Here is a 144179-nt window from a genome sequence, read left to right as displayed (position 1 = left end):
TATTATGTTAAGTTGTTGTTCAGGTAAGCTACATCATAAATAGCTGTATTGTACTTATACTATGCTTGGTCTGATATGCCATGATGAGTACATCAGTATTAAGTTATTGATTGTGTTTTCGTTGTTTTTATTTTTCTTCTTTCCAAATCCATAACGACGTAATCTGACCCATCCATTTTGCTGTCTCATTGCCTTTAAATTTATAGTTTCTTTATTCTTTATACCCGCTTTATTCCATCTCGTGATATGAATGATTTTTTATTATCAAAGAATATTGGAATGAAAATTGGTACATGAACATATATAGGAGTTGAAGCAGCTGATATAATTTTGATTATAATTTGATTTAGAGGACGGGAATACTGCTATTGATTTGTCAAAAAATAATAATGCTTCGTGATTACTTTCTGCAATTAGTATTTATGTGAGAGAGGAAAGACAATTGATAATCGTGCTCTCGAAATGCCTTTTATATGATGTACAATTAGTTTTACAAAGTAAATTGTAGATTAAATGTGATGTCTCAAAGTCAACTTTTTTATAGTGAATTGTCATTTTTATCATTATTTTGTTTAACTGTCTGGGATACCTGATGAATTAGGAGTGCAAGGTATCCCATCTGTGTTGCTCAAACCGAATGAGAAAAACTAAATCACTTATAGGTTTGGTAAAATGTACAACAAGACAAGATGGGTCAAACTGAGAATAAATTAAGCATACATGTTGATAAGCAGAAATGCTTGGAGCTTAAGTTAGTGATGGGGACATCTCTACTTGTAGGAGCATTCGAACATCTGTTGTTCTAGACATTGTAGCTAGAAGCTAGAACTTCAAGGTTTTGAGGTACTCCTACATAAATAGTTTAATTTTAAGTATGGGTTTAAATATGATTAACAAACAATGTCGCCCGTCTTAATATTCCAGGAAACATCTGGCTGTAAATTCTTTGGTAACTTAATGGATTTTGGGTTATATTCGGTTGTGGTGAAGGGAGCTAAGCGACTTGACAGGTAGAGATGTCTCTTAGTGCAAACAGTATGGGATAAACGGGTCAGATGCAAGTATATGTAATATTGGTTGGTTTGGGGTTACATGATAACACTTCCATTGCCCGTGCTCTTAAATATGTAATGTGTCATTAGTTTACATTCTGGTCTAATGACCTAATCAATGAGTTTTCTCAATTCAACACCTTTTAATCTGAATTTTTACCCACATTAACACATTCAACCTGGTGTTGTGTTTCATATGACCGAATATATTTTTTCTCAATCTGAATTGTTCAAGCCAGAACATTTTCCTACACCATACTTTCTATCCTACATTGTGATGACAACAAAATAAAAAAAACAAAAATAATGACACATTACATTTGTAATATAGCATATACATCATATTACAAAAATTATTAATATGTGTTTACTTCTTTCAATAGAATGAATAAACAATCATTGCAGACATGCGTATTTGATTAAAAACAGATTAAAACCAATCATATTGGATGACAATGGGATTAATTCAAATACCACCAAGAATGTTGTTTATAAGAAAGTCTTGAGACGTATCTGACTGAGATGTAAATGTTCTATGGTTAAATATTCTTTGATTATTTTTTGTACATCTCTAATTATATATACTTATAGTACAAACTAAATTCATTTTAACAACTAATATAAGCTTAATGGATAAAAAGGATTAACGTTAAGAGTTAATGGTTTAAGGTTTAGGAATTGCTATTTAGGGTTTATGTTTTATGGTTTACAGTTTAAGATTTAGGGTTTAGGGTTAAGATTTCAGAATTTATGCTTTATGATTTAGGTTTTAGTGTACAGGGTTTACGGTTTAGTGTTTAGGATTTAAGGTTTAGGGTTAAGGGTTTAGGGTTTAGAGTTTAGGCTTTAGAGTTTAGGGTTTAGTTTTTAGAATTTATTGTATAGAGTTTAGGGTTTAGGGTTTTAGGGTTTATTGTTTAGGGTTTTGTGTTTATGGTTTAGATATAGGGTTTAGGGTTTAGGGTTTAAGGGTGTATAAGGTTTAGTGTATAGGGTTTAGGTTTTAGAGTGTTTAGGGTTTAGGGTTTAGATTTTAGAATTTATGGTTTAGGGTTTACGGTACAGGGTTTAGTGTTTAGGGTTTAGGGTTTAGTATTAAGGGTTAAGGGTTGGTGGTTTAGGGTTTAGGGTTGATTTAGAGTTTAGGGTTTTAGAGTTTAGATATAGGGTTTAGGGTTTAGAGTTTAGAGTTTAGTGTATAGGGTCTAGGGTTTATGGTTTATGGTTTAGACTTTAAGGTTTAAGTTTAGATTTAAGAATTTATGGTTTATTTTTTGGATAAAGAAGAATTTATAGTTTAGGGTTTAGGATATAGGGTATAGGGTTTAGGGCTTAGGGTTTAGTTTTACAATTTTGGTTTAGAGTATAGATATAGGGTTCATGGTATATGGTTTAGTTTATAGGATTTAGGGTTTAAGGTTTATGGTTTAGTGTATAGGTTTTAGGGTATATGGTTTAGGGTTTAGGGTTTAGAGTTTAGGGTTTAGATTTTAGAGTTTAGGGTATAGGGTTTAGGTTTTGAAGTTTAGGGTTTAGGGTTTAGTGTGTAGGGTTTAGGGTTGGTTTAGGGTTTAGGGTTTAGATATAGGGTTTAGGGTTTAGAGTTTAGTGTATAGGGTTTAGGGTTTAGTGTTTAGGGGTTTATGATTTATATGTTATGGTTTAGGGTTTAGATTTTAGAATTTATGGTTTTGGGTTTAAGGTATAGGATTTAGGTTTTAGGGTTTATTGTTTAGGGTTTAGGTTTTAGTATGTTAAAGGTTTAGCTTTAGGGTTTAGGTTTAGGTTTAGGGTTTAGTGTTTAGGGAGCGAGATATGTTGATTGAATTGCCGGTAGAAAATTAAGATCGGTAGGAGGAGTATTAGTACATAATATGTAGGAGGCCACAGATTGTCACGACCCCGTCTCTATTTCCCAAGACGTGGTGTGAACTTTAACATAGTGTCCCAGGTTATAGTCAACGTAGCAGCGAAAACATAAATATTATTACATCACGGTCTCTGTTTTTAGTCTTGGTACATCGTGGTTACAAAATACAAGTACAGACAAAGTACAAATACATCATAATCTAGCCTATCAAAACTAGATTTAACAAAAGACATTTTTAAAACTTCCACGATGCCCGACCTAAAAGTGCTCCAAAAGCTAAGTACCTGAGATAAATACTTAAAAACGTCAATATAAATATTGGTGAGTTCATAGGTTTAGTTATAATGTATAGTTAATGGACATCAAGATTTTCATGTATAAAATAGTTAAAAGATATTCTAGTTCATGAGATTTCGATATCGAACGTTAACGTAAAAGTACCCGAAAACAAGCGTCACTTAAGGTCTAAGTGCATATAGTCGAAGGTTATGCATCCGATAGCCTAGTAGGCCTATCCTGATGTGAGGAGTCATCCTCAAATAGATCTATTCATAATATTCGTGTTTACCAAACCGGTAATTAACGATATCTGTAAAGACCCGTCCTAATCCATAAGAATGAGTACAATAACATATGATTACATTGCGAGGTATTTGACCTCTATATGATACATTTTTACAAAAATTGTATTCATTTTAAAAGACAAACTTTCATTACATCGAAAATTGACAGGCATGCATACCATTTCATAATATCCAACTATAAATGATCTAATCTGTCATTTACTTAATCATAATCTTTACTGAACTCAATGACATGAATGCAACGTCTTTTGAAATATGCCACGAATGACTCCAAGTAATATCTTTAAATTGAGCAAATGCACAGCGAAAGATTTCTTTCAATCCTAAGAATAAACATGCTTTAAAGTGTCAACCAAAAGGTTGGTGAGTTCATTAGTTTATCATAATCAATCATTTCCATAATTTTAATAGACCACAAGATTTCCTTTATTCAATAAGCATACACTCGCAAGTGTTTAAAATTTCATTCATATGGATTGAACACCTGGTAACCGACATTAACAAAATGCATCTAGAATATCCCCAAACATATAAACATCGAAGTACTAAAGCAGTTCAAATTCTCTGACTAGGGCGTGTCAAGGCCCATAGATCTATCTTTAGGATTCGTGTCAACTGGTGGCAATTATAATAAACACCAATTCTTAGGTTACCAAGTTCAACAAAGGCGATATCCGGTATAACAATTCAACCATAGAATGCAGTTTCAATTACTTGTGTCTATTTCGTCAATCATTTATAAAAGTGCATGTATTCCAAGTCCCAAAAATATATATTGCAAAAGCATTTAAAAAGGGAGCAAATGAAACTCACAATACGATATTGTGTAGCAAAAATATGCATACGACGGAATTGAACAATGCAAGGTTGGCCTCGGATTCACGAACCTATATCAAGTATATATATTAACACATATAATCACATAATTCCTCCTACATAATATTTATATATTAAGTGTTGTAGTTATATAAATATATATACTTTATTTATATTTTATATCTTCGGTTATATATTATATATAGTTATTTTGTAAATAATCAATATTCATACATATAGTTATATTACAATATATATATATATATATATATATATATATATATATATATATATATATATATATATATATATATATATATATATATATATATATATATATATATATATATATATATATATATATATATATATATATATATATATATATATATATATTTGTAGTTGGTATTATATCAAAAATCAGTAATTTTTTACACGTAATATTTTTTATAATAATGTTATTATGTTTGTAGTAATAATAATACTGTAATAATAATAATACTAATGATAATAATAGTGATAATAAAAATAATGTAAATAAAATTATATATAAAAAATCATGTTAATGAAAATAATAATGATAGTAATAATGATAATAATAATAGTAGTAGTAATAATAATAATAATAATAATAATAATAATAATAATAATAATAATAATAATAATAATAATAATAATAATAATAATAATAATAATAATAATGAGTAATAAGTAAACTACCTCAAAGAAGTAGTCCTAAAAAAATGCCCAAGTCCAGGTTTGAACCCGCGACGTCCCGATAACGTCCTTAACCATTCCATCACCATTTCATTTCTGATTTAACCACTACCCTAAATCATTTAAACTCAGATGAATCTGCTCCCTTCTTCTTCATAGTTCACATAAAATCGTCATCATCATTTTATGTTCATAATATCATCATCATCGTGACCAATATTATTATCATCGATCATGAATAAATTATCATCTTAATTATCTTATTATTATATCTATATCATCATCCTTCATTTACGTAATCCTAACATCATTCAAGTATCAACATCCTTTTTCGATTTATTTAAACAGAAATGAAGATGGAATAACGATTGCAGCAAAAATCTACTATCATTATTCTCTCATTATCAAAATCATCTAATTATTATTAACTAGTTATTATCTAAATATCCTTCTTAAGATCATACTCGTATCACTATTATCATTATCATCCAGCCCAACAGAAATCTAAACAGGCCCTCGGTTCACGGCCCAACATCTATCTTTAGCCCAATGATAAATTGAGTGAGCCTAAATCAGAATAGTCCACGAGCCCACTTATTAACATGCTAAGTTTAAATCCAAGTCCACTTAGATAAAAACCCATTCCTAATCTGATTTGTAAATCGATGTTAAAGGAGAAAATATCTGATATTTGCAAAAAAAAATGGATTATTGTGTACCCTACCCATTTGAATATGTCGACATTAAATCATAACATCAATCTTTATTAAATTATGATTCCCCTTGTCCTCCACTAATGAATGTTACCCTAAGTGGAACATTCTTTGTTTACAAATTGTTGATCCACAAAAGTATACAATAGTATCAACTTGTTTGCATGCTTTAGTTCACAAGTAGCTGTTAATCTGATAATTGTTTTTTTCGTTTTTAGCTTTCGATTTACAGCAGAAAATAGGAACGATTGCTGTTGTAGAAGTTGTTCGAAACAGTAGCTCCAATCAGAGAAAGAAAACGCAGGTTTTGGTTGGAGCAGTTCGACAGAATTAGTAGGGAGATGATGTAGTAGTTTAATTATGTTACAAAGTGGTTGTTTATGGGTTGTGGTATCAATTCACTATGGGTGTTTTTGGTCTTCGAATTAAATAGAAAGACGGATAGTTGTAGTAGCTGCAATATGCAGTAACAAGAAAACTTGGTAATGGTGTTGTTTGTGGGTTCATAACAGTTGTAGTGTAGCAAGTTAGAAGCTGAAGGTGGTTTAAAGTATGATCATAAATGGTGATAAAAGAACTGCCATAATCATCAAAACTGTAAGAATTATGAAATTTTGTAACCTTTCGTCTGATAATACATGTATGTGATTCCATGTTTTCGATGACAATAATCAGGACTAGCACCTTATGATCTTAGTATCTTTCATCGCCGTAGACTTACTCAAAATCGTCACCAAAAATATAAATATACAAACGATGAGAGACCATCAATCTTCAAAGATTCTTCGTACATGTAAATATGATTGTATGGTGAATGGCGATTATCAGAGGGAAATCACATGAGTATTAGTTTAGTGATGGCGTTGATGAATGTTGATAACTGAAAATATAAACAGGAAAACGGATATAGTAGTTACATGTTTTAATTAATGGTGGAGGAAGGAGGCTCATAGAGGTGGTTTCAATCATTAGCAGGAACAATAAGGTGATTGTTTGTTGATGGTCCTTGTTTATAAGAGGGAGTTGAAAGTGATGTTAAGATGGGGTTGTTGATTGTACGAAGTAAAATCCGAACAGTAGATTACTACAATGGTGTGTGGTGCTAGATGAAGATGCAGGGTGATGGTGATTGAAGTTTGAAGATGTCTTCGGGGTTGTGATAATGGTTTGATTAAAACCGAAAAGAGAAGGATTGAAACACGAAGGTAGCCGGTGGAATATGATGACAGCCAAGGGTGGTGGTTGTGTCAAGCACAAATTGGAGGTTGAAAGGGGATAGACATACTGATGATGTGGGTGATCTTTCAAATGGTTCATTGTATATAACATGATTGTATATATTCTCTATATGTTTATAGATATACATATATAAAGAGAATAGATATAATGCAGAAAGAAGACAATGCACTAATAATTATTTAACCAAATAAGCACAGTAATCTCAAATCATGCACAGTATTTCAAATTATAATATAAGTTAACATATAAACGTGTAAACTCATTTAGCATAGTTCAGCAGCCTCTACCGACAGTTTTCACGGACTTACTATTTCGTATCCCGTTGATAATGAGTGGCGGATAAAGGTCTTTTAGAAAAATCCCAAAATTTTTAAATTAATTTCCTTTATTTATTTCAGTCATTATGGTATAAAATTCGATCATTAATTTATTAAATAAAAATTACATCAACTGTCCCACTCGATTCTGGGTAAAATATAAAAAGTGCTAAAATTTAATAACTAGATCCTAAATATATTTTTAGTAAGCCTAAAATTAATAGAACTCATTTTCGGATCACCGCTTATTTTAAATTCCTATAAGTTCGAATTAAACTTCTCCAAATAATAATAGAAACGTCCAACGAGTATTACAATCATTAAATAATTATATTTAATATACTCTATACATATATTTCTATTTATTTTTATATGTATACACATTTATTAACCAATAATGGTTCGTGAATCGTCGAGACTGGTCGAAGGTCAATTGAATATATGAAACAGTTCAAAATATTTTGAGACTTCAACATTACAGACATTGCTTATCGTGTCGGAAACATATATAGACTGAGTTTAAATTTGGTCGGAAATTTTCGGGTCGTCACAATATCAAAATCGGGCTTTCTAAATTGACCTTTGTTACTCAACATAGAATATAGTTGTAAGTACTTGATTCCAATATGTAAAATAGTAAACAAGTATTATCTCATCCCAAAAGTATAAAAGATTGATTAAAAATGGGACTACGAACTCACAAGTAATGCGGTGCGAAGCGTTCACGGTAATCGGTCAGATTGTGTTCGGTGTTTCAGGCTTGAGACCTAATGAAATTTTGTAAGGTCAGAGGTCATACTATCTAATATAGTACTTATATTAGGCTTAAGATCAATCCCTTAAGTAATCTTACATGTCCAATTCGGTTCTCGGTTTCAAAAGTTACTAGTTCATAGTTTTAAGAGTAGACTGTTTTTGACTAGTTTTATCATGACATAAGTGTAGGTGTTTCTATTGATCTAAGCATCCATTTTAAGTGAATTAACTATATCTAGAAAGATCTTTGAGTGTAGGTTCTAACCATGTAAGGTTAGCCTCTAAAATCAGAACATAAGTTGGTCAAAAGTTCATTTCTTCACAAGTGTGCAAAACAGTCCAGTTTTACACTACAAGATCTTATGCAAATTTAGAAATAGCAAAACTTATCTATTTGACTCAAGAACTTTATAGAAGTCTTAGCACATATAAAAGTGTTTATTCTCAATAGGAATAGTCTCCAAGTCTTCACTAACCTTGTCTTTGGATATAAGGTTTTAGACTAATTTCTGACTTCAATAAAATCTTGTGTCAACTAGATAGGACTATATCTTAATGATTTCTTAATGGATTTTGGTGATTTTGCTGTCCATGGTTTCCTTATTAAGTGTACCTTTTAGATCAGAAGACTTTGGTTGAAGATCTATTTTATATTTTGAGCTATACATGAATCTTTTACACTTGGTCAGATTGTTGTGAATCTGAACATGTTTCACCAAATAAAATTTTAAAATGACTTTCCCTTTGAGATAAATCATGAAATATTTACTAAAAGTCTCAAACACATATATGAACATCATATAAATTCATGAGTTCCAGAGAGCAAACATAGGTTGGTGTTTAGGTCCTAGACTTCAAGTAGAAATTTGGACAGCTCAAAGACAAAATTAAACAGTTTTACATACTTTAACCACTTTGGTTCTTACTTTAATTTTATTTTTATAACACCCTGTCAAAAATACCTTTAACAGAATGTTAACCTTGGTCCCAGTGCTTGGCTTGACTTCTATGTAACAGCAATATTCTACAGCGGAAACAATTAATACCTGAGAATAAAACCCGCAAAAACATGTCAACAATAATGTTGAGTGAATCTACAGATTTTAGGTAAATAATACAGTATGTTTAAGAAATAATATTCCCAAAACGTTTATTAGTGGAACACCACCAAGGTTTAATGTTAAAATTTTGTAGACAACTCCGTGTCCCCTTTTAAAAGTTTGTTGACACTACCATGTCAAGTTTCAAATATCTGTAGACAATACCATGTCAAGTTTTATCTCATTTGTTCGTAAACCACAGTTTTACATAACGTTGCACAGTATTTGAAAACCAAAACCAGTTATCAGAAAATAGTTTAAGTTCCTTGACCACGAGATTTTACAAGTACAACTCCAAGTTGCGAAACGTTTGCATAATCTATGAGCACCTGAATACTAGCAATGACCCGAGTATAGAAACCACTATACCCGCCTTTACCTCATAAAATGTTATACACTTGTTCGAGTGTATCTAATGTTCAAAGTAAATGCACCACAGTTAATATTGTAGGGTTAGGTTGTCAACCTAACGGATCCGTTCATCTAAATTGTGCTTACACCAATGGTATTAAAAGTATTCAAGCTAGAGGCTTTGTGAACAAACTCAATATGCATATATAGTACTCGTGTCAATACAAAAGCATTTGATAATGTAAGTATAACAACGTGTATTCTCATCCCTGAAAACATGTAAAAAGCGGGACTGTAGACTTACCTTTGAATAAAGCTTGGATGACAGACAAAACTTGTACGGATTATAGTCGAGTAATGCAACCTAAGTATACGTATTTAAGTTGGTCATTAATTATATCCTAAACAAATGTAGTTTCATAGTATAAGTTGTCTTATTGCTCAACTCGACACGTTTCAAAGTAAAAGTCAACATACAATCAACTAGTTCATGCAAGTCAAACAAAGTCAACAGAAGTCAAACCGAAAGTCAACCTTGGTCAAAGTAGTCAACTAAGGTCAACATCAGTAGGTTCATGTCAAATGTTGGTCAACATGTCAAACCTAAGTCAAACAACACGTTTTAGATCATAGCAGGTCAATTTCACAATTTCAGATTATCGTTGTGCACAAAGTTCATGTACATGTAGCAAACTTAGCATATTATCTCATAGTACAAAATTCATGCAAACATGGTATACTCAAAATTTATTCCAAAAAGTCCAGCCAGGGTCTCATACGATAATTAAAAGTCAGGAATCAGAAGGGGTACATTTATGGTTTGCCAAATCAGTTTCTGACCGCGCACTGATTTCGTTTTGGCTATAACCGGAGTTAGGGACATGAAATTTACACAAGACTAGTGGCCATTGTTCAAGGACAAGTCAAACTAACACATATCAAAAGTTGAGCAATTTTAGTTTAGCCAATTTGTACAGTTTATTCGTGCAAGTTGAATATTTGGTTTTCTGCTCAATTCAGATGTTACACAAACTATGGCACTAGTGTGCACAATGCATAAACTTTCGGAGATTGAAATAAACTGAGCATATACCACATAAAATATAAAGATTCATATTCCAGAAGCATACATGCTATTTCAATAAACACAAACCACATAGTATAACACAGAGAGCAAGTTGCAGATCCGATTCTAGTTTAACTAGTCACATTCGCACGCAATTATCCGAAGATCTAGATACAATTAGCCTATGATATCTACATGAAAGGTGAAGTAATTTTTGTGTAAATTTCAAATATGCAATTCTTTAAATCCAGAAGTTAACATATTTTATCATACAATACTGTTTCAATGCAAGTGCTGTATAAATCCACTTTTACACTAATTCAAACATATCTCGAGTTATACATAAGCAAACGACATGATATCCTAGTGTAACTTGAGTGTTTTTAAATTATATTTCCAGTGGCATAAGTTTCACAAGCCAATTCATGGTCTATCAAACCCAGATTTCTGATTACACAACAAAATCACAACGTTAATTCAAATGGACATAACTTGATCATCCGGAAACGAAATCAAGCGAATCCAAAGCCTAAAATTAATAGTTTTTCGAGGATAATCCAACTATATATATTACATAATCAGAAACCAAACCAATTTTATCAGAATCAACAATATACAATTCGGTTTTAACCCTAAACGTATCAAACGATCAAATTAACGACAACAATCAACAATAACGCGTATAGACTTGAGAAATTGACAACTTACACTATCTTAATACATCAAAATCAGAGAATTAAAACTAGGGTTCATAGGATTATACCTCTAGCAACCAAATTGAGTACACCAATGGACAGAGGAAGGTGCAAGGAGTAACTTTCGTGTAGAGTGCAAGAGCAAACAAGCAAAATTCGATGGTGATTTGAGGAGGATGATAAAGTCGATGATGGGGGTTGATTTGGAGCTGCCCTAGTCGGGATTTTGGAGGGGGAGGGGGGGGGGAGGAGACGTATTCAGTTTTTTTTTTTTTTTTTTTTAAATGAGGGTTTAATTAAGTTAAGGATTGGACTAGTTAACAAGCATGGCCTAAAATAGAAAAATAAAAGGGGAGGGGGAGTGGGTCACGGCCGATTAGGCCCAATGGGGGGTTCCCGGGCTCTCGTTTCACAAAAGCGTGTTATCGTGGCTCGTTTCAAGTGCCGTTTAGACGTACCGAAGGCCCGGAATGCCAAACCGATCGTTAAAACGCAACCAATCGTTAAATTTATTAAAAACCCAATAAATTAAATATTTTTACAAAGTTAATAATTAATAAATTAATTATTAAAATAAACCCGAGCGTTTCGTTGCTCGAAAAGCAGTTATCAAAACCGTATTGTTTTTATCGTATTTCCTTATCCGAATTATTTATTCGAATTAATATCAACCCATATTAATTATTGTAACCCTCCAAGGATCAAGTATGTATTTATTACACATAAACACATAAAAGTCAAGTAATCGCCGTTAAATTAACTAACAGAAGTTAACGGGGGTGACGGAAAAAGCAGGGTTGTTACATTACCCACCTGTTATTGAAAATTTCGTCCCGAAATTTTAGTGAACGTCCGCTGAAGTAGTTTCCTCCAGAAACAGTTGCGGGTACTTTTGTCTCATTTGATCTTCACGCTCCCACGTGAACTCTGGTCCTCTTCTCGCATTCCACCGAACCTTAACGATAGTAATTCTGCTTTGCTTTAACTGTTTGACCTCCTGGCCCAAGACTTTGACAGGTTCTTCAATGAAATGAAGTTTGTCATTGATACGCAGTTCCTCTAAAGGAATAATCAAATTCTCATCGGCTAAGCACTTCTTCAGGTTGGATACGTGAAAAGTGTCGTGTATACCACTGAGTGCTTGTGGCAGTTTCAATCAGTAAGCTACTTGTCCAACTCTTTCAATTATCTCGAACGGTCCAACATTACTGGGACTCAATTTACCTCATTTCCCGAACCGTGTAACACCCTTTCAAGGTGATACTTTAAGCATAACTTTGTCACCAACTTGGAATTCTATGTCCTTCCGTCTAACATCGATGTAACTCTTTTGACAACTCCGAGCCGTTCTCAATCGTTCTTGAATCTGTAGGACTTTCTCAGTTATCTCCTGAATGATCTCAGGACCTGTCAACTGACTATCCCCCAATTCGCTCCAACACACGGGAGATCTACACTTCCTTGCTCGCATGATAACTGTTATTGTATGAGAACTCAGCTAGTGGTAAGTACTTATCCCATCCGTTTCTGAAATCAATGACACATGCTCGTAACATGTCCTCAAAAGCTTGAATAGTTCGTTCACTCTAGCCATCTGTCTGGGGGTGATATGTTGTACTCATATCTAAACGGTCCCCATTGGTTTCTGTAATGACTGTCAAAACCTGGAAGTGAATCTGCTGTCGCGATCGGATATAATAGATATAGGCACTCCATGCCTAGAGACGACTTCTTTAATGTAGATCTGAGCCAAATTCTCCATTTTATCAGCTTCTCTTATCGGTAAGAAGTGTGCAGACTTAGTGAGGCGATCCACGATAACCCAAATAGTATCGTAACCTCCCACCGTTCTCGACAGTTTCGTGATGAAGTCCATTGTAATACCTTCCTACTTCCACTGGGGAATCTCTGGTTGAGTTAATAACCCTGATGGCCTCTGATGTTCCGCCTTGACTTTAGCGCAAGTCAAGCACTTTCCGACATAGGTAGCAATATCAGCTTTCAAATTTGGCCACCAATAAAACACCTTCAAATCTTGGTACATTTTATCTGATCCCGAATGAATTGAGTACCTCGACTTGTGTGCTTCCTCCAACACTAGTTCTCTCAATTCATAAAACTTTGGTACCCATATTCGATTAGCAAAGTACCGTGTTCCATCCTCCTTGATGTAAATTTCTTATCCATTCCTCTGAGAAATTCAGCATCGATATTTTCTTGCTTCCCGGCCTCTCGTTGTGCTTCACGGATTTGTGATGTGAGATTTGTACGGACAACTATGCTAAGCGCTTTAACCCTGAGGGGTTTCTCTCATTCTTTTCTGCTCAAAGCATCTGCCACAACATTCGATTTTCTCGAATGGCATTGAAGTTCGCAATTATAATCGTTAAGTAGTTCCATCCAACGTCGTTGTCTCATGTTGAGCTGTTTCTGATCGAATATGTGCTGTAAACTCTTATGGTCGGTGAAGATAGTAAACTTGGTTCCATACAGGTAGTGTCTCCACATTTTAAATGCAAAGACAACAGCTCCTAGTTCAGGGTCGTGCGTAGTGTAGTTCTGCTCGTGAATCTTTAATTGACGCGATCCATAAGCAATAACCTTATTTTGTTGCATAAGCACGCAACCCATTCCTTGTCGTGAGGCATCACAATAAATAAAAAAATCTTCACTTCCCTCTGCTAGAGACAATATTGGTGCAGTTGTTAACTTCTCCTTCAACAACTGAAATGCAGTTTCTTGCGGTTCTGACCACTCATACTTCTTGCCCTTATGAGTCAAGGCGGTTAATGGTCGGGCAATCTTAGAGAATCCCTCGAGGAATCTCTTGTAGTAACCAGCTAAACCCAAAAATTTCCGAATCTGAGTTGGCGTCTTTGGAGTTTCCCAATTCTTAACCGACTCAATCCTTGCTGGATCGACTTGCATTCCATTGGCCCCTACAACATGGCCAAGAAATTGTACCTCTGGTAACCAAAAGTCACACTTAGAGAACTTTGCATACAACTGATCTTTTCTAAGCATAGTAAATATCAAACGTAGATGTTGTTCGTGCTCTTCCTTGTTCTTGGAGTACACCAATATATCACCAATAAACACAATGATGAATTTATCTAGGTATGGCTTACACACACGGTTCATGAGGTCCATGAACACTGCTGGTGCGTTCGTCAACCCAAACGACATCAATGCAAACTCATAATGTCCATAACGTGTTCTAAACGTCGTCTTCGGGACATCAGCTTCTTTGACTCTCAATTGGTGATACTCGAATCGCAAATCAATATTCGAATAACAACTAAATCCATGTAGTTGATCGAATAAGTCATCAATCCTCAGTAGCGGATACCGATTCTTGATTGTCAACTTGTTCAACTCTCTGTAGTCGATACACAATCTCATCGACCCATCCTTCTTTTTAACAATCAAGACCAGAGGTACAACTCGGAAATTCATGGTTATGTGACCCACCTTCTAGTACCTGTCACAAATTAGGGCATTACAACCCTGATGCTCTTCACCATGGAAAGCTCTTGTAGTTCTAAAGGTGCAAATTCATATATTGTACGCGTAACGGGTGCAGCTGCTGGCACCAAATCAATCCGAAATTCGACTTCACGGTGGGGTGGACGTGTAACCCTAGGACATTCTCTAATAGTCAGGACATATTCGAGTCTCTTAAATGTCGAATCATCTTTACTGACATGTGCCAGATTTGCGAGATATTCTCATCTCATGTACTCCTGGACCTTCGAGTAATTAGTGTAACTTGACGGTGTACTGATCTCCTCTTCGTACACTATTATCATCGGTGAAAGGAATTCGAATAGCCTTCTGGTCATAGCTACCTTGGTTGTATCGTCACATAACCAGTTTGTTTCAACCACGAGGTTAAAACTTCCTAGTTTAATATTTCTATAGAGTACACGTTGTCTAAGGAAGGTACAAGGTTATAAACGTTGTGACCAAATTCTCTAGCGTTAAAGCTTCTATTAGCACCGGTATTGACAGCATATATAAACATTATAATTGATGAGTGAGAACAATTTCGTGATGAATTTCATGGAAAACAAAAATGAACAAGGTGTAATGGCAACTCGAACAAAATCTGATATTTAATCGAAAAGGGTTGGTACAAACTCCCAGACGTATGTGTCTCGCGGGAAACAGATGAAGTGTAGTTCACGCTGATGTGTTCAAAGTTGGTTGGTAATATTTGTGGGTATAACGAAAATGATTGCCACTTAAGAAAAGTACGTTGGAACAGAATGAGGAAGGATACGGTAACAAGTAGTACTTACTAATAGCAATAAGTGGTGGTGTTAGCGATAAGTAGCGATAGGTTGTGATGAGAAGTGATGATAGTAGTGACGGATAAGTTATTAGATAGTATACTCGCATCATAAGTATAGACACATGTATATTGACACATCCAATAATGTATAATGGTTATCAGTCGGTAGACTCGTGTTGGGAAGCAAAATCGTGAAACTGCGGGTGGCTGAATGATAAGTAAGTTGGAAGTCAAGTAGATAATATCTACTATGTATTGTGTGGGCTGTTACCAGGAATTCCTCCTTTAAAGACGTATCAGAAATGAGTTGTGATGCACAGTAGCGAGTAGTAAAATGTGGAGGTGTTAGTAGTGACGAGTAGTACTTAGTAGTGGTCATTAGTAATGAGTAGTATTGAGTAGTAGCAAGTAGCAAGGGGTAGCAGTAAGTAGTATTTAGTAATGACAAGCAGTGAGCAGTAGTGATTAGTCGTGACTAGCAGCGAGAGGCGGCGTTGAGTAGTAGTTAGCAGTGATAAACAGTACTGAGTAGTCGTATGAGATGATGAGTGTGTTCAAGTAGTGTCTTTGTAGTGACAATTAGTGATCGGTGGTGACGGACAGTGTCGAGCAGTGACAAGTTGTGTCATGATTATAAGTTATATTACAATTAATTTGCACAGTGTAAGTTTCTACTCACATTTGAGATTACACGGTTTGTTTTCTAAACGTTGTTTATCCAAGTAACCTACTTGACTCGGCCTCAATTCCTTATTCTGGGATGTCGGAACTTCTATATGAGTCACCGTAATGTAATCCCGGTCATTACATTACGCTATCTCACATTCCCATTCGACATCACTTCATGAGTTCAAGATGGCGTAGTCAACTTAATTCAGTTAAATCTCGCATCGCGTGTATGTATACGATTCGTAGTATAGCGTTTAGTTCAAGTCCATATCATATGGGTATAAGGTGTATATGTACGTGATGTAAGGTGTAGCCCTACATGTAGTATTGTGAAGCAAACAGTGCAAGTATGGGGTATAAAAGTCATCCAAGACACACGACTATAGACTAGACTTCATTAATGCGGCCTACGGTTAGACACACTAATATATCCTAGTTCCCTATAGTCAAAGTTCTGATACCATCTATAACACCCCGTCAAAAATCCCTTTAACGGAATGTTAACTCTGGTCCCAGTGCTTGGCTTGACTTCTATGTAACAGCAATATTCTACAGCAGAAGCAATTAATACCTGAGAATAAAACAAGCAAAAATAGGTCAACAATAATGTTGAGTGAATCTACAGGTTTTAGGTAAACAATACAGTATGTTTAAGAAATAATATTCCCAAAACGTTTATTACTGGAAGACCACCAAGGTTTAATGTTAAAAGTTTGTAGACAACTCCGTGTCCCGTTTCAAAAGTTTGTTGACACTACCATGTCAAGTTTCAAATATCTTGTCAAGTTTTATCTCATTTGTTCGTAAACCACAGTTTTACATAACGTTGCATAGTATCTGAAAACCAGTTATTAGAAAATAGTTTAAGTTCCTTGACCACGAGATTTTACAAGTACAACTCCAAGTTGCGAAACGTTTGCATAATCTATGAGCACCTGAATACTAGAAATGACCTGAGTATAGAAACCACTATACCCACCTATACCTCATAAAATGTTATACACTTGTTCGAGTGTATCTAATGTTCAAAGTAAATGCACCACAGTTAATATTGTAGGGTGAGGTTGTCAACCTAACGGATCCGTCCATCTAAATTGTGCTTACACCGATGGTATTAAAAGTATTCAAGCTAGAGGCTTTGTGAACAAACTCAATATGTGTGACGACCCGGGAATTTCTGACTAAATTTAAACTTTATCTTTATATGTTTCCGACACGATAAGCAAAGTCTGTAATTTTTAACCTCAAAAGTTTTGGAACTATAGTCACGTAATCAATTACTCTCTGACTAATTCCGATGATTCACGAACCATTGTTTGTAAATAAAATTGTACATATATATATGTAAATATAAATATGTGTAGTAATTTAAAATTATAAAATATAATTTAAACATTGGAATTAGATATGTTAAATAAGATACAAAATAATTAAGTAAAATTTAAAATGAATATATAGACATATGAGATTTATGTATATTATTAAATAATATATATATAGTTAAATGATAAAGATTCAGTAAAAGTTACTATATAATATATTATATGATTATTAAATATTACATAATTAACAATATATTATTAAACAAATTAAATAAGATTTTATTACTTTCATTATTATTATTAATACTAATATTAATATTAATAATTAATATCAGTATTAGTTATACTGTTATAGATAATAGATATAGATAAGAAATCTAATGCAATTAAGTTGTTACCTTTACTAATATTAATATTACTTTCACTACTATTATTAGAATATGTAGTTAATATTAATAACAAAGTTATTATTAATATTTTGTATATTACATAAATATGAAATTGATACAACTGAATTGTTACATAACTACTATTAATATTAGTGTTATTAGTATTGTTGTTATCATTATTCATATCATAATTAGTAGTAAGATTATAATTTTAATTACTATAAATGGTTATGTATTATTATTATCTTTATTAAGATTATTAATATCATTAGTATTATAACTAATAATAAAATTTTAATTTTAGTATTTATGATTAATATTAGTATTATTATTGGATATTATTATTACCATTAATAATTAGTATTATTATTATTATAAATTATTATTGATATCATTTTTAGTATTATTTGATAATGATAATATTAACATTATTATTACTATTATTATTATTAATTCAATTATTAATAGGATTTTAATTAATTATAATTACTAATAATTAATATATTAATATACATTATATTATAGAACGTACTCATTTGGAATCAGGATCTGTTATCAGTAGCTCTCAATCTGTAGCATTATATTGTTTCTGTCCCCTATTGTGATTCAATCAATAGAAAACATCCAAACTCAGTAGATAACGTAATCTGCTTTTATATATTTTTTTCTTATTTAATTCCTGTTATATTTGTACTGGCTGTCGACTGATTCCATTATAAGATTGACTAATTCATTGTAATATTGGATCCATTCGAACTACCTTCCATTTCCAATATCAATTTCAACAACCCAATACTGTTAAATTAGTTAAATTAATAATATTTTTTTAAACAGACTGCAAAACCCGTTTTTCAACTTTTGAGCCAAATCACGATTCTGTGTCGCATTTTAAAATCTATAAATGGAGGATTGTTAGAAATCCTTCATTTAATCTATTTTCAAAAGTCAAAATAATAGTTCTTCTCAAAATTCGTTTTTAATTCGATGTTTCAGATTCAATTAGGTACACAGATAGTTTCTAAAGGGGTTTTTCAACCTATTTCATGAAGTAAGTTTTTGTTAAAACGATCTCTAATTAAAAATCAAGATTTTTTTTCTGTATGCGTCGAGACTGCAGTAGCAGTTTTTATTTTTATTTTTTTATTTTTTATTTTTTTTTCTCATTTTCCTTTTAATGCTAACATCTGACATCTGATTTCTATTATTTACAAATGTTTTAAAATATCTTAATTGGGACAATTTAAAACTGTCTTGGCCGATTTATATGTTTGAAGAGAAGATGAAAGGGAAACAGAAGTTAATAGGTTAAATAATATTTAGAAGAGTTATAATCAGTAAAAATCGAATGGATAAGTTGGTTAAGGTTGTTTGTGTGTATCCGAGAGGTCTCGGGTTCGAGTCCGGGCAAGGGCAATTATATTCTTTTTGGAACCTATTCTTGTGAGGTAGTAGTCTTTTATTGTTATTGTTATTACTTCATTATTATTATAATTATTATTATTATTATTATTATCATTATTATTATTATTATTATTATTATTATTATTATTATTATTATTATTATTATTATTATTATTATTATTATTATTATTATTATTATTATTATTATTATTGTTATCATTATTATTGATTATGGTTATTATTAAGATAAGTGTTATTAGTTCCTAAGAATTAAAGTATAATTATTATTATTATAATTTATCTAATTAATAGTATTATCATTATTATTATTACTAATATTATCATTAAGTATTATTATTATTATTATTATTATTATCACTATATTATTATTATTATTATTACTATTATTACTAGTATTAGTATTAGTATTATTATTATTATTAATATTATTATGATTATTATTGTAATATTATGATTATCGTCATTAAGATGATTATGAACATATTAACAACATTTATGTTACAAAATTAATAATAAAAGTGATACGATAAAAATTATGAAAAATGGTCATAATTATTTGAATATAGGTACAATTATGAATACGATTACAAATTTAAGTTATAGAAACTGTAGTCATAAGTTTAGAAATTATAAGAAACTTAGGATAAATCTGATATGTATTATTAGCACTGATATGATTATCATTTACTAGAAGTATCATTTTAATTAAAATTATCAAAATTAGCATTTTTATTAAGATTACCATATACATTAAAATAGATACTATTACTACTAATATTATTACTATTATTATTATCATTACTATTATCATTCTTGTCAATACTGGTATTATTACAAATAGATATTTTATACAACAATACATTACAATAATATTAATATTACGTATCATTATATGGTTATTATTAAAATGATAATTACTAAATTATATATATAAAATGTATCAGTTAATACACAAATATATATTGTTATCATATATAAAACCTTACATATATATGTATAATATAAATAATGATAAATATTAACTATATAAAATATATAAATTAAATATATTAAAATGATCCAAATAACATGAAATATAACAAGTATATTATTAATAATAATATATATAAACTTGCTCGATTACGATTATATGTTTTAATAAATATACAATTGATATAGGTTCGTGAATCCGAGGCCAACCCTGCATTGTTCAATATAGTCATATTTATTTTTACTACAAAATACATTAGGTGAGTTTCATTAATCCCTTTTTAAATGCTTTTGCAATATATATATTTGGGACTGAGAATACATGCGCTGTTTTTATAACTGTTTTACGAAATAGACACAAGTAATTGAAACTACATTATACGGTTGAATGATCGAAACTGAGTATGCCCCTTTTTATTAAGTCTTGCAATATAAGAATTAGGGAACTGATAATGCTAAAAACGAACATATATTTCATAGCATTATTCCTCAAGAAAGACAAGCTTTTAGTTGCAATTGTTCTATTTACAAGTGATATTCGTTTAAGTAATAAAAGGTGAAGACAAAAGACAGATTCGACGAATTGAAGACGCAAAAGACCAAAAAGCTCAAAAGTACAAAAGACAATCAAAGAGGTTCCAATTATTGATAAGAAACGTCTCGAAATTACAAGAGTACAAGATTCAAAACGCAAAGTACAAAATATAAAATTGTACGCAAGGACGTTCGAAAATCCGGAACCGGGACCAGAGTCAACTCTCAAAGCTCGACGCAACGGACTAAAAATTACAAGTCAACTATGCACATAAATATAATATAATATTTAAATAATTCTTATAATTATTTATGTATTATAATAAATAATAAAAACCGTCGGCAAGAAAGACTCCAAACCAGAGTGAGCTGTAATTGCAAACTCCGCGACTCGCGGAGTTTGAAGGCCAAAAAGGCCGCGAGTCACGGAGCCCCAAGTTTCAAAAATCCCTATAAAAGCAACCGAATTCTGATCGCAAAAATCATCTTTTTCTTCTCCTCATTCATACGTAAAATATATATATATATATATATATATATATATATATATATATAATTTATATTTTAATTTTAATTTTAATCCTAATAATAAGGGTATGTTAGCGAATGTTGTAAGGGTGTAAGTTGAAATTCTGTCCGTGTAACGCTACGCTATTTTTAATCATTGTAAGTTATGTTCAACCTTTTTATATTAATGTCTCGTAGCTAGGTTATTATTATGCTTATTTAAAACGAAGTAATCATGATGTTGGGCTAATTACTAAAATTGGGTAATTGGGCTTTGTACCATAATTGGGGTTTTGACAAAAGAACGACACTTGTGGAAATTAGACTATGAGCTATTAATGGGCTTTATATTTGTTTAACTAAATGATAGTTTGTTAATGTTAATATAAAGATTTACAATTGGGCGTCCCAATAAATTACCATATACACTCAATCGGACACGATGGGCGGGGTATTTATATGTACGAATAATCGTTCATTTAACCGGACACGGGAATGGATTAATAGCCACTAGAATAATTAAAACAGGGGGTGAAATTATGTACAAAGGACACTTGATATAATTGATAACAAAATATTAAAACCTTGGGTTACACTCAGTCGACATCCTGGTGTAATTATTAAACAAAGTATTAAAATCTTGTTACAGTTTAAATCCCCAATTAGTTGGAATATTTAACTTCGGGTATAAGAATAATTTGACGAGGACACTCGCACTTTATATTTATGACTGATGGACTGTTATGGACAAAAACCAGACGGACATATTAAATAATCCAGGACAAAGGACAATTAACCCATGGGCATAAAACTAAAATCAACACGTCAAACATCATGATTACGGAAGTTTAAATAAGCATAATTCTTTTATTTCATATTTAATTTCCTTTATTTTATATTTAATTGCACTTCTAATTATCGCACTTTTATTTATTGTTATTTAATTGCACTTTTAATTATCGTACTTTTTAATTATCGCAAGTTTATTTTATCGCACTTTTATTATTCGCAATTTCATTATCGTTATTTACTTTACGCTTAAAATTAAGTCTTGTATTTATTTATTATTTTACATTTGGTTTTAACTGCGACTAAAGTTTTAAAATCGACAAACCGGTCATTAAACGGTAAAAACCCCCCTTTATAATAATAATATTACTTATATATATGTTTGTATTTTTATAAAAGTAAACTAATATAGAGTTGAGCTTTGTTTAAAAAAGATTCTCTGTGGAACGAACCGGACTTACTAAAAACTACACTACTGTACGATTAGGTACACTGCCTATAAGTGTTGTAGCAAGGTTTAAGTATATCCATTCTATAAATAAATAAATATCTTGTGTAAAATTGTATCGTATTTAATAGTATTTCCTGCAAAAATTTAATAGTATTTTATACCCCTTAGCTTTGACATCAAGTATTTTTGGCGCCGCTGCCGGGGAACTTCTTAAACGCCGGAAGCGCAACGCTAATATATAAAAAAAAAAAAAAAGATTTTTAGTTTACTTTTATTAAAATTCGTTTTTGTAAAAAAAAATGTTTTAAATATTCGAAAATATAAAAAGAAAAACAAAAATATAAATATTTGTAGGAGTTTGATAAATATTTAAGTTTTATAAAGTTTCTTTGTTTTTATTTTATAAAAACATAAGTTTTATTTAAGTATTTTGTTTTTATTTAAAAACATAAAAAAAAATATATATATATATATATATAATTCTAGTTTTAAGATTTTTATTTATAAAATTATAAAATATTTCTATTTAGATATAAGTTTTTATTATATAAATACTTTTATTAAAACAGAAAATTAAAAACAGAAATAAAAAAAATATAAATAAAGAAAAACGCGTCGAATTTAAAGTAAGCTGTCATCTGAATTTCTGAACCCCGCGACTCGCGGGGTTTGATGCTTTAAATACTACGACTCGCGGAGGGGACCTGACACACGACAGAAGCCCTAATCCTGCATTTATTACGGAGTATTATTAATTATTATTAATTAAATTGTATTAGGGTTAAATAATTTATTAATTTAGTAGTTAATTTAAGTTTTAATTAATTTGTATTATTTAGTTTAATTAGTTTAATTAAATTATAAAATTAGTAGTTTTAATAAATAAATAATATAAAAATAATATTTTTATAAAAATTGTACTTTTTACAACTTTTTGTATATTTTTATATTTTGTCCCTTTTTAATTGTTTTAGCGTAATATTTGTATTTTTAGCTCATATTTAGTTTTAAACTTAGATTTTGCCATAGTTATTTTTACTTCTAGATTTTTAGGCTTTGCCGTAGAATTCCTTAAGTGCTTTTTCTTTAGACTAAGATTTAGGTACTTTAGAATTTTGCGACGCCTTTTTAAGTTTTAGTTTCTTTTTAAGTTATTTCCATTTGGGATATAGTTTTTCCTATAAGCTTTAATATTTTTAGACACCTTTTACTATGTACCAATTATCATTCCAATTAGTAATTTCAATTTGCGATTATAATTTTAAGTTAGTTGTAGTAATAAGGTTAGGTTAGTCAAGTATTTTTAAGTTTTATAAGTTTCTTTTATTTTTCCGTCACCTTTTATTTTTCAACCATTTTTCTTTTTCAATCTTTTTCCGACGAACTCTTTTTCTTTCTTATTTCTCGCTATTCTAGTTTTAGGACATAGATTTTTATTCTACTTCTTATCTAAATTTTCTTAAAATTACGAAAATTTATTTTAAGTGGTTAAATTGATAGACATCAAAATTTTCTGGTTCGTAGTAATAGTTGGATTTGTACGTGGACCGGGTTATTGGAGCCAAACAGTCCTCAATTATATTGAGACCAAACGAATCCTGCCCCTCTGCTGCATCTTTTGGCTATTCGAAACGTGGGCAAAATCAGAAAAGTCTATTAATTGGATAACTTATTAAAATTTTTCTTTCCTTTTAAAAACTAATAGGATATTCAGTGAATGCACCGAGCAAGACGTTCACCACCTTTTGTACGTTCACCACCTGTAACTAGATCAAGACATTTAGCAAATATTACTGCCGTTGATTTTTCTTTAGAATCGTCATCCAGTCGACCAAGTACTTCAGTTCAAATTTCCGATAATCCATTTTTTGAATCCGACCTCACAATTGAGAATCCGGAGAATATTCAGGAACGGTTCGTAGATCCTGAACCACTAAACTTTCCTCCGGAGCCACCAATCATTCAAACAGAGATTGTTGAGGAACGAACCATTAAATCGGAATCATCTAGTGATACCGATTCAACAAATTCAATTATGGAGAATCTGGAACCTTTAAGTATAGAAGACCGAATGAGAGCTAAACGCACTGGCCTAGGTCACGCAATTACTCATCCAGACATTAATGCGCCAGATTATGAAATCAAAGGACAAATTCTACACATGGTGACTAATCAATGCCAATTTAGTGGTGCGCCGAAGGAAGATCCAAATGAACATCTACGTACCTTTAATAGGATCTGCACACTATTTAAAATCCGAGAAGTGGAGGATGAACAGATATATCTCATGTTATTTCCCTGGACTTTAAAGGGAGAAGCCAAAGATTGGTTGGAATCGTTACCTGAAGGGGCGATTGATACATGGGATGTTTTAGTTGACAAATTTCTTAAACAATTCTTTCCTGCATCTAAAGCCGTAAGACTTCAAGCAGAAATTGTTACGTTTACACAGAAACCAAATGAAACTCTATATGAGGCATGGACAAGATATGGAAAGTTGTTAAGAGGATGTCCGCAACATGGTTTAGACACCTGTCAAATAGTACAAATATTCTACCAAGGATGCGACATCACTACAAGAAAAGACATAGATATAGCAGCTGGTGGTTCTATTATGAAGAAAACCGAAACTGATGCTTACAAAATTATTGATAATACTGCTTCCCACTCACATGAGTGGCACCAAGAAAAAGACATCGTTAGATCATCTAAAGCAGCTAGAGCCGATTCTAGCCATGACTTAGATTCCATTTCCGCAAAGATAGATGCTGTGGAGAGACGAATGGAAAAGATGACTAAAGATATTCACTCAATACGAATTAGTTGTGAGCAGTGTGGAGGACCACATTTGACAAAAGATTGTCTCAGTATTGAATTAACAATGGAACAAAGAGAGAATATTTCATACATAAACCAAAGGCCTGGAAATAATTATCAGAATAATTATCAACCGCCAAGACCGATTTACAATCAAAACCAAAATTATAACCGAAATATTCCATACAACAACCAACAAGGTCCTAGCAATCAACAAGTATCCAATAATACTTACAATCAGCAACGACCTAATTTTCAAAACAAACCACCACAACAAACCGATGATAAAAGGCCGAATTTAGAAGATATGATGACGAAGCTAGTTGAAACTCAAACGCAGTTTTTCACATCTCAGAAACAAACTAATGAACAAAATGCTCAAGCATTTAGAAATCAACAAGCTTCTATTCAAAATCTAGAACAAGAAGTGAGTAACCTAGCAAGGTTAATAGGTGAAAGAAAACCGGGAAGTCTACCTAGTGATACAAATGCTAACCCCCGGAATGAAACAGCTAAAGCCATTACCACAAGAGGTGGTACAACACTTAAACCACCGAAAATACCTGTAACTTCTGATGAAACTATTCCTACTCCACAAGAACCACAACCTGATCAAGATAAGGAAAAAGAACCGGTAGTTGAAAAGGTTAATGAAGATAACACATTTAAGGATAAACCTTATGTTAAACCATATCAACCACCACTTCCTTATCCGAGTAAAATGAAGAAAGAGAAACTTGAAGCCGAGCAATCCAAATTCTTGGATATGTTTAAACAGATAAATGTAAATCTTCCTTTCATTGATGTGATTTCAGGAATGCCTAGATATGCTAAATTCTTGAAAGATCTAATCTCAAATAGAAAGAAAATGGAAGAACTCTCGGCTGTTACTATGAATGCTAATTGTTCAGCAGTGCTGTTGAATAAGATACCAGAAAAACTATCTGATCCAGGAAGTTTCACAATTCCATGTTTTCTGGGTAGTCTTAGTTCAATAGAAGCATTGGCAGACTTAGGTGCTAGTATAAATCTAATGCCGTATTCACTATACGCTAAACTAGACCTTGGAGAATTGAAACCAACCAGAATAAGCATACAACTAGCCGATAGATCAATAAAATATCCTAGAGGGATAATGGAGAACATGCTAGTTAAAGTTGGTACTTTAGTATTTCCAGTAGATTTTGTTGTTCTGGACATGGAAGAAGATTCTCAAGTTCCTCTCATATTAGGAAGACCAGTCTTAAACACGGCTAAAGCAATGATAGACGTGTTCGGTAAGAAATTGACCCTAAGTATAGAAGATGAGAGTGTTACCTTTTCAGTTGATAGAGCAATGCAACAACCACAATCTGCAGATGATACATGTTATTATATTCAAACTATAGATGCACATGCAGAATTATTAGAAGAATTTCCAGAATTACAAGGAACAGGAGAATGTTCTTTAGGAGAAGGTAATGAACCAATTGATGAAGCTGAAATGTTAGCTACACTAATAGCTAATGGATATGAACCAACAACAGAAGAAATTCAAATGCTAAAAGAAGAAGACAAATATCGATATAAATCATCGATAGAAGAACCTCCGAAATTAGAGTTAAAACCACTTCCAAACCATTTGGAATACGCTTATTTACATGGTGAATCTGAATTACCTGTAATAATATCGTCTTCTCTTACTGAAAATGAGAAATCACAACTCATTTCTATGTTGAAAGCTCATAAACCAGCCATTGCATGGAAGATTCATGATATTAAAGGAATAAGTCCTTCGTATTGCACACATAAAATCCTTATGGAAGAAGGTCATAAAACATATGTGCAACGCCAACGAAGACTAAATCCTAATATGCAAGATGTAGTTAAGAAAGAGATTATTAAACTGCTAGATGCAGGTTTGATATATCCAATTTCTGATAGTCCATGGGTAAGCCCAGTTCAATGCGTGCCTAAGAAGGGTGGCATGACTGTCATTACAAATGAAAAAAATGAGCTTATTCCTACTAGGACTGTAACAGGATGGCGTGTATGTATTGATTATAGAAAATTAAATGACGCCACCAGAAAAGATCACTTTCCCTTACCTTTCATAGATCAAATGTTGGAAAAATTAGCCGGAAATAGTTACTATTGTTTTCTAGATGGATTTTACGGATATTTTCAAATTCCAATAGCACCCGAAGATCAAGAGAAAACCACATTCACGTGCCCTTATGGTACTTTTGCTTACAAACGCATGCCATTTGGACTTTGCAACGCCCCTGCAACCTTTCAAAGGTGTATGATGGGAATTTTTCACGACATGATAGAAGAATGCATGGAAGTATTCATGGATGACTTTTCAGTCTTCGGTGATACATTTAAATCATGTCTAGTTAATCTGGAACGAATGCTAATTAGATGCGAAAAATCAAATCTAGTACTTAATTGGGAGAAATGCCATTTCATGGTTCCTCTCATATTAGGAAGACCATTCTTAAACACGGCTAAAGCAATGATAGACGTGTTCGGTAAGAAATTGACCCTAAGTATAGAAGATGAGAGTGTTACCTTTTCAGTTGATAGAGCAATGCAACAACCACAATCTGCAGATGATACATGTTATTATATTCAAACTATAGATACACATGCAGAATTATTAGAAGAATTTTCAGAATTACAAGGAACAGGAGAATGTTCTTTAGGAGAAGGTAATGAACCAATTGATGAAGCTGAAATGTTAGCTACACTAATAGCTAATGGATATGAACCAACAACAGAAGAAATTCAAATGCTAAAAGAAGAAGACAAATATCGATATAAATCATCGATAGAAGAACCTCCGAAATTAGAGTTAAAACCACTTCCAAACCATTTGGAATACGCTTATTTACATGGTGAATCTGAATTACCTGTAATAATATCGTCTTCTCTTACTGAAAATGAGAAATCACAACTCATTTCTATGTTGAAAGCTCATAAACCAGCCATTGCATGGAAGATTCATGATATTAAAGGAATAAGTCCTTCGTATTGCACACATAAAATCCTTATGGAAGAAGGTCATAAAACATATGTGCAACGCCAACGAAGACTAAATCCTAATATGCAAGATGTAGTTAAGAAAGAGATTATTAAACTGCTAGATGCAGGTTTGATATATCCAATTTCTGATAGTCCATGGGTAAGCCCAGTTCAATGCGTGCCTAAGAAGGGTGGCATGACTGTCATTACAAATGAAAAAAATGAGCTTATTCCTACTAGGACTGTAACAGGATGGCGTGTATGTATTGATTATAGAAAATTAAATGACGCCACCAGAAAAGATCACTTTCCCTTACCTTTCATAGATCAAATGTTGGAAAAATTAGCCGGAAATAGTTACTATTATTTTCTAGATGGATTTTCCGGATATTTTCAAATTCCAATAGCACCCGAAGATCAAGAGAAAACCACATTCACGTGCCCTTATGGTACTTTTGCTTACAAACGCATGCCATTTGGACTTTGCAACGCCCCTGCAACCTTTCAAAGGTGTATGATGGCGATTTTTCACGACATGATAGAAGAATGCATGGAAGTATTCATGGATGACTTTTCAGTCTTCGGTGATACATTTAAATCATGTCTAGTTAATATGGAACGAATGCTAATTAGATGCGAAAAATCAAATCTAGTACTTAATTGGGAGAAATGCCATTTCATGGTTAAAGAAGGCATCGTTCTTGGACATAAAATTTCAAAAGAAGGAATTGAAGTGGATAGAGCTAAAGTAGATGTAATTGCTAAACTTCCACATCCCACCAATATTAGAGGAGTTAGGAGTTTTCTAGGGCATGCCGGTTTTTACCGACGTTTCATAAAAGATTTTTCTAAAATTGCCACTCCTATGAATAAACTCCTAGAAAAGGATGCTCGATTCATCTTTTCAGATGAGTGTATCAAATCTTTTAATATTCTTAAAGAAAAACTCACTAATGCGCCGATCATGATAACACCAAATTGGAATCTACCATTTGAACTAATGTGCGATGCAAGTGATTTTGTAATGGGAGCCGTTTTAGGACAAAGGATTGAAAAACGATTTCAACCTATATATTATGCTAGTAAGACGTTACAAGGAGCACAAACGAACTATACAACTACTGAAAAAGAACTCCTTGCTATTGTCTTTGCTTTTGACAAATTTCGATCATATCTCGTTCTAGCAAAAACGGTGGTCTATACCGACCATTCTGCTCTTAGATACCTATTTTCAAAACAAGATTCTAAACCAAGATTAATCCGTTGGATCTTACTCTTACAAGAGTTTGATATTGAAATCCGAGATAAAAGAGGAGCAGAAAATCTCGCCGCTGATCATCTTTCTCGTCTTGAAAATCCTGAGTTAGAAGTTCTAAATGAATCGGCCATACAAGACAACTTTCCTGATGAATATCTATTGAAGATAGATTATAATGAAATCCCATGGTTTGCAGACTATGCAAACTACTTAGTTTGTGGATTCCTTGAAAAAGGATTATCGTACCAAAGACGAAAGAAATTCTTCAGTGATATAAAACACTATTTCTGGGAAGATCCACATCTGTTTAAAAGTTGTCCTGATGGAATAATACGCCGATGTGTATTTGGAGATGAAGCTAGTAAAATTTTAAACCATTGTCACACAGGACCAACAGGAGGGCATTATGGGCCTCAACTAACAGTAAGAAAAGTTTATGAAGCTGGATTCTATTGGCCTACAATTTACAAAGACGCACACCTTCTTTGCAAATCCTGTGATGCAAGTCAAAGGGCCAGAAAAATAAGTCAACGTGATGAAATGCCACAAAATGTCATCCAAGTATGTGAAGTATTTGACATTTGGGGTATTGACTTTATGGGTCCATTTCCAAAATCTCATAATAATCTATATATACTCGTAGCCATTGATTATGTATCTAAATGGGCGGAAGCACAAGCTCTCCCAACTAACGATGCACGAGTTGTAGTCAACTTTTTAAAACGTCTTTTTGCAAGGTTTGGAACACCGAAAGCTTTAATAAGTGATCGGGGTACTCATTTCTGTAATAATCAACTTGAGAAAGTTCTTAAAAGATATGGAGTAACTCATAAAATCTCCACCGCATATCATCCACAAACAAGTGGACAAGTTGAAAATACCAACCGAGCTTTAAAACGTATTCTAGAGAAAACCGTAGGATCAAATCCGAAGGAATGGTCCATTAAATTGGAGGATGCACTCTGGGCTTTTAGAACAGCCTACAAAACTCCAATTGGAACCACACCTTTTAGACTTGTTTATGGAAAAGCATGTCATCTTCCAGTAGAAATTGAACACAAAGCATTTTGGGCTTTGAAAACATGTAATCTTGATTTACATGAAGCCGGACGTCTACGATTAAGTCAACTAAACGAATTAGAAGAATTAAGACATGAAGCATACGATAATTCGTTAATCTATAAAGAAAGAACGAAGAAATGGCATGATAAAAGAATCAGAAGTTCAAAAGAATTTAAAGAAGGAGACAGAGTTCTTCTTTTCAATTCACGATTCAAGCTATTTCCTGGAAAATTGAAATCAAGATGGTCTGGGCCATTCATAGTCAAAAGAGTTTTCCCATACGGAACGATAGAATTGATAAATTCAAATGGGATTGAATTTAAAGTTAATGGTCACAGAGTTAAACATTACATACATGGTCCGATGGAAGTCGACAACGAAGTTAATCACAATTTCGACACCACAGCTAACTAAGTGTGGGGAGAATCAAGTCTTTAAAGGATAATATGTATTTCTGTTAGAGTTAGATTGTCTGTTTTCATATAGTTCTCGAAAATGGAACCCGAATGGTCTTTCCCTAGCAGACCCTAAAGAACTAGTCTTCTCCCCCCATTCTGAATTTTTATTTTTTTTAGGTTTTTACAAAATGAAGACTGCCTGTGAACTAAACCATGATCTAATGCTACACGCTTTGATCACTAAAAGAAATAATGACATACTACCAAGTGAAATAGTATTAGTAATCAGAAAAAGAATGGACGGAGTTAGAAAACAATCCAGATGCGAAGATAATAAGTTACAATTTGGTAAAGAAAAATTAAAATCCGCAGCGAAAAGAAGAGCACGACACCTAGAAAGATGTCACAAATGCCAAAAATGGTCACATGGAGGTAAATGTTCAAATAATCAAACATATTCAAATACCGAATTTGTTACTTTATGCAGAGACGGACCGTTCATATGTTTAGAAGAAAAGACACTGAATGCTCGAGGTTACGCCTATGTAGCTATGGAAAACCAATTAAACCGACTATCTTATGAATGGGATAGATCATATAACTAAGAAATCTATTTCACAGGTATGTTTGTACAGTTTTTATTTTATTTTTTTTATTTTTAACCTTTTGATAATAAACGCTAATTTGTTCGCTAAAAAGTATTAAATTGGTATTGAATAAAATTAGGTTTGGCGACCGAAATTATTGATATCATTCAAAAATTTATTACATCACTGCGAAATTTAACGTTTATTCTTAAAGTATAAATATCTTTAAACAATCAACCCAAAATATTTCAAAAATTCGTCATGAGTTAAATTAGGTCTTGGAACCGAAATTACTTTACCGAAAAGAGGGGCGCATATTTTTGATAATATTTGATTGACTAAAGTGGGATAAAAAGCCAAAAAGATTTTTAATTTTATTTTTACCATGTTTTTAAAATTAATATTTAAATCTTAAATTAATATTGTAAACTTTATAAAAACAATATATTTAAAATTGTAAATATTTGAAAAATTAATATAAGTTTGGTATGAATTTATAAATTTTTAAATTAAGTTTGGTGTGAATTTTTAATTTTTAAAATATAAATTTTTAATTTTATGCATTTCAAATTTTAAGTTTGGTGTGAATTTTTAATATAAATTTTGAATTTTATATTTAAGTTGTGTGAATTTAAAAACAAAAATTTACTTTATCTCATTAAGTTAAAAATATGATTTTTAAAATTCATCGTAAGTTGAAGACTAGGTCTTTGAACCGAAATTGCTTTACCCGAGAGAGGGACGAGAACTTTTATTATCATTATTTTTAATCTCATTGAATTAAAGTATGCCAAAAACATTAAAAAACCCCAAAAATCTTAGCTTTTAAAACAATCGCTACAAAAAGATAAATTTTAAAATTTTGTCGAGGGACGGACTAGGACATCGATCCGAAACGACCTCGTCCTTAATAACAAGGGAAACAAAATTTTAAAATTAAGTACTTAATTGTTTTATAAGTTAATGATTATAAAAAAAAAAAGCAAACTCCGCGAGTCGCGGAGTTTGAAGGCTTAAATGCCGCGACTCGCGGAAGGGTCGGATTACAGAAAAAAAATATAGCTGAAACAGATCAGTCCCAACCCACAAAACACACAAACACTGCGAAAACTGCTCGAAAATACCCGAAAAATACAGCCCAAAATCACAATTTTTAACCGTTAATCACCAAATTTTTTACTAAAATCATGTTGAGAAGGATGCTATCTAGGAATTACTTAAGAAAAACGGTAAATTTCTACACCTAAACACCATTTAATCCGAAATTTGGCAATTTGATTTTGATGCTTTTTAGTGTAATTAGGCTTAAATTGTTTATGTATTATGCTTGTATAACCTAGATTGATGCTGTTTAACATGATTAGAAGCTTTAAACTTCAAATTTTGAGTAATCTAGGGTTTTTGTTCTTGAGCAAATTTGGGGCTTTTTGATATAAACAGGTTATGGCCGATTTTTGTCATGAATTGTTGCTAAATTAAGTAGTGTAACATGTCTAGGTAGTTAAATGATTCAAACTTTGAGCCTAAACATGATTTTGAGAATTAAAGTGGACTTTTTCAAGTCTAAAATTCATGAACTTGATTTTTGAGAGATAATGCCATTTGAGACTTGTTTAATTGCTAGTAATGATTATTTTGACATGTTATTTGAATTGAATGCTTATGAACTTGGCGAACATTTTCATATATGCTTATTTGAAAAAGTGTAGATTTGATAAAAATGTGAAAATAAGCTTAAGTTTAATATAAATTGATAATGCCATTGTAATTATTTTGATTGATGATTTTGCTGACACTAATGCATATTTGGATGCACAAAAATTGTGTTTGATGTGTTTTGCAGACTGAAAGGGGTGAATCTTCATCCCAAGCTCGCAATGCTCCTGCTGAGAATGCGGAACAACAGGAGGTGGATAACTACTACAAGCAGGATATACCTCATCCAGTCATGACCTTTTCCGATATGCACTTGGAAGAGTTGCACCCGAACCTGAGATTTGACAGACTTTGGATAGATTATCCAAAATATCAAAGGGGTTTGCATACTCTTCATTCTAAGGTTGTTGAGGTACCGAGGGTCATAGAATGGAGACCCTTAGAAGCTGTAGAATTGGCCGGGCCAATTAGGGAATTACTTGTACAGAGGTATGGTAATTCTACTTTTAATGACTGGGTACGTTTATTCACCATGCGTAGACCTGTAAATAAAGTATGGTGTGAAGAATTGTTGTGTAGTATAGAGTTGAATGATCGGGTAGCTAGTTTAACCGATCGTTCTTTTATTAGATTTTTGTTAGGCGGTTCGATGCGCCACATGTCTTTGCTAGACATGGCTCAGGCTTTACGTATATATACGCCTGAGGAGTTAGCATCTGCCGATTGTAGAGGGTTGATACTAAACGGTAGAAAGATAGATGAAAATTTTGATACACACGGTGTGTGGAGTCAAATGACATGCCATCACCGTTTCAAAGGGGGAAATTACTCTTATTTGGATATAGATAGAGCCGAATTAAGAGTGATTCATAGGTTTTTAGCTAATTCGATTACACAAAGGGGTAAGAACAAGGAAAACGTAAATGAACAAGATTTGTTTTACCATATGTGTATTCGAGACCCACAAAGCGCTGTAAGTATACCATATTGTGTGGGTTATTATTTATCAGCTATGGTTCGGGGGATGCGACCGCATAGCATAATAGGAGGTGGTATTTTTATTACTTTGATTGGTGAATATCTCGGTGTGGATATAAGTCGAGGGGGATTATTAGTAGAAGAACCGGAACCCCGCGATACTATAGGTTTAAATGTATACCATGGTGCGAAAGTTTTGAAGAGGCGAAATAACGCCGCAGTACCATACCATGGTAGACATCCACAGGTTGAGAGAAACCAACAGCAAGGTAATGTAGGAGGGGGGAATGAGATGCAAGAAATGCAAAGGTTTATAGCTTCTCAGGAATACGAAAATGCTAGACAGAGAGCATTTGAAGATTGGCAAGTTCATCAGAACCGAATCATAGCTCATTGCCAACATATAGGTAGAAACTATATTCCTACACCGAAACCCATCTTCCCTCCCTGGTCTATAGAGATGCAGCCACCATATCCTACGTATAACCCTGCCGAAGCATTCTATAGCACCTATGGTTATGCCTGGAACCCCTATTGGTACCAGTATCATCCCTAGTATACTTATTTTTTTTTTTTTTGTAATTTGTAATTATTGATACGTTTAATACTTTTGTTAATATTGTAATCATTTTTATAATTATCTAACTTTTATTCTTAGATTTTAATAATTTTTGAATGTGGGGTAATATACCAAACTTCAAAAATATGTATATATGTTTGCAGTTTATCTTATGTACACAACAGGGTAAAACAACGCATTTTCAAAGACTGGCATTAAGTTCAGCAAAAGCAACTAATTTTGACGACAAGATGCAAAATATATGTGAAATAACAACAAGACGGAATGAACAAATGATGTGCACCATTTATCATTCAGCAAACAAACGTCAATATATTTGGAAACTTTGGTAAAAATTTAATCATTTTCACACTAATCACCCTCAATAATTTAAATTGTTACTGATTTCTTGCAAATGAGGGCATTGCAAGATCTTAAGTGTGGGAAGGGGTTAAATTCTTTCGGATTTTAAAATTTTTATCTTAAACACTTGGTTACCATTAAAAATACTAGTAAAGCAGTAGTTGTATTAGAATCTAGTGCTCTCTGATAAAAAAGAACAGCCCTAGTCTTATATACCAACTACCCAATTCTAGTAAAATTTTTCAAAATTTTCAATTAAATGAACTCAAAATCATGTTTATACATATTTATGAACGATAAAACTAGGTTTTAACACCGAAATTATTGTTACCTCGGAAAGGACATAAATTGAGAAACAAACTAAAATGTTAAAATTCATTTAAAATGGAATAGAGGACGATAAAAAGGAAAATAAAAGCCAAGTGTGGGAAAATTTACCAAGTTATCTTAAACATATGTCACATATATCTGTAACAAATAACTGAAAATACTTTTGCTTTGGACTAAACTAAACTGTTTTACCCGATGAAAGAAAAGAAAAGATGGATCTACACGATGAATCAATTCCATCATTAAAAGGAAGTAAAGTCTTCCGAAAAAGACACGCGCTTCTTGATTTAGGTCATGAAGTTGTCGTCCAGACCAGCTGTAGGTTGACGAAAAATCTAGAAAAGTCATCACTAAAATCAGCAGGAAATCCACGGACCTCAGCATTAAACAGGGTCGCCAAGTGGTCAGATTTATCCTAACCATGAGAAGGATTTATCTTGTACAATGGGGGGCACCATGCAAATTAGCTGGAAAAGACTAATGAATCAGATCCCCAGAAAGGATAATCTCCTTAAAAATTAAAAATTAGCTTTTAAGACTGATATCACTCAATCCTTGAGATTGACCTTAAAGATTGAGAATTACAAACTCATGGAATTCAATGATATCTAAACTCGAGCTTGAACGAGAAAATATTTTGATCAAAATTACAAACCGATTTGTTTTCTGAAAACCCTATTTTCAATGCGTTCATTACCATTGAACGTAAAATCCTAGGAATTCACCTGGAATTCATTAGGTCACCTGAACCAAATCGGGTGTCAACCGTAAGAACGGTGGTTGCATAGTGGTCAAAGACAGGACCTTGTGCCATACCGAAAAATCATAAGGGTGAGCTTTACTATTGCTCCTACCAAGGATAGTAATTGCGTCCGACACGTTATAGACCATAATTAAAAGCATGTCAGGGGACATTGCCTTAACAGTTGCTTGTTCAACGCTTTCCTTTACAACCGGACGGTAGTTTACCGAAAGGTAATATACGGGACAAGTAAACTGGACGTGTTGCTTTCCAATTACAAGGTTAGCAAGTGGGTGACACAAAACCGCAAGTTTTGAGCTAAAATTTTCAAATCTGAAACTCACCAAACCCACAAAAATATTTTGCAAACACCGGTAAAGGGTTATTCCGGAAAACTTATCTAGGGTAAAAACTAGATTTAATTTTCAAAAGATCAAATGTTTTCATAAAGATCCAATTTCCTTAATGGATCTAAATTTTTATAGTCATGTGGAACTGTAAACCATATCGTTACTACCATTGTTTATACCACCGTATAGAAATCAATGATGTACAAAGTGTGAAGAATAAAGAAGTGATTCTAGTATTTCAAGACGATATTGTTTGAGGACAAGCAACGCTCAAGTGTGAGAATATTTGATAATGCTAAAAACGAACATATATTTCATAGCATTATTCCTCAAGAAAGACAAGCTTTTAGTTGCAATTGTTCTATTTACAAGTGATATTCGTTTAAATAATAAAAGGTGAAGACAAAAGACAGATTCGACGAATTGAAGACGCAAACGACCAAAAAGCTCAAAAGTACAAAAGACAATCAAAGAGGTTCCAATTATTGATAAGAAACGTCTCGAAATTACAAGAGTATAAGATTCAAAACGCAAAGTACAAAATATAAAATTGTACGCAAGGACGTTCGAAAATCCGGAACCGGGACCAGAGTCAACTCTCAAAGCTCGACGCAACGGACTAAAAATTACAAGTCAACTATGCACATAAATATAATATAATATTTAAATAATTCTTATAATTATTTATATATTATAATAAATAATAAAAACCGTCGGCAAGAAAGACTCCAAACCAGAGTGAGCTGTAATTGCAAACTCCGCGACTCGCGGAGTTTGAAGGCCAAAAAGGCCGCGAGTAGCGGAGCCCCAAGTTTCAAAAATCCCTATTAAAGCAACCGAATTCTGATCGCAAAAATCATCTTTTTCTTCTCCTCATTCATACGTAAAATATATATATATATTTATAATTTATATTTTAATTTTAATTTTAATCCTAATAATAAGGGTATGTTAGCGAATGTTGTAAGGGTGTAAGTCGAAATTCTGTCCGTGTAACGCTACGCTATTTTTAATCATTGTAAGTTATGTTCAACCTTTTTATATTAATGTCTCGTAGCTAAGTTATTATTATGCTTATTTAAAACGAAGTAATCATGATGTTGGGCTAATTACTAAAATTGGGTAATTGGACTTTGTACCATAATTGGGGTTTGGACAAAAGAACGACACTTGTGGAAATTAGACTATGAGCTATTAATGGGCTTTATATTTGTTTAACTAAATGATAGTTTGTTAATGTTAATATAAAGATTTACAATTGGGCGTCCCAATAAATTACCATATACACTCAATCGGACACGATGGGCGGGGTATTTATATGTACGAATAATCGTTCATTTAACCGGACACGGGAATGGATTAATAGCCACTAGAATAATTAAAATAGGGGTGAAATTATGTACAAAGGACACTTGGTATAATTGATAACAAAATATTAAAACCTTGGGTTACACTCAGTCGACATCCTGGTGTAATTATTAAACAAAGTATTAAAATCTTGTTACAGTTTAAATCCCCAAGTAGTTGGAATATTTAACTTCGGGTATAAGAATAATTTGACGAGGACACTCGCACTTTATATTTATGACTGACGGACTGTTATGGACAAAAACCAGACGGACATATTAAATAATCCAGGACAAAGGACAATTAACCCATGGGCATAAAACTAAAATCAACACGTCAAACATCATGATTACGGAAGTTTAAATAAGCATAATTCTTTTATTTCATATTTAATTTCCTTTATTTTATATTTAATTGCACTTCTAATTATCGCACTTTTATTTATTGTTATTTAATTGCACTTTTAATTATCGTACTTTTTAATTATTGCAAGTTTATTTTATCGCACTTTTATTATTCACAATTTCATTATCGTTATTTACTTTACGCTTAAAATTAAGTCTTGTATTTATTTATTATTTTACATTTGGTTTTAACTTCGACTAAAGTTTTAAAATCGACAAACCGGTCATTAAACGGTAAAAACCCCCCTTTATAATAATAATATTACTTATATATATGTTTGTATTTTTATAAAAGTAAACTAATATAGCGTTGAGCTTTGTTTAAAAAAGATTCCCTGTGGAACGAACCGGACTTACTAAAAACTACACTACTGTACGATTAGGTACACTGCCTATAAGTGTTGTAGCAAGGTTTAAGTATATCCATTCTATAAATAAATAAATATCTTGTGTAAAATTGTATCGTATTTAATAGTATTTCCTGCAAAAATTTAATAGTATTTTATACCCCTTAGCTTTGACATCAGGAACAGACACCTTAATTGACGTGAACTCTAAAGATAGATCTATCGGGCCCAACAAGCCCCATCCAAAGTACCGGATGCTTTAGTACTTCGAAATTTATATCATGTCCGAAGGAGGATCTCGGAATGATGGGGATATTCTTATATGCATATTGTGAATGTCGGTTACCAGATGTTCAATCCATATGAATGATATTTTTGTCTCTATGCATGGGACGTATGTTTATGAGAAATGGAAATATGAAATCTTGTGGTCTATTAAAATTATGAAATGATTATTTATGATAAACTAATGAACTCACCAATCTTTTGGTTGACAATTGAAAGCATGTTTATTCTCAGGTATGAAAGAAATCTTCCGCTGTGCATTTTCTCATTTTAGAAACATTACTTGGAGTCATTGATGGCATATTTCAAAAGACGTTGCATTCGAGTCATCGAGTTCATCAAGATTATTATTAAGTCAATTATAGTTGGATATATTCTAAAATTGTATGCATGCCGTCAATTTTCGTTGTAAAGAAAGAATGTCTTTTAAAATTGAATGCAATGTTTGTAAAATGTGTCATATAAAGGTCAAATACCTCGCGATGTAATCAACTGTTGTGAATCGTTTATAATCGATATGGATTTCGTCCGGATGGATTAGGACGGGTCTTCACAGTTGGTATCAGAGCAGAGGTCTTAGCGAACCAGATCTGCATTAGTGTGTCTAACTGATAAGTCGTTAGGATGCATTAGTAAGTCTGGACTTCGACCGTGTCTGCATGTTAAAAAGTTTTGCTTATCATTTTGTGTCAAAAATTATCTGCTTATCATTCTTAGTCTAGACACGTCTTACTGCATTGACTGGATGAATAGTGTATAGACAAAATTCATATCTTAGCGTATCTGACAATTCATATCTTAGCGTATCTGTTACTGTAAACCTTGCCTGATATCTCTCGTAAATTTCTCCTTAATTTAAGGGATCCTGGTACTATATATATCTATGCAAATTATGCATTGAGAATACCATCCAACTATAAATTGTTGTCACTAAACTCTTCATACCAAAAATCTTTCCTGAGATCGCGTAAGATGGCCTCTACGAATCAACCAAGTTCCTCTGACTCCGAAGACAGCGTGACAGGAGCACACCAACCAATCAACTACAGTGATTACTGGAGAAAATGGGGGTGGGTTCGCGACATGCTCAGCCTATGGAGAAGGGAAGAAGGTACTCCATATCCTGAATCGAATCTACCACCTAACCTTGGAGTACTTGACCCGCTCACCGGCGAACCCGTTTGCAACACCGTTTATACCCTATTTGCAAGAATTTTTCGTCTTGAATCTACCATTAACGGAACTAGAGAAGATATCCGACCACTACCTTACACTGATAATCAACCAGGGTTAGTAGAAGAAGTTAGAGAACTCCGAGCTCGAGTATTAACTTTAGAGAGCACGATATACAATTTGCAAGCACCAGCTGTATCACCAACACCGGTACCATCACCAGCCTCAGCACCAATGGGACCAGTACAACCAACAACCCAAGTTTCAACAATCCATGCCTCAACATCTCATTCTGTACCTCGAGTATAATCATCGTTCTATGAATCGTTCTACATCATTTATCTTCGTTCGACATGGCGATTAGGTAATCTCTAATGTTTTAGAGATTATATATTCTTATTCTAACGGTAAATCAAATGAGTTTAATATCATATTGACTCATTAAATCCATAATTACGTCTGAAGAAAATATATATGTATATATGTTTTCATAAAGATTGTAATTAAAATTTTTATTGTACAAACTGTTAATGGTGAAAATATTTTAACGGGTAGGTAATACCCGAGGAATATTTAGATTTCGCATTAATAAGTTACACTGTACATTCTTTGAATCTGATTCAACAGTCATTTACTGTCCTACTTGCAACCACAGCTATACGAATCCGTTCATCACAGAATAACCATTTTCATTCAATTTCATATTTAGATTTTGACCTATCAGAATCCGACAAGTGGCATAATGAAGAAAATATTGGACAAAATAAAATTTGTTAGAAACAAACAAATTAACTATGAGAAATTTTGTTAAGAATCCACGCTAACAAAATCCTAGCTAACTGATTACATTTTATTTATCGCAATTTATTTTATCGCAATTTACATTCTTGCAATTTTATTTATCGTCATTAAATTTCTGTTATTTACTTTACGCACTTTATTTATCGTTATTTAATTTTCTGTTATATATTTTACGCACTTTAAATATCGGGACACGTATACAAGGTTTTGACATATCATATCGACGCATCTATATATATTATTTGGAATCACCATAGACACTCTATATGCAGTAATGATCGAGTTCTCTATACAGGGTTGAGGTTGATTCTACAATAATATATATAGTTTGAGTTGTGATCGAGTCTGAGACGTATACGGGTCACGACACGTATTAATTAATACGAATATTATATATTAAACTATATATGAATTATTGGACTGTCAACTGTGGACTATCGACTGTGGACTAATAACATTGGACAATTAAAATGAATTAAAATATTGATTATAACATATGAAACTAAACAATTCTTCAAGTTGTCACATGATTTCGTCTTAAACAACATTTGTATCTTCACGATTACATTCTGCGTTCAAACCTTTAATGATTCTTGAAAACACCTCAATCGAGAGGATGAACCAACCGCACTTCATTTACGGAAGAAAAGAATGATGCATATAGTAATGCACTTGAAAGACTCTCGGAAACTGAGTAAACGTTCAATACATAACTGTGCTAATTTCTTTAGTGTTATTATTACCCAAAATAACTTTGCAGTTCTTCTTCAAAATAGCCAAATTTTGTCACACAACTAGCAAGACAACTTCGAATTTTCGTACGAAACAACCTTATTATAACGTTGATATATACGCGTGCTCTTTTATTGTTACCAGGGAACCTTTCATATTCCACCATATTACCATTAGCGTTTAATCATCTAAAAACATAATTTTCCTGAAACCACCTCGGATTAATAACCGATGATTCAGATATCATAGCATTAAATGCAGAAGAAACAGAATAATGGTAGATGGTCTAAACGGCCAAAAGTTTGATGATAAAGAAAGGAGTGTTAGGAACGCTCGAAATTGGGTATTGAAAAACAGATTGAGCTACCCACGAAGGAGACCAAGGACAAATACAAGGACCAAACCCTATATTCAAAGGATTCAGGTAATTCTGGATCCATTGAAATCTTTAGAGAATATCTTGCTCCGGAGTCATGTTAAAATCTTGCGGAAAATCTTTCTCCATCAACCATCGAACTTAGAAATTCCAAAATATCATCATCAATATCTTCAAAATTTCTGAGGATATTTTCATAAATATTCTCGTCCGAAATTATATACCTCTTCATGCTTCCTGTGTGTCATTATATTGGAAACATTCAATAGAAAAATTTAGTACCGAAAAGCAGATTATGAGAAACTATGAAGAAAGCCGTGGAAAAATCACAAAGAATAAGTTTGACTTCAAAGAATCCAAATGATTCAATGTCTGCTAAAGTCTTTAGTGAATATCATGCTCTTTACTCTAAACCCTTGCGAACAATAGTTTCTATCATCCTCTGATCTTAGATATTCCGAGATATTATCGTATCTTTCATTATAAATATCCTTGATATTTCTGAATATATTTTCATAACTATTCTTATCTGAAATCATTAATCTCTTCGTGCTATCAGTGTTACATCATATAGAAACTGTTAGTTTCTATATTCTGTAAACTTTCGAATTTAAAATATGAATGTTTTTGAAGTAGTGTTGGGAACTGATGCATGAGTTAGTATAATATAATGACACTTGATCAACGTGATTATATTACAGTAAGTCATGCTGAGTTTCTAAATGGAATGTGATGATTCACAGATTACAACGTCATCATGTGCTATGTTACACGACTCTTACGTTCTGTCTAATCTATAAACATATCAAGAACATATTTTTCTTGATAGTTCTATCTTTCCTGGATATTCTGGTAATTTGACGAATCAAGATCGTGCTATTACCATTTCTATCTTAGAACATTAACTATGTTCATTTCGAAATTCATATCTACGAATTCTGGACCATTATTCGCTTGACTTAAAGTCGGGAAGAGAAAACAAAAGTATGAAGCTCCAATACATAGGGGAAAATATAAAGCCCAACAACAACACCGAAATTACAAACCGTGTATGTCGATGTTTATCGCAACATAAAGACACGGGAGAATTAAAAACACTATAACCCCAAGGGCGAAGTAGAAGAAAGCAGATTCCTCTGGTGAAAGTTGGAAAAGGAGTATGATTGTTACGATAGAAAGGATAATGACAAGAATCGAAACTGGATTAAGCACTTTTAGAATCTTTTGGATGTATGAAACAAGAAGGAAAGTATATGAATGGTGAAAATAATGGAACGGAAGAGTTTAATTTATAATGGAAATATCAGATAGATTAATCGAAGCAGATCATCGTATTTAATTAGAGAGATCTTAATTTCCTTATTCGCCGAAGAATCAGATCTTATAGATTTCCAAGATTTTCTTTTAAATCCCTTGAATTCTGGAATTCAACCTAGGCAACGTCAAAAGTTAAAACGAAACTTCATTTATTCATTTCACTTTATTGTGATAGCTTCATTCGTGCTCTTCGAATAATCAAATTATTTTTTCTGTATTAATCAATAACGATAAAACTCTATTTATCAACTCATATGCGTCATGAAAACATTTTTATTGTTAACCATGACGACCATACTCAAATTTCGGGACGAAATTTCTTTAACGGGTAGGTACTGTGACGACCCGGGAATTTCTGACTAAATTTAAACTTGACAAAATTACACGGGGGGTCCTTGTGTTATGTTCAAAATTACAACCGAAGTCCAAAAGAATTTTTTTGACTTGGGGGATCACTGTGGTATGCATTTGTTTCACCGGGAGTCCAAAATGCTATCTCCGTCAGTTCCTCCCGTTAAATACCCTCACATGCTATGCACATGAGGGTAATATTGTCATTGTAATATTTTCCATTCACCGGGCCAATGTATTTCTCTTTTCATTATTCGTCTCCAACAAAAGCTATCACCATCTTCACCGGGCCATTACTTTTTCACACTCTCTCATCCAAATAAAATCACAATGTTATATATGACCTGGGATTTTAGCAAACTTTGATCCTCAAAACAAAATGGTATGAAAATTAGTGTTTTAAGCCGACAAAAATCACGGGTGAAAATTATAACATTATTTTAAACAAACAAGATGAAGAAACTTACACCTTGAAGCAAAACCCATTATTTTAAACAATCTTTTTGTTAAACCCATCAGATCGTGTTTCTTTCCCCATCTTCAATACCCATCAGATCTACGACGGTTATTGGCGACGGGGGCGATGGTAACGGAATGATAGGAGATTTGTTTTTGTTCAACGACCATGAAAATGGTTGACCGAAGACGACAGGAAACGATGAAGACTCCGATGATGAAGATTCGGTATAGAACAAGGTCCATATGTGAGATAATTAAATTACTCGATTATATGCTGATATACCCAATTGGTTTTCCTTAATTGAGTGTTGATGAAGCGATTGGTGTTTAGGTGGTTTTGATTTAGGGTTCCAAAAATTGTTGGTGTATCTTTGCAGGTTGGAGTGGAAAAAGGTTAGTAAGTTAGATTGGTGAGGAATTGATAAAATATATAAAATAGTTATTCCCACGAGTTCCATTAATTCCGACAAGTTCGTTTCAAAGAAATGGGGTATTTTAATTTGCTTGAGATGGAGTTGAATTTTATAAACACTCAGATCTGTATACATTTTTATAGTGTGCTAGTATCAGGTTTTGAAGTTAAATCGAAGCTCCATAGATGAAATTAATTGTTGTCATTGTTATTATTATGTTGGAATGTTTTATGTATTTGATTTTGAATCTGATTTCTTTAAATTAATTTGTTATCATTTTGTTATGTGTTGAGGAAAATGATAAAGTAACATAGAAAGGGGAGGAAAGAGAAAAATAAAAAAGAAACTAAAAACTAAATTGACCATTTTACCTTCACATGCACAGCACATGATGGGATTTAACTGACGGATCTGACGTCTGTTAGTGACTTGGACTACCGGTGAAACATATGCATACCACAGTGATCCCTCAAGTTAAAAAAAAATTGTTTGAACTCCGGTTGTAATTTTGAACATACTACAGGGACTCCCCGTGTAATTTTGTCTTTAAACTTTATCTTTATATGTTTCCGACACGATAAGCAAAGTCTGTAATTTTTAACCTCAAAAGTTTTGGAACTATAGTCACGTAATCAATTACTCTCTGACTAATTCCGATGATTCACGAACCATTGTTTGTAAATAAAATTGTACATATATATATGTAAATATAAATATGTGTAGTAATTTAAAATTATAAAATATAATTTAAACATTGGAATTAGATATGTTAAATAAGATACAAAATAATTAAGTAAAATTTAAAATGAATATATAGACATATGAGATTTATGTATATTATTAAATAATATATATATAGTTAAATGATAAAGATTCAGTAAAAGTTACTATATAATATATTATATGATTATTAAATATTACATAATTAACAATATATTATTAAACAAATTAAATAAGATTTTATTACTTTCATTATTATTATTAATACTAATATTAATATTAATAATTAATATCAGTATTAGTTATACTGTTATAGATAATAGATATAGATAAGAAATCTAATGCAATTAAGTTGTTACCTTTACTAATATTAATATTACTTTCACTACTATTATTAGAATATGTAGTTAATATTAATAACAAAGTTATTATTAATATTTTGTATATTACATAAATATGAAATTGATACAACTAAATTGTTACATAACTACTATTAATATTAGTGTTATTAGTATTGTTGTTATCATTATTCATATCATAATTAGTAGTAAGATTATAATTTTAATTATTATAAATGGTTATGTATTATTATTATCTTTATTAAGATTATTAATATCATTAGTATTAGTATTATAACTAATAATAAAATTTTAATTTTAGTATTTATGATTAATATTAGTATTATTATTGGATATTATTATTACCATTAATAATTAGTATTATTATTATTATAAATTATTATTGATATCATTTTTAGTATTATTTGATAATGATAATATTAACATTATTAACATTATTATTACTATTATTATTATTAATTCAATTATTAATAGGATTTTAATTAATTATAATTACTAATAATTAATATATTAATATACATTATATTATAGAACGTACTCATTTGGAATTAGGATCTGTTATCAGTAGCTCTCAATCTGTAGCATTATATTGTTTCTGTCCCCTATTGTGATTCAATCAATAGAAAACATCCAAACTCAGTAGATAACGTAATCTGCTTTTATATATTTTTTTCTTATTTAATTCCTGTTATATTTGTACTGGCTGTCGACTGATTCCATTATAAGATTGACTAATTCATTGTAATATTGGATCCATTCGAACTACCTTCCATTTCCAATATCAATTTCAACAACCCAATACTGTTAAATTAGTTAAATTAATAATATTTTTTTTAAACAGACTGCAAAACCCGTTCTTCAACTTTTGAGCCAAATCACGATTCTGTGTCGCATTTAAAAATCTATAAATGGAGGATTGTTAGAAATCCTTCATTTAATCTATATATAATGTTTCAGTTCTTAATTCATAAAATCAAAGTCGAATTTCGAAGTCAAAGATATATTTTCAAAAGTCAAAATAATAGTTCTTCTCAAAATTCGTTTTTAATTCGATGTTTCAGATTCAATTAGGTACACAGATAGTTTCTAAAGGGGTTTTTCAACCTATTTCATGAAGTAAGTTTTTGTTAAAACGATCTCTAATTAAAAATCAAGATTTTTTTTCTGTATGCGTCGAGACTGCAGTAGCAGTTTTTATTTTTATTTTTTTATTTTTTATTTTTTTTTCTCGTTTTCCTTTTAATGCTAACATCTGACATCTGATTTCTATTATTTACAAATGTTTTAAAATATCTTAATTGGGACAATTTAAAACTGTCTTGGCCGATTTATATGTTTGAAGAGAAGATGAAAGGGAAACAGAAGTTAATAGGTTAAATAATATTTAGAAGAGTTATAATCAGTAAAAATCGAATGGATCAGTTGGTTAAGGTTGTTTGTGTGTATCCGAGAGGTCTCGGGTTCGAGTCCGGGCACGGGCAATTATATTCTTTTTGGAACCTATTCTTGTGAGGTAGTAGTCTTTTATTGTTATTGTTATTACTTCATTATTATTATTATTATTATTATTATTATTATTATTATTATTATTATTATTATTATTATTATTATTATTATTATTATTATTATTATTGTTATCATTATTATTGATTATGGTTATTATTAAGATAAGTGTTATTAGTTCCTAAGAATTAAAGTATAATTATTATTATTATCATTTATCTAATTAATAGTATTATCATTATTATTATTACTAATATTATCATTAAGTATTATTATTATTATCACTATATTATTATTATTATTACTAGTATTAGTATTAGTATTATTATTATTATTAATATTATTATGATTATTATTGTAATATTATGATTATCATCATTAAGATGATTATGAACATATTAACAACATTCATGTTACAAAATTAATAATAAAAGTGATACGATAAAAATTATGAAAAATGGTCATAATTATTTGAATATAGGTACAATTATGAATACGATTACAAATTTAAGTTATAGAAATTGTAGTCATAAGTTTAGAAATTATAAGAAACTTAGGATAAATCTGATATGTATTATTAGCACTGATATTATTATCATTTACTAGAAGTATCATTTTAATTAAAATTATCAAAATTAGCATTTTTATTAAGATTACCATATACATTAAAATAGATACTATTACTACTAATATTATTACTATTATTATTATCATTACTATTATCATTCTTGTCAATACTGGTATTATTACAAATAGATATTTTATACAACAATACATTACAATAATATTAATATTACGTATCATTATATGGTTATTATTAAAATGATAATTACTAAATTATATATATATAATGTATCAGTTAATACACAAATATATATTGTTATCTTATATAAAACCTTACATATATATGTATAATATAAATAATGATAAATATTAACTATATAAAATATATAAATTAAATATATTAAAATGATCCAAATAACATGAAATATAACAAGTATATTATTAATAATAATATATATAAACTTGGTCGATTACGATTATATGTTTTAATAAATATACAATTGATATAGGTTCGTGAATCCGATGCCAACCCTGCATTGTTCAATATAGTCATATGTATTTTTACTACAAAATACATTAGGTGAGTTTCATTAATCCCTTTTTAAATGCTTTTGCAATATATATATATTTGGGACTGAGAATACATGCGCTGTTTTTATAACTGTTTTACGAAATAGACACAAGTAATTGAAACTACATTATACGGTTGAATGATCGAAACTGAGTATGCCCCTTTTTATTAAGTCTGGTAATATAAGAATTAGGGAACAGACACCCTAATTGACGCGAACTCTAAAGATAGATCTATCGGGCCCAACAAGCCCCATCCAAAGTACCGGATGCTTTAGTACTTCAAAATTTATATCATGTCCGAAGGAGGATCCCGGAATGATGGGGATATTCTTATATGCATATTGTGAATGTCGGTTACCAGGTGTTCAATCCATATGAATGATATTTTTGTCTCTATGCATGGGACGTATGTTTATGAGAAATGGAAATATGAAATCTTGTGGTCTATTAAAATTATGAAATGATTATTTATGATAAACTAATGAACTCACCAACCTTTTGGTTGACAATTGAAAGCATGTTTATTCTCAAGTATGAAAGAAATCTTCCGCTGTGCATTTGCTCATTTTAGAAACATTACTTGGAGTCATTCATGGCATATTTCAAAAGACGTTGCATTCGAGTCGTCGAGTTCATCAAGATTATTATTAAGTCAATTATAGTTGGATATATTCTGAAATTGTATGCATGCCGTCAATTTTCGTTGTAAAGAAAGAATGTCTTTTAAAATTGAATGCAATGTTTGTAAAATGTGTCATATAAAGGTCAAATACCTCGCGATGTAATCAACTATTGTGAATCGTTTATAATCGATATGGATTTCGTCCGGATGGATTAGGACGGGTCTTCACAATATGCATATATAGTACTCCTGTAAATACAAAAGCATTTGATAATGTAAGTATAACAGCGTGTATTCTCATCCCTGAAAATATGTAAAAAGCGGGACTGTAGACTCACCTTTGAATAAAGCTTGGATGACAGACAAAACTTGTACGGATTATAGCCGAGTAATGCAACCTAAGTATACGTATTTAAGTTGGTCATTAATTATATCCTAAACAAATGTGGTTTCATAGTATAAGTTGTCTTATTGCTCGAGTCGACACGTTTCAAAGTAAAAGTCAACATACAATCAACTAGTTCATGCAAGTCAAATAAAGTCAACCGAAGTCAAACCGAAAGTCAAACTTGGTCAAAGTAGTCAACTAAGGTCAACATCAGTAGGTTTATGTCAAATGTTGGTCAACATGTCAAACCTAAATCAAACAACACGTTTTAGATCATAACAGGTCAATTTCACAATTTCATTTTATCGTTGTGCACAAAGTTCATGTACATGTAGCAAACTTAGCATATTATCTCATAGTCCAAAATTCATACAAACATGGTAAACTCTAGATCATAAGTATACTCAAATTGATTCCAAAAAGTTCGGCCAGGGTCTCATACGATAATTAAAAGTCAGGAATCAGAAGGGGTACATTTATGGTTTGCCAAGTCAGTTTCTGACCGCGCACGGATTTCATTTTGGCTATAACCGGAGCTAGGGACATGAAATTGACACAGGAACAGTGGCCATGGTTCAAGGACAAGTCAAACTAACACATATCAAAAGTTGAGCAATTTTAGTTTAGCCAATTTGTACAGTTTATTCTTGAAAATTGAATGTTCAGTTTTCAGCTCAATTCAGAAGTTACACAAACTATGGCACTAGTGTGCACAATGCTTAAAGTTTCGGAGGTTGAAATAAACTGAGCATATACCACATAACATATAAAGATTCATATTACAGAAGCATACATGATATTTCAATAAACACAAACCACAGAGTATAACACAGAGAGCAAGTTGCAGATTCGATTCTAGTTTAGCTAGTCACATTCGCATGCAATTATCCGAAGATCAAGATACAATTAGCCTATGATATCTACATGAAAGTGAATTAATTTTTGTGTAAATTTCAAATATGAAAATCTTTAAATCCAGAAGTTAACACATTTTATCATACAAGGCTGTTTTCATGCAAGTGCTGTATAAATCCACTTTTACACTAATTCAAGCATATCTCGAGTTATACATAAGCAAACGACATGATATCCTAGTGTAACTTGAGTGTTTTTAAATTATATTTCCAGTGGTATAAGTTTCACAAGCCAATTATTGGTCTATAAAACCCAGATTTCTGATTACACAACAAAAACACAACGTTAATTCAAATGGACATAACTTGATCATCCGGAAATAAAATCAAGCGAATCCAAAGCCTAAAATCAATAGTTTTTCGAGGATAATCCATCTAGATACATTAAATAATCAGAAACCAAACCAATTTTATCAGAATCAACAATATACAATTCGGTTTTAACCCTAAACGTATCAAACGATCAAATTAACGACAACAATCAACAATAACGCGTATAGACTTCAGAAATTGACAACTTACACTATATTAATACATCAAAATCAGAGAATTAAAACTAGGGTTCATAGGATTATACCTCTAGCAACCAAATTGAGTACACCAATGGACAGAGGAAGGTGCAAGGAGTAACTTTCGTGTAGAGTGCAAGAGCAAACAAGCAAAATTCGATGGTGATTTGAGGAGGATAATAAAGTCGATGATGGGGGCTGATTTGGAGCTTCCCTAGTCGTGATTTTGGAAGGGGGGAGGAGACGTATTCAGTTTTTTTTTTTATAAATGAGGGTTTAATTAAGTTAAGGCTTGGACTAGTTAACAAGCATGGCCCAAAATAGAAAAATAAAAGGAGAGGGGGAGTGGGTCATGGCCGATTGGGCCCAATGGGGGGTTCCCGGGCTCTCGTTTCACAAAAGCGTGTTATCGTGGCTCGTTTCAAGTGCCGTTTAGACGTACCGAAGGCCCGAAACGCCAAACCGATCGTTAAAACGCAACCAATCGTTTAATTTATTAAAAAACCCAATAAATTAAATATTTTTAAAAAGTTAATAATTAATAAATTAATTATTAAAATAAACCCGAGCGTTTCGTTGCTCGAAAAGCAGTTATCAAAACCGTATTGTTTTTATCGTATTTCCTTATCCGAATTATTTATTCGAATTAATATCAACCCATATTAATTATTGTAACCCTCCAAGGATCAAGTATGTATTTATTACACATAAACACATAAAAGTCAAGTAATCGCCGTTAAATTAACTAACAGAAGTTAACGAGAGTGCCGGAAAAAGCAGGGTTGTTACAATTTTAAGACATTGGACATATAGAGATCTTAAGTTTAATGATCTAGCATCAAGATCATGGTTAGCCATATAGTCATCATTGAGTTATTTAACACTCTAGATCTAGCTTTTACACCATCAAAGTTCTTGATTTTGACTAGAAATGATGAATAGATTTAGTTTAGCTAGTTATACCTTGATGAAATATACTCCTAATTCTTAAAGAAGGTTATAGCTTATAATCTGTATTTGAGAGTGGAGAAGTGTGAGAGAAGAAGAGAGAATGAAGAAATGGGAGAATGGAAGATAGAAGCTAGTTTATATAGAGGTGGTGATGGTGATGGATGGGAGACGTGGCACAAGAAGAGGAAGGGGAGGGGATGACTCACCATGGATCATTAATGAAAGGCATGATGATGTTTTGCATGATATTTACTTAGTGAAGAAGTATTAGGGGAATGTGTTTTGATGATGGTACATGATGATGATGATGATGAAAAACGATGGTGATGATGATGGTGTGATTGTTCTAGTCAATTTTTGGTTTTGCAAGTGTACATGTATTTATGCCTGCTTTCTAATGTATAATTCTAAGATGTTTAATTGTATGTTTAGGGTTTAGGAAGTAAGCTTAGGTTAGGTTCAAATCAAGATAGGTTAAGGTTGGTTAAGTGAAAGAAATGGCTATGTACAAAGTGATCAAGACTAGTTGTGAAAAATGATTAAGTGTAGAAATGTTTTTATCATATGATCAATGTTCAAAGAAAATGTTTCAAGTCTTTAATCTAATTACTTGGTTAATAAGTTTATTTATTAAGTATATATATATATATATTTATATATATATATATATATATATATATATATATATATATATATATATATATATATATATATATATATATATATATATATATATATACAAGTCTAGGGTTTATGGTAATGAACTAGGGTTCATAGTAGTAAGTTAGGGTTTTAGGACTTTATGCAAAATGTGTGAAGTAACACTTAGTCAAGTAAAACCTAAAATGCATCCTTAGGACTATACAAACCCTGAAATAAACCAAGACATAGATTAATAAATTTACTCGTCATGTCGGAAATTGTAACTTAAAGAAGTCAAACTAGACAACTTAAGTCGAAAAGCTAGCGTTGTGATACAGATATATGCATAATATTTACCCTGGTAGAAGTTCTGAAATGACAAAAACATTAATAATACTACTATGTTTTATTAACTTATAAAGTATGAGATTACAAAAATTGAAATAATTTATTCTAACTACATTTAAATGAGTCAAATATAAGTAATATATTTCAAACTAACAGTAATTCACAATAGTAATTGTTAATTTCAAACTATTATAATTAACGTACAATTAATTTTTTATTGTAGACGTACTTCACTAAGAGGGAAGAAAACGTTCTACAACTGAACAGGGAAATACAACTAAAAACAAACTGCAACAATAGATACGTTTTTAATACATGTTCACCAAAAAATAGAAAATATAAGAATTTATGACTTTCAATTCTCAATCCATTTACAATTACATTGCTAAAGTATTATCTCACATTTACAAATTGTCAGGAACCAAGACCTCAATCGTGGTACACTTTAATTTAAAATAATTTATATACTTCGATCTTTTATAAAACAATACTATGTATACCTTATAAGTTTTTGTTTAAATATTTCCTGAAGATCCAATTAACTTTAGCAAAAAGTATAGTGATTGGTTTGTTGAACATCACCAACGTATATTACAACTACGTAGAAGATTGATTGGAGAATTCATTTAAGATGACATTCTACCGATTATTGAAAACATATTATCACATTTCTATAGCTTATTTAATATGAAAAATTTGCTACTAAATTTGATGTCTTTAGTATTAAATATAGTACTTGGATTTTTCCTACTCAACGGTGTATAATGTGGATTGGTGGATTACGCCCAACTGATATGCTACATGCAAATACACAAAACTATTTCTTTACCTTATTTATTATTATTGGTTTTATAGTAACTACTTTTTCATATTTCAATTTCGAGATTAACATACATTAACTTAATCTTGATTGTGACAGTTAATCTTTTTGGACCAAAACTTGAAAAAAATGAAATCTTTAACATCTGTAATTATGAACAAAGAAATTGCACTTACTACAAAATTTAGAAATTTACAAGCCACAATATCAAATACTTTAACATGTGAAGATTTTGTGAATAAAGAGACGAAGCGGCAATGCCAAGTTATCACAATTATATATCATATTTAGTTGGAAAGCTTACTATTATGCATAACTTAATGGATGTTTATACTAAATCATAAACTTCATACATCTTCTAAATAATTAAAAAAATATTACAATATTATGCATTTTATTACAAATATAATGTTTCAACTCATTGTAGGCTGACTAAGTACGACATAAGACTTTCGCAGGAATGCACAAAGTACTAACAACAAGACAAAGAGCTATGACATTATTCACAATTCATGGTCACCTAACAAGAATAACTACATTGTCGAATATGTGGGAAAATACAACGAAGATCTGAGATAACCATCCACAATTCTTAATACAATTGCCTAAAACTACATCATGATATCGGAGATGATTTATTTAATTTGAATCAAAATTTAGTTTTTTTATTTATTCATTAGTACATTTTAAAACTTTAAAAATTTGGATCCACTATAAAACATTTGGTTCAATGTTCATCATAGACTTAATAATAGTTCATTAATACATTTTGAAACTTTAAAAATTTCAAGTCCCTAAAAAAACATTTGGTTTAATGTTCATGTAGACATAATAATAGTTTTTTAATTTATATATATAATTTTATAGTTTAAATGATTAAACCCTTCAAAAATCTCGCGAAACCGCGGGTCTTTAACTAGTATACTTCGTATAATAATATATTTTCATTGTATAGTAGTTTCATCTAAAAATAAAATTGTAAATTTTAATAAATCCATTATATTCATAAATAAATTCGTAATAATAAAGCATATTAGTAATCGGCTACGCAACAATCAACAGATTACTAAATATTAAATTTGGAACGTTAATAAAATTTTTAGATAAATTATATTAATATATTTCATCTATATATATTCATATAAAGTTCTAAAATGATGATGTCATTATTTCACTAATTACCCTTTAATTTTCATAATAATGATGTCATTATTTTATATTAATATTAAATCTAATTAGAAAAGATACAAAATAAAAACAAATAAATGCCAATAATATATGAATGTCGATTTGAAAAGAAAAAATAATTAATAAAAATATTATTTAATATTTAATACGGTATTACTATTTTATAAATGTATATTACGAAGCATCTCCACCATATATTATCATAACTCTTTTTCTCAATCTGTACAAACCTTTACAACTCTTTTTCTCAATCTTCATCATATTATTCAATAACTTTTTGATTTCAAAAAGCAGGTACAAACCTTCATGTCATTATTAGTGGTTTTTTCTGTGTTGTTTGATGATGAAATTTATCACCTTGAATGTTTTATTATTATATGTTTGTTAAACAATAAGAATCTAAAATTCGATAACATACGTTAAATCATATTGTGACTATTTAAAATGAAGGTATATAGTATGATAGAAGTATTTAAAAATAATCATGATTTTCGCGAGGTTGAACCAGGTATTTTGAGTCCCTCTTTTAATTTTAATTAAATAAGTACAATTTATGATAAGAAAAATAGTAATTATAATGAAAATTGGAAGAGGGTGCTGGGAGATTTAATGTATTTCATTTATTCTGACCAAGTTAACAACGACAAGTTTCTTAGTCGAAATCTGTGATCCTACGGGTCATTAAACTTAATGATTTTAGCATTTACATTCACTTAATATCGGAGTAAAACATATCATTAAACTATTTCGTTTAAATAACCCCGTGTTTTACGGGTCATTTCACTAGTTATTATATATACGTAATACGTGGTCACTAAGTATATTGTATTAGTCCATAATATGTATTATCTACATGTGCGCGCATCACAATCATAATCTACTTCATAATATTCATTCGTAAACACGTAACTTTTTCGGTAATTTCTTGCTAATCAAACTCAGGTTTTCTACAATTAATCTCTCTTTTCGAGTTTTCTTTCGTTTGTTAATAATCATGGTTTGTGATAAAATAAGCGTTTCTAAAAATTGTTGGGTTATTTGAGGATGACGGTGTTGTTGAAAGATGACCAAAAAATCGTTAGATAGATATAACAAAATTCTTGGTAAAGGGGCATCGAAAACTGTTTATAAAGTATTCGATGAAGTTAACAGAATTGAAGTTGCATGGAGCATTATGACTTTCAGGGTCGGGCGGACACCTAGGTCGCACGGTGTCGGTACGAGCATATCAATAGAGTTTTAAATTTATATTTTGCTGGGCCTAAATCTATTATTCCTTCCTATGGATTAGCAAGGACAAATATGACCTAGGGTCATTCTTTGAGCGGTTGAATTTGAAACGGAGCTTATTCAGATAATTTAGTGATTAAGATGGGTTTGTACACAATTTAGTATCCAAGACTAGTGGCCAATGAAATGTCCAGTTCATATCGATTATAAACGTTTCATATTAATTGATCTCTTTGCGAGGTTTTGACCTCTATATGAGACGTTTTTCAAAGACTGCATTCGTTTTTAAAGCAAACCATAACCTTTATTTTATCGACAAGGTTAAAAAGACACCACCTAGATTATCAAGAAATGATAATCTAAAAATATCACACTTACACACTACCAATACATATTAGTTTACAATATTAATATGTTACAACAAAGTAAATCTCGAATGCAGTTTTAAACAATATTATACAATCATGCTGACACCGAATCTTGTCCATATTTTAGCATGCAACAGCGGAAGCTCTTAATAATCACCTGAGAATAAACATGCTTTAAACGTCAACAAAAATGTTGGTGAGTTATAGGTTTAACCTATATATTTATCAAATCGCAATAATAGACCACAAGATTTCATATTTCAATATGCATCCCATACATAGAGATAAAAATCATTCATATGGTGAACACATGGTAACCAACATTAACAAGATGCATATAAAAATATCCCCTATCATTCTGGGAAATCCATCGGACATGATAAAAAACGAATTCGAAGTACTAAAGCATCCGGTACTTTGGATGTGGTTCGTTAGGCCCAATAGATCTATCTTTAGGATTCGGGTCAATTAGCAGATTGGTTTACTAATTCTTAGGCTACCAAGCAAAAGGGGTATATTCGGCTTCGATCATTCACCCATATAATGTAGTTTCAATTACTTGTGTCTATTTCGTAAAACATTTATAAAACTGCATGTATTCTCATCCCAAAAATATTAGATTTTAAAAGTGGGACTTGGCTACTGGTCGATTCACGAACCTATAACAAATATGTACATATATATCAAAGTATGTTCAAAATATATTTACAACATTTTTATTATGTTTTAATGATTTGAATTTATTAAGTCAGCTGTCCTCGTTAGTAACCTACAACTAGTTGTCCACAGTTAGATGTACATAAATAAATTGATATATATTATCTTGAATCAATCCACGACCCAGTGTATACACGTCTCAGGCTAGATCACAACTCAAAGTATATATATTTTTGGAATCAACCTCAACCCTGTATAGCTAACTCAGACATTACTGCATATAGAGTGTCTATGGTTGTTCCAAATAATATATATATACATGGGTCGATATGATATGTCAAAAAATTTGTATACGTGTCTATGGTATCCCAATATTACATAATATATTAGAATATATGTATTATATAATATAAGTTAGCTAGGATATGATTAATATAGATTTGTTTACCAATTTTCACGTAGCTAAAACAAGCAAAATTATCCAATCTTGTTTTACCCATAACTTCTTCGTTTTAAATCCGTTTTGAGTGATTCAAGTTGCTATGGTTTCATATTGAACTTAAGTTTATGAATCTAAACAGAAAAAGTATAAGTTTATAGTCGAAAATACAGGTTACAATTCAATATTATATGAGGTAGTCATTTTAGTCGAAAGAACGACGTCTTGATGACCATTTTGAAAAACATACTTTCACTTTGAGTTTAACCATGATTTTTGGATATAGTTTCATGTTCATAAGAAAAATCATTTTCCCAGAAGAACAACTTTTAAATCAAAGTTTATCATAGTTTTTAATTAACTAACCCAAAACAGCCCGCGGTGTTACTACGACGGCGTATATCCGGTTTTACGGTGTTTTTCGTGTTTTCAGGTTTTAAATCATTAAGTTAGCATATCATATAGATATAGAACATGTGTCTAGTTGATTTTAAAAGTCAAGTTAGAAGGATTAACTTTTGTTTGCGAACAAGTTTAGAATTAACTAAATTATGTTCTAGTGATTACAAGTTTAAACTTTCGAATAAGATAGTTTTATATATATGATTTGAATGACGTTATGAACATCATTACTACCTCAAGTTTTGTGGATAAACCTACTAAAAATAAGAAAAATAGATCTAGCTTCAAAGGATCCTTGGATGGCTTGAAAGTTCTTGAAGCAAAATCATGACACGAAAACAAGTTCAAGTAAGATTTCCAAGCGAAATAAGATTGTTATAGTTATAGAAATTGAATCAAAGTTTGAGTATGAGTATTACCTTGAATTAGAAAGATATATTACTATAAATAAGAAACATTTCTTGAGATTGGATGATCACTTGAAATGGATTTGCAAGATTGAAAGTAAGCTAGCAAACTTGGAAGTGTTGTTGGTGTGTTCATGAGTAGTTGTTTTGTAACTTGGTTTATGTATAGATTTATGAACTAGATTGAGCTAGATTTTGATGAATATGATGAAGAACACTTAGAACAATTGAAAAATGAAAGTGTTTATGGTGATGATTGAAAACGTGATGTAGGTACTCCATATAAGGTCACATTAGTTTGTAATTTTGTGTAATCATTCATGCTAGTTGCCAAATGATGGTTCCCACATGGTTAGGTGACTCACATGGGCTACTAAGAGCTGATCATTGAAGTGTATATACCAATAGTACATACATTTAGAAGCTGGGTATTGTACGAGTACGAATATGGGTGCATACGAGTAGAATTGTTAATGAAAATGAACGAGGATGTAATTGTAAGCATTTTTGTTAAGTAGAAGTACTTTGATAAGTGTCTTGAAATCTTTCAAAAGTGTATGAATACATATTAAAACACTACATGTATATACATTTTAACTGAGTCGTTAAGTCATCGTTAGTCGTTACATGTAAGTGTTGTTTTGAAACCTTTAAGTTAACGATCTTGTTAAATATTGTTAACCCATTATTTATTATATCTAATGAGATGTTAAATTATTACATTATCATGATATTATGATGTATTAATATATCTTAATATGATATATATACATTTAAATGTCGTTACAACGATAATCGTTACATATATGTCTCGTTTCGAAATCCTTAAATTAGTAGTCTTGTTTTTACATATGTAGTTCATTGTTAATACACTTAATGATATGTTTACTTATAATTTATCATGTTTAAATATAGTGTATCAATATCATAATATGATTCATATGTATTTAATAAGACGTTATAACGATAATCGTTATATATATCGTTTTCGAGTTTTTTAATTTAATAGTCTCATTTTTATGTATATAACTCATTGTTAAAATACCTAATGAGATACTTGCTTATCATAATATCATGTTAACTATATATGTATATCCATAAATATGTCATCATATAGTTTTTACAAGTTTTAACGTTAGTGAATCGCTGGTCAACTTAGGTGGTCAATTGTCTATATGAAACCTATTTCAATTAATCAAGTCTTAACAAGTTTGATTGTTTAACATGTTGAAAACACTTAATCATGTAAATATCAATTTCATTTAATATATATAAACATGGAAAAGTTCGGGTCACTACAGCCAAGTACACCTTGTGTGGAGAGGCATGATCCTTTTGGTCCCAATAAATTGGCGACTGTTTGGAAAATTCAACAACCAAGTCCAACCAGTTTATTCTATATGCCACTTTATCTGGAATATCAAATTATGTAAAGGCAACAGTTGGGTTGATTTGATTTATAATTGTATTTAAAATATTAAAGAAATATAATTAAAATAAGCTAGCTAGCATGCAACAGTTAAGGATCTGGAGTTTGCCATGTTGCCATGACTTATGTGTTGTGATTTATGTTCGTTGTTTGCAAGGTGTGAGTGAATTCTATGTTATACGATAAACTGTGAACGTGTACTTGACAAACCGTGAATTAAAACATGTTAGTTGACTTAAGATTAACATGTTGACTAAGATTACATGACCTACTCCTATGGTTGACTTTAGTTGACCAATTTGACCAAGTTTGATTTTTGGTTTGACTTTGGTTGACTTGCATGAACTAGTTGACTTTTGCTTACACGTTGAGTCAGTCTGAGCACTAGGATTACGCGTACACTATGGGTTGACATAGTGTGACTTATGTACTTACTTAAGGTAATCTAATTGATTAGGTTGCATTACTCGGTCGTAAACCGTACAAGTTGTTTTTGCATACTTTACTTACAGAGCTTTTCAAATGTGAGTCTACAGTCCCAATTTACTTTTTACATGGGATGAGATAACATGCTATTTCAACTGTTTTACATATTAAGCACGAGTAACTTAAACGAATATACATATGAGTTCAGATAAAAAATCCCTTAGCTTGATTATATTAATTACTTTACGTAAGCTCGACTTATAGGGACGGTACCGTTAGGTTTGACAAACCTCGCCCCAACATACGGGGGGTGCTTATTTAGTTTTAACTTGTACACATGATCGGTGTATACTTAGAGAGGGTAAAAGGAAGACACGTAACGAATGAGCTATTGCAGGTTAAAGTATTATAATCAAGTGCTCATGACAAATGTATACTTTTACACAGCTTTCAAAGAAATCTCGTGGCATAACTTACGATAAATGTTTTACTAAACCTGTAGATTCACTCAATAATTTTGTTGACTTTTCGCATGTTTTTATCTCAGGTCCTTAGAGGTTGCTTCCGCTAGCTGATGTTCTTATACTTACTTATTATAATTACTGGAGTGAAGTCCATCATGATTACTAATGTTTTTAAGAATAAAATACATTCGCATTATGAAACTTTTTGGTTTATTTAAACAATGTTTGGAAGTCATTTACATTGGTTATTTCTATTAAACTATTTTGTTGTACATTTATTTAATGACTTTGTTTATTAAACTTTAATGCGAATGCTTTTCGGAAACGTCTCATATAGAGGGCGTGACCGTTAAATGTGGGACTAGAGTTAATACGCCGTTAGTCGATTCTGACGGGATATTACAAAAAATCACCTTTAAAAATAGTAAAATTTCATTTTCGGCATCTAAACTGCTTAGAACGGGGAAAAGCCTTAAGGAAGTCTTGCTCGTAGTGCCGTTCTCTAGTTATCTTGCGAAAATGGGTCTAATCTGCAATTAAAATTTTTTCGAAACATTCTTCACAAAATTTTGCCCGATTTTGTGGGGAATGTAGTGACTTCAAATATATTTTTAGCGGCCATTAATTATCATCAAAATGAAACTACACTCTCATATATTCGCATTCAATATGAAATTTAGAAAAAAAACTAAAATAAGGTTATGAATCTAGAGAAATAAAAAAGCGGCTAAAAATACTCGAATAATAAAACAAAGACGTTATAAAAGCTGCAACGTTTTGTAGCTAGTTGTGAGATAGTAGCCCCATCATGATTCTCGATGTTCCTAAATACATTATTAAATAAAAGCAAGTATCATAGTGGTATTTAAAGAGACACAACAGTTCACATGTGAAGGTATTACTTATCGTAAGATCTAAAAGTGTAAAATTCACCTTTAAAAATAGTAAAATTTCATTTTCGGCATCTAAACTACTTAGAACGGGGAAAAGGCTTAAGAAAGTCTTGCTCGTAGTGCCATTTTCTAGTTATCTTTCGAAAATAGGTCTAATATGCAATTAAAAATTTTTTAAAAAATTCTCCACAAAATTTTGCCCGATTTTGTGGGGAATGTAGTAACTTCAAATATATGTTTTGCGACCATTAATTATCATCAAAACAAAACTACACTCTCATATATTCGCATTCAATATGAAATTTAGAAACAAAAACTAAAATAAGATTATGAATCTAGAGAAATAAAAAAGCGGCTAAAAATACTCGAACAATAAAACAAAGACGTTATAAAAGCTGCAACGTTTTGTAGCTAGTGGTAAGATAGAAGCCCAATCATGATTCTCGATGTACGTATATACATCATTAAATACAAACAAGTATCATAGTGGTATTTAAACAGGCACAATAGTTCACATGTGAAGGCATTACTTATCGTAAGATCTAAAAGTGTAAAATTTACCTTTAAAAATAGTAAAATTTCATTTTCGGCATCTAAACTGCTTTGAACAGGGAAAATCCTAAAGGAAGTATTGTTTGTAGTGCTATTTTCAAGTTATCTTGCGAAAATGGGTCTTATCTGCAATTAAAAAATTTTTAAAAAATTCTCAAAATTTTGCCCGATTTTGTGGAAAATGTAGTGACTTCAAATATATGTTTAACGGCCATTAATTATCATTAAAATGAAACTACACTATCATATATTCGCCTTCAATATAAAATTTAGAAACAAAAACTAAAATAAGGTTATGAATCTAGGGAAATAAAAAAGTGGTTAAAAATACTCGAACAATAAAACAAAGACGTTATAAAAACTGCAACGTTTTGTAGCTAGTGGTGAGATAATAGCCCCATCATGATTCTCGATGTACCTAAATACATTATTAAATAAAAACAAGTATCATAGTAGTATTTAAACAAGCAAAACAGTTCACATGTGAAGGTATTACTTATCGTAATATCTAAAAATTTAAAATTCACCTTTAAAAATAGTAAAATTTCATTTTTGGCATCTAAATTGCTTAGAACGGGGAAAGGCCTTAAGGAAGTCTTGAGCGTAGTGGCATTTTTCTAGTTATCTTGCGAAAATGGGTCTACTCTGCAATTAAAAAAATTTCGAAAAATTCTCCACAAAATTTTGCCCGATTTGGTGGGGAATTTAGTGACTTCAAATATATATTTTGCAGCCATTAATTATCATCAAAGCAAAACTACACTATCATATATTCGCATTCAATATGAATTTAGAAACAAAAACTAAAATAAGGTTATGAATCTATAGAAATAATAATGAAAGGACCCGTCCTAATCCATCCGGACAAAGTCCATATCGATTACAAACGATTCACAATAGTTGGTTACATCGCGAGGTACTTGACCTCTATATGATACATTTTACAAACATTGCATTCGTTTTTAAAAGACAAACTTCCTTTATATCGAAAACTGATGACATGCAAATCATTTCATAATATATTTAACTATAATTGACTAAATAATAATCTTGATGAACCCGACGACTCGAATGCAACGTCTTTTGAAATATGTCATGAATGACTCCAAGTAATATCTTTTAAATGAGCAATTGCACAGCGGAAGACTTCTTTCTTACCTGAGAATAAACATGCTTTCAAGTGTCAACCAAAAGGTTGGTGAGTTCATTAGTTTAACATAAATAATCATTTCATAATTTTTAATAGACCACAAGATTTCATATTTCCATTTCTCATAAACATACGTCCCATGCATAGAGACAAAAATATCATTCATATGGATTGAACACCTGGTAACCAACATTCACAATATGCATATAAGAATATCCCCATCATTCCGGGATCCTCCATCGGACATGATATAAATTTCAAAGTACTAAAGCATCCGGTACTTTGGATGGGGCTTGTTGGGCCCGATAGATCTATCTTTAGAGTTCGCGTCAATTAGGGTGTCTGTTCCCTAATTCTTAGATTACCAGACTTAATAAAAAGGGGCATATTCGATTTCGATCATTCAACCATATAATGTAGTTTCGATTACTTGTGTCTATTTCGTAAAACATTTATAAAAGCGCATGCATTCTCAGTCCCAAAAATATATATTGCAAAAGCATTTAAAAAGGGAGTAATGAAACTCACTCTACTGTATTTTGTAGTAAAAATACATATGACGTCATTTGAACAATGCAGGGTTGGCCTCGAATTCACGAACCTATATCATTAATGTAAATTAACACTTATAGTAACTATTAAACAAAGTTTTGTTATGTATTTAAATTTATAATATATTACTTACTTAAATCATCAATATATTCGTTATTTCAGATGTTATACATATAGATCTATGTTATATTAATATTTAACCTTTATATATATTTATTTTCAATATTTGAAGTAATTAATTAATATATATTACTAATGTAAATTTATAAAGTAAACCTTTAATGTTAATATGTTAAACTTTTGTTAAAAAATTCCATAGTAATATTTATAATTACATAGATAATGATAATAATATTAGTATTAGTAATAATAATAAGTATCTTAAAATACTCATAATAATAATAATAATAATAATAATAATAATAATAATAATAATAATAATAATAATAATAATAATAATAATACTAACAATAATATCTTTATTCATAATAATTACTAATAATAATAATGGAATTAAAATTAAAAGAGTATACCCTTATAAAAAGCTTTAATAAAAAGGATGCTCCAAACGAGAATCGAACTCGCGACCTTTCGCACAGGCACAACAAATCCTCCCACTCATCCAACTGTGTTTTTCTGATCTGAATCGGAATACTAATATATTTAACCCGATTTGTTTCATTTTGGCTCAACAATTTCACAAACACAGCCTAATAGTTCCTGAGCCCAAGTTAAACAAAAATTTCAGTCCAACAAGAACATGACTTTGGTTTATAAATCTCCAACTGTAAAAAAAAATATATAATTGATACGTACTCCTCTTCATCCCCTCGTCATCTTCACATCATCTATATCATCATTTCATTATCATGTACATCTCTCATCATCAATATTATCTAGCATCGTCTCATAATCATCATCATGATCGTGGTATGAAGTTCATCATCACCTTATCGTTTATCATAATTGAACATCTAAACTTAATTAACTCCTCCATCAACATCACGATTTTATGGTACGTATTACTCTTGTCATCATAGTCCCGCAAACCACGTACTATTATATCATTTCATTTTTAATATATTATTCCTTAACCACTTGGTCATAATTATACGTGATTACACACACACACAAAAAATATGGACAGCACCTTCTTGGCCCATCTAGTCAAACATGTAGTGCCTCCATTGCCCCACTTGATTTAATGATAAAACGCATTTAATAGAATCCTATGATCAATTTGTTATTTGGGGTTTGTCCCACAAACATAATCTAGTTGACCACTATCATCATAAATTAATCCTCACAGCTCAAAAGGAAAATTAAATCACGGCTCCACTTTATATTTTAAAAGTCCAACAGACTAAACAACTCGATGGCCAAAAGTATTTGGTAACAAGTCATCCTTCTTTGCTTTTAATATTCAAGTGGATTTAATTTGTTTAAAGGAATATGTCGGCCACCAATAAAGGAAAAAAATATATATATATAACTTACTTCGATTATAATTGGAAACAAGAAGGTAGCTGCATCGTGGATTAACCAAAATAGAAAGAAAAAAATGTGCCGCAGTGTTTGTATTTAATTGGTAATTTGGTAGATTGCTTGATGGTTTCGAAATAAATGAACGACTGCAAAATAGTGGTTGTGGTTATCTTAAGGTGATCAAGGTTGAAGGGTCAAGTGGTGATTAAAGTGAAGCTATGATGTTTGGGTTGGCGATTTGATGGGAATGAACTAGGAAAAAGAAACCGAAGGTGGTGGTTTCGAATTAAACAGAAAACATAGAAGAAAAGGGAGAAGAAAAAGTGATGTATTATAAGGTTGTGGTTCAAAGAAGATGGTGGATGAAAGGTGATGGGGTGGTCGATCGATGAAGTGGGTGTGATTTGTGGTAGTGGTGATCAGAAGAAACACAAATAGAGGTGGTTGAAGATATCTATCGTATGCATGTTTATATGTCTACATAATAAGTCAATGGTGTGAAAGACAAAATAAAAAAAAAATGTAGATTAGATTGAGAAAAATAGCAGTGAAATATATTAATTAAATATTTACGAATCTTGAACGTGTAAACACCTTTTATTGTTTCAACACATCTCGTGAATATTTCTTGTATGCATCCTACCGACGGTTTTACAGGGGTGTTGATTCGTAGTCCGTTGTTAATCAGTAGCGGATAAAAGTGTTCCTAAAAATCCCAAATTTTTAAATTAATTATATTTATTTATTTTGGTCCTTATGGTATAAAATTCGATCATAAGTTTGTTAAATAAAAATTACATCAACCGTCCCTCTCATTTTTGGGTAAAATATAAAAAGTGTCAAAACTTAACCAATAGTTCATAAATACATTTTTAATAAGCCTAAAATTTATAGAACTCATTTTTGGATCACCGTTTATTGTAAAATCACATATATTCATTTTTAACTCGTTATTACTTCTAATATGTTAATGTTACAATTTATTATTTATGTAATGTTTTCTAATTATATAATATATAACTGAATATTTATACATTATATATATAATGAATAATTAACCACAAGTATAACATTATACATTTATTATCTTGATAACATTGGCAAAGTATGTTTGAACCATTTATATATAATATACTCTATATATTCAAAATAACAAGCTTTAGTTATTTAGAGTCATCTTCCATAATAACTATATTAATTAATAGTTCATTAATATATTTAATATAATTATTTACATATATAATTATTTATATTTACATTTCTATTTACAATTAAAGGTTCATGAATCGTCGAGAATGGTCAAAGGTCAACTGAATCTATGTAAACAGTTCAAAAATTCTTAAGACTCAACTTTACAAACCTTGTTATCGTGTCGGAAACATTCAAAGATTAAGTTTAAATTTGGTCGGAAATTTCCGGGTCGTCACAGTACCTACCCGTTAAAGAAATTTCGTCCCGAAATTTGAATGAGGTGGTCATGGTTAACAATAAAAATGTTTTCATGACGAAAATGAGTTGATAAATAGAGTTTTATTACCGTTGAGTAATAAGAATAAAAATAGTTCGATTATTCGAAGAGTACGAGTGAAGCTATCATTAAATAGTGAAATGAGAAAGACATGTTTCATCATAACTTTTGACGTTGTCTTGGTTGAATTCCGGAATTCAAGAGATTTACAGAAAATCTTCGAAATCTACAGGATTTGATTCTTCGGTGAGTAAGGAAAATTAAGATCTCTAAAATTAAATACGGTGATCCGCCTCGATTACTCTGTCTGATATTTCTATTATAAATTAAGCTCTTCTGTTCCCTTATTCTCACCATTTCTATAAAATCCCCAAATTCAAAAGATTATGAAAATGCTTAATCCAATTTTGATCCTTGTCCTTATCCTCACTATCGCAACAATCATTCTTCCTTTTCCAATTACTATCGGAGGAATCTGTTTTCTTCTACTTCGCCCTCGGGGTTATAATGTTTTTAATTCTCCCGTGTCTTTATGTTGCGATAAACATTGATATACAATGTTTGTAATTTATGCGTTGTTATTGGGCTTCATATCTTTCCTTATATTTCAATGTCCCCCTTTTTGTTTCTATGATCATTGTCATCCACAATTAATACTCCCTCCTATTTGCGTCGATTTATACTCCAATTTCTATTTCAGAGCTTTGTCCCTTCGTTTCTTCTTCTAGTTATTTGGCATCTCTTGTAATGGTCCAGAATTCGCAGATATAAGTTTTAGAATGAACATTATTAATGTTCTAAATAAGAAGGAACGTAATAGCACGATTTGATTTGTCAAATTACCAGGTTCACTGAGAATAGAACTATCAAGAATATACTTTCTTGATACGCTCAGAAGTTAAGCAGAATAACAGATCTATGTAACATGGCACATGATGACGTTATGATCTGTGAATCATCCCGTCCCATTAGAAACTCAGCATGACTTACTGTAATATAATCACGTTGATCAAGTGTCATTATATTATACTAACTCATGCATCAGCTCCTAACACTACTTCAAAAACATTCATATTTTAAGCTCGAAAGTTTACAGAATATAGAAACTAACAGTTTCTATATGATGTAACATTGATAGCACGAATAGATTATTGATTTCAGATAAGAATAGTTATGAAAATATCTTCAGAAATATGGAAGATATTTATAATGAAAGATACGATGATATCTTGGAATTTCTAATATCGATGGATGATGAAGAAGATTTATCCGTAAGGGTTTAGATTCGGAAGCAAGGTATTCGCTAAAGATTTCATCAGAAACGGAATCATTTGGATTCTTTGAAGTCAAACTTATTCTTTGTGATTTGTTCAAGGCTTCCTTCATAGTTTCGCATAATCCGCTTTTCGGTACAAAATTTTCCATTGAATGTTTCCAACATAATGATACACAGGAAGCACGAAGAGGTATATAATTTCGGACGAGAATATTTATGAAAATATCCTCAGAAATATCGAAGATACTGATGATGATATTTTGGAATTTCTAAGTTTGATGGTTGATAGAGAAAGATTTTCCGCAAGATTTTAACATGAGTACAGAGTAAGATATTCGTTGAAGGTTTCATCGGATCCAGAATTACCTGGATTCTTTGAATATATGGTATGGTTCTTGTATTTGTCCTTGGTCTCCTTCGTGGTTAGCTCAATCCGTTTTCCAGGTCCAACTTTTCTGAGCTTTTCCAACATACTATTCTTTATCATCAAACTTTCAATGATTATGGTCGTTTACGGTTGCCTATGATTTTTGCTGCTTCATTCAGATTTTTCAACATTCTGAGTATTGATTTGTGACTGAGTGCTTTTCAGAATTCCAGAAAGAGAGATCATAATTCTAAGAGATAAATGTCATACCTATAACTGTTGATGTAGATATGCTGTGAGTTTTCAAAGTACTGATTGCTGATTCCCGGTAATTGGTATGGCAGTTCTCGTCACAAGATGCGGATGAGTATATGATAAGGTTTCAATGAATAAATATAATGATTTGTCAAAGAGATTTAAGCCAAGAAGTAACGAGGTTGCTGGTATGTCTGCTGGTAATATGGTGGAATATAAAAGAATTCTCCGATATCAAAAGGGTAATCGTATATATCAGGATTATAGTAAGGTTACTTCGAATGAAAAGTCGAAATTGATTTGTTGGAGTTGTGACAAAATTGGCTACCTTAAAAGGGATCGTAAGGTTATTTTGGGTAATAATAACACTATAGGAATTAGCACAGCTACGTATTAAACGTTTACTTAGTTGTCGAGAGTTTCTCAGGTGTATGACTATATGCATCAACCTTTTCTTCCATAGATGAAGTGCGGTTGGTTCAAACTCTTGATTGAGGTGTTTTTAAGAATCATGAAAGGTTTGAACGCTGATAGTAATCGTCAAGATATAAATGAGGTTTAAGATGAAATCAAGTGGCAAACTTGAAGAATTGTTTAGTTTCATATGTTATATTCAATATTTTAATTCATTTTAATTTTCCAATGTTATTAGTCCACAGTCGATAGTCCACAGTCGACAGTCCAATAATTCATATATAGTTTAATATATAATATTCGAATTAATTAATACGTGTCGTGACCCGTATACGTCTCAGACTCGATCACAACTCAAAGTATATATATTATTATAGAATCAACCTCAACCCTGTATAGAGAACTCGATCATTACTGCATATAGAGTGTCTATGGTGATTCCAAATAATATATATAGATGCGTCGATATGATATGTCAAAACCTTGTACACGTGTCCCGATATTTAAAGTGCGTAAAATAAATACAGAAATTAAATGATGATAAATAAAATTGCGAGAATGTAAATTGCGATAAATAAACTGCGATAATTAAATTGCGATAATTAAATGGTAATACGGAATTAACAGTTAGCTAGGAACAGTTAGCTAGGATTTTTGTTAGCGTGGATTCTTAATAGAATTTCATATTGTTAATTAATCTGTTTCTAATCAATTTTTATTGTGTCCATTTTTCTTCATTATGCCACTTGTTGGATTCTGATATGTCAAAATCCTAGTATGTAATTGAATTTGAATGAAAATAGTTATTCTTTGGTGAACGGATACGTATATCGGTGGATGTAAGTAGGATAGTATATGACTGTTGAAACAGATTCGAAGAACGTACAATGTAACTTATTAATGTGAAATTTAAATATTCCTCGGGTATTACCTACCTGTTAAAATATTTTCACCATTAACAGTTTGTACAAGAGAATTTTTAATTACAATCTTTATAAACACATATATACATATATATTTTCTTCAGATGTATTCATGGATTTAATGAGTTAATATGATATTAAACTCATTTGCTTTTCGGTTGGAACTAGAATAAATAATCTCTAAAACTTTAGAGATTACATATTCGCCATGTCGAACGAAGATAAATGAGGTAGAACAATACGTAGAATGAAGATCATACTCAAAGTACAGATGATGATATTGAAGCATGGATTGTTGATGGTACTGGTGCTGTTATTGATGGTAGTGTTGGTGTCGGTGATGTTGCTGAAGCTGGTACATTTTGCACCATATTTTCCGAATTGATTATTCGAGCGCGAAGTTTGTTGACTTATTACTCCAGGATGATTGTCGGTCAGAACGAGCGGATGAATAAGGTTCAGATTTGTGGATAGAATATAATCTTGTCAAGTTACCCCGGAAATGAGACTAAAAATGGTGTCTCGAACAAGTTCGCCGGTAAATGCTTCAGGTTCATTGTCAAGAGGTGAATTCGGTTGGTGGAAGGGATTGCCTTCTGCGCGTTTCCATTAATTAAGTCGACTACGAACCCATCAGATGAATTGATAATGGTTGATTGGTTGATTCATGCCGATGACGCTGTTTTCGGAGCTTAGGTGTACATCTATGTCAGAATAGCTATCAGAATAATTATCGGAATAGCTATCGGAATCTGAGGGACTCGAACTGGTTGCAGGATTCATCTCGTATGATCAGATGAAGGATTTTCGATAAGAAATAGATTGTAGGATGTAGATTAGTACCCTGCAATATATAATTTACATATGCATATATAATACTAAAATCCCATAAGTTACGGAAGAATCTACAGAATCTGTCAGGCAAAGGTAACAATAACAGATACGCTAAGATACGAATTTTGTCTATACACTATTCATGCAATCATTGCAGTAAGATGTGTCTAGACTAGGAATGATAAGCATGTAATTTTCTAAGGATGATAAGTAGATGATTTTTCGACAAAAATGATAAGCAAAACTTTAGATATGCAGACACGGTCGAAGTCCAGACTCACTAATGCCTCCTAACGACTTATCAGTTAGACACACTAATGCAGACCTGGTTCGCTAAGACCTCTGCTCTGATACCAACTGAAAGGACCCGTCCTAATCCATCCGGACAAAGTCCATATCGATTACAAACGATTCACAATAGTTGGTTACATCGCGAGGTACTTGACCTCTATATGATACATTTTACAAATATTGCATTCGTTTTTAAAAGACAAACTTCCTTTATATCGAAAACTGATGACATGCAAATCATTTCATAATATATTTAACTATAATTGACTAAATAATAATCTTGATGAACCCGACGACTCGAATGCAACGTCTTTTGAAATATGTCATGAATGACTCCAAGTAATATCTTTTAAATGAGCAATTGCACAGCAGAAGACTTCTTTCTTACCTGAGAATAAACATGCTTTCAAGTGTCAACCAAAAGGTTGGTGAGTTCATTAGTTTAACATAAATAATCATTTCATAATTTTTAATAGACCACAAGATTTCATATTTCCATTTCTCATAAACATACGTCCCATGCATAGAGACAAAAATATCATTCATATGGATTGAACACCTGGTAACCGACATTCACAATATGCATATAAGAATATCCCCATCATTCCGGGATCCTCCATCGGACATGATATAAAATTCGAAGTACTAAAGGATCCGGTACTTTGGATGGGGCTTGTTGGGCCCGATAGATCTATCTTTAGAGTTCGCGTCAATTAGGGTGTCTGTTCCCTAATTCTTAGATTACCAGACTTAATAAAAAGGGGCATATTCGATTTCGATCATTCAACCATATAATGTAGTTTCGATTACTTGTGTCTATTTCGTAAAACATTTATAAAAGCGCATGCATTCTCAGTCCCAAAAATATATATTGCAAAAGCATTTAAAAAGGGAGTAATAAAACTCACTCTACTGTATTTTGTAGTAAAAATACATATGACATCATTTGAATAATGCAGGGTTGGCCTCGGATTCACGAACCTATATCATTAATGTAAAATAACACTTATAGTAACTATTAAACAAAGTTTTGTTATGTATTTAAATTTATAATATATTACTTACTTAAATCATCAATATATTCATTATTTCAGATGTTATACATATAGATCTATGTTATATTAATATTTAACCTTTATATATATTTATTTTCAATATTTGAAGTAATTAATTAATATATATTACTAATGTAAATTTATAAAGTAAACCTTTAATGTTAATATGTTAAACTTTTGTTAAAAAATTCCATAGTAATATTTATAATTACATAGATAATGATAATAATATTAGTATTAGTAATAATAATAAGTATCTTAAAATACTCATAATAATAATAATAATAATAATAATAATAATAATAATAATAATAATAATAATAATAATAATAATAATAATAATAATACTAACAATAATATCTTTATTCATAATAATTACTAATAATAATAATGGAATTAAAATTAAAAGAGTATACCCTTATAAAAAGCTTTAATAAAAAGGATGCTCCAAACGAGAATCGAACTCGCGACCTTTCGCACAGGCACAACAAATCCTCCCACTCATCCTACTGTGTTTTTCTGATCTGAATCGGAATACTAATATATTTAACCCGATTTGTTTCATTTTGGCTCAACAATTTCACAAACACAGCCCAATAGTTCCTGAGCCCAAGTTAAACAAAAATTTCAGTCCAACAAGAACATGACTTTGGTTTATAAATCTCCAACTGTAAAAAAAAATATAATTGATACGTACTCCTCTTCATCCCCTCGTCATCTTCACATCATCTATATCATCATTTCATTATCATGTACATCTCTCATCATCAATATTATCTAGCATCGTCTCATAATCATCATCATGATCGTGGTATGAAGTTCATCATCACCTTATCGTTTATCATAATTGAACATCTAAACTTAATTAACTCCTCCATCAACATCACAATTTTATGGTACGTATTACTCTTGTCATCATAGTCCCGCAAACCACGTACTATTATATCATTTCATTTTTAATATATTATTCCTTAACCACTTGGTCATAATTATATGTGATTACACACACACAAAAAAATATATGGACAGCACCTTCTTGGCCCATCTAGTCGAACATGTAGTGCCTCCATTGCCCCACTTGATTTAATGATAAAACGCATTTAATAGAATCCTATGATCAATTTGTTATTTGGGGTTTGTCCCACAAACATAATCTAGTTGACCACTATCATCATAAATTAATCCTCACATCTCAAAAGGAAAATTAAATCACGGCTCCACTTTATATTTTAAAAGTCCAACAGACTAAACAACTCGATGGCCAAAAGTATTTGGTAACAAGTCATCCTTCTTTGCTTTTAATATTCAAGTGGATTTAATTTGTTTAAAGGAATATGTCGGCCACCAATAAAGGAAAAAAATATATATATATATAACTTACTTCGATTATAATTGGAAACAAGAAGGTAGCTGCATCGTGGATTAACCAAAATAGAAAGAAAAAAATGTGCCGCAGTGTTTGTATTTAATTGGTAATTTGGTAGATTGCTTGATGGTTTCGAAATAAATGAACGACTGCAAAATAGTGGTTGTGGTTATCTTAAGGTGATCAAGGTTGAAGGGTCAAGTGGTGATTAAAGTGAAGCTATGATGTTTGGGTTGGCGATTTGATGGGAATGAACTAGGAAAAAGAAACCGAAGGTGGTGGTTTCGAGTTAAACAGAAAACATAGAAGAAAAGGGAGAAGAAAAAGTGGTGTATTATAAGGTTGTGGTTCAAAGAAGATGGTGGATGAAAGGTGATGGGGTGGTCGATCGATGAAGTGGGTGTGATTTGTGGTAGTGGTGATCAGAAGAAACACAAATAGAGGTGGTTGAAGATATCTATCGTATGCATGTTTATATGTCTACATAATAAGTCAATGGTGTGAAAGACAAAATAAAAAAAAATGTAGATTAGATTGAGAAAAATAGCAGTGAAATATATTAATTAATTATTTACGAATCTTGAACGTGTAAACACCTTTTATTGTTTCAACACATCTCGTGAATATTTCTTGTATGCATCCTACCGACGGTTTTACAGGGGTGTTGATTCGTAGTCCGTTGTTAATCAGTAGCGGAGAAAAGTGTTCCTAAAAATCCCAAATTTTTAAATTAATTATATTTATTTATTTTGGTCCTTATGGTATAAAATTCGATCATAAGTTTGTTAAATAAAAATTACATCAACCGTCCCTCTCATTTTTGGGTAAAATATAAAAAGTGTCAAAACTTAACCAATAGTTCATAAATACATTTTTAATAAGCCTAAAATTTATAGAACTCATTTTCGGATCACCGTTTATTGTAAAATCACATATATTCATTTTTAACTCGTTATTACTTCTAATATGTTAATGTTACAATTTATTATTTATGTAATGTTTTCTAATTATATAATATATAACTGAATATTTATACATTATATATATAATGAATAATTAACCACAAGTATAACATTATACATTTATTATCTTGATAACATTGGCAAAGTATGTTTGAACCATTTATATACAATATACTCTATATATTCAAAATAACAAGCTTTAGTTATTTAGAGTCATCTTCCATAATAACTATATTAATTAATAGTTCATTAATATATTTAATATAATTATTTACATATATAATTATTTATATTTACATTTCTATTTACAATTAAAGGTTCATGAATCGTCGAGAATGGTCAAAGGTCAACTGAATCTATGAAAACAGTTCAAAAATTCTTAAGACTCAACTTTACAAACCTTGTTATCGTGTCGGAAACATTCAAAGATTAAGTTTAAATTTGGTCAGAAATTTCCGGGTCGTCACAAATAAAGCGGCTAAAAATACTCGAACAATAAAAAAAGGACGTTATATAAGCTGCAATATTTTGTAGCTAGTGGTGAGATAGTAGCCCCATCATGATTCTCGATGTAACTAAATACATTATTAAATAAAAACAAGTATCATATTGGTATTTAAACAGGCGCAACAGTTCACATGTGAAAGTATTACTTACCGTAAGATCCAAAAGTATAAAATTCACCTTTAAAAAAGTAAAATTACATTTTCGGCATCTAAACTGCTTCAAACGGGGAAAAGCTTTAAGGAAGTCTTGCTCATAGTGCCATTTTCTAGTTATCTTGCGAAAATGGGCCTAATCTGCAATTGAAAATTTTTCGGAAAATTATCCACAAAATTTTGCCCGATTTTGTGGGGAATGTAGTGACTTCAAATATGTGTTTTGCGGCCATTAATTATCATCAAAACAAAACTACACTCTCATATATTCGAAGTCATTATGAAATTTAGAAACAAAAACTAAAATAAGGTTATGAATATAGAGAAATAAGAAAGCGGCTAAAAATACTCGAACAATAAAACAAAGTCGTTATAAAAGCTCTAACATTTTGTAGCTAGTGGTGAGATAGTAGCCCCATCATGATTCTAGATGTACCTAAATACATTATTAAATACAAACAAGTATCAAAGTGATATTTAAACAGGCACAACAGTTCACATGTGATGGTATTACTTATCGTACGATCTAAAATTGTAAAATTCACTATTAAATATATTAAAATTTATTTTTGGCATCTAAACTGCTTCAAACGGGGAAAAGCCTTAAGGAAGTCTTGCTCGTAGCACTATTTTTAAGTTATCTTGCGAAAATGAGTCTAATCTGCCGTCAAAAATTTTTCGAAAAATTCTCGACAAAATTTTACCCTATTTTGTGGGAATGTAGTGACTTCAAATATATGCTTTACGGCCATTAATTATCATCAAAACGAAATTACACTCTCATATATTCTCATTTAATATGACATTTAGAAACAAAAACTAAAATAAGGTTACGAATCTAGAGAAATAAAAAAGTGGCTAAAAATACTCGAACAATAAAATAAAGACATTATAAAAGTTGCAAAGTTTTGTAGTTAGTGGTGAGATAGAAGCCCCATCATGATTTTTGATGTACCTAAATATATTATTAAATACAAACAAGTATCATAGTGGTATTTAAACAGGCACAACAGTTCACATGTGAAGATATTACTTATCGTAAGATCTAAAATTATTAAATTCACCTTTAAAAATAGTAAAACTTCATTTTCGGCATTTAACTGCTTTGAATGGGGAAAATCCTTATGGAAGGCTTGCTCGTAGCACCATTTTCAAGTTATCTTGCGAAAATGGGTCTAATCTGCAATTAAAAATTTTTAGAAAAATTCTCTACAAAATTTTGCCCGATTTTATGGGGAATGTAGTTACTTCAAATATATGTTTTACGGCCATTAATTATCATCAAAAAAAAAAACTACACTCTCATATATTCGCATTCAATATGAAATTTAGACACAAAAACTAAAATAAGGTTATGAATCTGGAGAAATAAAAAATCGGCTAAAAATACTCGAACAATAAAAAAACACGTTATAAAAGCTGCAACGTTTTGTAGCTAGTGGTGAGATAGTAGCCCAATCATGATTCTCGATGTACCTAAATATATTATTAAATACAAACAAGTATCATAGTGGTATTTTAACAGGCACAACAGTTCACATGTGAAGTTATTACTTATCGTAAGATCTAAAAGTGTAAAATTCACCTTTAAAAATAGTAAAATTTCATTTTCGGCATCTAAACTGCTTCGAACAGGGAAAAGCCTAAAGGAAGTCTTGCTCATAGCGTAATTTTCAAGTTATCTTGCGAAAATGGGTCTAATCTGCAATTAAATTTTTTTCGAAAAATTCTCCATAAAATTTTGCCCAATTTTGTGGGGAATGTAGTGACTTCAAAAATATGTTTTGTGGCCATTAATTATCATTAAAACTAAACTACACTCTTGTTAGTGCACTAAATAGTGTTGTCCTTCGCTGTCGAACAACCTGAGAATAGGTTTAAGTCTACGTTGTACACCTAGGATTGTATTGAACTAGAAAACTCATGTCGTAGGAGCATATGTGACTAAACGTGTAATATATGTCTGTCATGCGAGTGACTGAAGTCCCTCGTATGGGTGATAACTGTTAGCCGTACGACTGAGTTCTCAACCGTGCGTGTGAGATGAAAGCAATCATATACTATAAATAGAGGATTCTAGGTTCATTGTTAGTTGAGGCTTGTATCACCAAGATCACTTGAGTGTGTGTGAGGTGTGTGCTCCTCCTCTTCACCTTCATGGTAGAGAGGATCCATGGTAGATTCATGCTTTAACTACCATGGACATGACAAAGTGATTTGCCTAATTCATGTAATCATTATTGTAATCGTTCTTCATTGTTATTACATGTAATTTTGATTAATTTCAGCTGAAGGGTGATGACAATGAGGATGATGATGAAGCTACTGAGGAGGATACTCAGTTGTGTAGCGACCCCGACAAATCGTCAAGTGACGGCGTCGGCTACGTGGGTCCCATTACCTGATTATAAGTCTTTAAGATAACGTTTGACCAAATATGTCGCCTTCATTTCAAATAAAGATTGTTTTCAAAGTTTACAAGAATTGTTCAACCAAAAGTTAAGTTACAAGGTTATAAGTACATTTGAAATCTAGGCGACACGGTTTAAAGTAAAGTCAAAAGACGCTCCAAGTAATGCATGTATACTCGACATCCAATGCAAGTATCAAATAGTGAGCGGAAGTATGTATCACATATCGTGCAAGACCTGAGAAAAACATAGAGAAATCTGTCAACGAAAACGTTGGTGAAATCATAGGTTTAGTAAGTAAATTGTATTGAACCACAAGGTTCTTTAAGAATTGCTCAACCAAAATCGTTCACATTCCAAAATAGTATTTGTATCACGAGCACCCAATTATCAAGGCTTAACCGAATCTTCCCTCTGAATTTTGAATTTAGTGTTAGAACTTACACTATACATTGTTGAAATTATATTTCATTCACTAACGGTAGCGAACCGTCTGAATGAGGGTTTGTTAAACCCGTATGGCCACACAACATAATTACACGCTTACACTTACACCCTGCAAGTGGAACTAATGATAATTGGATTGAGGACTTTTGTTCAAACTCGTATGCATCTTTGTATTCGTATTTGTTCACAATGTAAAAGCATGAAAAGTAAATAAGTATGAAATGTATGTGTTTCTCAGCCCACGATGTAAAGAATAAAAGTGATTGAAAAAGTGGGACTATGATCTCACCTTGAGTACAAGAGTTAATAAAGTACTTCAACAAGTAACCGTGTGCAAGGACAAGGCTAGTCTTGACCTAAACATATAGGTTATATCAATAACGGTAAACACAAACGGTCAAAGATGTTCAATTAGTCCTATGGCTCGTTACGACTCGATTATGAAGCATGTGAGTCAAATTGTCAAGTTTCATGCAAGATACAAGTATAGAATCATGTTAGAAAGATTGCATAATTAATTGGTTAAGTTTGACAAAAAGTCAAACTTGGTCAAAGTCAACGAAAAAGTCAACATGTTCGGGTCGGGTCTCGGACAAATTTTCTATGCTAGTTATTCATATATAAGCATGTTAGAACAAGTTGCATGCGAATTGGAAGTCTAAAACATGGCAAACATTTCACGTGAAACGGACATTGGAGACAGAAGCTGGGCACGGCTTATGCCGCGCCGCGGCCAGGACTGTCGCGCCGCGACAATGGCCGTGGCCTGGTCCCAGGCCTGTTTCACTTGTTCAAGGCTTGGTCAATTTTCAAACGAACGCAAAACTCAAACCGTAAACAACTAGAAGACGTATCTTATACCGTTGGAAAGCTCTTTTGACAAGGAACACAACTAAACATGTTTCACCAAACAAAAACATCATTTATAATAGCCGAAAACTCATCAAGTGATCATTAAACGTTCATTTTTAAGGTTTCAAGTTCTAAAAACGCATTTCATGATTCGGGCAACCAATTTACATGTATGATATGCCGTTTCGAAGGTAATCAAACACACATTGCAACTAAACACTTATCAACAACAATTCATAGCATTTGATGCACCAAAAGATCATATAAAGCTTATCAACCCTAATCCAAAATCACCAAAATCACTAATCAAGTTTATGAAGTTTTACAAATCAACCTACGCATCAAAACGAAGCTAGTGATACTAGTAACACAATTAAAACATGAACTTTAACAATCAAACAACATTTAATCTTCCAAAATGCAAGATTAAGCAAACCCATTTCAAATGTTCAAACTAGTTACTCAAACAACAAATCGAGCAAGTAAATCATATATTCATGCTAGACACGAGCCATAGACACTAACTAACACCATTTCAAATCAAAAACACGAATTTATAGAAATCTAGAGTTTTTAGAAAGTTACCCAAACTCGATGAAATTGGTACCAAAATGTAGAGGATGAAGAGAGGATCACGAAAATGTAATTTGTTTTGAAGTTTGCTTCCAATCCCGAATTTAGATGATGATTTTATGAAGTTGGGGTTTGTGTGTGTGTTCTTGCTAGAGAGAAAGAGAGAGAGAGGGAGATGGTTGAATGGTGGTGATTGGGGTGGACTAGTTGACCAAGTCAACTAGTTTGCCCCGTGTCAATTTTAGTCCCTCGAGTTTAGAAGCGGGTGCGGGATTTAACCGATCGAATATTTTTAAATTACACGAGAGTACGGGAGACGTTACCTTCCAACAACGAGAATATTTAAAATGTTACATAACAAAGGATACGAATCTAGATACGAAGGGTATTATTTAAAAAGAAAAAGACGGGCGTTAAAATAATTTAACGGAAAAATGCGGGATGTTACATTATCCACACCTCAAAAGAAATTTCGTCCTGAAATTTAGTTGGAAGTAGTAGTCGATATCTCTTACTCGAGACTTTACGTGGTCAATGGTATGAATAAGTGAAAGTACGTCCTTGAGTGTTCCCATGAATTTGGATAGTCAGGGTTTTACGTTGTATTTGGGTTTAGTCTTACGATCCCCGGTTTCAACTGGTTTTTCCCTATGAAGAGAAGTGGTCATCGATAGTTGATGTATCTAGCAGGATTGCACGCTCCTGTTCCGCAGGACATGTTTCTAAGTTTGTTACTCGAAATGTAAGGTAAACGGAAACTTAATTGAGTCGGAAGTTCTAAACGGTAGGAAGCGGTTCCAATACGCCCCAAGGTTTCATAAAGTTCAATATTGCGGATATATCCTTTTCTCGATTTCCCAAAATGAATTACACCCTTCCAAGGTGCGGTTTCTCAATATTACACTGTTACACACAGGGATTTTGTGAGGTTTTCATCTAAGTTTGGTATAACTCTTCTGGCGACAATGGGTTGCCTCGAGCCCTTCTCGGACTTGAACGATCTCAATTGTTGTTTCTTGATGGAGTTCAGATTTCGGTGGTTGATGCTTTGGTTAAATGAACAGGGGTATGACATTAGCGGTCATATGGGGTTTCGGAAAGTGCGTGTGAACACACGAGTGGTAACTACTGTTGTAAGAGTGATCTACTAAAGGTGACAATACGAGTTTGTGACATGTCTTTCTAAGACATAAATCGTTCGTTTTCTCGGTTCGTCGGTTTGTGGGTGGTACGCAGTACTCATGTCTAAGCGGGTCTCCAAGATTTCTAGAAGTGAAGCGAGTATTTCGATACGGGATAATTGACAAAGATACACCGTGTTGGAATAGAATCTCTTTAAGATGTGCTTGAACAAGATAGTTAGGGTTCGTAAGTGTTCGTTAGGGCTATCCACCCTCGTGGCGAATACTAATGTAATATGAGGAATTTCTCTGTCCATGGAGAAATGTTACAAGGAGTTTCTTTAAACGGAAATGCGAGCGATAAAGATAGGGGTGAAATGAGGACTTAGAATTGGATGAGCTTACATCTCGAGGTTGCCATAACGTGCCTCTAGTTGTCAAAAGTTGAAGTCTGAAATAGAAACGAGATAGTACACGTAGTTGTATAGTTCGGGGTTGAATAATAGTTAGCCGATTATCAGGAACACAATGACATTAAGTCAAAGAAGAGTGAAGTATTATTGGATTGTGTGTTATCTTAAGTTCCAGTAATATCAGACGGTAACGGTGAAATATCAGAGGTGTGTAGTGTGGTACGTGATGACGAGAAAATTGATCGGATCCACAATTTAGTATTCGACTTCTTCGTGCAAAATAACGAATTTTTGTTACGTTAATTTTTGAGTCGAGAGAGTATGCCTTTCGGCGTTCATGTAGAAATATTTCCATGTTTGAGTTCCATCTGTTGCTATACGATTTTAACTAGAAATGTTGGTGTGAAGAATCACGCTCAAGGTTCGAACACGGAGAGGTTTAAAGTTTTCCCTTAGTGAGTTAACGAGTTTAAAAGTCGGGTAACACGAGAAAAGTCAGAAATGAATCTTCGGTGATAACAGGCGAGTTCTAAGATTTTACGAATACAAGTCTGAGTTGAGAGAGTTTCATGATCACGTGTGGCTTGATTTCGAGATTGATTGTAATGCCTTGACCATTAACATCATGGTCTAGAAAATTTGACTTCGTTTAACAGAAATTCTCACTCGGAGAATTTGGTATAGAGTTGCTCTTTTCTCAAAGTTCGAGCGTAAGATGATGATGTTGTTCGTTTGCCTTCTTTACTTGAATAAGTTAAGATGTCATCTATAAATGTGATAACAGATTTGTCTGGATAAGTTGCATACGTGGTTTAGGAGGTTCATGAATACGGACGAGCCTTGGATAAATCGAATGGTACTAAGAGGGATTTACAACTAACGTTGCGAGTTCGGAAAAGACTCAGGAGACATCGTCTCCCTTAACCCCCAATTGATGATAACCGGAACGGAGGTCGTTTTGGAATACACACGGGATTCATGCAAGAAATCATGAGGTCATGGATGCGAGGGAGAGGGTATCGGTTTCCAACCGAAAATTACTCAGTTCACGATAATCTATACAAGATGATGGGGAAACATTTTTTTTTTTTTTTTTTTTTTTTTTTTTTTTAACGAATAGGTTCCGAGCTCCCTAGTTCTATAGGTGTCAAGTCAAAAGTCTTAACGTATATCCTCCAATAAAATTTATAGGCACACAATATTTTCCGTTGGTCACTTAAATTACCTAAGTAATGTCTAGGGGAAAAAAGGTGAAGTGCAAAGAGTATGAGTCAGAGCCTTGTTTATAAAACGTCTAACGGTAACCGAATCGAATAAACATGAAACGTGAGAATTTCGAGAAGAAACATACCCGTGACTAGTCCATCGTCGTCTCGGGCATCCTAGGCATTGATGTTGAAAGTTTAACGGCGTGCGTTGGGGTTGATTTTCTTATTTGGGCACGCACTCCTAAAATGACCCGGTTGGCCACATTCAAAACAAACACCCGTCTTGGGTGCATTGGGCTCCTTTTGAGCGACGGGAGCGGTATTCCTACAATCGTGGGCTACATGGCCACTTCTTTGACACTTCAAGCAAAAAGGTTTGCCACATTCACCTAAATGATGTTTGTAGCACTCGTTACAATACGGTAGGTGTCCGGTATAACCTTTCTTGTCGTTGGGGATGAAGGGCTTCTTGGCGGGGTTATTGTAATTGCTTGATTGGGGGGCTTCCCATTTTCTTTTGTTGTCACCCGATTTATCCTCGGCTTTAGGTGCCGGCACTTCAATTTCGTCCACTGTTTCAATCAATTGGCGGGCCATATTCAAAGCCTCTTGGTGGTTAGCGGGTTTGGATGACATTACTCCTTGTTTGATGCTCTTGGGGAGACCATCCATGTAAAGTTCAACCCTTAAAGATTCGGGGTTCACAAGATTTGGGCACATCAAAGCAAGTTCGGAGAATCGTTGATTATATGCCTTTAGGTCATTCCCGACCGCTTTTAAAGTTCTTAGTTCGTGTTCGAGCTTACGGGTCTCTTCGCGCGGGAAGTATTCGGTGATCATCTTTTTCTTTAAGTCGGCCCATGAGAGTGTGTGGGCTTCATCGATACCCACCGACAGCACATACGTATTCCACCATGTGAGGGCGATACCGGCAAAAGTGTGGGTGGAATATTTGACTTTGTCTTGGTCCCGACAACCGCTTATGCTAAAAACGGCTTCTGTTTGCTCAAACCATCGGGTGAGCACAACCGGTCCTCCGGTCCCATCGAAGGTGTGAGGTTTGCACCCCATGAAAGTTTTGTAGGAGCAACTCTCGTTTGAATTACCGGCTCCATGGTTGTTGTGGTTGTGGTTGTTATTGATGTCGGAGGAGATACTAGCCATAGCCGCACCTATGGCGGTGGCTATCATGCGTTGAAAAGCTTGTTCGGAAGTTTCATTACGTGGCCCGCGACGGGAAGGCATTGTTCCTTCAAGACACAAGAATATCGTTGATTAGTATTCTCAATAATACTAATCATGATATGGAATGATGATGTAGAGAAAATTTTCCTTGACTCGCCTTAAATTCTTTATGTCATAATGTCGGAATGTCCATATGAATCACCGTAATATAATCCCGGAAATTATATTACCCTGATTCTCATGTGCATTTAACATTACTTCATAAAGTCAAGGTGGCGTGTCAACAAAATTTATCAACGTAAGATCAAGATCGAATACGAGTTAGATATGATAGAAGAGTTCGAGTATAAATGCACAAATAGTCAAGTAATTCCTACTTCTGTCTATATGCCGGTTGTAGTCTAGATTCACCTATGTACCCTATGACTCGGGGTGGACACAAATGAACTCTAAATCCCTACAACCAAGGCTCTGATACCACCTGTAGCGACCCCGACAAATCGTCAAGTGACGGCGTCGGCTACGTGGGTCCCATTACCTGATTATAAGTCTTTAAGATAACGTTTGACCAAATATGTCGCCTTCATTTCAAATAAAGATTGTTTTCAAAGTTTACAAGAATTGTTCAACCAAAAGTTAAGTTACAAGGTTATAAGTACATTTGAAATCTAGGCGACACGGTTTAAAGTAAAGTCAAAAGACGCTCCAAGTAATGCATGTATACTCGACATCCAATGCAAGTATCAAATAGTGAGCGGAAGTATGTATCACATATCGTGCAAGACCTGAGAAAAACATAGAGAAATCTGTCAACGAAAACGTTGGTGAAATCATAGGTTTAGTAAGTAAATTGTATTGAACCACAAGGTTCTTTAAGAATTGCTCAACCAAAATCGTTCACATTCCAAAATAGTATTTGTATCACGAGCACCCAATTATCAAGGCTTAACCGAATCTTCCCTCTGAATTTTGAATTTAGTGTTAGAACTTACACTATACATTGTTGAAATTATATTTCATTCACTAACGGTAGCGAACCGTCTGAATGAGGGTTTGTTAAACCCGTATGGCCACACAACATAATTACACGCTTACACTTACACCCTGCAAGTGGAACTAATGATAATTGGATTGAGGACTTTTGTTCAAACTCGTATGCATCTTTGTATTCGTATTTGTTCACAATGTAAAAGCATGAAAAGTAAATAAGTATGAAATGTATGTGTTTCTCAGCCCACGATGTAAAGAATAAAAGTGATTGAAAAAGTGGGACTATGATCTCACCTTGAGTACAAGAGTTAATAAAGTACTTCAACAAGTAACCGTGTGCAAGGACAAGGCTAGTCTTGACCTAAACATATAGGTTATATCAATAACGGTAAACACAAACGGTCAAAGATGTTCAATTAGTCCTATGGCTCGTTACGACTCGATTATGAAGCATGTGAGTCAAATTGTCAAGTTTCATGCAAGATACAAGTATAGAATCATGTTAGAAAGATTGCATAATTAATTGGTTAAGTTTGACAAAAAGTCAAACTTGGTCAAAGTCAACGAAAAAGTCAACATGTTCGGGTCGGGTCTCGGACAAATTTTCTATGCTAGTTATTCATATATAAGCATGTTAGAACAAGTTGCATGCGAATTGGAAGTCTAAAACATGGCAAACATTTCACGTGAAACGGACATTGGAGACAGAAGCTGGGCACGGCTTATGCCGCGCCGCGGCCAGGACTGTCGCGCCGCGACAATGGCCGTGGCCTGGTCCCAGGCCTGTTTCACTTGTTCAAGGCTTGGTCAATTTTCAAACGAACGCAAAACTCAAACCGTAAACAACTAGAAGACGTATCTTATACCGTTGGAAAGCTCTTTTGACAAGGAACACAACTAAACATGTTTCACCAAACAAAAACATCATTTATAATAGCCGAAAACTCATCAAGTGATCATTAAACGTTCATTTTTAAGGTTTCAAGTTCTAAAAACGCATTTCATGATTCGGGCAACCAATTTACATGTATGATATGCCGTTTCGAAGGTAATCAAACACACATTGCAACTAAACACTTATCAACAACAATTCATAGCATTTGATGCACCAAAAGTTCATATAAAGCTTATCAACCCTAATCCAAAATCACCAAAATCACTAATCAAGTTTATGAAGTTTTACAAATCAACCTACGCATCAAAACGAAGCTAGTGATACTAGTAACACAATTAAAACATGAACTTTAACAATCAAACAACATTTAATCTTCCAAAATGCAAGATTAAGCAAACCCATTTCAAATGTTCAAACTAGTTACTCAAACAACAAATCGAGCAAGTAAATCATATATTCATGCTAGACACGAGCCATAGACACTAACTAACACCATTTCAAATCAAAAACACGAATTTATAGAAATCTAGAGTTTTTAGAAAGTTACCCAAACTCGATGAAATTGGTACCAAAATGTAGAGGATGAAGAGAGGATCACGAAAATGTAATTTGTTTTGAAGTTTGCTTCCAATCCCGAATTTAGATGATGATTTTATGAAGTTGGGGTTTGTGTGTGTGTTCTTGCTAGAGAGAAAGAGAGAGAGAGGGAGATGGTTGAATGGTGGTGATTGGGGTGGACTAGTTGACCTAGTCAACTAGTTTGCCCCGTGTCAATTTTAGTCCCTCGAGTTTAGAAGCGGGTGCGGGATTTAACCGATCGAATATTTTTAAATTACACGAGAGTACGGGAGACGTTACCTTCCAACAACGAGAATATTTAAAATGTTACATAACAAAGGATACGAATCTAGATACGAAGGGTATTATTTAAAAAGAAAAAGACGGGCGTTAAAATAATTTAACGGAAAAATGCGGGATGTTACAAGTTGCTCCACATGAAGCGTAAAGGAAAGAACCAATGTCTTCTTAACAACCTCAAAAAAAGAAAGGAGAACCAAACACCGAAACGACTCACCTCAACGATCCTCTCTTGGAGGTTCTCGGCAACAAAATCAACGCCAACCTACCGGCTTCATGAAAGATGCAAGAGCTACTGCTACACCACTCCAAGTGACTCAATATGAATTTAAAGAACAACAGAGCCTGTTGATGTCAATGGTTACAAGAATGAACAATCTTGAAAATCAAGCGGTTGAGGAGAAGAAGGCAAGTGTGGTTAGGATTGAGTTGTTGGAGAAAGAAAACAAGAACATGGAAACTGGTGAAGTCTCAGAAGGAGAAGGTGAAACTAATGGGCAAACAGTTAACTGAGGTTCAAAACAAGCATGAAACCGAGATGAAAGTGATGAATGACAGAGTTAAACAGCTAACTTCAGGGAAAACCAAAATGATCACCGATGAAGGAGCACACACCTCACACACACTCAAGTGATCTTGGTGATACAAGAGCAATGTCCAATGGGGAGTTGTTAGTGCACTAAATGGATATGTCCATCGCTGTCGAACAACCTGAGAAGGGTTTAGGTCTACGTTGTTCACCTAGGATAGTGTTGAACTAGAAAACTCATGTCCTAGGAGCATATGTGACCAAACGTATAATATAGGTCTGTCATGCGAGTGACTGAAGTCACTCATACGTGTGATAACTGACATCTGTACGGTTGAGGACTTAACCGTGCATGTGAGCTGATATTAGAGAGACACTATAAATAGAGTTTTCCTTGTTCATTTAGAGGGGAGGCTTGTATCACCAAGAACACTTGAGTGTGTGTGAGGTGTGTGCTCCTCCTCTTCACCTTCATGGCGGAGAGGATCCATGGTGGATTGATGCTCCAACCACCATAGGAATGACAAAGTGATTAGCTTAGATTTATATAATAATTATTGTAATCATTTATCATTACTATACATGTAATCTTGATTAATTTTAGCTGGTTATCTTTGTGTTTATCATGTGTTCTTCATTGTTCATCATCTTGTTCACTTGGTTTATGCTCAAATTGCTAATCGATGCTTGTTCCTTGATCTAAAGATCCTAGCAACTGATGCAAGAGTTCCAACAAATGGTATTAGAGCCTAAGATCAAATAAAAACCGATTGGATTGAAGTAATTTGAGGAAAATAAAATTTTGGATCTCGGTTTTGACTTATGTTGAGTTTTTTGGGTTTTGTTGATTTAGGCCGAATTAAAGAGAACTATGAATGAGGGATTGTTTGTAATCATCTAATGATTGTTTTCTCAAAATATCATGTCCTAATTCATTGAATTGATCGAGATATGAAATTTTTATGTTTTCAAGCTTAAGAGACTGAAATTGATTAATTCGTGAATTTTGGTTGTTTGTTTGGAAAATCCGTTAATGGAGAAGTGTTTAACGGGTCCTAATGGTGCTCCTTGCGAAATTTGGTGCATTTTGGTTGAGTTTTGAGATGTTTTCCATTAGAGCCGCCACTAACCACCTTGAACCGTCACCATAGTTACCGGAATTCTGGAAATTGATGAAGAACAGTTAATCGTGCGTGCGATAGCTCGAACCTGCGACTGAGATGAAGTGTATACGAGTGGATGAGTTAAAACATACGATTGATGCTCAAGTTCATCGAATTATTGTTTTTTTCTTAACCGTACGAGTGGTTTTTTTTAAGAAGAAGAAAGACAAAGAACAACTCAAACGTACATGTGGGAATGATAAAACTACGATTGAAATATGAAACGTACGGCTGATCTTCAAAATTTTGGATTTTGGGTGTTTATTTGACTGATCCGTACGGTTGGTCATGTTTTTGTTGGGGGAAGAAACAGATACAGTAACCAGCTAGATGGCAAGTTTGGTAATTAAGTTGAACTTTAACTCAGGTGGACCCCACCAAAAACCCATTTATCCCCCATGTTATTGGCTGTAAAAAGAAAATAGGAGAGAGGTGAACTTTCAGCTGGGTCACACGAATTGTCTCTTGTCCCCCACATGCTTATTGTTTCTAGAAGATTTCTTTTTATTTTACAAACGATTACAGCAGCACTGTATTCATCCGGATCCATTCAACAACCCATATCCTGATCCAGCAAACCAGATCCAGACCCGGATCAGACCAAGATCCGACCCAAGCTCCTACCCAATTTATTTTTAACATAGCTAGTCTTCCAGTTAATACTTTTAACGGCTGTTAAACCCTAGGGACTACCAATTCAGAATTTCATAAACTTTTTAGAATTTTCACTTTTGGTCCCTCAACTTTCTAAAAATTTTATTTTCAGCCCCCTACTTTGAAAAATTTATAGTTTTGGTCCCCGAAGTTTCAAATTTTACACCTTTAGTCCCTTAAGTTTTGTAAATTTTTCAACCATGGTCCTATATGCTTAAAGATTCAACAAAATAGCCATGAAACAAGAGGAAGTTCATGATTATCTTTTCAGATTTGATTCTGCAACTCGATTTAAGCCATGAGCTTATGTGTTTGTCAACCAACAAAGTCAATTATACAGATTGTTGTGTGATTGAGATATTATCGAGATATGATTGAGATGTGATTGTATCAAGAAGGGTAAGAGAGGTGATTTGTGCAGGAAATACGAATTAAGCTTATACATTTAAGAATTTAGTGACTCACTAGGGTCTTGCATCATGATAATTCTGACCCGACCTTGGTTTGAACGATAGTACTAATGAGACATCATGTGCCCGTGAACCTTTGCTGTTATGCATTATGGGTGTCATGTGTATCTTAAATTCAGTCGTACAGCTTTGCTTGTTCTATACGTATGAAGATTCGACTCGTGTGAAGCTATTTTGGATTATTAATCGTGTTAGTATTTATAAGACGCGCAATCGACAATCGACCTTCTCAAGCGTTATTGATAGTGAAAAGATGTTTACTATTCACTGAAGCATTGATATACAAAGTTTAGTAGACAACCTCCTTAGTCCGTTGAACTTATTTACTAAGTGTTTATGTAAAGCACTTGTGTTATCCGAAGATTAGTAGGGCAGCCAGGAGCATCTGACTGTGTATGGCCAACGATGTGTTTAATTCTGCATCGTTCGTGTAAGATGAGTACACGAGACACGAATGTTATGAAGAGTTTATGGGGTAATTAGAACCATCTGATTATTTATGGGCCGAAACATTTTAAATTCCCAATTTCGAGAGTTCCATTGTGTGATGGAAACTGGTTGTGGAAATTCCGCTGGATATAGAGCATGTGTTTGAGAAGATTCCACTCTGTCAAGGGAATTGATGTGAGTGATGCACAATCATGAGATACCACATTGACGACGTGTGATGAATCAGATAAACTATGGATCGGATTTCTCTGAATATTTTGCCTATTACAGTAGGCAAGTCATGATGAGAATATTTATGCTTGAGCAAATTGTTGAGAGAATGAGATACATTCAACGCTGAAAAAGAAGATTCTACAGTCAAGATAATTTGAGAGTGTCTTTTATCTGAAGAGTACGTCAGAGATATCAGTGTCATGAGATGGTAATCTGAATGACTGGTTAAGTTAGAGATCCGAAAATGTTTCTACATCATATGGGGAGTTTGATGATCAAGCTACCAAACCAATAGCCACTGATCGACTAAGAATTCATTGGGACTACATGCGGGAGCCAATGATCGAGCTTTAAAGAGGAGCCCGTGTACTTTTAAGGGGAAGCTTCAGAGTTTCGACACTTTGACTCAAGTCAAGAAAAGATTTATCTCATTTCAGTCTTAGGGGGAGTACTGCTGCAATTGGTTCTGTAGGTAAGTACAAGTGGATTTAAAGTTTCTTCGAGAATACCAATTTCGTAAGGCGGAATCTCAATGACCAAAAATAATTGAGATATGAAGTTCTGTATTACATGCATTCAAGAAGATCTTTAATGAAGTTTGTTGATTCATAAGACGCGGTACCACTGCAGATACTGACTGAAGATTGCAAGAGGTGTTTTCAACGACCTTTCAACAGCAATGGATTCGCCAACAATGTCCAAGGGGGAGTTGTTAGTTCACTAAATAGTGTTATCCATCGCCGTCGAACAACCTGAGATATAGGTTTAGGTCTACATTGTACACCTAGGATTGTATTGAACTAGAAAACTCATGGTGCAGGAGCATATGTGACCAAACGTGTAATATAGGTCTGTCATGTGATTGACTGAAGTCACTCGTACAGATGATAACTGTCAGCCGTACGGCTGAGTACTCAACTGTGCGTGTGAGATGACAACACGCATATACTATACATAGAGGATTCTAGGTTCATTGTTAGTTGCTTGTATCACCAAGATCACTTGAGTGTGTGTGAGGTGTGTGCTCCTCCTCTTCACCTGAAGGTGAAGAGGATCCATGGTGGATTCATGGTTCAACCACCATAGAAATGACAAAGTGATTAGCCTAATTCATGTAATCATTATTGTAATCGTTCTTCATTGTTATTACATGCAATTTGACTATAATCAGCTGATTATTATTGCTTTGTTCATGTGTTCATTGTATTCATCTCATGTTCATCATCTTATCACTTGTATATGCTCAAAATTGTTAATCGATTCTTGTTCCCTAAACTAAAGATTATAGCAACTGATGCAAAGGATCCAACAACTGTTATATATTCGCATTCAATATGAAATTAGAAACAAAAACTAAAATAAGGTTATGAATCTAGAGAAATAAAAAACCGGCTAAAAATACTCGAACAATAAAAAAAGACGTTATAAAAGCTGCAACGTTTTATAGCTAGTGGTGAGATAGTAGCCCCATCATGATTCTATATGTCTCTAAATACATTATTAAATAAAAAAAAGTATCATAGTGGTATTTAAATATGCACAACAGTTCACATGTGAAGTTATTACTTATCGTAAAATCGAAAAGTGTAAAATTCACCTTTAAAAATAATAAAATTTCATTTTCGGCATCTAAAATGCTTAGAACGAGGAAAAGACTTAAGCAAGTCTTGCTCGTAGCGCCGTTTTCTAGTCATCTTGCGAAAATGGGTCTAATCTGCATTTAAAAATTTTTCGAAAAATTCTCCACAAAATATTGCCCGATTTTGTTGGGAATGTAGTGACTTCAAATATATGTTTTGCGGTCATTAATTATCATTAAAATGAAACTACACTCTCATATATTCGCATTCAATATGAAATTTAGAATCAAAAACAAAAATAAGGTTATGAATCTAGAGAAATAAAAAAAAAGCGGCTAAAAATACTTGAACAATAAAACAAAGACGTTATAAAAGCTGCAACGTTTTGTAGCTAGTGGTGAGATAGTAGCCCCATCATAATTCTCGATGTACCTAAATACATTATTAAATAAAAACAAGTATCATATTGATATTTAAACAGGCACAACAGCTGACATGTGAAGGTATTACTTATCGTAAGATCTAAAAGTGTAAAATTCACCTTTAAAAATAGTAAAATTTCATTTTCGGCATCTAAATTGCTTAGAATGGGAAAAAGCCTTAAGGAAGTCTTGCTCGTAATGCCATTTTCTAGTTATCTTACAAAAATGGGTCTAATCTGCAATTAAAAATTTTTTAAAAAATTCTCCACAAAATTTTGCCCGATTTTGTGGGAAATGTAGTGACTTCAAATATATGTTTTGCGGCCATTAATAATCATCAAAATGAAACTACACTCTCATATATTCGCATTCAATTTGAAATTTAGAAACAAAAACTAAAATAAGGTTATGAATCTAGAGAAATAAAAAAGCGGCTAAAAATACTCGAACAATAAAACAAAGACGTTATAAAAGCTGCAACGTTTTGTAGCTAGTGGTGAGATAGAAGCCCCATCATGATTCTAGATGTACCTAAATACATTATTAAATAAAAACAAGTATCATAATGGTATTTAAACAGGCACAACAGTTCACATGTGAAGGTATTACTTATCGTAAGATTTAAAAGTGTAAAATTCACCTTTAAAAATAGTAAAATTTCATTTTTGGCATCTAAACTGCTTTGAACGGGGAAAAGCCTTAAGGAAGTCTTGCTCGTAGCGCCGTTTTCTAGTTATCTTGCGAAAATGGGCCTAATCTGCAATTGAAAATTTTTGAGAAAATTCTCCACAAAATTTTGCTCGATTTTGTGGGGAATGTAGTGACTTCAAATATGTGTTTTGCGAACATTAATTATCATCAAAATGAAACTACACCCTCATATATTCGCATTTAATATGAATTTTAGAAACAAAAACTAAAATAAGGTTATGAATCGAGAGAAATAATAAAGCGGCTAAAAATACTCGAACAATAAAACAAAGACGTTATAAAATGTAGTGACCCGAACTTTTTCGTGTTTATATATATTAAATGAAATTTTTATTTACATGATTAAGTGTTTCCAACATGTTAAGCAATCAAACTTGTTAAGACTTGATTAATTGAAATAGGTTTTATATAGACAATTGACCACCCAAGTTGATCGGCGATTCACGAACGTTAACACTTGTAAAAACTATATATATATATATATATATATATATATATATATATATATATATACATATATATATATATATACATATATATATATATATATATATATATACATATATATATATAATATCATGTTAACTATATATATATATATATATATATATATATATATATATATATATATATATATATATATATATATATATATATATATATATATATATATATATATAGTTAACATGATATTATGATAAGTATGTACCTCATTAAGTATTTTAACAATGAGTTATATACATAAAAATGAGACTATTTAATTAAGAAACTTGAAAACGGTATATATAACGATTATCGTTATAACAATGTCTTACTAATTACATATGAATCATTTTAAGATATTGTTACACTATATATAAACATGATAAATGATAAGTAAACATATCATTAAGTATATTAACAATGAACTACATATGTAAAAACAAGACTACTAACTTAAGGATTTCGAAACGAGACATATATGTAACGATTATCGTTGTAACGACATTTAAATGTATATATATATATATATATATATATATATCATATTAAGATATATTAATATATCATAATATCATTATAATATAATAATTTAACATCTCATTAGATATAATAAATATTGGGTTAACAACATTTAACAAGATCGTTAACTTAAAGGTTTCAAATCAACATTTACATGTAACGACTAACAATGACTTAACGACTCAGTTAAAATGTATATACATGTAGTGTTTTAATATGTATTCATACACTTTTGAAAGACTTCAAGACACTTATCAAAGTACTTCTACTTAACAAAAATGCTTACGATTACATCCTCATTCATTTTCATCAACAATTCTACTCGTATGCACTCGTATTTGTACTTGTACAATACACAGCTTCTAAATGTATTTACTATTGGTATATACACTCCAATGATCAGCTCTTAGCAGCCCATGTGAGTCACCTAACCATGTGGGAACCATCATTTAACATCTGGCATGAAATATCTCACAAAATTACAAACTAATGGAGCCTATAAGGAAGACTAACATTCACGTGAATGAGAGGTACCATAAACACATTCACTTTGCAGTTTTCTTGAATCAAACTACTCTCTCTTAAGTGTTCTTCATCATCTTCAACAAAATCTAGCTCAATCTAGTTCATAAATCCATACATAAACCAAGTTATAAAACAACTACTCAAGAACACACCAACAACACTTTCAAGTTTGCTAACTTACTTCCAATCATGAAAATCCACTTTGAGTGGTCATCCAACCTCAAGAAATCTTTCTTATTTATAGTAAGATATCTTTCTACTATAAGGTAATACTCATATTCAAACTTTGATTCAATTTCTATAACTTTAATAATCTTATTTCGAGTGAAAATCTTACTTGAACTTGTTTTCGTGTCATGATTTTGCTTCAAGAACTTTCAAGCCATCCAAGGATCCTTTGAATCTAGATCTATTTTTCTCATTTCCAGTAGGTTTATCCACAAAACTTGAGGTAGTAATGATTTTCATAACATCATTCGATTCATATATATAAAACTACATTATTCGAAGGTTTAAACTTGTAATCACTAGAACATAGTTTAGTTAATTCTAAACTTGTTCGCAAACAATATTTAATCCTTCTAACTTGACTTTTAAAATCAACTAAACACATGTTCTATATCTATATGATATGCTAACTTAATGATTTAAAACCTGAAAACACGAAAAACACCGTAAAACCGGATATATGCCGTCGTAGTAACACCGCGGGCTGTTTTGGGTTAGTTAATTAAAAACTATGATAAACTTTGATTGAAAAGTTGTTCTTCTGGGAAAATGATTTTTCTTATGAACATGAAACTATATCCAAAAATCATGGTTAAACTCAAAGTGGAAGTATGTTTTCCAAAATGGTCATCTAGACGTCGTTCTTTCGACTGAAATGACTACCTTTACAAAAATGACTTGTAACCTGTATTTATGACTATAAACTTATACTTTTACTATTTATATTCATAAACTTAAGTTCAATATGAAACCATAGCAACTTGAATCACTCAAAATGGATTTAAAACGAAGAAGTTAGGGGTAAACAAGATTGGATAATTTTTTCTTGTTGTAGCTACGTGAATATTGGTAACAAATCTATATTAATCATATCCTAGCTAACTCATATTGTATTATACATGTATTCTAATATATTATGTAATCTTGGGATACCATAGACACGTATGCAAATGTTTTGACATATAATATCGACCCATGTATATATATTATTTGGAACAACCATAGACACTCTATATGCAGTAATGTTTGAGTTAGCTATACAGGGTTGAGGTTGATTCCAAAAATATATATACTTTGAGTTGTGATCTAGCCTGATACGTGTATACACTGGGTCGTGGATTGATTCAAGATAATATATATCGATCTATTTCTGTACATCTAACTGTGGACAACTAGTTGTAGGTTTTTAACGAGGACAACTGACTTAATAAACTTAAAACATTAAAATGTATTAAAAATATTGTAAATATATTTTGAACATACTTTGATATATATGTACATATTTGTTATAGGTTCGTGAATCGACCAGTGGCCAAGTCTTACTTCCCGACGAAGTAAAAATATGTGAAAGTGAGTTATTGTCCCACTTTTAAAATCTAATATTTTTGGGATGAGAATACATGCAGTTTTATAAATGTTTTACAAAATAGACACAAGTACGTGAAACTACATTTTATGGTTGAATGATCGAAATCGAATATGCCCCTTTTTATTAAGTCTGGTAATCTAAGAATTAGGGAACAAACCCCATCCTAAAGATAGATCTATTGGGCCTAACAAACCCCATCCAAAGTACCGGATGCTTTAGTACTTCGAAATTTATATCATATCCGAAGGGTGTCCCGGAACGATGGGGATATTCTTATATATGCATCTTGTTAATGTCGGTTACCAGGTGTTCACCATATGAATGATTTTTATCTCTATGTATAGGATGTGTATTGAAATATGAAATCTTGTGGTCTATTGTTACGATTTGATATATATAGGTTAAACGTATAACTCACCAACATTTTTGTTGACGTTTAAAGCATGTTTATTCTCAGGTGAATACTAAGAGCTTCCGCTGTTGCATACTAAAATAAGGACAAGATTTGGAGTCCATGTTTGTATGATATTGTGTAAAAACTGCATTCAAAAAACATATATCGATGTATTATATTTCTATTGTAAACCATTATGTAATGGTCGTGTGTAAATAGTATATTTTAGATTATCATTATTTGATAATCTACGTAATGTTTTTAAAACCTTTATTGATAAAATAAAGGTTATGGTTGTGTTAAAAATGAATGCAGTCTTTGAAAAATGTGTCATATAGAGGTCAAAACCTCGCAACGAAATAAATTAATATGGAACGTTTATAATCAATATGAACGGGACATTTCAATTAATATGGGGTTTGTTCCCTAATTCTTAGATTACCAGACTTAATAAAAAGGGGCATATTCGATTTCGATAATTCAACCATAGAATGTAGTTTCACGTACTTGTGTCTATTTTCTAAATCATTTATAAAACCTGCATGTATTCTCATCCCAAAAATATTATATTTTAAAAGTGGGACTATAACTCACTTTCACAGATATTTCCTTCCTCGGAAATAAGACTTGGCCACGGATCGATTCACGAACCTATACAAATATGTACATATATATCAAAGTATGATCAAAATATAATTACAACCATTTTTATTATGTTTTAAAGATTTGAGTGTATTAAGTCAGCTGTCCTCGTTAGTAACCTACAACTAGTTGTCCACAGTTAGATGTACAGAAATAAATCGATATATATTATCTTGAATCAATCCACGACCCAGTGTATACACGTCTCAGGCTAGATCACAACTCAAAGTATATATATTTTTGGAATCAACCTCAACCCTGTATAGCTAACTCTAACATTACTTCATATAGAGTGTCTATGGTTGTTCCAAATAATATATATACATGGGTCGATATGATATGTCAAAACATTTGCATACGTGTCTATGGTATCCCAAGATTACATAATATATTAGAATACATATAATACAATATAAGTTAGCTAGGATATGATTTGTATAGATTTGTTAAACATTTCCCGTAGCTAAAAAGATCAAAAATATCCAATCTTGTTTTACCCATAACTTCTTCATTTTAAATCCGTTTTGAGTGAATCAAATTCCTATGGTTTCATATTGAACTGTAATTCAAGAATTCAAACAGAAAAAGTATAGGTTTAAAGTCAGAAATTTAAGTTACATGTCAATTACTAAAGAGGTAGTCATTTCCGTCGAAAGAACGATATCTTGATGACCATTTTGAAAAACATACTTTCACTTTGAGTTTAACCAAGCTTTTTGGATATAGTTTCATGTTCATATGAAAAATCATTTTCCCAGAAGAACAACTTTTAAATCAAAGTTTATCATAGTTTTTAATTATCCAAATTAAAACAGCCTCCGGTTTCACTACGACGGCGTATATCCGATTTTATGGTGTTCATCGTGTTTCCAGGTTTTAAATCATTAAGTTAGCATATCATATAGATATAGAACATGTGTTTATTTGATTTTAAAAGTCAAGTTAGAAGGATTAACTTTTGTTTGCGAACAAGTTTAGAATTAACTAAACTATGTTCTAGTGATTACAAGTTTAAACCTTCGAATAAGATAGCTTTATATGTATGAATCGAATGATGTTATGAACATCATTACTACCTCAAGTTTTCTGGATAAAACTACTGGAAATGAGAAAAATGGATCTAGCTTCAAAGGATCCTTGGATGGCTTGAAAGTTCTTGAAACAGAATCATGACACGAAAACAGTTCAAGTAAGATTTTCACTCGAAATAAGATTGTTATAGTTGTAGAAATTGAATCAAAGTTTGAATATGAATATTATCTTGAATTAGAAAGATAACCTACTGTAAATAACAAAGGTTTCTTGATCTTAGATGATTACTTGGAATGGATTAGAAAGCTTGGAAGTACACTTGCAAACTTGGAAGTATTCTTGATTTTTATGAAACTATACTTATGGAATTTATGAAGAACACTTAGAACTTGAAGATGGAACTTGAGAGAGATCAATTAGATGAAGAAAATTGAAGAATAAAAGTGTTTGTAGGTGTTTTTGGTCTTTGGTATATGGATTAGATATAAAGGATATGTAATTTTGTTTTCATGTAAATAAGTCATGAATGATTACTAATATTTTTGTAATTTTATGAGATATTTCATACTAGTTGACAAATAATGGTTCCCACATGTGTTAGGTGACTTACATAGGCTGCTAAGAGCTGATCATTGAAGTGTATATACCAATAGTACATACATCTAAAAGCTGTGTATTGTACGAGTACGAATACGGGTGCATACGAGTAGAATTATTGATGAAACTGAACGAGGATGTAATTGTAAGAATTTTTGTTAAGTAGAAGTACTTTGATATGTGTCTTGAAGTCTTTCAAAAGTGTAAGAATACATATCAAAACACAACATGTATATACATTCTAATGGAGTCGTTAAGTCTTCGTTAGTCGTTACATGTAAGTGTTGTTTTGAAACCTTTAAGTTAACGATCTCAATTAATGTTGTTAACCCAATGTTTATTATATCAAATGAGATGTTAAATTATTATATTATCATGATATTATGATGTATGAATATCTCTTAATATGATATATACATTAAAATATCGTTACAACGATAATCGTTACATATAAGTCTCGTTTCGTAATTCTTGAGTTAGTAGTCTTATTTTTACATATGTAGTTCATTGTTAACACACTTAATGATATATTTAAATATCATTTTATCATGTTAAATATAGTGTATCAATATCTTAATATGATACATATGTATTTAGTAGACGTTATCATAACGATAATCGTTATATATATCATTTCGAGTTTCTTAACTTAGTAATCTCATTTCTTATGTATATCACACATTGTTAATATACTTAGTGAGATACTTACTCATCATAATCTTATGTCAACCATATGTATATGTCTATATATACCACAACATGTAGTTTTTACAATTTTGTAACGTTCGTGAATCGCCGGTCAACTTGGGTGATCAATTGTCTATATGAAACTTATTTCATTTAATCAGGTCTTAACAAGTTTGATTGCTTATCACATTGGAAACATTTAGTCATGTAAATATCAATCTCAATTAATATATATAAACATGGAAAAGTTCGGGTCACTACAGTACCTACCCGTTAAATAAATTTCGTCCCGAAATTTTAAGCTGTTGAAGGTGTTGACGAATCTTCTGGAAATAAATGCGGGTATTTCTTCTTCATCTGATCTTCACGCTCCCAGGTGAACTCGGGTCCTCTACGAGCATTCCATCGAACCTTAACAATCGGTATGTTGTTTTGCTTAAGTCTCTTAACCTCACGATCCATTATTTCGACGGGTTCTTCAATGAATTGAAGTTTTTCATTGATTTGGATTTCGTCCAACAGAATAGTGAGATCTTCTTTAGTAAAACATTTCTTCAAATTCGAGATATGGAAAGTGTTATATACAGCCGCGAGTTGTTGAGGTAGCTCCAGTTGGTAAGCTACTGGTCCGACACGATCTATAATCTTGAATGGTCCAATGTACCTTGGATTTAGTTTCCCCCGTTTACCAAATCGAACAACGCCTTTCCAAGGTGAAACCTTAAGCATGACCATTTCTCCAATTTCAAATGCTATATCTTTTCTTTTACTGTCCGCGTAGCTCTTTTGTCGACTCTGGGCGGTTTTCAATCGTTGTTGAATTTGGATGATTTTCTCAGTAGTTTCTTGTATTATCTCCGGACCTGTAATTTGTCTATCCCCCATTTCATTCCAACAAATCATAGACCTGAACTTTCTGCCATAAAGTGCCTCAAACGGCGCCATCTCAATACTAGAATGATAACTGTTGTTGTAGGAAAATTCTGCTAACGGTAGGTGTCGATCCCAACTGTTTCTGAAATCAATAAAACATGCTTGTAGCATGTCTTCAAGCGTTCGTATCGTCCTTTCGCTCTGCCCATTGGTTTGTAGATAATAGACAGTACTCATGTCTAGACGAGTCCCCAATACTTGTTGCAACGTCTGCCAGAACCTTGAAACAAATCTACCATCCCTATCAGAGATAATAGAGACGGGTATTCCATGTCTGGAGACAACCTCCTTCAAATACAATCACGCCAACTTCTCTATTTTGTCATCTTCTCTCATTGGCAGGAAGTATGCTGACTTGGTGAGATGATCAACTATTACCCAAATAGTATCATAACCACTTGCAGTCCTTGGCAATTTAGTAATGAAATCCATGGTAATGTTTTCCCATTTCCATTCCGGGATTTCAGGTTTTTGTAGTAAACCTGATGGTTTCTGATGTTCAGCTTTGACCTTAGAACACGTCAAACATTCTCCTACATATTTAGCAATATCGGCTTTCATACCCGGCCACCAAAAGTGTTTCTTGAGATCTTTATACATCTTCCCCGCTCCGGGATGTATTGAATATCTGGTTTTATGTGCTTCTTTAAGTACCATTTCTCTCACATCTCCAAACCTTGGTACCCAAATTCTATCAACCCTATATCGGGTTCCGTCTTTCCGAATATTAAGATGTTTCTCTGATCCTTTGGGTATCTCATTCTTCAACTTTCCTTCTTTTTCAACCCCCTGTTGCGCCTCCTTTATTTGAGTAGTAAGGTTAGTACGAATAATTATATTCATAGCTTTTATCCGTATAGGTTCTCTGTCCTTTCTACTCAAAGCGTCGGCCACCACATTCGCCTTCCCCGGGTGGTATCGAATCTCAAAATCATAATCATTCAACAGTTCAATCCACCTGCGTTGTCTCATATTCAGTTGCTTCTGATTAAATATATGTTGGAGACTTTTGTGGTCGGTATATATAATACTTTTGACCCCATATAAATAATGCCTCCAAGTCTTTAATGCAAAAACAACAGCACCCAATTCCAAATCGTGAGTTGTATAATTTTGCTCGTGAATCTTCAATTGTCTAGACGCATAAGCAATCACCTTCGTTCATTGCATTAATACACAACCGAGACCTTACTTTGATGTGTCATAATAAATCATAAAATCATCATTCCCTTCAGGCAATGACAATATAGGTGCCATAGTTAGCTTTTTCTTCAATAACTGAAACGCCTTCTCTTGTTCATCCTTCCATTCAAATTTCTTCCCTTTATGCGTTAATGCAGTCAAGGGTTTTGCTATTTTGGAGAAATCTTGGATGAATCTTCTGTAGTAACCAGCCAATCCTAAAAATTGACGTATATGCTTCGGAGTTTTTTGGGTTTCCCACTTTTCAACGGTTTCGATCTTTTCCGGGTCCACCTGGATACCTTCTTTGTTCACTATGTGACCGAGGAATTGAACTTCTTCCAACCAAAATGCACACTTTGAAAACTTAGCGTACAGTTTTTCTTTCCTCAATACTTCTAGCACTTATCTTAAATGTTCTTCGTGCTCTTGATCATTCTTTGAGTAAATAAGTATGTCATCGATGAAAACAATGACAAACTTGTCAAGATATGGCCCACACACTCGATTCATAAGGTCCATGAACACAGCTGGTGCATTATTCAATCCAAACGGCATAACCATAAAATCGTAATGACCATAACGCGTCCTAAAAGTAGTTTTTGAAATATCATCCTCCTTTACTCGCATTTGATGATATCCAGAACGTAAATCGATTTTCGAATAAACCGACGAGCCTTGTAGTTAATCAAATAAGTCGTCAATTCTCGGCAGTGGATAACGGTTTTTGATGGTAAGTTTATTCAACTCTCTGTAGTCAATACACAACCTAAATGTACCATCCTTCTTCTTGACAAACAAAACAAGAGCTCCCCATGGTGATGTGCTTGGTCGAATGAAACCACGTTCTAATAGTTCTTGCAGTTGGCTTTGCAGTTCTTTCATCTCGCTGGGTGCGAGTCTGTAAGGAGCACGAGCTATTGGTGCAGCTCCTGGTACAAGATCTATTTGAAATTCAACAGATCGATGTGGAGGTAGTCCCGGTAATTCTTTCGGAAATACATCAGAAAATTCTTTTGCCACGGGAACATCATTGATGCTCTTTTCTTCAGTTTGTACTTTCTCGACGTGTGCTAGAACAGCATAGCAACCTTTTCTTATTAGTTTTTGTGCCTTCAAATTACTAATAAGATGTAGCTTCGTGTTGCCGTTTTCTCCGTACACCATTAAGGGTTCTCCTTCTTCTCGTTCAATGCGAATTGCATTTTTGTAACATACGATCTCTGCTTTCATCTCCTTCATCCAGTCCATGCCAACTATTACATCAAAACTCCCTAACTCTACTAGTATCAAATCAATCTTAAATATTTTGCTACCCAGTTTAATTTCTCGATTCCGGCATATATAATCTGCTGAAATTAATTTACCGTTTGCTAATTCGAGTAAAAATTTACTATCCAACGGTGTCAATGGACAACTTAATTTAGCATAAAAATCTCTACTCATATAGCTTCTATCCGCACCCGAATCAAATAAAACGTAAGCATTTTTATTGTCAATAAGAAACGTACCCGTAACAAGCTCCGGGTCTTCCTGTGCTTCTGCCACATTAATATTGAAAACTCTTCCGCGGCCTTTTCCATTCGTGTTCTCCTGGTTTGGGTAATTTCTAATAATGTGGCCCGGTTTTCCACATTTATAACAAACTACATTGGCATAACTTGCTCCAACACTACTTGCTCCGCCATTACTCGTTCCGACACCATTTGTTCCTTTCGTTCTGTTAACCCCTGGTCCATAGACCTCACACTTCGCCGCGCTATGACCATTTCTTTTATGCTTGTTGCAAAATTTGGTGCAGAACCCCGAGTGATACTTTTCACACCTTTGGCATAGCTGCTTCTGATTGTTGTTGTTGTTGCGGTTGTTATTGTTGTTGGGATGATTGTTGTAGTAGTTGTTGTTGTTGTGCTGTTTGTTGTAGTTGCGATTGATGTTGCGATTGTTGGGATAGTTGTTGTTGTTTTGGTGACTCTTATCACCGTTTTCCTCCCACTTTATTTTGACTAACTTCACTTTGGCCTCTTCGGCCGCCTGTTCTTTAATTCTTCCCTCAATCTGGTTCACTAGTTTGTGAGCCATTCTACATGCCTTTTGTATAGAGGCAGGCTCGTGTGAACTTATATCTTCTTGGATTCTCTCCGGTAACCCTTTCACAAACGCTTCGATCTTCTCTTCCTCATCTTCGAACGCTCTCGGACACAATAGGCACAATTCTGTGAATCGTCTTTCGTATGAAGTAATATCAAATCCCTATGTTCGTAACTGTGATGACCCGGAGATTTCCGAACAAATTTAAACTTTAACCTTTATATATATCCGACACGATAAGCAAAAATCGGTAATGTTGAGTCTTGAATGTTTTGAAACTATATTCATGTAATCAAATACCTTTTGACCATGCCTAACGATTCACGAACAATTATGTGTAAATAAATATAGATACATATACATGTGTGATTATTAAATTGAGATATATTAATAAAACATTGAACGCATTAGTTAATATAAATATAAGCTATGAAATCTATTTTTATGAACTTGGAAATGCTATCAAGGTATTGAATAAATAATATTTTATATGAACGTGTTTGTTCAATGTAAGTTTATCGACGAGATTAAAAGATAATATCAAATGATTGGTTTATCAGATACATTGAATTAGGATTACGAGTCTCCGTTATGAGGTCCACTTTGAATTAGGAAAACCTTACCTTTTTAACGGTATTCGGAAATTTAATAAGGTGATTTACATAAAAGAACAAAAGTGTTATTATTGAGGATTAGACAGAAGTTAGTAGAGATTTGAATTTCATAAAACTTGATTGATCTATTTTTAAACGTGCGAAAACATTTTCTGAGATAATAAAACTTGTTATTTAAAATATCTTTGTTTAAATAACGTAAGTTAGAATATTGGTTACTAGATATATATATATATGTATAATGTGCAACGGGTATTTAAAACATGTTTAGGTATAGTAAATATATATAGGATTGCAAATTAGTTATATAAACGATAGTAACATTTGTTATTTGATTCGATAGATATTAAGATATATTATTTAGAAAGATCAAGGTGATTAAAATAAACATGGACGTATATCAAATTAAGTTTAAAAGTGTAATGTTACGTGTTATAAGATTTCCTAAACGAAACTTTGAACTATTATTTGTTTTGGATAAACTAAATACTATATTAATATTTTCATACGATATGTACAAGGTTATATTTTTCAATGAAAATATATTTATATTTTACAAAGGGATAAATAATAATATCAAATCAGTCACAAAACGTTTTGATTTAAACTAATATTATTAAACATGTTTTGATAAACCACGAGATTAGAATTTATAAAAGGAAATGATCAAAATACTCAAAAGATAAAGTTACACTTTGAGTGGGTTAGTTTTTAATTAATTTAAGTCTAGTTATTAATAAAGGTACATGTCACAAAACATTTAATTTAAAAATAAATTATTTGACAAATAACGAGACTTTGATTTATATAAGGAAATGACCACAACGCTCAACTTTATAAGTTATATTTTTATAAAGGTAATTTATTGTTAAGTAAGTCTAATTTTTGTAAAAGGTACACGTCGCGTAACGTAAAAGGCTAGTTTTCTAAACGTACGAAAGTACGCCCGAAAAACCGAAAGTGGTACATGAGTCGTGAGACCACGACCGTGTCATTTTTGTAAAAATTATATTTTTACCATGAGCGTAAATATAATATAATATTTAATTAATTCTAAAGATTAAATATATTAAATATTAAATTATATATAACTTAACTTACGTGTTACATATGTTTGTTTAAAAGGAAAGAAGTGTCGGCCGAATGAAAACAAGTGATCATAGCTGTAAATTAGTGTCATGCAATCACATGAGATGGTTGGTGAGGCCAAATTCGTTTAAAAGCCGAACATTCTCAGTTTATGATCTATTTCCCATTCATATCGTCCCTCTCTCTCTTTATATATATTACTATTATAATTATTATTATTATTATTATTAATAAGATTATTTTGATTAATCTTAATATTATTATTAGTAGTATTAGAGTTAGTATTATTAGTATTATACATAAAATACTACGACGAGGTGCTGCCCAAATGTTTTCAAACGGGTTTTGTAAGTAGGATAGGGCTAAGGAAATTATGGGTTATAGCTTTGGAGATTATGGGTAATGTTCGGGGGTTATGCTCATGAGATCAATCTAGTGTTTGTTATCTCCGTTGCGTCTACGTACCCTTCCTACAATATTGAACCTCAATATTGATACGTGAGCACTCATAACTTAACTTTTATTTATCAATAGTGTATCCCTGACTAGTGCTCGAGAAAATAAAATTATGCATGCTTGTATATTTGATATTGCCCTTAGATAGGTTATGTTGAATCTTAAAGGTTGTTATACTAGGGATGAAATAAGGTATAAGATATGCATGTCATTAGAAAGCTAGCGAAAAATTAAGAACTTTTCATTTAGATATCGAATGAATTCGATGAACGGTTAGAAAGTTATGAATTTAACAATTAATTTCGTAATTAAGATTGCTAATGATAATTAGTGAACTAATTTTCTGGGTAATAAAAAGTGGTTATTTAGATTCTACTCGTCGAGTAGATGAATTTTCATATAAAGCACGTCTCGTTTCGTTGAACGGTTGTCAAGTTATGGACAAAAGAAGTTTTGCAAATTTTGAAAAAATGTCGAAAAGGGAACTGAAATTCTCGCTGATCTGCGTTGTTTCAGATTTAAGAAAAAATACCACTGAATTCTTTGCTGTATGGTCTAGCAAACGACTCTAGCCGGTTGTCAATTTGAGTCTCGACGATTTTTCTAAAAATCGTCAAAGTTGACTGTTTGGTCACATTTTAAAATTCTGAAAAGAGCTGAAACTTTTTATTAAAAATATCAGTGTTGTATCAGTTGTCATGGTCGGCCTGATGTGTGTTTACTTTTGCCAAAAATCATGTTATATCTTTGTGGTAACTAGAATTTGCAGGCTTTGTCCGTTTGTCAATCCGAGTTTCGAGGAATTTTCTAAAAATCTCCAAAGTAGGCTACTCGGTCACTTTTGTAAATTTATTAAAGCTGAAAAATTAACTTTGAAACGCCAAAACCGCGTTGGCAACTACGAGTTGTCTAGGTTTAGTTTACTTCTGTAAAATTTATGCTTAATCTTTTTGGTAATGTGTAACTTTTATCTTTGGCCGTTTATCAATCAGAGCTCCGATAATTTTTCTAAAGGCCGTTTAAGCATGTTTGACCGAAAATTCATTTTTTTGTATAAGTTATTGTATTTTTGCATGCGACCTCGTTTTTACTTTAACCTTTGACTTTTGACCTTGAATTTTGACTTTTCCGTTAACTTTTCAGTTAATATTTTTGTATTGACTTTCTATAAAAAAACTAAAATACTATTTTATGATTATGAAACCAATTGTGATACGTTGTTTCACACGTCACCTTTTACTAGAATTTTAACTGAGCATGGGTAATATAACATGTTACTATACTGTTGAGTCAGACTCGAGCATTAGGATTGTGGTACACTATGACTTGGCCAAAATTGTTAGACAAATATTGACCGTCATATAAATATATATAATTAATATAGGTTCGTGAATCCGAGGCCAACCTTGCACTTGTTCAATGACGTTATATGTATTTTTACTACGAAATACAGTATGGTGAGTTTCATTTGCCTTTTTACCCTTTATATTTTTGGGCTGAGAATACCTGCGCAATTTTTATAAAGGATTTACAAAATAGACACAAGTACATGAAACTACATTCTATGGTTGAATTATCGAAATCGAATATGCCCCTTTTTATTAAGTCTGGTAATCTAAGAATTAGGGAACAGACACCTTAATTGACGCGAATCCTAAAGATAGATCTATTGGGCCTAACAAACCCCATCCAAAGTACCAGATGCTTTAGTACTTCGAAATTTATATCATGTCCGAAGGAGGATCCCGGAATGATAGGGGATATTCTTATATGCATATTGTTAATGTCGGTTACCAGGTGTTCAATCCATATGAATGATTATTTTTGTCTCTATGCATGGGACGTATATTTATGAGAACTGGAAATGAAATTCTTGTGGTCTATTAAAATGATGGAAATGAATGATTATGATAAACTAATGAACTCACCAACCTTTTGGTTGACACTTTAAAGCATGTTTATTCTCAGGTATAAAAGAAATCTTCCGCTGTGCATTTGCTTGTTTTAAAGATATTACTTGGAGTATTTCATGGCATATTTCGAAGAACGTTGCATTCGAGTCATTGAGTTCGTCAAAGATTACTATTAAGTTAATTTATAATTAGATAGTGGATATTATGAAATGGTATGCATGCCTGTCAATTTTCGATGTAAAGAAAGTTTGTCTTTTAAAAACGAATGCAATGTTTGTAATATGTATCATATAGAGGTCAAATACCTCGCGATGTAATCAACTATTGTGAATCGTTTATAATGTATATGAACGGGTCCTTTCAGTTGGTATCAGAGCGGTGGTCTTAGCGAACCAGGTCTGCATTAGTGTGTCTAACTGATAAGTCGTTAGGATACATTAGTGAGTCTGGACTTCGACCGTGTCTGCATGTCAAAAGTTTTGCTTATCATTTTGTGTCAAAAATTACCTGCTTATCATTCTTAGAGAATCACTTGCTTATCATTCTTAGTCTAGACACGTTTTACTGCATTGACTGCATGAATAGTGTATAGACAAAATTCATATCTTAGCGTATCTGCTACTTCATATCTTAGCGTATCTGTTACTGTAACTTTGCCTGACAGCTTCCATAGATTCCTCCGTAACTTATGGGATTTTAGTATTATATATGCATATGTAAATTATATATTGCAGGGTACTAATCTACATCCTATAATCTATTTCTTATCAAAAATCCTTCATCTGATCGTACGGGATGAATCCCTAAACCAGTTCGAGTCCCTCAGATTCCGATAGCTATTCCGATAGTTATTCCGACAGCTATTCCGACATAGATGTTCACCTAAGCTCCGAAAACAGCGTCATCGGCATGAATCAACCAATCAGCCATTTTCAATTCATCTGATGGGTTCGTAGTCGACTTAATTAATGGAAACGCGCAGAAGGCAATCCCTTCCACCAATCGAATTCACCTCACAATGAACCTGAAGCGTTTACCGGCGAACCTGTTCGAGACACCATTTTCAGTCTCATTTCCAGGGTAACTCGACAAGATTTTATTCTATCCACAATTCTGAACCTTATTCATCCGCTCGTTCCTATCGACAATCATCCTGGAGTAATAAGTCAACGAACTTCACGCTCGAATAATCAATTCGGAGAATATGGTGCAAAATGTACCAGCTTCAGCAACATCATCGGTACCAACAGTACCATCAGTAACATCACCAGTACAATCAACAATCCATGCCTCAACATCTCATTATGTACCTCGAGTATAATCATCGTTCTATGTATCGTTCTACATCGATTATCTTCTTTCTTCATGACGATTAAGTAATCTCTAAATGTTTTAGAGATTATGTATCCTAGTTCGAATGGTAAACCAAATGAGTTTAATATCACATTGACTCAATAAATTCATAATTACGTCTGAAGAAAATATATATGTATATATGTTTTCATAAAGATTGTAATTAAAATTTTTATCGTACAAGCTGTTAATGGTGAAAATATTTTAACGGGTAGGTAATACCCGAGGAATATTTAGATTTGGCATTAATAAGTTACACTGTAAATTCTTCGAATCTGATTCAACAGTCATATACTGTCCTACTTACATCCACCGATATACAAATCCGTTCACCACCGAATAACCATATTCATCCAAATACATATTTGGATTTTGACCTATCAGAATCCAACAAGTGGCATAATGAAGAAATAATGGACACAATAAAAAAAATTGATTAGAAACAGATTAATTAACAATATGAAATTCTATTAAGAATCCACGCTGACAAAATCCTAGCTAACTGTTCCTAGCTAACTGTTAATTCCGTATTACCATTTAATTATCGCAATTTATTTATCGCAATTTACATTCTCGCAATTTTATTTATCGTCATTTAATTCTCTGTTATTTACTTTACACACTTTAATTATCGTCATTTAATTTCTGTTATTTATTTTTACGCACTTTAAATATCGGAACACGTATACAAGGTTTTGACATATCATATCGACGCTTCTATATATATTATTTGGAATCACCATAGGCACTCTATATGCAGTAATGATCGAGTTCTCTATACAGGGTTGAGGTTGATTCTTAAATAATATATATACTTTGAGTTGTGATCGAGTCTGAGACATGTACATGGGTCACGATATGTATTAATTAATTCGAATATTATATATGAAATATTGAATTGCTAACTGTAGACTAGTAACTGTGGACTACCAACATTGGACAATTAAAATGAATTAAAATATTGATTATAACATATGAAACTAAACAATTCTTCAAGTTTGCCACTTGATTTCATCTTAAACCTCATTTGTATCTTGACGATTACAATCTGCGTTCAAACCTTTCATGATTCTTGAAAACATTTCAATCAAGAGGATGAACCAATCGCACATCATTTACGGAAGGAAAGAGTGATGCATATAGCTATGCACCTGAAAATACTCGGAACCTGAGTAAACGTTTAACATGTAACTGTGTTAGATCCTTTAGCATTATTATTACCCAAAATAACTTCACAATCCCTTTTCAAAGTAGTAAATTTTGTCACAGCTCCAACAAGTCAACTCCGACTTTTCACTCGGTTTAGCTTATTTTAACCCTGATATAAAAGTTGCCTTTCGTCAACAATACCAGAAAATCATTTATATCTCACTACACTAGCAGTAAACGTACCAACAACCTCGTTGCTTCTTGGCTTAAATCTCTCTGACAAATCATTATATTTATTCATTGAAACCCTATCATATACTCATCCGCATCTTGTAACGAGAACTGCCATACCAATTACCGGAAATCAACAATCAGTACTTTGAAAACTCACAGCATATCTACATCAATAGTTATGTATGACATTTATCTTTTAGAATTATGATCTCTCCTTCTGGAATTTTGAAAAGCACTCGGTCACAAATCAATACTCTGAATGTTGAAAAAGCTGAATGAAGCAGCAGAAATCATAGACAACCGTAAACGACCATAATCATCGAAAATTTGACGATAAAGAATAGTATGTTGGAAAGCTCAGAAAAGTTGGAACTGGAAAACGGATTGAGCTAACCACGAAGGAGACCAAGGACAAATACAAGGACCATACCATATATTCAAAGAATCCAGGTAATTATGGATTCGATGAAACCTTCAACAAATATCTTGCTCCGTACTCATGTTAAAATCTTGCGGAAAAATCTTCTTCATCAACCATCGAACTTAGAAATTCCAAAATATCATCATCAATATCTTCGATATTTCTGAGGATATTTTCAAAAATATTCTCGTCCAAAATTATATACCTCTTCGTGCTTCCTGTGTATCATTATATTGGAAACATTCAAGAGAAAATTTAGTACCGAAAAGCAGGCTATGCGAAACTATGAAGAAAGCCGTGGACAAATCACAAAGAATAAATTTGACTTCAAAGAATCTAAACGATTCAATGTCTGCTGAAGTCTTTAGCGAATATCTTGCTCGTTACTCTAAACCCTTGCAGACAATAGTCTCCATCATTCTCTGAGCTTAGATACTCAAAGATATCATCGTATCTTTCATTATAAATATCCTCCATATTTCTGGAGATATTTTTATAACTATTCTTATCTGAAATCATTAATTTCTGCGTGCTATCAGTATTACATCATATAGAAACTGTTAGTTTCTATATTCTGTAAACTTTCAAGCTTAAAATATGAATGTTATTGAAGTAATGTTGGGAACTGAAGCATGAGTTAGTATAATATAATGACACTTGATCAACGTGATTATATTACAATAAGTCATGCTGAGTTTTTAATGGGACGTAATGATTCACAGATCATAACGTCATCATGTGCCATGTCACATAACTCTTTCATTCTACTTAACTCCTGAACAAATCAAGAAAATGTATTTTTGATGGTTCTATCTTCCGTGATGTTGATAAATTTGAAAATCAAATCGTGCTATCACGTTCCTTCCTGTTTTGAACATTATAATCATTCGAAACTCTATATCTACAAATTCTAGACCATTATTCGCTTGACTTGAAGTCGGGAAGAGAAAACAAAAGCATAGAGCATCGAAATATAAGGGAAGATATAAAACCCAACAACCACCCAGAAGCTACAAACCGTGCATATCAATACTTATTGCCACGTAAAGGCACGGGAAAATTAATAACACTATAACCCCAAGATAATAGTAGAAGTAAATAAAATCTTCCGGTGGTAGATGAAAGAGAAGGATGACAGATGTAAAAATTAAGAGTATATCAAGGATCAGAATGGGATGGAGCATATTGACGAATGTTTTAAAGTATGAACTGAGGAGAAAGAATAGAAGGTGTGAGTTGTAAGGAAACAACGGGGGTAGATTTATAGAAAAATATCCGACAGAGCAATCGGAACAGATTATTGCATTTACTCAAAGAAGATCCTGATTTCCTAAATCGCCGAAGAATCAAATCTTAATATGAAGATTTCTTCTAAATTCCTTAAATTCCGGAAATCAATCTTGACTACGTCACCGGTTAAGTCAAATTTACTTTTATTCATTTTCACTCTTAAGTGATAGTTTCATTCGTGCTCTTCACAAAAACAAATCATTTTATCTATATTAATCAATGATGATAAAACCCTAATTATCAGTTCATATACGTCATGAAAACACTCTTAATGTTAGCCATGACAACCTCTATCAAATTTCGGGACGAAATTTCTTTTAACGGGTAGGTACTGTGATGACCCGGAGATTTCCGAACAAATTTAAACTTTAACCTTTATATATATCCGACACGATAAGCAAAAATCGGTAATGTTGAGTCTTGAATGTTTTGAAACTATATTCATGTAATCAAATACCTTTTGACCATGCCTAACGATTCACGAACAATTATGTGTAAATAAATATAGATACATATACATGTGTGATTATTAAATTGAGATATATTAATAAAACATTGAACGCATTAGTTAATATAAATATAAGCTATGAAATCTATTTTTATGAACTTGGAAATGCTATCAAGGTATTGAATAAATAATATTTTATATGAACGTGTTTGTTCAATGTAAGTTTATCGACGAGATTAAAAGATAATATCAAATGATTGGTTTATCAGATACATTGAATTAGGATTACGAGTCTCCGTTATGAGGTCCACTTTGAATTAGGAAAACCTTACCTTTTTAACGGTATTCGGAAATTTAATAAGGTGATTTACATAAAAGAACAAAAGTGTTATTATTGAGGATTAGACAGGAGTTAGTAGAGATTTGAATTTCATAAAACTTGATTGATCTATTTTTAAACGTGCGAAAACATTTTCCGAGATAATAAAACTTGTTATTTAAAATATCTTTGTTTAAATAACGTAAGTTAGAATATTGGTTACTAGATATATATATATATGTATAATGTGCAACGGGTATTTAAAACATGTTTAGGTATAGTAAATATATATAGGATTGCAAATTAGTTATATAAACGATAGTAACATTTGTTATTTGATTCGATAGATATTAAGATATATTATTTAGAAAGATCAAGGTGATTAAAATAAACATGGACGTATATCAAATTAAGTTTAAAAGTGTAATGTTACGTGTTATAAGATTTCCTAAACGAAACTTTGAACTATTATTTGTTTTGGATAAACTAAATACTATATTAATATTTTCATACGATATGTACAAGGTTATATTTTTCAATGAAAATATATTTATATTTTACAAAGGGATAAATAATAATATCAAATCAGTCACAAAACGTTTTGATTTAAACTAATATTATTAAACATGTTTTGATAAACCACGAGATTAGAATTTATAAAAGGAAATGATCAAAATACTCAAAAGATAAAGTTACACTTTGAGTGGGTTAGTTTTTAATTAATTTAAGTCTAGTTATTAATAAAGGTACATGTCACAAAACATTTAATTTAAAAATAAATTATTTGACAAATAACGAGACTTTGATTTATATAAGGAAATGACCACAACGCTCAACTTTATAAGTTATATTTTTATAAAGGTAATTTATTGTTAAGTAAGTCTAATTTTTGTAAAAGGTACACGTCGCGTAACGTAAAAGGCTAGTTTTCTAAACGTACGAAAGTACGCCCGAAAAACCGAAAGTGGTACATGAGTCGTGAGACCACGACCGTGTCATTTTTGTAAAAATTATATTTTTACCATGAGCGTAAATATAATATAATATTTAATTAATTCTAAAGATTAAATATATTAAATATTAAATTATATATAACTTAACTTACGTGTTACATATGTTTGTTTAAAAGGAAAGAAGTGTCGGCCGAATGAAAACAAGTGATCATAGCTGTAAATTAGTGTCATGCAATCACATGAGATGGTTGGTGAGGCCAAATTCGTTTAAAAGCCGAACATTCTCAGTTTATGATCTATTTCCCATTCATATCGTCCCTCTCTCTCTTTATATATATTACTATTATAATTATTATTATTATTATTATTAATAAGATTATTTTGATTAATCTTAATATTATTATTAGTAGTATTAGAGTTAGTATTATTAGTATTATACATAAAATACTACGACGAGGTGCTGCCCAAATGTTTTCAAACGGGTTTTGTAAGTAGGATAGGGCTAAGGAAATTATGGGTTATAGCTTTGGAGATTATGGGTAATGTTCGGGGGTTATGCTCATGAGATCAATCTAGTGTTTGTTATCTCCGTTGCGTCTACGTACCCTTCCTACAATATTGAACCTCAATATTGATACGTGAGCACTCATAACTTAACTTTTATTTATCAATAGTGTATCCCTGACTAGTGCTCGAGAAAATAAAATTATGCATGCTTGTATATTTGATATTGCCCTTAGATAGGTTATGTTGAATCTTAAAGGTTGTTATACTAGGGATGAAATAAGGTATAAGATATGCATGTCATTAGAAAGCTAGCGAAAAATTAAGAACTTTTCATTTAGATATCGAATGAATTCGATGAACGGTTAGAAAGTTATGAATTTAACAATTAATTTCGTAATTAAGATTGCTAATGATAATTAGTGAACTAATTTTCTGGGTAATAAAAAGTGGTTATTTAGATTCTACTCGTCGAGTAGATGAATTTTCATATAAAGCACGTCTCGTTTCGTTGAACGGTTGTCAAGTTATGGACAAAAGAAGTTTTGCAAATTTTGAAAAAATGTCGAAAAGGGAACTGAAATTCTCGCTGATCTGCGTTGTTTCAGATTTAAGAAAAAATACCACTGAATTCTTTGCTGTATGGTCTAGCAAACGACTCTGGCCGGTTGTCAATTTGAGTCTCGACGATTTTTCTAAAAATCGTCAAAGTTGACTGTTTGGTCACATTTTAAAATTCTGAAAAGAGCTGAAACTTTTTATTAAAAATATCAGTGTTGTATCAGTTGTCATGGTCGGCCTGATGTGTGTTTACTTTTGCCAAAAATCATGTTATATCTTTGTGGTAACTAGAATTTGCAGGCTTTGTCCGTTTGTCAATCCGAGTTTCGAGGAATTTTCTAAAAATCTCCAAAGTAGGCTACTCGGTCACTTTTGTAAATTTATTAAAGCTGAAAAATTAACTTTGAAACGCCAAAACCGCGTTGGCAACTACGAGTTGTCTAGGTTTAGTTTACTTCTGTAAAATTTATGCTTAATCTTTTTGGTAATGTGTAACTTTTATCTTTGGCCGTTTATCAATCAGAGCTCCGATAATTTTTCTAAAGGCCGTTTAAGCATGTTTGACCGAAAATTCATTTTTTTGTATAAGTTATTGTATTTTTGCATGCGACCTCGTTTTTACTTTAACCTTTGACTTTTGACCTTAAATTTTGACTTTTCCGTTAACTTTTCAGTTAATATTTTTGTATTGACTTTCTATAAAAAAACTAAAATACTATTTTATGATTATGAAACCAATTGTGATACGTTGTTTCACACGTCACCTTTTACTAGAATTTTAACTGAGCATGGGTAATATAACATGTTACTATACTGTTGAGTCAGACTCGAGCATTAGGATTGTGGTACACTATGACTTGGCCAAAATTGTTAGACAAATATTGACCGTCATATAAATATATATAATTAATATAGGTTCGTGAATCCGAGGCCAACCTTGCACTTGTTCAATGACGTTATATGTATTTTTACTACGAAATACAGTATGGTGAGTTTCATTTGCCTTTTTACCCTTTATATTTTTGGGCTGAGAATACCTGCGCAATTTTTATAAAGGATTTACAAAATAGACACAAGTACATGAAACTACATTCTATGGTTGAATTATCGAAATCGAATATGCCCCTTTTTATTAAGTCTGGTAATCTAAGAATTAGGGAACAGACACCTTAATTGACGCGAATCCTAAAGATAGATCTATTGGGCCTAACAAACCCCATCCAAAGTACCGGATGCTTTAGTACTTCGAAATTTATATCATGTCCGAAGGAGGATCCCGGAATGATAGGGGATATTCTTATATGCATATTGTTAATGTCGGTTACCAGGTGTTCAATCCATATGAATGATTATTTTTGTCTCTATGCATGGGACGTATATTTATGAGAACTGGAAATGAAATTCTTGTGGTCTATTAAAATGATGGAAATGAATGATTATGATAAACTAATGAACTCACCAACCTTTTGGTTGACACTTTAAAGCATGTTTATTCTCAGGTATAAAAGAAATCTTCCGCTGTGCATTTGCTTGTTTTAAAGATATTACTTGGAGTATTTCATGGCATATTTCGAAGAACGTTGCATTCGAGTCATTGAGTTCGTCAAAGATTACTATTAAGTTAATTTATAATTGGATAGTGGATATTATGAAATGGTATGCATGCCTGTCAATTTTCGATGTAAAGAAAGTTTGTCTTTTAAAAACGAATGCAATGTTTGTAATATGTATCATATAGAGGTCAAATACCTCGCGATGTAATCAACTATTGTGAATCGTTTATAATGTATATGAACGGGTCCTTTCAGTAACCCTCTAAGTTCTGACTTGAGCTTATTGACCTCGGTTCTGGGACGGTACTTCTCGTTCATTAAGTGTTTGAATGCTGATCACGGTAGCGCGTAAGCAGCATCTTGTCCCACTTGCTCTAGATAGGTATTCCACCATGTTAACGCAATACCTTTGAAGGTATGCATAGCGTACTTCACTTTATCTCCTTCGGCACACTTACTTATGGCAAACACCGATTCAACTATCTCGGTCCACCGTTTCAATCCGATTGGTCCTTCGATCCCATCAAATTCTGAAGGTTTGCAGGCAGTGAATTCCTTGTAGGAGCATCCTACACTATTTCTTGCGCCGTTAGTTGTATTGCTAGATTCAGAGTTATTGTTGGTATGTAGCGTGACCTGTACTGCGGCTATGTTTGAAGCAAGAAAGACACAAAATTCCTCTTCGCTCATATTCAAGGTGTGTCGAGTAGTCGGTGCCATTTCCTTCAAAATAGTCAAATGAAACAATTTAATCATACAGAATATTAAGAGTAGTCAATAGTATCTCGTAGCATAATATGAACTCATTTATAAAAGCTTTTTCTTCATATTAGCGTTTTATAATTTTAAATTCGGGTACTACATACCCGTTAAGTTCATACTTAGTAGCTAATATACAATTCAACTACTACAATTCCATATGAAAAACTGATTATAATAAATATATCACATACAAATATTCTTCAAACTTACAACTTCGCTATATTACATATAACATGAAATATAGTACACTATGATACAAGACAGTTTTGAAGATAAATCTAGTTAATACGCAAGTTGTTCAGCAAAGGAAATAAAGACACGTAATTCATAAGTCCAGAAATAAGTCTTGCATTCTGGTTTTACTAAGACGACTTCCCATCCTTGGTCTTGTGAAAAATAATCGTTATGACCATCAGCTAGGCAACATGTTGTAATGTCGTCATAAGGACGAGGGTTTCGTAATGTCCAACAGCCCCGTAATAATCTAAAAACCTTGTTTCTCACCCCAACTACTGAATTCGTCACTTGTGGGAAAGTTTTATTTAAAAGCTGCAATCCGATGTTCTTTTTCTCACTTTGGTAAGAATCGAACATCACTAACCCGTAAGCATAACATGCTTCTTTATGTTGCATGTTAGAAGCTCTTTCTAATTCACGAAATCCTATGTTGGGATATGTTGAGTCAAAATAGGTTCTTAACCCGTAGTGTAAAATTGCATTTGGGTTCCCCGCATTTAACGCTTTAAAGAAAACACGGCGTAACTTAAAGTCTCCCCAATGTGATATACCCCACCTATCAAAGGAAAGCCTTTTATAAACTAAGGGATTTCTGGAAAGTCTTTCAAATATTTGACAAGTTAATATTGCCATAACTAAATGTGCTGATGAATTCTGACCGACTCTAGACAAGATTTCCTCAATCATATCCTCTGGTAGGTCTTCTAAAATATTCGGTTGTCTACCCTTAACGTCCATTTTATTTTTATACTGTAAAATAGACAAGGATTAGATTCGTAATAACAAATAATACAGCAATTTTTACATAGAACATAAAAGTACAAGCATACTACAATACATTTATTACACAACATGCTCATACCCCTTTAATATGAATCACTGGTTTCTTCTTCTTCGGAATTGGTTCTTTTTCCTAATCTTCTAGGGATATATGATGTTCCACTAATACGAGTTATCGTTTTTCACATTGGTTTAGAAAAACCTGGTGGTTTAGAGGTTCCCGGGTTATTGTCACGATATTGAAAATACGGGTGTTGACGGTACATATAAAGTTCATCGGGGTTGGAATCAGATTTCTCTATTTTGATGCCTTTTTCTTTATTATTTTCTTTTGCCTCATTAAATTGGGTCGGGGTAATTTCTATAACATCATCGAAATCCTCATCAGGATCCGATTCAACGGAAAATTGGTAATTTTCCCAATATTTTGCTTCCTTAGCGGAAACACCATTGACCATTATTAACTTTGGTCCATTGGTTGAGGATTTTCTTTTATTTGACCGGTTTTCTGTGGTTCCTATCCCCCCTCTGGAACCTCTTCTTCTTCCGGTTCCTCTTCTTCTGGTTCCTCTTCTTCCGGTTCCTCTTCTTCCGATTCCGTTTCCTCTTCTTTCGGTTCTTCGGGAACTTGTGAATCTTGCCAATATATATTCAACTCTTCGTTATTACTAGGTGAGTCAATGGGATTTGTGCTAGAGGTAGACATCTGTCACACAATAGCAAACATGGTAAGAGATTAATATATCACATAATATTTACATGTTGGGGGCGTAAGGAGAAGGGGTAGACCCAGACGTAGGTTGGAGGATAGATTGAAGCTTGACATGAAGGAGCTCTTATTGACCGAGGACATGACCTCTGATAGGAATTTGTGGAGGAGTAGAATTAGAATAGATGACTAGGTTTTACATATTGTTTATTTATTTTATATATTTATTTTATTTTCCCTGCCTACTTGCTTGTGCACTTCATTTTTCTTTTTTTTTTCTTTTCTTTTTTTTATTTGCGTGAGACTTTTCGTTTTGGTTGTACATGTTTTTTTGGATATATAAAATATCTATACTTATTGTAGCATTTTCACATGCTTTATTGCTCTATATGGTTACATGTTTGTATTACTTTATATGGCATTTTAATTATACGTACTTTCATATCACATGTTTTTATGCTAACATAGTATACTTATTTGTCTATGCTTACATTGTATACCATCTACTTTATACTGCATATTATACCTACATGCTTTTTACCAACATGTTTACGTATACTTATTGTACTTACATGACTTGTTATACGTGCATATTTGACACTCACTTATTTTACTTTTAAGTTATATTACATTATATTGTTACCTGCTCTTTTTACCTATACATATCGTATTGGAGTATACATTATTCATGGTAAAGTTTCTTTTTTATCAACTGTACTGGTATATTTTTACTGCACATATCAGATTTCATGGTTCTTTCTGGCCGGAGGTCCCTAGGAAGCAGCCTCTCTGCTCTACAGAATAGGGAGAGACGACTTCCTCTACCTGGGGACCGATAGGTATCCGTGGGTGGAGGAATGACTTCCCTTTTACTTTAGGGTAGAGGAAAGGACTGTCTACATCTAACCTCCCCCATACTCTACTTTAGTGGAATTGGGTATTGTTGTTTTTGTTGTTGTTGTTGTTGTATAATATTTACATGTTAATAATATATAGTTTCCAACAAAAATGTTAAGCAATCATTTTTAAAGAAAACACGGTCGAAGTTCAGACTCACTAATGCATCCTAACAAACTCGATAAGATACACTAATGCAAATTTTCTGGTTCTCTAAGACCAACGCTCAGATACCAACTGAAATATCCCGTTCATATTGATTATAAACGTTCCATATTAATTGATTTCGTTACGAGATTTTGACCTCTATATGAGACATTTTTCAAAGACTGCATTCATTTTTAAAACAACCATAACCTTTATTTTATCAATAAAGGTTTTAAAAACATTACGTAGATTATCAAATAATGATAATCTAAAATATACTATTTACACACGACCATTACATAATGGTTTACAATAGAAATATATTACATCGACAAATATTTCTTGAATGCAGTTTTTACACAATATCATACAAACATGGACTCCAAATCTTGTCCTTATTTTAGTATGTAACAGCGGAAGATCTTAGTATTCACTTGAGAATAAACATGCTTTAAACGTCAACAAAAATGTTGGTGATTTATAGGTTTGACCTATATATATCAAATCGTAACAATAGACCACAAGATTTCATATTTCAATACACATCCCATACATAGAGATAAAAATCATTCATATGGTGAACACCTGGTAACCGACATTAACAAGATGCATATATAAGAATATCCCCATCATTCCGGGACACCCTTCGGATATGATATAAATTTCAAAGTACAAAAGCATCCAGTACTTTGGATAGGGTTTGTTAGGCCCAATAGATCTATCTTTAGGATTCGCGTCAATTAGGGTGTCTGTTCCCTAATTCTTAGATTACCAAACTTAATAAAAAGGGGCATATTCGATTTCGATAATTCAACCATAGAATGCAGTTTCACGTACTTTTGTCTATTTTGTAAATCATTTATAAAACCTGCATGTATTCTCATTCCAAAAATATTAGGTTTTAAAAGTGGGACTATAACTCACTTTCACAAATATTTCCTTCCTCGAAATAAGACTTGGCCACGGATCGATTCACGAACCTATACAAATAAGTACATATATATCAAAGTATGATCAAAATATAATTACACCCATTTTTATTATGTTTTAAAGATTTGAGTGTATTAAGTCAGCTGTCCTCGTTAGTAACCTACAACTAGTTGTCCACAGTTAGATGTACTGAAATAAATCGATATATGTTATCTTGAATCAATCTACAACCCAGTGTATACATGTCTCAGGCTAGATCAAAACTCAAAGTATATATATTTTTGGAATCAACCTCAACCCTGTATAGCTAACTCTAACATTACTGCATATAGAGTGTCTATGGTTGTTCCAAATAATATATATACATGGGTCGATATGATATGTCAAAACATTTGCATACGTGTCTATGGTATCCCAAGATTACATAATATATTAGAATACATGTATAATACAATATAAGTTAGCTAGGATATGATTTGTATAGATTTGTTAAACATTTCCCGTAGCTAAAAAGATCAAAAATATCCAATCTTGTTTTACCCATAACTTCTTTATTTTTAATCCGTTTTGAGTGAATCAAATTGCTATGGTTTCATATTGAACTCTAATTTAAGAATCCAAACAGAAAAAGTATAGGTTTATAGTCGGAAATTTAAGTTACATGTCAATTACTAAAGAGGTAGTCATTTCCGTCGAAAGAACGACATCTTGATGACCATTTTGAAAAACATACTTTCACTTTGAGTTTAACCAAGATTTTTGGATATAGTTTCATGTTCATATGAAAAATCATTTTCCCAGAAGAACAACTTTTAAATCAAAGTTTATCATAGTTTTTAATTATCCAAACCAAAACAGCCCCGGTTTCACTACGACGGCGTATATCCGATTTTATGGTGTTCATCAAGTTTCCAGGTTTTAAATCATTAAGTCAGCATATCATATAGATATAGAACATGAGTTTAGTTGATTTTAAAAGTCAAGTTAGAAGGATTAACTTTTGTTTGCAAACAAGTTTAGAATTAACTAAACTATGTTCTAGTGATTACAAGTTTAAACCTTCGAATAAGATAGCTTTATATGTATGAATCGAATGATGTTATGAACATCATTACTACCTCAAGTTTTCTGGATAAAACTACTGGAAATGAGAAAAATGAATCTAGCTACAAAGGATCCTTGAATGGCTTGAAAGTTCTTGGAACAGAATCATGACACGAAAACAGTTCATGTAAGATTTTCACTCGAAATAAGATTGTTATAGTTGTAGAAATTGAATCAAAGTTTGAATATGAATATTATCTTGAATTAGAAAGATAACCTACTGTAAATAACAAAGGTTCCTTGATCTTATATGATTACTTGGAATGAATTAGAAAGCTTGGAAGTAGACTTGCAAACTTGAAAGTATTCTTGATTTTTATGAAGCTATACTTATGGAATTTATGAAGAACACTTAGAACTAGAAGATAGAACTAGAGAGAGATTAATTAGATGAAGAAAATTGAAGAATAAAAGTGTTTGTAGGTGTTTTTGGTCGTTGGTATATGGATTAGATATAAGGGATATGTAATTTTGATTTCATGTAAATAAGTCATGAATGATTACTAATATTTTTGTAATTTTATGAGATATTTCATGCTAGTTGACAAATGATGGTTCCCACATGTGTTAGGTGACTCACATAGTCTACTAAGATCTGATCATTGAAGTGTATATACCAATAGTACATACATCTAAAAGCTGTGTATTGTACGAGTACGAATACGGGTGCATACGAGTAGAATTGTTGATGAAACTGAACGAGGATGTAATTGTAAGCATTTTTGTTAAGTAGAAGTACTTTGATATATGTCTTGAAGTCTTTCAAAAGTGTAAGAATACATATCAAAACACAACATATATATACATTCTAATGGAGTCATTAAGTCTTCGTTAGTCGTTATATGTAAGTGTTGTTTTGAAACCTTTAAGTTAACGATCTAAATTAATGTTGTTAACCCAATGTTTATTATATCAAATGAGATGTTAAATTATTATATTATCATGATATTATGATGTATGAATATCTCTTAATATGATATATACATTAAAATATCGTTACAATGATAATCGTTACATATAAGTCTCGTTTCGTAATTCTTGAGTTAGTAGTCTTGTTTTTACATATGTAGTTCATTGTTAACACACTTAATGATATATTTAAATATTATTTTATCATGTTAAATATAGTGTATCAATATCTTAATATGATACATATGTATTTAGTAGACGTTATCATAACGATAATCGTTATATATATCATTTCGAGTTTCTTAACTTAGTAATCTCATTTCTTATGTATATCACACATTGTTAATATATTTAGTGAGATACTTACTCATCATAATATTATGTCAACCATATATATATGTCTATATATACCACAACATGCAGTTTTTACAATTTTGTAACGTTCGTGAATCGCCGGTCAACTTGGGTGATCAATTGTCTATATGAAACTTATTTCATTTAATCAAGTGTTAATAAGTTTGATTGCTTAACACGTTGGAAACATTTAGTCATGTAAATATCAATCTCAATTAATATATATAAACATGGAAAAGTTCGAGTCACTACATGGCAGACATTACAGCAAGCATTAGGAACTCGTCTAGACATGAGTACTGCCTATCATCCACAAACTGATGGGCAAAGCGAAAGGATGATACAAATGCTTGAAGACATGCTACGAGCATGTGTTATTGATTTCGAAAACAGTTGGGATCGACACCTTCGGTTAGTAGAATTTCCTACAACAACAGCTACCATTCAAGCATTGAGATGGCGCCGTTTAAAGCACTTTATGGTAGAAAGTGCAGGTCTTCGATTTGTTAGAGTGAAGTGGGGGATAGACAGATTACGGGTCCGAAGATAATACAAGAAACTACCGAGAAGATCATCCAAATTCAACAACGGTTGAAAACCGCCCAAAGTCGACAAAAGAGCTACGCTGACATTAAAAAAAAGATATAGAATTTGAAATTGGAGAGATGTTCATGCTTAAAGTTGCACCTTGGAAAGGCGTTGTTCGATTTGATAAACGAGGGAAATTAAATCCAAGGTATATTGGACCATTCAAGATTATTGATCGTGTCGGACCAGTAGCTTACTGACTTGAGTTACCTCAACAACTCGTGGCTGTACATAACACTTTCCATGTCTCGAATTTGAAGAAATGTTTTCCTAAAGAAGATCTTACTATTCCGTTAGACGAAATCCAAATCAACAAAAAACTTCAATTCATCGAATAACCCGTCGAAATAATGGATCGTGAGGTTAAAAGACTTAAGCAAAACAAGATACCAATTGTTAAGGTTCGATGGAATTCTCGTAGAGGACCCTAGTTCACCTGGGAACGAGAAGATCAGATGAAAAAGAAGTACCCGTACTTATTTCCAGAAGATACGTGAACACCTCCAATTGCTTAAAATTTCGGGACGAAATTTATTTAACGGGTAGGTACTGTAGTGACCCGAACTTTTCCATGTTTATATATATTAAATGAAATTGTTATTTATATGATTAAGTATTTCCAACATGTTAAGCAATCAAACTTATTAAGACTTGATTAATTGAAATAGGTTTTATATAGACAATTGACCACCCAAGTTGATCGGCGATTCACGAACGTTAACAATTGTAAAAACTATATGATGACATATATATGGATATATATATATATATATATATATATATATATATATATATATATATATATATATATATATATATATATATATATATATATATAGTTAACATGATATTATGATAATTATGTACCTCATTAAGTATTTTAGCAATGAGTTATATACATAAAATTGAGACTATTGAATTAAGAAACTTGAAAATGGTATATATAACGATTATCGTTATAACAATGTCTTACTAATTACATATGAATCATTTTAAGATATTGTTACACTATATATAAATATGATAAATGATAAGTAAACATATCATTAAGTATATTAACAATGAACTACATATGTAAAAACAAGACTACTAACTTAAGGATTTCGAAACGAGACATATATGTAACGATTATCGTTGTAACGACATTTAAATGTATATATATCATATTAAGATATATTAATATATCATAATATCATGATAATATAATAATTTAACATATCATTAGATATAAAAAACATTGGGTTAACAACATTTAACAAGATCGTTAACTTAAAGGTTTCAAATCAACATTTACATGTAACGACTAACGATGACTTAACGAGTCAGTTAAAATGTATATACATGTAGTGTTTTAATATGTATTCATACACTTTTTAAAGACTTCAAGACACTTATCAAAGTACTTCTACTTAACAAAAATGCTTACGATTACATCCTCATTCATTTTCATCAATAATTCTACTCGTATGCACTCGTATTTGTACTTGTACAATACACAACTTCTAAATGTATTTACTATTGGTATATACACTCCAAGGATCAGCTCTTAGCAGCCCATGTGAGTCACCTAACCATGTGGGAACCATCATTTAACATCTAGCATGAAATATCTCACAAAATTACAAACTAATGGAGCCTATATGGAAGACTAACATTCACGTGAATGAGAGGTACCAAAAACACGTTCACTTCGCAATTTTCTTGAATCAAACTACTCTCTCTCAAGTGTTCTTCCTTTGTTCTAAGTGTTCTTCATCATCTTCAATAAAATCTAGCACAATCTAATTCATAAATCCATACATAAACCAAGTTATAAAACAACTACTCAAGAACACACCAACAACACTTCCAAGTTTGCTAACTTACTTCCAATCTTGCAAATCCACTTTGAGTGATCATCCAACCTCAAGAAATCTTTCTTATTTACAGTAAGATATCTTTCTACTATAAGGTAATACTCATATTCAAACTTTGATTCAATTTCTAAAACTTTAACAATCTTATTTCGAGTGGAAATCTTACTTGAACTTGTTTTCGTGTCATGATTTTGCTTCAAGAACTTTCAAGCCATCCAAGGATCCTTTGAAGCTAGATCTATTTTTCTCATTTCCAGTACGTTTATCTACAATACCTGAGGTAGTAATGATGTTCATAACATCATTCGATTCATATATATAAAACTACCTTATTCGAAGGTTTAAACTTGTAATCACTAGAACATAGTTTAGTTAATTCTAAACTTGTTCGCAAACAAAAATTAATCCTTCTAACTTGACTTTTAAAATCAACTAAACACATGTTCTATATCTATATTATATGCTAATTTAATGATATAAAACCTGAAAACACGAAAAACACCATAAAACCGGATATACGCCGTCGTAGTAACACCGCGGGCTGTTTTGTGTTAGTTAACTAAAAACTATGATAAAATTTGATTTAAAAGTTTTTCTTCTGGAAAAACTTTTTTTCTTATGAACATGAAACTATATCCAAAAATCATGGTTAAACTCAAAGTGAAAGTATGTTTTCCAAAATGGTCATCTAGACGTCGTTCTTTCGACTGAAATGACTACCTTTACAAAAACGACTTGTAACCTATATTTCTGACTATAAACTTATACTTTTTCTGTTTAGATTCATAAACTTAAGTTCAATATGAACCCATAGCAACTTGAATCACTCAAAACGGATTTAAAATGAAGAAGTTATGGGTAAAACAAGATTGGATAATTTTTTCTTGTTGTAGCTACGTGAATATTGGTAACAAATCTATATTAATCATATCCTAGCTAACTCATATTGTATTATACATGTATTCTAATATATTATGTAATCTTGGGATACCATATACACGTATGCAAATGTTTTGACATATCATATCGACCCATGTATATATATTATTTGGAACAACCATAGACACTCTATATACAGTAATGTTTGAGTTAGCTATACAGGGTTGAGGTTGATTCCAAAAATATATATACTTTGATTTGTGATCTAGCCTAAGACGTGTATACATTGGGTCGTGGATTGATTCAAGATAATATATATCGATCTATTTCTGTACATCTAACTGTGGACAACTAGTTGTAGATTAGTAACGAGGACAGCTGACTTAATAAACTTAAAACATTAAAACGTATTAAAAATGTTGTAAATATATTTTGAACATACTTTGATATATATGTACATATTTGTTATAGGTTCATGAATCGAGCAGTGGTCAAGTCTTACTTCCCGACGAAGTAAAAATCTGTGAAAGTGAGTTATTGTCCCACTTTTAAAATCTAATATTTTTGGGATGAGAATACATGCAGTTTTATAAATGTTTTACAAAATAGACACAAGTACGTGAAACTACATTTTATGGTTGAATGATCGAAATCGAATATGCCCCTTTTAGCTTGGTAGCCTAAGAATTAGGGAACTGGCCCCTAATTGACACGAATCCTAAAGATAGATCTATCGGGCCCAACAAGCCCCATTCTGGAATTTGGAATGCTTTAGTACTTCGAAATTATCATGTCCGATGGGTGTCCGGGAATGATGGGGATATTCTATATGCATCTTGTTAATATCGGTTACCAGGTGTTCACCATATGAATGATTTTTATCTCTATGTATGGGATGTATATTGAAATATGAAATCTTGTGGTCTATTATTACAATTTGATAAATATATAGGTTAAACCTATAACTCACCAACATTTTTATTGACGTTTAAAGCATGTTTATTCTCAGGTGATTATTAAGAGCTTTCGCTGTTGCATGCTAAAATATGAACAAGATTTGGTGTCAGCATGTTTGTATAATATTGTTTAAAACTGCATTCGAGATTTACTTTGTTGTAACATATTAATATTGTAAACCAATATGTATTGGTAGTGTGTAAGTGTGATATTTTTTAGATTATCGTTTCTGGATAATCTAGGTGGAGTCCTTTTAACCTTGTCTATAAAATAAAGGTTATGGTTTGTTTTAAAAATGAATGCAGTCTTTGAAAAACATCTCATATAGAGGTCAAAATCTCGCAACGAAATCAATTAATATGGAACGTTTATAATCAATATGAACGAGACATTTCATAAAAGCTGCAATGTTTCGTAGCTAGTGGTGAAATATTAGCCCTATCATGATTCTTGATGTACCTAAATACATTATTAAATAAAAACAAGTATCATAATGGTATTTAAACAGGCACAACAGTTCACATGTGAAGGTATTACTTATCGTAAGATTTAAAAGTGTAAAATTCACCTTTAAAAATAGTAAAATTTCATTTTTGGCATCTAAACTACTTAGAATGGGGAAGAGCTTTATGGAAGTCTTGCTCGTAGCGCCGTTTTCTAGTTATCTTGCGAATTTCGAAAAATTCTCTACAAAATTTTGCCCCATTTTGTAGGGAATATAGTGACATCAGATGTATGTTTTACGGCTATTAATTATCATCAAAACGAAACTACACTCTCATATATTCGCATTCAATATGAAATTTAGAAATAAAAACTAAAAAAAGGTTATGAATCTAGAGAAATAAAAAAGCGGCTAAAAATACTCGAACAATAAAACAAAGCCGTTATAAAAGCTGCAACGTTTTGTAGCTAGAGGTGAGATAGTAGCCCCATCATGAGCCTCGATGTACCTAAATACATTTTTAAATACAAATAAGATTCATAGTGGTATTTAAATAGACACAACAGTTCACATGTGAAGGTATTACTTATCGTAAGATCTAAAAGTGTAAAATTCACTTTTAAAAATAGCAAGAAGAAGAAACGATGTTCATTCCGAAATTCATATCTGTGAATTCTGTACCATTACAAGCGGTGCTTAATCGCAAGAAGAAGAAACGAAAGGACAAAACTCCGAAATAGAAATTGAGGTATAAATCGCAGAAAATAAAAGAGAGCATTAACTGGGGATGACAATGATTATAGAAGACAGAAGTAGGAACATCGAAATGTAAGGGAAGATATAAAACCCAACAACAACCCAGAAACTATAAACCGTAGATATCGATATAGATAGCAATATAAAGACACGGGAGAACTAAGAACACTATAAAACCCACAATATAGTAGAAGTAAATAGATTCTTCCGACAGTAGATGAAAAAGAAGAATGACCGATATGAAGGATAGGAATATATCAAGAAGCAGAACTGGATGGAGCATATTGATGAATGCTTTAAAGTATGAGTTAGAAATAATGAAAGGTGTGAGTTAAAAGGAAACGAAGGAGGTGGATTTATAGTAAAATATCAGATAAAGAAATAAAAATAGATGATCACATTTAAAGCAGATCCTAATTCCATTCATTATCGAAGAATCAAATCCTATTACGAAGATTTTCTCCAAATCTCTTGAACATGAAAATCAATCCTATCTACGTCAAAAGATATGACAAATCTATACCTACTCATTTCACTCTTTTGGTAACAGCTTAACTCGTACTCTTCACAAAATCAAATGATTTTATCCATATTACTCAATGATGATAAAACCCTAATTTTCAGCTTATATGCGTCATGAAAACATAATTATTGTCAGCCATGACCATCCCAATCAAATTTCGGGATGAAATTTCTTTAACGGGTAGGTACTGTGATAACCCGGAAATTTTCAACCAAATTTAAACTTTATCTTTATATTATCCCAACACGATAATCAAAGTTTGTTAAGTTAAATCTCAAGAATTTTAAATTGTGTTCATACATTCATTATAACCTCGACCAAATTCCGACGATTCACGAACCGTTATATATAAATAGATATGTATATATATGTGTATATGTATTATAACTTGAGAATATTAATAAAGTTTTAAACGTATAATACTTTACACGAACGTATTTGTTTCAATATGTTTATCGATGGAATTAGAAGATAATATCAAATGACTGATTTATCAGATACATTGTGATATGATTACGGGTCTATGTTATGAGGTCCACTGTGATTTAAGAAATCTATTCTTTTTGACAACATTCGGAAAATGGTAAAGTGATTTATAAGTAAGAACGTGGAGTGTAAATAACTTAGATGGTGGATATCGACAAGTTAAGTAACTCGACATTTTTCATTAAGATGATTTCATACGTTTATTTAACCTTTGAACTTTATCCCATGTTTCACCAACAGACTGTAATTTAAAAACTTGAAACCTATTATGAATATATATGATTCTACTTTTCTAAAACGTTTTATGATATAACGATTTCCATTATTTTATCCTTTAAACAAAATGATTCTTAAATATATTTAGTTTTGGAAAACAAAATTTTCATATTTATTTGATTTAGTTTCAAACGTACAAAAACATTTTCAGTTTAAAAAGAACTTTATTATTATTAAAACTTATATAACTTTTATAAATATCTAGAACCACTTTTGACAACTCATTACTTAACCAGTATGATAAAGATAAAGATAAAGATAACGATATTTATATTTTATTTTATATATATAATGATTTAAATTAATATTATATATATTTATACGCGTATTATACGTACATAGTTTTATACTTTTACTATATACTTAAACTTTACCTTTATTTTATTTTTACTTTACTTTAACTTTAATAATTCACTTTAATAATTCATATTTTAATAATTCATACTTTAATAATTCACTTTAATAATTCATACTTTAATAATTCACTTTAATAATTCATACTTTAATAATTCACTTTAATAATTTATACTTTAATAATTTACTTTAATAATTCAAAAATCTATTATAAATAGAATTCAATAGGTTTCATTATTTCATAGAAACTTGAAAATATTTTTCTCTAAACTCTCTCAATCGATTTACATATATATATTTACTCCGTAGTATTTCAAGATATTATTAGTATACATAAAATATTACGACGGAGTGCTGTCCGAGTGATTTCGAAATTGTTTTTCGAGTAGGATAGGGCTAAGGAAATTATGGGTTATAACTATAGAGGTGATGGGTAATGTTCATGGTTATGCTCGTGAGGTCAACCTAGTGTTTATCATCTCTGTTGCGTCTACGTACCTTTCCTGCAATATTGAATCTCAATATTGATACGTAAGCACTCATAACTTAACTTTTATATATTAATAGTGTATCCCTGACTAGTGCTCGAGTATATATGTAGTGACCCGAACTTTTCCATGTTTATATATATTAATTGAGATTGATATTTGCATGATTAAATGTTTCCAACATGTTAAGCAATCAAACTTGTTAAGACTTGATTAATTGAAATATGTTTCATATAGACAATTGACCACCCAAGTTGACCGGCGATTCACGAACGTTAAAACTTGTAAAAACGACATGATGATATATATATGGATATACATATGGTTAACATGAGATTATGATAAGTAAGTATCTCCATAAGTATATTAATAATGAGTTATATACATATAAACAAGACTACTAACTTAAGGATTTCGAAACGAGACATATATGTAACGATTATCGTTGTAACGACATTTAAATGTATATATATCATATTAAGATATATTAATATATCATAATATCATGATAATATAATAATTTAACATCTCATTAGATATAATAAACAATGGGTTAACAACATTAATTGAGATCGTTAACTTAAAGGTTTCAAAACAACACTTACATGTAACGACTAACGATGACTTAACGACTCAGTTAAAATGTATATACATGTAGTGTATTTAGATGTATTAAAATACTTTTGGAAGACTTCAAGACATATATCAAAACACTCATACTTAACGAAAATGGTTACAGTTACTTTTCCATTCATTTCTTTCATCGAGAATTCTAGTCGTATTCTTACCCGTATTATACACAGCTTCAAAACGTACTTACTATGAGTATATACTAATAGGAACTAGCATGGGATTCCACTCTTGATTATGTCATGTATGACTAATCAATTTTAACTTCTACCATGAGCTAGTCAACTAACTAGAACTCCTTTTACCCCCACTCACCACTCACCAATTACCACTCATCATTCACTCCATTTCACTTCCAATTCTCTTTCTAATTCTCTCTCAACACACACACACTATTATGAACGTATTTTTCCAGTAGTTAATCATCATCTTCATCAAAAATCACTTCAAGAATTAAGCTATAATCATCATAGGAAGAACACTTCAAGAACAATTCAAAAATCCCTTCAAGTTTACTAATTTACTTCCAAGCTTTCTAATCCATTCCAAGTAATCATCTAAGATCAAGAAACCTTTGTTATATACAGTAGGTTATCTTTCTTATTCAAGGTAATATTCATATTCAAACTTTGATTCAATTTCTATAACTATAAACTATCTTAATTCGAGTAAAAATCTTACTTGAACTTGTTTTTGTATCATGATCCTACTTCAAGAACTTTCAAGCCATCCAAGATCCTTTGAAGCTAGATCATTTCTTGCCACTTCCAGTAGGTTTACCTACTAAACTTGAGGTAGTAATGATGTTCATAACATCATTCGATTCATATATATAAAACTATCTTATTCGAAGGTTTAAACTCGTAATCACTAGAACATAGTTTAGTTAATTCTAAACTTGTTCGCAAACAAAAGTTAATCCTTCTAACTTGACTTTTAAAATTAACTACACACATGTTCTATATCTATATGATATGCTAACTTAATGATTTAAAACCTGGAAACACGAAAAACACCGTAAAACCGGATTTACGCCGTCGTAGTAACACCGCGGGCTGTTTTGGGTTAGTTAATTAAAAACTATGATAAACTTTAATTTAAAAGTTGTTATTCTGAGAAAATTATTTTTATTATGAACATGAAACTATATCCAAAAATTATGGTTAAACTCAAAGTGGAAGTATGTTTTCTAAAATGGTCATCTAGACGTCGTTCTTTCGACTGAAATGACTACCTTTACAAAAACGACTTGTAACTTATTTTTCCGACTATAAACCTATACTTTTCTGTTTAGATTCATAAAATAGAGTTCAATATGAAACCATAGCAATTTTATTCACTCAAAACGGATTTAGAATGAAGAAGTTATGGGTAAAACAAGATTGGATAATTTTTCTCATTTTAGCTACGTGAAAATTGGTAACAAATCTATTCCAACCATAACTTAATCAACTTGTATTGTATATTATGTAATCTTGAGATACCATAGACACGTATACAATGTTTCGACCTATCATGTCGACACATCTATATATATTTCGGAACAACCATAGACACTCTATATGTGAATGTTGGAGTTAGCTATACAGGGTTTGAGGTTGATTCCAAAATATATATAGTTTGAGTTGTGATCAATACTGAGATACGTATACACTGGGTCGTGGATTGATTCAAGATAATATTTATCGATTTATTTCTGTACATCTAACTGTGGACAACTAGTTGTAGGTTACTAACGAGGACAGCTGACTTAATAAACTTAAAACATCAAAATATATTAAAAGTGTTGTAAATATATTTTAAACATACTTTGATATATATGTATATATTTTTAAAGGTTCGTGAATCAACCAGTGGCCAAGTCTTACTTCCCGACGAAGTAAAAATCTGTGAAAGTGAGTTATAGTCCCACTTTTAAAATCTAATATTTTTGGGATGAGAATACATGCAGGTTTTATAAATGATTTACAAAATACACACAAGTACGTGAAACTACATTCTATGGTTGAATTATCGAAATCGAATATGCCCCTTTTTATTAAGTCTGGTAATCTAAGAATTAGGGAACAGACACCCTAATTGACGCGAATCCTAAAGATAGATCTATTGGGCCTAACAAACCCCATCCAAAGTACCGGATGCTTTAGTACTTCGAAATTTATATCATATCCGAAGGGTGTCCCGGAATGATGGGGATATTCTTATATATGCATCTTGTTAATGTCGGTTACCAGATGTTCACCATATGAATGATTTTTATCTCTATGTATGGGATGTGTATTGAAATATGAAATCTTGTGGTCTATTGTTACGATTTGATATATATAGGTTAAACCTATAACTCACCAACATTTTTGTTGATGTTTAAAGCATGTTTATTCTCAGGTGAATACTAAGAGCTTCCGCTGTTGCATACTAAAATAAGGACAAGATTTGGAGTCCATGTTTGTATGATATTGTGTAAAAACTGCATTCAAGAAACTGATTTCGATGTAACATATTTGTATTGTAAACCATTATGTAATGGTCGTGTGTAAACAGGATATTTTAGATTATCATTATTTGATAATCTACGTAAAGCTTTTTAAACCTTTATTGATGAAATAAAGGTTATGGTTTGTTTTAAAATGAATGCAGTCTTTGAAAAACGTCTCATATAGAGGTCAAAACCTCGCAACGAAATCAATTAATATGGAACGTTTTTAATCAATAAGAACGGGACATTTCAGTTGGTATCCGAGCGTTGGTCTTAGAGAACCAGAAAATTTGCATTAGTGTGTCTTATCGAGTTTGTTAGGATTCATTAGTGAGTCTGGACTTCGACCGTGTTTTCTTTAAAAATGATTGCTTAACATTTTTGTTGGAAACTATATATTTTTAACATATGAATATTATGTGATATATTAATCTCTTAACGTGTTTGATATTATGTGATAGATGTCTACCTCTAGAACAAGTCCCATTGACTCACCTAATAATAATGAAGAGTCAAATGTAAATTGGAATGATTCGTGGACTGATTCACAAGTTCCCGAAGAGGAACCGGAAGAAGAGTCGGAACCGGAAGAAGAATCGGAACCGGAAGAAGAAATAGAACCGGTGGGGGAAATAATAAAACGGTTAAGTAAAAGAGAATCCTCAACCAACCTACCAAGGTTAATGATGTGCAGCGGGGTAGTATATAAAATAGTTATTATTTTACTAGAAAATACTATTAAATACGATACAATTTTACACAAGATATTTATTTATTTATAGAATGGATATACTTAAACCTTGCTACAACACTTATAGGCAGTGTACCTAATCGTACAGTAGTGTAGTTTTTAGTAAGTCCGGTTCGTTCCACAGGGAGATCTTTAAGCAAAGCTCAACGCTATATTAGTTTACTTTTATAAAAATACAAATATATATATAAGTAATATTATTATTATAAAGAGGGGTTTTTACCGTTTAATGACCGGTTTGTCGATTTTAAAACTTTAGTCGCAGTTAAAACCTAATGTAAAATATAAAATAAATACAAGACTTTAAATTAAAGCGTAAAGTAAATAACGATAATGAAATTGCGAATAATAAAAATGCGATAAAAATTAAATTGCGATAATTAAAAAGTACGATAATTAAAAGTGCGATAAAATGAAATAACAATAAATAAAAGTGCGATAATTAGAAGTGCAATTAAATATAAAATAAAGGAAATAAAATATGATATAAAAGAATTATGCTTATTTAAACTTCCGTAATCATGATGTTTGACGTGTTGGTTTTAGTTTTATGCCCATGGGTTAATTGTCCTTTGTCCTGGATTATTCAATATGTCCGTCTGGTTTTTGTCCATAACAGTCCATCAGTCATAAATATAAATTGCAAGTGTCCTTGTCAAATTATTATTATACCCGAAGATAAATATTCCAACTAATTGGGGATTCGAATTGTAACAAGGTTTTAATACTTTGTTTAATGAATACACCAGGTTATCGACTGCGTGTAAACCAAGGTTTTACTACTTTGTTAACAATTACACCAATTACCCTTGAATGTAATTTCACCCCTGTTTTAATTATTCTAGTGGCTATTAATCCATTCCCGTGTCCGGTTAAATGAACGATTATTCGTACATATAAATACCCTGCCCATCGTGTCCGATCGAGTGTATATGGTAATTTATAGGGACGCCCAATTGTAAATCTTTATATTAACATTAACAAACTTTCATTTAGTTAAACAAATATAAAGCCCATTAATAACCCATAGTCTAGTTTCCACAAGTGTCGTTCTTTTGTCCAAACCCCAATTATGGTACAAAGCCCAATTACCCAATTTTAGTAATTAGCCCAACATCATGATTACTTCGTTTTAAATAAGCATAATAATAACTTAGCTACGAGACATTAATATAAAAAGGTTGAACATAACTTACAATGATTAAAAATAGCGTAGCGTTACACGGACAGAATTTCGACTTACACCCTTACAACATTCGCTAACATACCCTTATTATTAGAATTATAATTAAAATTAAAATATAAATTATAAATATAAATATATATTACTTCGTATGAATGAGAAGAAAAAAATGATGATAAATTCGATCAGAATTCGGTTGGCTTTATAGCCAGAAGTGAAATTTGGGGCTCCGCGACTCGCGGCAAAAAGCCCTTCAAACTCCGCGAGTCGCGGAGAGGTATTTTCAATTCACACCCTTGGAGTTTCTGGCTGCCGACAGTTTTTAATATATATATATAATATATATATAATTAATATAATTAATTATATATTATATTATATTTATATACATAGTTAACTTGTAATTTTTAGTCCGTTGCGTCGAGCGTTAAGAGTTGACTCTAGTCCCGGTTCCGGATTTTCGAACGTCCTCGCGTACAATTTAATATCTTGTACTTTGCGTTTTGAATCTTGTACTCTTTTGATTTCGAGACGTTTCTTATCAATAATTGGAACCTTTTTGATTGTCTTTTGTTCTTTTGAGCTTTTTGGTCGTTTGCGTCTTCAAATCGTCGAATCTGTCTTTTGTCTTCACCTTTTATTATTTAAACGAATATCACTTGTAAATAGAACAATTGCAACTAAAAGCTTGTCTTTCTTGAGGAATAATGCTATGAAATATATGTTCGTTTTTAGCATTATCAAATATTCCCACACTTGAGCGTTGCTTGTCCTCAAGCAATATCGTCTTGAAATACTAGAATCACTTTTTTATTCTTCACACTTTGTACATCAGTGATTTCTATACGGCGGTATAAACAATGGTAGTAACGATATGGTTTACAGTCCCACATGACTATAAAAATTTAGATCCATTAAGGAAATTGGATCTTTATGAAAACATTTGATCTTTTGAAAATTAAATCTAGTTTTTACCCTAGATAAATTTTCCGGAATAACCCTTTACCGGTGTTTGCAAAATATTTTTGTGGGTTTGGTGGGTTTCAGATTTGAAAATTTTAGCTCAAAACTTGCGGTTTTGTGTCACCCACTTGCTAACCTTGTATTTGGAAAGCAACACGTCCAGTTTACTTGTTCCGTATATTACCTTTCGGCAAACTACCGTCCGGTTGTAAAGGAAAGCGTTGAACAAGCAACTGTTTAAGGCAATGTCCCGTGACATGCTTTTGATTATGGTCTATAACGTGTCGGACGCAATTACTATCCTTGGTAGGAGCAATAGTAAAGCTCATCCTATGATTTTTCGGTCTGGCACAAGGTTCTGTCTTTGACCATGTTATGCAACCACCGTTCTTACGGTTGACACCCGATTTAGTTCAGGTGACCTAATGAATTCCAGGTGAATTCCTAGGATTTTACGTTCAATGGTAATGAACGCATTGAAAATAGGGTTTTCAGAAAACAAATCGGTTTATAATTTTGATCAAAATATTTTCTCGTTTAAGCTCGAGTTTAGATATCATTGAATTCCATGAGTTTGTAATTCTCAATCTTTAAGGTCAATCTCTAGGATTGAGTAATATCAGTCTTAAAAGCTGATTTTTAATCTTTAAGGAGATTATCCTTTCTGGGGATCTGATTCATTAGTCTTATCCAGCTAATTTGCATGGTGCCCCCCCATTGTACGAGATAAATCCTTCTCATGGTTAGGATAAATCTGACCACTTGGCGACCCTGTTTAATGCTGAGGTCCGTGGATTTCCTGCTGATTTTAGTGATGACTTTTCTAGATTTTTCGTCAACCTACAGCTGGTCTGAACGACAACTTCATGACCTAAATCAAGAAGCGCGTGTCTTTTTCGGAAGACTTTACTTCCTTTTAATGATGGAATTGATTCATCGTGTAGATCCATCTCTTCTTTTCTTTCATTGGGTAAAACAGTTTAGTTTAGTCCAAAGCAAAAGTATTTTCAGTTATTTGTTACAAATATATGTGGCATATGTTTAAAATAACTTGGTAAATTTTCCCACACTTGGCTTTTTATTTTTCTTTTTATCGTCCTCTATTCCATTTTAAATGAATTTTAACATTTTAGTTTGTTTCTCAATTTATGTCCTTTCCGAGGTAACAATAATTTCGGTGTTAAAACCTAGTTTTATCGTTCATAAATATGTATAAACATGATTTTGAATTCATTTAATTGAAAATTTTGAAAAATTTTACTAGAATTGGGTAGTCAGTATATAAGACTAGGGCTGTTCTTTTTTTATCAGAGAGCACTAGATTCTAATACAACTACTGCTTTACTAGTATTTTTAATGGTAACCAAATGTATAAAGTAAAAAATTTTAAAATCCGAAAGAATTTAATCCCTTCCCACACTTAAGATCTTGCAATGCCCTCATTTGCAAGAAATCAGTAACAATTTAAATTATTGAGGGTGATTTGTGTGAAAATGATTAAATTTTTACCAAAGTTTCCAAATATATTGGCGTTTGTTTGCTGAATGATAAATGGTGCACGTCATTTGTTCATTCCGTCTTGTTGTTATTTCACATATATTTTGCATCTTGTCGTCAAAATTAGTTGCTTTTGCTGAACTTAATGCCAGTCTTTGAAAATGCGTTGTTTTACCCTGTTTTGTACATAAGATAAACTGCAAACATATATACATATTTTTGAAGTTTGGTTTATTACCCCACATTCAAAAATTATTGAAATCTAAGAATAAATGTTAGAAATTATAAAAATGATTACAATATTAACAAAAATATTAAACATATCAATAATTACAAATTACAAAATAATAAAAAATAAAATAAGTAAACTAAGGATGATATTGGTACCAATAGGGGTTCCACGCATAACCATAAGTGCTATAGAATGCTTCGGCAGGGTCATACGTAGGATATGGTGGCTGCATCTCTATCGACCAAGGAGGGAAGACGGGTTTCGGTGTAGGAATATAGTTTCTACCTATATGTTGGCAATGTGCTATGATCTGGTTCTGATGAACTTGCCAATCTTCAAATGCTCTCTGTCTAGCATTTTCGTATTCCTGAGAAGCTATAAACCTATGAATTTCTTGCCCCCCTCCTACATTACCTTGTTCCTGGTTTCTCTCTACCTGTGGATGTCTACCATTGTATCGTACTGCGGCGTTATTTCGCCGCTTCAACACTTTCGCACCATGGTATACATTTAAACCTATAGTGTCGCGGGGTTCCGGCTCTTCTACTAATAATCCCCCCCGACTTATATCCACACCGAGATATTCACCAATCAAAGTAATAAAAATACCACCTCCTATTATGCTATGTGGACGCATCCCTCGAACCATAGCTGATAAATAATAACCCACACAATATGGTATACTTACAGCGCTGTGTGGGTCTCGAATACACATATGGTAAAACAAATCTTGTTCATTTACCTTTTCTTTGTTTTTACCCCTTTGTGTAATCGAATTAGCTAAAAACCTATGTATTACTCTTAATTCGGCTCTATCTATATCCAAATAAGAGTAGTTTCCTCCTTTGAAACGGTGATGGCTTGTCATTTGACTCCACACACCGTGTGTATCAAAATTTTCATCTATTTTCCTACCGTTTAGTATCAATCCTCTACAATCGGCAGACGCTAACTCCTCAGGCGTATATATACGTAAAGCCTGAGCCATGTCCAGTAAAGACATGTGGCGCATCGAACCGCCTAACAAAAATCTAATAAAAGAACGATCGGTTAAACTAGCTACCCGATCATTCAACTCTATACTACATAACAACTCTTCACACCATACTTTATATACAGGTCTGCGTATGGTGAATAAACATATCCAGTCATTGAAAGAAGAATTACCATACCTCTGTACCAGTAATTCCCTAATTGGCCCGGCCAATTCTACAGCTTCCAAGGGTCCCCATTCTATGACCCTTGGTACCTCAACAACCTTGGAATGAAGAGTATGCAAACCCCGTTGATATTTTGGATAATCTATCCAAAGTCTGTCAAATCTCAGGTTCGGGTGCAACTGTTCCAAGTGCATATCTGAAAAGGTCATGACTGGATGAGGTACATCCTGCTTGTAGTAGTTATCTACCTCCTGTTGTTCCAAGTTCTCAGCAGGAGCATGGCGGGCTTGGGATGAAGATTCACCCCTTTCATTCTGCAAAACACATCAAACACAAATTTTGTGCATCCAAATATGCATTAGTGTCAGCAAAATCATCAATCAAAATAATTACAATGACATTATCAATTTATATCAAACTTAAGCTTATTTCCACATTTTTATCAAATCTACACTTTTTCAAATAAGCATATACGAAAATTTTCGCCAAGTTCATAAGCATTCAACTCAAATAACATGTCAAAATAATCATTACTAGCAAATAAACAAGTCTCAAATGGCATTATCTTTCAAAAATCAAGTTCATGAATTTTGGACTTGAAAAAGTCCACTTTAATTCTCAAAATCATGTTTAGGCTCAAAGTTTGGATCTTTTAACTACCTAGACATGTTACACTACTCAATTTAGCAACAATTCATGACAAAAATCGGCCATAACCTGTTTATATCAAAAAGCCCCAAATTTGCTCAAGAACACAAACCCTAGATTCTAAAGATTTTGAAGTTTTTGGCTTCAAATCATGTTAACAAGCATCAATCTAGGTTATACATGCATAATATACTAACAATTTTAACACTAATTACACTAAAAATTAACAAAATTCAAATTATGAAAATATGCTCAAGAACACACTAAAATTCGGATTTAAAGGTGATTTGGGGTGTAATTGTACCTGTTTTCTTGAGTAATTCTTAGATAAGATCCTCCTCAACATGATTGTAGTGAAAAATTTGAAGATTAACGGTGAAAAATCGAGTTTTTGGGATGATTTTCGTGGGTTTTCTCGGGTTTTTTCGAAGTGCAGTATGTGTGTGTGTGTTATTCTGTTCCAGCTCGTTCCTTTTATTTTTTTTTCTGTATTTTCATACCACCGCGAGTCGTGGTGATATCCTCATTAATTGCCGCGAGTCGCGGCCCTTTTTTTTTTTTTTTTTTTTATCATTAACTTATAAAACAATTAAGAAATTAATTTTAAAATTTTGTTTCCCTTGTTATTTAGGACGAGGTCGTTTCGGATCGATGTCCTAGTCCGTCCCTCGACAAAATTTTAAAATTTGTCTTTTTGTAGCGATTGTTTTAAAAGCTAAGATTTTTGGGTTTTTTCAATGTTTTTGGCATACTTTAAATCAATAAGATTAAAAATAATGATAATAAAAGTTCTCGTCCCTCCCTCGGGTAAAGCAATTTCGGTTCAAAGACCTAGTCTTCAACTTACGACGAATTTTAAAAATCATATTTTTAACTTAATGAGATAAAGTAAATTTTTGTTTTTTAAATTCACACAACATAAATATAAAATTCATAATTAATATTAAAAATTAAAAATTCATACCAAACTTAAAATTTGAAATGCATAAAATTAAAATTTCATATTTTAAAAATTAAAAATTCACACCAAACTTAATTTAAAAATTCATATTATAAATTCATACCAAACTTATATTAATTTTTTAAATATTTACAATTTTAAAAATATTGTTTTTACAAAGTTTACAATATTAATTTAAGATTTAAATATTAAGATTAAAAATATGGTAAAAAAAAATCTTTTTGTCTTTTTATCCCACTTTAATCAATCAAATATTATCAAAAATATTCGCCCCTCTTTTCGGTAAAGTAATTTCGGTTCCAAGACCTAATTTAACTCATGACGAATTTTTGAAATATTTTGGGTTGATTGTTTAAAGATATTTATACCTTAAGAATAAACGTTAAATTTCGCAGTGATGTAATAAATTTTTGAATGATATCAATAATTTCGGTCGCCAAACCTAATTTTATTTAATACCAATTTAATACTTTTTAGCGAACAAATTAGCGTTTATTATCAAAAGGTTAAAAATAAAAATAAAAATAAAAACTGTACAGACATACCTGTGAAATAGATTTCTTAGTTATATGATCTATTATATTCATAAGATAGTCGGTTTAATTGGTCTTCCATGGCTGCATAGGCGTAACCTCGAGCATTCATTGTCTTTTCTTCTAAACACATGAACGGTCCTTCTCTGCATAAAGTAACAAATTCGGTATTTGAATAGGTTTGATTATTTGAACATTTACCTCCATGTGACCATTTTCCGCATTTGTGACATTTTTCTAGGTGTCGTGCTCTTCTTTTCGCTGCGGATTTTGATTTTCCTTTACCAAATTGTAACTTATTATCTTCGCATCTGGATCCTTTTCTAACTCCGTCCATTCTTTCTCTGATTACTGATACTATTTCACTCGGGAGTATGTCATTATTTCTTTTAGTGATCAAAGCGTGTAGCATTAGACCATGGTTTAGTTCACAGGCAGTCTTCATTTCGTAAAAACCTAAAAAAAATAAAAATTCAGAATGGGGGGAGAAGACTAGTTCTTTAGGGTCTGCTAGGGAAAGACCATACGTGTTCCATTTTCGAGAACTACACGAAAACAGACAATCTAACTCTAACAGAAATATATATTATCCTTTAAAGACTTGATTCTCCCCACACTTAGTTAGCTGTGGTGTCGAAATTGTGATTAACTTCGTTGTCGACTTCCATCGGACCATGTATGTAATGTTTAACTCTGTGACCATTAACTTTAAATTCAATCCCATTTGAATTTATTAATTCTATCGTTCCGTATGGGAAAACTCTTTTTACTATGAATGGTCCAGACCATCTTGATTTCAATTTTCCAGGAAATAGCTTGAATCGTGAATTGAAAAGAAGAACTCTGTCTCCTTCTTTGAATTCTTTTGAACTTCTGATTCTTTTATCATGCCATTTCTTCATTCTTTCTTTATAGATTAACGAATTATCGTATGCTTTATGTCTTAATTCTTCTAATTCGTTTAGTTGACTTAATCGTAGACGTCCGGCTTCATGTAAATCAAGATTACATGTTTTCAAAGCCCAAAATGCTTTGTGTTCAATTTCTACTGGAAGATGACATGCTTTTCCATAAACAAGTCTAAAAGGTGTGGTTCCAATTGGAGTTTTGTAGGCTGTTCTAAAAGCCCAGAGTGCATCCTCCAATTTAATGGACCATTCCTTCAGATTTGATCCTACGGTTTTCTCTAGAATACGTTTTAAAGCTCGGTTGGTATTTTCAACTTGTCCACTTGTTTGTGGATGATATGCGGTGGAGATTTTATGAGTTACTCCATATCTTTTAAGAACTTTCTCAAGTTGATTATTACAAAAATGAGTACCCCGATCACTTATTAAAGCTTTCGGTGTTCCAAACCTTGCAAAAAGACGTTTTAAAAAGTTGACTACAACTCGTGCATCGTTAGTTGGGAGAGCTTGTGCTTCCGCCCATTTAGATACATAATCAATGGCTACGAGTATATATAGATTATTATGAGATTTTGGAAATGGACCCATAAAGTCAATACCCCAAATGTCAAATACTTCACATACTTGGATGACATTTTGTGGCATTTCATCACGTTGACTTATTTTTCCGGCCCTTTGACATGCATCACAGGATTTGCAAAGAAGGTGTGCGTCTTTGTAAATTGTAGGCCAATAGAATCCAGCTTCATAAACTTTTCTTGCTGTTAGTTGAGGCCCATAATGCCCTCCTGTTGGTCCTGTGTGACAATGGTTTAAAATTTTACTAGCTTCATCTCCAAATACACATCGGCGTATTATTCCATCGGGACAACTTTTAAACAGATGTGGATCTTCCCAGAAATAGTGTTTTATATCACTGAAGAATTTCTTTCGTCTTTGGTACGATAATCCTTTTTCAAGGAATCCACAAACTAAGTAGTTTGCATAGTCTGCAAACCATGGGATTTCTTTATAATCTATCTTCAATAGATATTCATCAGGAAAGTTGTCTTGTATGGCCGATTCATTCAGAACTTCTAATTCGGGATTTTCAAGACGAGAAAGATGATCAGCGGCGAGATTTTCTGCTCCTTTTTTATCTCGGATTTCAATATCAAACTCTTGTAAGAGTAAGATCCAACGGATTAATCTTGGTTTAGCATCTTGTTTTGAAAATAGGTATCTAAGAGCAGAATGGTCGGTATAGACCACCGTTTTTGCTAGAACTAGATATGATCGAAATTTGTCAAAAGCAAAGACAATAGCAAGGAGTTCTTTTTCAGTAGTTGTATAGTTCGTTTGTGCTCCTTGTAACGTCTTACTAGCATAATATATAGGTTGAAATCGTTTTTCAATCCTTTGTCCTAAAACGGCTCCCATCGCAAAATCACTTGCATCGCACATTAGTTCAAATGGTAGATTCCAATTTGGTGTTATCATGATCGGTGCATTAGTGAGTTTTTCTTTAAGAATATTAAAAGATTTGATACACTCATCTGAAAAGATGAATGGAGCATCCTTTTCTAGGAGTTTATTCATAGGAGTGGCAATTTTAGAAAAATCTTTTATAAAACGTCGGTAAAAACCGGCATGCCCTAGAAAACTCCTAACTCCTCTAACATTTGTGGGATGTGGAAGTTTAGCAATTACATCTACTTTAGCTTTATCCACTTCAATTCCTTCTTTTGAAATTTTATGTCCAAGAACGATGCCTTCTTTAACCATGAAATGGCATTTCTCCCAATTAAGTACTAGATTTGATTTTTCGCATCTAATTAGCATTCGTTCCAGATTAACTAGACATGATTTAAATGTATCACCGAAGACTGAAAAGTCATCCATGAATACTTCCATGCATTCTTCTATCATGTCATGAAAAATCGCCATCATACACCTTTGAAAGGTTGCAGGGGCGTTAC

The sequence above is a fragment of the Rutidosis leptorrhynchoides genome, chromosome 1 (genome assembly GCF_046630445.1).
Source record: "Rutidosis leptorrhynchoides isolate AG116_Rl617_1_P2 chromosome 1, CSIRO_AGI_Rlap_v1, whole genome shotgun sequence".
Classification (NCBI taxonomy): Eukaryota; Viridiplantae; Streptophyta; class Magnoliopsida; order Asterales; family Asteraceae; genus Rutidosis; species Rutidosis leptorrhynchoides.
Note: the sequence above shows the minus strand (reverse complement) of the source record.